The 144,179-nt window shown below is 30.0% G+C and overlaps 6 protein-coding genes and 1 non-coding gene across 9 annotated transcripts; 4 read left to right on the top strand and 3 right to left on the bottom strand.

Annotated features, from left to right (window-relative positions):
- The first annotated feature begins 19,764 nt into the window (after positions 1–19,764).
- Positions 19,765–34,302, top strand: LOC112685518. The gene is made up of 4 exons (XM_025557431.1): positions 19,765–20,015; positions 29,931–30,010; positions 30,653–30,908; positions 32,455–34,302. The coding sequence occupies exons 1-4, from the start codon at positions 20,000–20,002 to the stop codon at positions 34,020–34,022; spliced, it is 1,920 nt and encodes a 639-aa protein (XP_025413216.1). The 5' UTR covers positions 19,765–19,999; the 3' UTR covers positions 34,023–34,302.
- A 9,062-nt stretch (positions 34,303–43,364) lies between these two features.
- Positions 43,365–43,436, bottom strand: Trnam-cau. The gene has a single exon. It is a non-coding gene; the product is annotated as a tRNA-Met (tRNA).
- A 3,026-nt stretch (positions 43,437–46,462) lies between these two features.
- Positions 46,463–49,659, top strand: LOC112685520 (KRAB-A domain-containing protein 2-like). Of its 2 annotated transcripts, none has more exons than XR_003148811.1 (2): positions 46,463–48,480; positions 48,776–49,659. XR_003148811.1 is itself a non-coding variant. In XM_025557433.1 (2 exons), exons 1-2 carry the CDS (start codon positions 48,402–48,404, stop codon positions 49,099–49,101), a joined length of 405 nt encoding a protein of 134 aa, XP_025413218.1. In that variant the 5' UTR covers positions 47,649–48,401; the 3' UTR covers positions 49,102–49,659. The 2 variants fall into 2 exon arrangements, 1 of the variants encoding a protein (XP_025413218.1); XM_025557433.1 differs by having other exon boundaries at positions 47,649–48,480.
- A 2,101-nt stretch (positions 49,660–51,760) lies between these two features.
- Positions 51,761–55,247, bottom strand: LOC112685534 (renin receptor). Its single transcript, XM_025557452.1, has 8 exons — positions 55,002–55,247; positions 54,733–54,866; positions 53,726–53,965; positions 53,536–53,661; positions 53,288–53,467; positions 52,930–53,004; positions 52,773–52,875; positions 51,761–52,043 (listed from the first exon to the last, which is right to left on the bottom strand). Exons 1-8 carry the CDS (start codon positions 55,057–55,059, stop codon positions 51,964–51,966), a joined length of 996 nt encoding a protein of 331 aa, XP_025413237.1. The 5' UTR covers positions 55,060–55,247; the 3' UTR covers positions 51,761–51,963.
- A 1,081-nt stretch (positions 55,248–56,328) lies between these two features.
- Positions 56,329–59,024, top strand: LOC112685522 (the record flags this gene model as incomplete). The annotated part of the gene is made up of 2 exons (XM_025557436.1): positions 56,329–56,538; positions 58,154–59,024. Coding segments are annotated over 2 exons (498 nt in total), but the record flags the coding sequence as incomplete, so codon positions are not given.
- Positions 59,025–60,569: 1,545 nt separating this feature from the next.
- Positions 60,570–83,075, top strand: LOC112685533. The gene is made up of 10 exons (XM_025557451.1): positions 60,570–61,476; positions 61,570–61,772; positions 61,879–62,076; positions 62,331–62,533; positions 62,608–62,804; positions 62,884–62,964; positions 64,035–64,127; positions 68,309–68,528; positions 68,594–68,807; positions 82,986–83,075. The coding sequence occupies exons 1-10, from the start codon at positions 61,410–61,412 to the stop codon at positions 82,995–82,997; spliced, it is 1,488 nt and encodes a 495-aa protein (XP_025413236.1). The 5' UTR covers positions 60,570–61,409; the 3' UTR covers positions 82,998–83,075.
- Positions 71,392–126,406, bottom strand: LOC112685532. Of its 2 annotated transcripts, XM_025557450.1 has the most exons (9): positions 126,194–126,406; positions 82,994–83,345; positions 78,767–79,012; positions 74,798–74,908; positions 74,081–74,214; positions 73,834–73,984; positions 73,386–73,759; positions 73,066–73,302; positions 71,392–72,981 (listed from the first exon to the last, which is right to left on the bottom strand). In XM_025557450.1, the coding sequence occupies exons 2-9, from the start codon at positions 83,178–83,180 to the stop codon at positions 71,527–71,529; spliced, it is 2,895 nt and encodes a 964-aa protein (XP_025413235.1). In that variant the 5' UTR covers positions 83,181–83,345; positions 126,194–126,406; the 3' UTR covers positions 71,392–71,526. The 2 variants fall into 2 exon arrangements, with proteins under 2 accessions (XP_025413235.1, XP_025413234.1); XM_025557449.1 differs by lacking the exon at positions 126,194–126,406 and having other exon boundaries at positions 82,994–84,776.
- Between the last annotated feature and the right edge of the window lie 17,773 nt (positions 126,407–144,179).

Raw genomic sequence — 144,179 nt, 5'->3', positions numbered from 1 at the left:
AATATTAATAATATGTTTCAATTACGTTTCAATAGTATTAGTATAATAAAATACAAACCACGAACGCAATATTTCTTAGAACATCGAATGAAAATAATCATAAATAAACATCATACCTTGGTAAGCATGTTTTTGGTTTTGATTCTAATGTTAAACACAGGTCTATCAAACCAAGTTTTTTTTTTGTCACAATTAAGATTTCTTCGTAGTTCCTTTCCAACCTTCTCTCTCCACTTTATTAACAACATTAATAAGTATTAAAAGTTGAATAATTTTGGTTTTCATGTGCTATAATTCGCTTAAAAACAAATTTACTTTCTTACTACGGCCCAAAAATATCTAGGAATTCTCACGAAGGATTACCCGCATCAGTTACATATAGTCGAGACCTAAATTTTGTACAAAATATTATACAATTAAATTCGTACGAATATTTGTAACAAGTTTAATCAACTTTTAAGAGTATCGAATTAGAATTAGTAGTTAGAACCAAGAAAGTTAGATTGATAAAAAACCATTTTTTTGTCTAACCGGCAATCATAAATTGCTAATTCATTATTTTTAACTACAAGATAAATTTACTAAACTGATCTTACGCATTGCGAGTAAACTTTTATTGCTCAGTACTCATTTTGAATGTATATTTTGTGTTTTGATATTTTGATTTTACGTATAATATTTACTACGTAATTATTAGGATTTCTTAATAAATCTATAATAATATTTATTTGTATAAACACGTACGGTTATACTAGGACAGAATCTTAATTTGAAAAAAAATTATATGAAATGTAACAATAATATATTCGTAATGATTTAACAAATATTATAATATCTTATGTTTTCTATAATTATGTATATATATATATATATTTGTATTTTCGATTCGAATTGAAGCGTGGAATATATTTTTTATATTAGCATTGAATTTGACTTGATTTTGTTTACACGATTAAAATATTAATGTAATGTGATGTAAATCATTGTAAATTAGTATAACCAAATTATTATTCGATTAAACTATAGGCACATGTTGTAATGAAAAGTTTAACGATAATTATATATCTTAAGCGTTGATATAAGAACATATTAAGTGTTACACTTTTTATAATTACACTCATACGTAGGTATTAGTGATTTTTATTTATTTTATCATATGCTTATGACCTTAAATAATATGCATTCAACTATAATCTACTCATGTCAATCATACTTATATTTGCTATTTATTTATTTATTAATTTTAAAAAAATTGTTTTAGTGTAGAAAGTTTGATGTTTTGTAATAGTTAATGAAATCCGGATTAAGGCCATACGAGTCTCGTACATATCCGGGTGGACTCTGATTTAAGAATCTCAGACTTTATCAATACGATAATTACAGTATTAGTTTTCGTACACATTAGAGTTTTAACAACTATTTATAATTGATATTATTTATTTTCGCACGTTTAGAATCATTCTCACTATAATCAATATATTTCGCTTAATATCAATTATTTTTTCTTTCTTTTTTTTCAACGTGTTTCTGAATAGTTTCTTAAATTACCTTATTTAGAACAATTAATTAATAATTATTAAGTGTTTTTTTACACAAGAGATTACTGTTATTATAAAAATATTAAGTTCTAAACAGAAAACAAAATATAAGGATAATTATAGTTTGAATAATATTGAGGGGAGTGTGACGGATTACATGGACTAATATGGCTTTGAAGTTAAAATGGACCAATAACAACGATAAATTTATGATAACAATTATGTAAAAATCAATCGTTATTTTATTTAATTATATTAAACACGACTATAATCAAGAAGTCGTAAAATGAACTGAAAAAAAAAATTGTTCTTTAATATTATGTTTTTTACGGATGTGAGACATGGTCCACGACGCAGGGTGACGAGAATAAATTATTGAATTTTGAAAGGAAAATACCTACTTAGAAAAATATATGGGCCTTTATTAAACCCCAATACTGGTGAATACGAGTGAAGAAAAAACACTGACTTATACAGTCTGTTTAATACAACCAATTTAAAAGATTTCCTGAAGTCGAAAAGATTAGAGTGGGCTGGTCATGTATGGCGTGCAAAGGGTAGACTGATAAGACAGGTCTAGTTAACAAACTAAATAAGAAACGACCTGTGGGAAGACCAAGACAACGGTGGTTGGACCGAGTAAAGGACGACTTGAAGACATTACGCAATGGAGCAAATATTGAGGATGCAGAGGATCAGGAAGGTTGGAGAGCTTTGGTAGAAGCTGCGAAGCGCCTAAATGGCGCGTGAAGCAAAAAAAAATAAAATAAATATTGTGTTTCATTTGAATGATAAGAATGAAATAATTATTATTTTTCAAAATAAATATGTAAAAACTAATATTCGTTGATATTTGACTCTATAATTATTTTTATTTATGTAAATAATGCTCAGCAATCAAAAAAAAAAAAAAATGAAGTAAAAGTAAGACGAGTAAAAGTTGTGTTGATTTCGAGACAAATACACAATGGAATCAGTGTTTATCGACCATGAGAATTTTAATATAGAGTCAATATTATAGACAATAGCCATTAGATACGTAGACAAATATGGAATATAAAAAATTGATTAGAAAAAAGTGTGCTAATTTTAAGTAGTGCTATTATCTAAAGTTCATACATTCATCGTGGATCGTTTTTAATTGTGAAAAAAAATATCTATTTAATTTTTGTATTTTTAAGTATACGAATATAAATATTCAAAAATATGACTATTTTAAATAAAATAATAAAGTTAGGTAATAATAGTAATGTAACAGTAGTAATAATGAATTATAATGTAATAATTAGTTAGTAATAAAGTTAACGCTTGATTATTATATGATTTATCTTTTAGATACTATTTAGAATGCGGAAATAAGTTTAATTAATTTAATTTAACATTTGTAATTTTAATAAACATAATAAACATTCTAGTATAATAGTAGTTGTACTTTATTAAATCAAATGCATTTTGACTGTTAAAGACTTAAATTATCCTAATCTACCTATAAGTATTTAATCAACCCAGTACCATGTATATCTGAGAACAAAACATATAAGTAAATTGCAATGTTCAAATTTTCAAAAAAAAACATTTCAAAATCATTTCTATATAGTTATTTTAACGTTTTAATCTAGAAGATTCTAATAATCTCATATTATTCCAAATATTACTTGTAGGATATCAGAATAGTAGTATGTATTGTAAACACAATTATTAATTAAAAACGATTATAATATTATTGAAATTACCTAATTGGTTTTAAATTTAATTCAGTTTTGTGCCTTATTAGTATGTGAAGAAGCGTTTATGGTACGAAGAAGAGAGATTTATTATTTATGTAACATGACTAATTAATAATAATTAATAAGCAATGCACTTTTCAGTTTTCACTAGAGAAATTTCATATAATTTATATCGTGGTGCACATATAAAATGGTGTTTACTATTGTTATAATTTGTAATTGTAGGGCACTAGGCGCATGTATAAACGCATCATGTGCATTCATAATATCCGTATTGTATTTCATAGTGTTCTTTCGTTATATATAATTAAGTCAAATCTGATAAGGGAGTGAAAAAAAAATTGAATAACAAGAGGTTCGAATTATCAAGTTTAATTAATTCGTAAAAAAACAAATAATATTAACCGGAATATTAAAAAGATCCAATAAAATGTAGCTCGACAAGACGTTGTATGTTTACAAACGTAAAGCATTTCAGAACGAGCTCCAAGTGCTGAACTGTTTTCCATATAATATTTGAATCGATATGCTTGCTAGTACAATAATTAATTGACAATACACGTTATTTTGACCGAAGAATTACTCTTGCCGTAACCTACGTGTACGATGTATAAAGCTTATACATGTTCGTGCTTACATTAAATGTCGTACCAACTATATCAGTTTTATTATAATACAATATGGAATACACGATTGATAGTCACACGAAAAAGTAGTTATATATGTTATTATGTTACTATCGTTAATGAAATGTAAAAACTAAGCACCGATCGACGGGGGAAAAAAAAGTAATAATAACATCAATCTTAAGTGTATTTATACCGGACGCGTTCTGTATAATAATTATGTGTGACACGATTAGTAAGTCGGCGGGATAAGCACGAAAGCGTTAAGAAAAAACCAAGCCCCACATTGCTCATCGGTGTTTACTCGGTGGATACGACGACGTGAACGTGTAGGTTAATACATCGGCGAACCTCTGTTTTAAGGCGTGAATGAATTCGGATTTCGATTTCTCTGAACGGGAAATCGAATCGTTCTACAAAAACAAATAATCGACAATTTCAAAAAACTATATTTAATAAGGTCCGTCGCATATTGTACTGTTAACATAAAACCATTGTTCGCTGTATCATCGAACAAATTTATTTTTACAATATTTTATTTCGCAGTTGAATACACCGGTCCCCTTAACATATAATCGCTACGTACATTGCCGTCGTGACGAGAACAACGTGTAACATGTTTGACGTCGTGTTTGAAACAGAAAAAAAATATTACCGTCCGACATCATAGAAAAGTGAATAATGACACCTTTTGATGTAGGCATACGAACAATTAATAATGACAAACACGCATTGTGTTACTCGATTAGCTCAAAATGTATTCCACGGGCAAGCGTTTTATTCGTATAGAACTCACTGTTATTACTCAACATAACGAACAAGTGTTAACGTTTACTCGGTAGTTTACAGTTTTACATTCGATTACCTACATTAATCGAAACTACAAACATTGATGTAAACACGATGTTCGCTGTAGTAAATAGATCCGAAAACGAAGTAATAGGTTACAGAACGAGTTACGCGCTGTACAAACACACCTTATTTGTGCACACCGATCGTCATCGGGTCTACAAGCCAACACTAATTTAACCGTAGACAAATTGATTGGTATAACGGTAGTCGCGTAGTTTTCATCCGTTGGAACGTTTTAATTCCGATCGTGAATATATGAATCCGATAAATTAACGTTCGATGGAAATAACGTAGTTTCCCACGTCTCATTGAAAGAAGAGTTTTTTTTTTTCATCTTAATGCACTAGCCGATTCGAGATCGTATAATTCAAACAGCAAGTCATCGACAAATGGTTATAATTATTAAACAAATATAACTATTTTTTCAGTTAAAACCGGATTATTTTGATCATTTCATTTGATTTATTCACTTTAATCGTTGAATATAACTATTCAAGTAAATGTATGCCTCCAAACGTAACTCCTGAGTAAGGCTTAATAATGGACGTAGTTAGACTTATAACGAAATAGTTTTCGAAAATTACCAGTTTTTCGAAGAATTCTCAATCAAACTTTTGTTCCATCTATATAAATGTTTCCGTAGAAAGCTAGACGCGTACCAAAATTATTGTTGTATAGCCGTAAAATTGAAAATAATGAGAGAAAAATAATGACCATTTAATCTATACTATTATAATTACTATTAGTTTTCGAATTAGTCAGTGAGATCGAATATTAAATTGTCCGTGGCACGTTAATCCCGTCGAAACTATAACCATCTGACAACGACAACAAGAACAACAACAAAACCGTTCGGGATAGCAGTAAAATTGTTCTATATAAACGTTATGAATATATATAGAACCGGTCACTATAGTATTCGACAGTACTCCATTGTACCGGTGGCAAAACGAATAATATCCATATGGTGATCAAGCGTACATTTTTTCGTAGGAATGTATTATTTGTTGATGCATTGCCTTAGTGTTCTTTTTTTATGAAAATATTATGAGCCAATATGTTGATGATTTTTTTGTTTATACGTTTCCGTTCTTACCTAATGCATATTGATTCAAGATGATATTTCCTAACTTTAGTATAAAATATAACATGAAATAAATATTTATTAGCTGATTATGCGGTAGTGAGGTAAATTCGATTTGTTCATTGAATCGGTTATTTGGAAAGGGAACATGTCCAATATATTTAAATTTACGTAACTATGTTATTTGTTTAGTTTATTTGGTGTGAAAACAAAATATATTCGCGTATTTTTGTAGCAACAGTTGGCATGTCAACTTTTCGTTTATTTCGAAAAAGGGAACATGCCACCTTATCGAAATCATAACGCGATAATAAAGATATTATTGTAACTAGAAATTATTGTAGGAAACACGCTACTTTTTTAATTTAAATTTTATATTTTTACATATTACAAATTTCATATTATATTAATGCTAAATATTTGAGGGAAACATTTTTAAAAAGTTTTATTATACACATTGAAAAATTTTCTCTCTTTTGAGGGGTGGAGAGGTGTGTTTTTACGGGGACGTCAATTTTTTCGAAATTTGAATTTCGTTTTTACCAAAACGAAAAAGGTTCGATTTTCGTATCCACCAAATCTATTTCTACAAATCTATCTTCATTAGAGTTTGAGAACCATTTATAGTTATTAAGGAGTTATCACAAAGTATATAGTCAAAAAATTTTAATAATCTATAGATTATTAAATAATAAATTTAAATAATAAATTTTATTACTTCGAATAATTGTTATATACTTATTTTAAAAATACCATTTTTGAAATTGTTTTATTTTTGTATTTATTTATTCGTCTATTGTGTTTGTTGTATTAATTGATCATTTTTTTTTTATATTGCCTACATCTTACAGGTTTTTGCATTTCCTAGTTACAGCTGTTAATTTGAATGTACACGTTATTTGAACATTCGAAATTAAGATGTTTAAAAATGTAACGTGACATAGATTAGATCGATTTATATTCATTTATAATAGGTAAGAAATATTATGCGTTAAATCAATTATATCTTCATTATTAAATGGTAAATAGAAATGGGTTCTCAGACTCCATATCAATAATATAGGTAGAAATAGATTTAGCGGAAACGGAAATCACGATGCTCGTTTTTATGATTGTGAAGGATAAATTTTAAAACGTTAATTTTTGGATTTTTATGTTTAGTCATTTTTAGTTGTACGACAATATTCAAGATATATACCGTATATCTACTCGTATAACGAGCGCAAAAGTACCAGGTGTCTATCAACGGAGTGCGTTTAATTTTTTTTTTTTTTTTTTTCAGAACATTGGGACTCTGGAAACGTTCGTTCAGCACTTAACAATGCTTATGGTTCGTGCAGGTGATGACAAAAACCGTTAAACGTAGTTATCGAAAACAAACGGATCGGACGAAAACGATATAGCAATACAGAAGGGAGGATCTAGAAATATGGTGATGGGGCTGATTTTTACTTAAGAACGACAAATAATATAGCATTTTAGTAAACAAATGTATATATTAGTTTTAATACGTTTTGATAAAAACTAACAAAATATGAAAAAATCGATAAGTTCATCAGGTTTTTGGCCAATTAAAGATATATATATTAAATGTTTATTACATAGTTACATAAAATACTACTACACTAAAGCCCCTCAGTCCTCCCCCCATTGGATCCACTCTTGGTAGTACAGTTGAAGCGTAGATGAAATTTTCACGCGACCATAAACGTACAAACACCACGTCGTAGCAGCATTTTCTGCGTGCAACGTTTATGATTTTTTTTTTATTTTGTTCAACGCGTATAACACTCGTGAACACGACGTCGACGTGACCTAGTGAAAGTGACGACGATGGCCCGTGCCGGATGTAGGGGCTGCGCACTGCTACGTCGTTCGCTGGATGTTGCGTCACGGTCATAGCAGGCGGCGGCGGCGGTGGTGGTGAAAGTGCATCGTCGTCGTCGTCGTCATTGTTGACGTCATCCGACCCGGATCCAAGGGTTGTTGGTAAGAACGATGTTATTTCGGCATCACGAAATCACCATTCATTACGCAACCCGCACCGACGTCGATCGTTCGAACGCGATAGGGATACACAACCGCGTCCGAGAAGATTCACATCTGGGACCGGTTGCCGGTGCACGTTCGTCCTTGCGTCCTTGTTCGTCTATGCGTTTTTGTCGTTCACAACGATATTCCTATGCATTATGTCCACTACGCGCTCTTGCCGTTCATCGTTCACGGATACGAGTCGTCCGTTTTTTCGTAACGCACACGGCAATACACATTTTAATCCGCTCTCATCGTCTTTTTCCTCCTACCCAAAACCCGCATTGCTGCGTGGCGTACAAAAAAATATTTATTAACATACACACATATATCACACCACATAAGAGTATTGCTTGAGGTTTTTTTTCTTGTTCGCGTTCGTTTAAATAGAAATCATGTGTACGTTAAGGAGAGCAGCGATGCGCGACGGTGGTGAAGGATATGTTAAGCAGGAGCACTCGTGAGACGCGTGCGCGGACGACGAAAAACGATTACGGGTACGAAAAAACAATATGTACACTATATTTTGATACACGTACGTATCACATAACGCGCATGCAACTTGTATTATGTATGCGTGCATATACAGTCAAGGAGAAGTGCTTGTATATTGCAATACGTACTGTTATAATGATTTTTTTGTTTTTTTTTTTTTTTTTTTTTTTTATACATATTTGCGATAGTTTCCAAACCGCAAAAACTATTGTTGTCGCTTAATAATCATGTATACACGCGCAAGGCTATCACTTTAACGTATTTTGTATTTATAACGTTATTTGTAATGTTTACAAGTGACTTTTTTTTTCTCAACCGTTATTATTCCCCTTACTACATTGTAATATTTGTTACGTTGGAAATTATACCAAACGGTTTTATGTCATGATAAGGCGAATTTTTCACTCTTTCTCTCTCTCTCTCTCTCTCTCTTTACTCTTGCTGTCACCTGAGTCACTTCAAGCGCTGTACGTGCGAGACGAACCGCAAAATGCTTCGCGCAACACGCAATACACATATATTTATACAAATTATTTTTTCTACCTTTTTTGTACGCGACGAAATATGTACAGGTATAATATTGTACAGAATTATGTGGACACGTGATAATGATAAATTATTAATATTATATTATACCGGTCCTGTTTAAAGCAGACTGTATTATGATCGTCGTTGTGTAGACGCACACCATCGTCATTCATTATTATAATGCATTGTACATACACGTGTAATAATGGTTAAAACACACACCCGCACACGAGTTGGCCGATATTTTAGTTTCAATATACATATTATGTACGTGCGCACATGCATTTGTGCGAAAAAGTGAAATTCAAATAAACGCGCAGCGAGTGCGCTACGCATATACTATACGTTTTATATACAAAATTAGTGTACACAATGAAACTGTGATTTTAATGCGAATACCACGGTGTAATAAAATTTCGATCTGCGCGAAATTCTTCCGAACAATATAGTAATGACTATAATGTTTCAAGTATCTGTACCTGTGCAGCAGGTATTTGTTGGCTTATTCGTTTTTTTTTAACTCATGAAAAAATAACCAGACGATTGCGTTAACGCAATATAGACGTATTTGAAACTGCATCGCGGGTATACTTACCGTATAACCTATAAGATACATATAGGCTTAAACAGTGTTTGAGATTTTTGGAAAGGGGCAGAAGTTTATAAACGTATAATAAACTATGTAGTTTTCATTCGTTTATGACAGGTCGGCTATAACCTATCTAGGCGACTAAGCCTTCTTATTATTGTGCCAATGGTACAAGATATATAAGTATGCGTACACTGTGTAATATGTATTATGTGTTTTTAAAAATGTATGAATCGCAAAAATATCGTTTTATCGTTTCTAAAAGTATACAGTCGCAGAAAAATTGTGAAATTAAACATTTTTTTTTCACAAATACATCCCGCCCAAGTGTATTGTGAAAGTACAGCTACAAACTGTTCTTTTTTTTTTAATTAAATTTGAATAAGATACATGATGAATTTAGGTACGGAAAATATGCGGTATGGTTACAGGCATACTAATTCGAACAACTTAGGTCCATAACTATGCTGCTGTCGTTAATTGTAATAATAAATAAACAGATATTGTCTCGCATGGACACAGATCTTAACTGAAATATGAACGAAATCGATGCTTTGAGATCTGCAATGTTTAAATCTTTGTATTTTATTATTAATTAGTGTTTTTAAGAATGGTACGGTTTCGAAATTATCGTTTTTTTGGAAGTATACGTACTCATGTATCTATGGTCGTAATTTTATTGACGAAGTAAAATACATATTCAATTAAACGAATTTATTCATTAACTATTTTTGAAAGTAATTTTTTTCAGATTTATTAAGATTAAGTAATTCCGTGATTGTATAAAGAATCAGCGCGTAAATAATATGAATATACATTTCAAGATAAACCAAAAAAAAAAATAGAAACCGACATTTTCTTTTCTTTTGACACAGTTATTAAGAAATCATGGACTTTTATAAAGAATATGTACCCATATTTTTAAACTAATCAACATTTCCGAGGTAAAAATATAAATGCTCTTATTACACACAAATATTTTTTAATTTTATTTTCTAAATGAATAAACGTTATTATAAAAGTTAACAAAATGAGTTTTTTGAGATCCGTATTCTTAGTATTATTTTTTAATTTTATTTTGAATTACATAGTTAAAAGTTTTATTTTAATGGATACCAAAGAAAACCGTAAATAAGTAAAAATTATTTATTGAATCAATTAAAAAGCAAGGTAGGAAGTTGAAAAAATTTTTTTAACATTTTAAATTTTGCCTAATAATTATCTATAATCGTATAAATATATGTATAGCTGATTTAAATTATATTAGTAAAAACAAAATTGAAATAAATACATGCAAATTTCTTGTTTTATACTAACTAACATGCTCTTTGTCGAATAAACATGTATTAAAATGACCTAAATTAGAAATCAAAAGTAGTTTATTATAATAAAAATGGTTATATTTAACTTGTTTGTTCACACGCCATTCGCAATTTATGAATTTTAAGTACAATTCAAACCATAACAGATTTAGAGTTTCTTTGGTGTTTATACCAACGTATAAAACTTGCATAAGCTTACAGTAACGATAGGCATGTGATAAAGTAATTAAAAATCATATATTGAGAAAATTAACTTGCCCAATTGCTTAATTATAGAGATGCGGATTAAATGTTATTTTTCTACATGCTACATGGTTTTGGCTAGGCAATCAAATATTTTATTACATCAAAGGTGTAGCATGTATGTATGGTCAATGGTATGTGTACAATAAATGTGAAAATTTAAGTATTCAAATACAATACACTACAGTACATACAAACATAATTTCCTTGTTTTGTAAATTATAAATATTTTTACGATATAAATAATGATGCCCTAATATAAACGTAAACTATTATATATGGTCTGTATAGTTACAAACGATATTATATTACTATTTATAAAAGTAATAATAAATTACCAACAATTTTAAAATTCACTGTAGAAAAGAACAATTATTTGATTATTTATTTGTAGCAGCAAAAATGATTATACATTATTATCAGTTGAAAGATAATATGAAATAATGTAGGTACTTAACAGAGTGGTTGAAATTGTAAATAAACATAAAATGAAGTCAACAATGTTTTTATAATTTAAATCATGAAAGTTATTATATGCAGATATACAGTAGTAGTCTTTATTTTTATTTGAAAATTTGTTATTAGGAATGATTTCATAACTAGACTTATTGACTTAATTTTGGTACTCAAAAATAATTAGGTTCTCCGAAAATTTAGCCTTAAAAAGTCTTATATACGTTATTGTTCGAAGCGTTTTTACATTCGAAAGAAATTTAACATGATCATTAAAACCAACATGTTTCATTTAATATACAGTAGAACCCCTCTCGTCCGCCTTCGACTAGTCCGCCACTCCGGTTGATTTCCGACTATAGTATTATCGATATGAATATGGATTTCCCAAATTATAGTATGTAGATAGATATATTTATAAAATTAATTGCCCGTTTACTATTTATCTATTTTTTATTTATTTAATTTAATATATGTATGTAATTAAAAATAATATTTAAAATAATTTAATAAATAAATTTGGTAACATTTTGTCTTCAAATGTTCCTTTATATTCTGATAATTTGACCTTTTTTACGTTCTGACCAGACCCCTAGTCCCGAAGATGACGGATTAGAGGGGTTCTACTGTAATGCGAAAGTGCACAGCCATTGAACCAAGCTTACATGTTACGTGTTACCAATTATACTTGTTTTTACAGAAAAAGAAATATGTCTTATTAATACGCTGTTAATCATGTTCGCGGGTCTCAATAAATAAAAATGACCAGTAGAACTATTAGTTATTCTTCGGACCCATTTAATTTTTGGATGCATGCATTCCACCAAATCAACTACCCACTCAGTATAGATGAGAAAATATATTATTGTTAAGTATTTTATCAATTCATAGGATATCAAGCATACAGAAAAAGCTGCAATGGGTAAATTTATATATTTTTGCGTCATAATGTTTAACTATAAAAAAAACTGCAATAAAAATGTAATGTATAATAAAAATATCTATGCGGGTGTTTTAAACATTTATATTTATACATACACTACATTGGCAACATAAATGCGGGTTTTATGTATGCTAGCGTTTTCAAAAGTTCACAATAAATAAAAGGGCAAATAAGAACTGGGCCACGCCGTAACCTTTTTTTATTGTCAACTCATCTCAATAATTTTGACCAGTAAAATATAATACACGGCATGATTAAATGTTATTAAATAAATAACGTACCTCCTATATTTTATTGTGAACAATTTGTTGTTAACGAATGTTGAAGTATATGTATTTAAATATTGACAATATTACATGTTTAAAACACGTCTGTGAAAATGTACATTGTGATTTTAAACCAATATCAGTGATTTTAAAATAACCATCGCGTTTGTAATTTGGCCTAACAATGCTGATGCTGATGCTGATTCCACAGAACACAAGCTTGGACCATAAGTATAGAGACCATAAAACAAATAATTTAGATATAAGCAAATATTCGATAAATTGTTGTGAATTAGTATTCTTAGAGCCGGAAAATGTTTCAGACTTTTTTACTTTAATTCTTCGATAGAATCGAAACCCGATGATAATTGAATTACTAAATTCGCAGATTATTTAGTCAATACATAGATAGGAAGAGGTGCTATTCTTTCACCTGATGTGTGGGCCTGTGCATTAGTCGATACGTATTTAACAACTAATTTATGTGAATAATTTCATGCGCATTTTAACTCAAGTTTCAATTCAACTCGCCTAAATATATATTCCGTCGTTATAAAATTAAAAGAAATACAAATAGAAACGTACATCAAAATCAACAGCCTAAATGCACCATTTCAATTTTAAAATACGAAAACCAAAAAAAAAAAAAAATTTTAGAAACAACAAATACAAAATATAAAAATAAAGAAATATTGATGAATGAATACGTTAAATACATGGCTTTTTACTAAAAAAATTAATTTTTATTATAATCTTACATTGTTACACTACAATTTTGCTTATATTTTTACCTTTTTTTTACACTTACGAGTTTTGAAATGGTTCTAAATGGTTTTCAAATATCACAAGAATATTTTTACTGGAGCCAAGTCTACACTTAAATCAATTTTACCTAAAAAAAAAGTACGGACCGAGTTTACAGTAGACATTTTTTCCTTTTGGCCAAGTTTGCAATAATCTCAAGTACGTTAAAAAGTTCAAACGGGTAATATTATTATATTAAGTATAATTGTATCATTGTTGGATGATGTATAGTTTATTGATTTCTATGAACAGACAAGCATGTGTCCGCGGAAACTAGAAGATTTGAATCCAAGGCATAACGAAAAAATAGGCAACAGCACATCGATTTCATATAATTGTCGTGGTGTGGCAGTGATTTATTTTAATTAGCACAATATATTTGTTATTGTATTATTTATAACACAAAATGCAGCCGTGCCAGAACGGTGACGACAACAGCGTACAATAATATTACACTCGCGATCTGTCCGTAAGACTGTAGTATTCGATGCACACTGCGATTTACTCATTGTTCATCCGAGTCATAGTTATAATTATTAGTTAAGAATATGCTAAAGTTTGAAAAAGTACGATAACGAAAAACGTGTACCGAATATTAAGAACACTACCAAAGTGCGGATCTCGGCGGCGCCGCAAAAAAAAAAAAAAAAAAAATCATGAACCAACTACAGCAGTATGAGCGTCAAAAAAATTGTATTCGCTTGACGAGCATCGTATTCTCGTTGCAAAACGCGAGTAAACGTCGTAGTGTGGCTACTAGCTATGTGTATACGATTTTCTCTATTATCGTATGTTGTTTTTGTTATTATGCGACACTATTGTCGGCAACGTATATTTTATTATTATACACGTTTATTTATATCTAAAGAATAGCCTCACGAAGTATGGTGTTTTCCACTAACCATGTAGACGTATATTGTACTAATTCTGCGGCCTTGGTGTATTATTTTTCGCGTCTAGTCGATTTTGACACGATTAAACCGCGAAATTGTTTAATTTCTAAATATACGTTTTATTACGCACACATATGTGTGTGTGTTTATATGTTTTAACGTATATGTTTTCGTTCTTATGTTCACCAGTGAAATTATACACATGAAATCTATTCAAAATTATCAACAGTACCAAATGCATTATTTAATTTTTCTTTGCATTTTTACTTCACACGTCGTTTAAATATGGTGAGAATAAAGCAATAAAAAATTGTGTTTTCAACACAATGGTCAATCTCTCGAAATAAGATTGTCACAAACATCATAAAGTACGCTACATATTTTAATGCACTGCGAACATTAAAATAGCATTTACGTAACATGTAGCATATAGCATTGTAGCATGTACAATATTAACATAATCGTTTACCGTAAATCAATAAAATCAATCAATTGAAGTAATCGTTATAATATTTAAGTAATAAAAAAAAAAAGATAATATGGATTTAACAGATCCTAGTTCGGGTAAGTTAGAAATACACATTAATAATAAAGTGAAACAGTTATTGTTATATTTTAACTAATGATGTGAATTAGTTTTGATTTCAGTTTAATTAAATATATTGTTAACAAAAAAAAATATAATATATTATATATCCAAATATTATATTATAATATTTGGATTAATCTTAAGACTGAAAAGACAGTTTTATTGTTGAAATAAGAATTGCCATAATTAAAAACACTATAAAGATTTATAATATTGATAAATAGGGATGAGTGTCAGTTTTTCATGTACTTACTCTAAATACATTTTTATTAAACTCGGAAATCATTGTTACAATGTACAGCATATTGCTGTAGCCGCTGCATTAGTGCATCTAATGGTTTAAAATATAATTGCTCATTTTTTTTCTTTAATAAACATTGAGACCTACTAATTGAAAAGATTGCGATATTACATAGCTGCAGATGAAAGGCATACGTTTCTCTCTCACACACACGCATGTACGCATGCACACACTATAATTATGTTTGAAGATTTCAATTCAGTAAAAATATAATTTTGGCATGCGTTTTAAAAGATTTATATTAGAGTTAGGTATACTTGAAATGGTAGGGTCTAAATGTTAGTGATACGAAACTTAAGAAACAACCGACGCACAGTGGGAGGAATCAAACTTTTAGCCGAACAAAAATAGAAAATAATGATATTTAGTCTATTTAATTTATATTTTTTTAGAATGCAATAAAAATACATTTTTAAATTAATATAAAACTAAAATTTTCAACAAAAAAAGTATTGTATAATATATTAACTATAATAAGTTATAATTAATGAATATTAAAATTAAGATAAATGGCTACTAATTTCAATTTTTTTTTCATTAGACTCATTATTTTTAGAGTTTTCAATATCCAATAAATATTTTGCATCTGGAAGTAATTCAGTTGATGATACTTTATTCTGAGATCTTAATCCAATTATAATTGGATCAGATGTTATGAAAAGAAAGTTAAACAAATCTATGTTTGTGATAGCGCGTGACGATTTTCTCAAATGGTGTTCTCGAAATATAGTCTTTGTTCCGCGAATCTTGTGCTTCCTCGGATAACTGTCCAGTAGGAACTAAAGTATATTTGATTGCTAAATAACCATGTATTAAAATTGTATGTACACTTGGTGGCATACGGTACTAATTATATAAATCAACATAAAGTTTAGCGGTTTCTTTTGTATACTCGTCAAATCATTCATTATTTATTTTGTGACCACTAGAAATGACTGTTAATATTATTGAACATTTATGAATCAAACGACCATCAACTCTTGTAATTTTGGAAACTTTTTCTGGATTTTTAAAAAATGTTCGAGCAACATTTCCCGTATTAAATGTACCCATACCCTGAACCACTCTGTCAACTTTCAAGCCCAATTCTTTCCATAGACGAGATTGTATTTCTTTCTTTTTTTTCTGAAATTAAAAATTACTGTTTAACAGTTGTTCTTTTTGTAGTTGGAGCCGATTTTAATGTATATGCAATATACAAAATGCATTCTAAAAATTTGATCCAAGCATGTAAATGTGGATAAACCGTACTTAAATTTAGCTTCATTTATTTGAAATGTATGCATTTGGTCTAAATTGTTTATATTTTTAGGGTTACTTTTACAAGTATAACAAACTTGGCTCGAAGATCCTGTGTTAACTTGGTTAACTTTTTTTTCAATGTCAATTTTATCTACAACAATCAAAAAAATGATTTTAATTTAAATGTAACTCAGAAAGGGGCAAGAGCAAATTTTCTATACAGTATTATAAAGAAAACATAATTATAAATCAAAGAAATATTAAGGACAACCTCTAAGAGCCCCCCAAGATATTGTTCTACACAATTGTATAGAAATAAGTAAAGTTTCTTTAATTTTATTATATATATATATATATATATATTTTAATTTATAGTAAAAATATAAATTAACAAACTTACTTGTTACTAATATATATGTACTAACTATATGTTGATACATTTTTAATTTATAAAAAGTAAAATTTTTCTTATTCACATAAAATAACGAATAACTAAAATTAATAGTTTACGTTCATATCATGTGATGGCATTCAATTCACTAATCTTAATTAACCATACCTACATTTATCGACTCAATAATTGATGATTATCGCATATTGCAATAAATATGTCTTCAAAAAATAAGTGGCAATAAATATCTATGTTTATAGTCACTGATTACGATACCAAAATTTTCTATTTTTTGTTCAGCTAAAAGTTTAATTCCTACTATCTGACGTCAGTCCCATGAAAAACGAAAAAATAAAAGCAATTTTCTTTGGTGCAGTTGCGTGTAATACCACTCTTCTCGAGATGCAATCACTAGAGAAATGTGCCTAATATATAGTGTCTGTGCAACCTTTGAACGCAGTAAAAAACATTGATGGAGGTAGTAGCGTGTGCAGAAAAAGGGCTAACGGACTAAAGTGCCTTTCATATTTATTATTATTTGTTTTTTTATTTACCCGCGATTTAAAATGGTATCTTAAAATTACGCTTATATCTATGTAGATAACCGTGTTCAAAATGGCAATCATTTATTTGCATAATTATTACAATTTACAACCAAAGTTCATAGATTTCTGCGATTATTACTGAACTGGTATTACCAATTACACCAGAGAGAACATTTTCAACAATGAAACGTTTAAAATCCTACTTCAAATCAACCATGACAGAGGAACGTCTTTATGGGTTAGTTATGAACAAAAAAAAAAGAACTTACTGAATTTGAAGTTCTACAACAATTTTCAAAAACCTTGCTTAAGCGATTAAAATTATAAGACTGGATGGATAAAATAAAAAATGAATTTTATCGCAATTTTTGTTTCATATTTAATTTATCTATTAGTTTTTTTTTTTATATTTTATGTTTAATATAAGTAAAAACTAAGAAAGTACTTTCTTTATTTTTTAAACCTTTTCTTATGACAGTCAAGTAATTATTTATTTTCAATCCTCTTCCCCCTTTATATTGAAAATTCTTGCGTACGGACGAAGGTTTGGACGCGGCAAATCGAGCGATTACAGTTTTCTGCACGTAGCTAATCGATGGCGTAACATCACCGTCAAACCGGGATCGCGCAACTCAGTCTCACCATACCCGGAAACATTATGAATAATAATGCGATGATATTACGTATTGCCCAAACTCGAGCGAGTGCGTCACGGGCAGCCGCGCGATATCATGCGTCGGGATTTCCCACTGGGTGTAGGCCCTTGGGTCCGTGCGTAATAAACGGTTGCACACAATTGAGTAGCGGTCGTATCTTGCAGTGGCAGATCTAGGCTTTTGTTTGCTTATTGTTGCTCATATCAAATTGGCCGATAAAATATTCTAGAAGGTTTATAAACTCTTTCCCAAAACAATTTTATTAAATTGTGTTATTTATTAAAATGTGCACGTTGCAATAATTGCAAAACCAACAGAGGTTCTGGGATAATAATCCAAGCCCTTCTGATGCCCTTAAATCCGCTACTGATGCGTTACCCGTCAACGTGGATGCAATTAATACATTTTATAAAAAAAAAACGAAATCTATAAGGAATACTTTGATAAAACGTTCAACTACGAGTACGGGTGCAGCCTATTATAAATCTATTATTCTGGCAGAAAAATTAAACGTCTAGAATCATGATCATGCAATCAACTATTTCATTATAGAGTTCATCACTTAGATCACTAATAGATACAGAAATAATATTAAATACATTTGCTTATACTAATAAAAGAATAAAGCCATAAGAATGCACAACAATAATATTTGTAAGTTGTAAAAGTAAATACAATTTGTTTTGTGATAATATTATGCTTTAATTATCTGTTATTTAAGTTCCTCAGTTAAACATCTTAAGTTTCGTTGATTCAGGTAATCAATTAATTCAGATATATGAGATCATATTTGTGTTCTTACGAAAATCGAGCGCACCAAGGAAAATTGTTAAGGAGTTCAATCCTTCGATATCTAAAAAGTTATCACGTCCATGGTACAAGGCGGGGCGGATCCGTAGTCGGAAGATAGTCAGACTATTTCAAGAGGTTGTTAAGACTAAAAATTGACTGTAAAAGTACACATCGTAACAAAAAAAACACGATTGTACCTGTACAATACGTTTTCTTTAAGTTTATTAGTAAATATCGTTCAAAACCTGCGAACCTTCCGAACCCCTTCCCTCCTAGATCTAGATCCACCTCTGGTTGGAGGACGCACGTGATCGTAACAACAGTGCATCATTCGAAAACGTTCTCGTGATCGCGGGATTTACCGCGCGGGTTGCGCAACCACCACGCGATACCGGAGACGGCGCGTGGCCCGTCCGTGGAACCCGGACAGAGCGGTCGTCTCCGCGTGTCCTTCAACGTAGCTCCGCTACCCCGCGGCCAACCGTCCTGCGTCGTATAGGCATTTCGTGCGCGCGTGTTACGTGATGTGCATGTACGCGTACATCCGCCCGACGCAAGCCACCGCCCACGAAACACCGCAGCGCCGGAGGGTGCGCGCGCGCGCGCAGAGGTTCTCCCTTTCAAGGTGACGGTAGAAAGTTTCATGACAGCAGCTGCAGGTTGATACCGGTACCGGTGGTGGCGGTGACGGTGGCGGTAGTCGCGGTGTTGGGAACCGCATCGGCGGAGGTGGGGACAACGGTCCGGAGGACGAACGTTGACCGGAAGGGCGGCGGCGCAGGTGGGGCGGGACGACGGAAGCGGGACTAAAGAGAAAGTCGGTCGTCGCCGGGTAGACTTCTATCGCCGACCGATTGACACTGGGTCAGTATTATACTTGTGTCTTCCGTGCGATCGTCGGACAGTGCATTTTCACACACGTTCGCGGTACAGCGCGTGAAGTTCTCGCGATCTTTTCACGTAAAAGTAATAATTATAAACGTAAGCGTTTCGCGCGCGCACATAACACAACCAACGTCGTAGCACGTCTATATCGTACGCGACTCCCGCGGTGTTTTTCCGTAGTGAACGGACGTGGATTATACACACATGGTCGTCAAACTGGGTGAGTACATCTCTGATCGAAGTCGATATCGCGAATCTTTACGCTCGCTTCGGGCGAGCGCCCCCTTGTGATATTTCGGTAATACGTCTCGTTCGTGGACTGCTTTTGCGAACGCAATATTCTTAACGTGGTCAACACATTCGTTTTGTCGACATCTTCGATTTTCGTATGCCACCGTTGCATAACGATATGACGTTATTTATTGTTTTTGTCCCGCGCGTACTATACGCTACGAGTACTTGGATACACAATACATACGATACTAATATTATATTGTCAGCCGCCTTGGGCCTCTTACGTGCATTATATTATTATTATTATTGTTATTATATTGCACTTTTTTTTTCGTCGTCGAAAGTAAAAACCGTGTTTACGGCAAATGACAGCGGGCAGATGCGCACAATGGGAATTAACGGAACAAAAGGTTTTCATGGGCGCTCGACGAACGTGTGTGAGGAAATTTATGCACCCCTTCGTTACAGTCGCAGCGGCGGAACCACGGTCGTCCGGTTGACGTGTGTTTTTATTATTATACTTTCTATCTTTGCGTCGAAAAAACGAACATTCCTCAGAGAAAGGATTGTCTTCGCCCAAGGTCGGACGCTCGAAATGTGTATATTCAAATCCATCGTTGTTACACTACATCTGAAACCGGAGCGACCGTTTGCGGTACAAGCATATGCCTACGCATGCCGCTTCTCGATTTCTTCGTCCGTTTCAAATACGAAGTCACGCGCATCACGACGTGCCGGTACCACCCATTGAATAATCGTTTTCGATTACCGTGCTAAGGTAGCTATGGTCGCGAAGAAATTTACTTTCCTAGTCACTGAACCGCGTGCAGTGGCGTGAAAACAAAAATTAAAATCTATACGACCTTGGTGATTTTTTTCGTCGCATCTCTCATGACTATTGGAGTAAAGAAATGTATTGCAGTCGAGTACGCGTGTAACGTCTAGGTCGTGAGTGTTGTCGACGGCCACGGTCACGGCTAATCATCTTCGGTGAATTGTGCACAATTAACACCCAATCGGTATCGGTTCAATAAATCGTCATCATTTCTAAACGGTTTCGAAACACAAGAAAATTTTCATCGATCTCTAAACGCCTTAACGTCGATTTGTCGCGTTCCAATTAATATAATATTGTAACTGTCGACACACGCGGTTAGAATGTAAATAGTTTACAAGTATTCATTACCTAATCGTCGTGCTTGTGTACAATTAAATTACCAACGCTATTTAATCACGTATACATAAGTTGTATTTTTTAATCCTTTATTAGTCTAATTTTAGACAGAATTGTTCACTTTTTACGCACTATTTATAGTATGATACGTTAAAGTGCAAAATGTGTAAAAAGCGAACTATAAAAAAATAATAATAACAAGTTTGGTGGAATAAGTGTATTATTTGAAATATATATATTTCTTTATATAAACTAGATAATAGATGGCTATTTTAATAAATAAATCGGCGTTTACTAGTAGGGTCTCGAAGAACCTTATTTCAGTCTAGATAGGTCTTAGTATTTTTCAGGTAGTTCACTAGTTGAGGTCCAGTATTTTCCAGGTAGTACACTGGTTTGGTCTTACGATTTAACAAATACTACTCTAGTTGGATCCATACAAAAAAAAAAAATGTTGCTTCTCGTTTTTACAGACTTGGGACTGTCAGTTACCTAAAAATTAGAACACAAATATGATTTATTTATTTTTTTAAATTTTCTAATAAATATATAGTATATAATTACTAATTGAAAATTAGAATACTGGTATATGGTAAATGAATTAATTAAATGATTAAAAAATTAAAAAATGTACACAATTAGTAAAAATTTAAATGATAGAACTTTTACAAAACTTAAATCTATTAATTTTTTAACATTATAAAGTGTATCAATACTTGTAAGTAACAGGTCTTATTGTTGTAGTGGTCGGACCGAATTAGTATGTTATGGGTTTTACAGTCGGACCCAATTAGTTGTTTATCTTTATTATAAATATTATCTGGGACGCAACTCAGATAGGCCCAAATAAATAATGGTTTACCTCAATTTTCAATTCACTTCTCTACCATCTCTAACATCTCGTATTTTACAATTTTTTTCAAATTTCTGTCTATGTTATATTATGTATGAATACATTAAGTGGCACCCAAGCCTATTGCTAGGTGTAGCAGCCTAAAAATATGGGATGGACGGATACTGAGACATATAAGTTAAAATAATAAATTTGAGACATATTTTTTATTATTTAATAAATATTAATAATGATAAAATTTTATTATTCATGTTTCATATTATTTCTGTGCTATTATTTGTATATAATATTAACAAACAAAAAGAACTCTTTAAATTTTGAGTTTCTCGGTAGGGGGAAGGGCATTTAATAGTATCTCGATACACCTGAAAAATTTGCCTGGGGCTCCACTGAATACATTACTATAAATTCAAAGACTAGAAACAATTTCTCGTAGCATAAATGTATCACTTCGACACCCGTGGTTCATTTTATATTACTACTGGTACATGAGCATAAAGCGGATACCGTATTATACATGAAGTTCATCGAAACATTTTAAATTTTCAACCCTTTTTGTCGAGTTTTGTGGGTCCTTTTCAAGGTTATACACTGAACTACCAACACATCTTCGTGATGATAAGTGGGCGGGTGCGACTTTCGTCAAACGAGTGGGTCACGGTCGGGCCCGGCAGCGAATAGACACGAGATTAGAGGCCCGCCGTGCAAACCAGTTTCCACACACGACCAGTTTCCCCTTGTATGATAGCTTCTAAGAATTAGGTTAATACAAGTCCATTGCCGTTCGCCAGAAGTCATAATAAGTCGGTAAATAAACGCGGTACGGAAAAGAGTCGCAAAGGTGTGAAATTTGGCACACATTTACACATCAAAATCTGGCTAATTGGCCGGCAGACGGTGAGCGTGTTATAGAAAACGATAGCCAACCATCCGACTGATAACAGCTTAACGATTTCAACCAAGTATTTCTATCCACCTACCAAATTATTATTCCTGTAGTTCAGAGTTCCGATGTTATGAATGATGGCGTTTTCTATATTATGGCTATCGATTTTTTAATTGAGAAATAGGTCCAACAATTTTACCGACTTCTAATTTAAATCTTACTGACCGATACGACGATATTTTTTGTATCATATCCGTATACGCTACGGATAAACAAATACACTTTGTAGCTAATATTTTATATTTCATTATTATTATTAATGCACAATCTTAACCAGCAGGCACAATAAGAGTATGTGCTCAATAGATTTTTAATTTAATCGAATTATAAGAACGATGCACAATATTGAATATTTTATGTATCATCACAAAAATAAATAATACATTATTTTTGTTTTATTTGTGATTCTTTACACATCACATTTTGATTTTCTCTCGTTAAAAGTAATAGGTCAAAGTTTGGTTGTTCGACAATAAAAATATTGAAATGTTTTTGGATGTATTTCAATCATACGTTCAATGAATACTAGATGCAATGCTCTTTTATCAGACTTTCGAAACTTGGACACGTTCCACGGAGACTTAAACGATCACTGTTATAAAATATTTTCCAGATAATACAATCGATTATAATTCTAATAAGGATACCTACTTTCTTAACAATTATAGATTTATAAATTTATTAGGTTTTGAGATAACATGACTTTCGCTCTTAATTCCATTCAAGGTCGTCAAAGAAAATAGTTTTTCAATCTGATTCCCGCTACTTAAATTATTACGGTACTGTTTGGTATCGAATTCGCTCATCCTGTTGTACGAATTGATCTCCAAACAATGTGGTATTTTTATCGAAATAATAAGAAAGATTGACGAACCATTACAGAAGTTTTTCGAGCTCTCTCACACACGAATCCGCACGCACACTCACGCAAGCACACCTAAACATGTACAGACATACGTAGCTATTCATTCAAACAACGTCGGCACTTTCTCTGCATCCATTGCTGACACACATACCGTGTGTGTTATATGCTTCTGTGATAAAAATATAACTAGTAAATAGCGCGGCTAATACTTTCTATACGAATGCATTTCTGTTAGAGTACAATAATAGCCTTAAAGTAAAAATTTAAATAATGATAAAAAAAAAAATGTGAAAAAAATTAACTTTTAAGTCATAAGCTTGAGTACGACGACTTGGACGTTATTACGGTCGTGTGTTGCTTTAGGCGAACGTGGTGTATCCGAATCCGGATTCTCGGTTGAGTAAATGTAGTTTTTTTACCTGTGCTGAATTTCACTTCTGCACCATATTACTTGTGTGGGTCGATACAATGATATCCAATACGACTCAATATGATGTATTGAACAATTATTTTGTGTGCATCATATTGCAATTCTGGTGCAAATTATTCGTGAAAATTTTAAGAAATGTTGTACTCCACCATAATGGTATAGAAGCCAAAGGTTTCAAAGTATACAAATGGTTTTTATGATTTCAAACATCGTGTTTTGTGGTCATTTACATTTTACACACTATTCCTTTGCTATAACATAAATATTTTACTTGTGCTTCCAATAAAAAGAACATAATTTTCAACAATTGGAAAATTACAGATGACCAATCATAATTGTTGGCTAGAGTGAGTCAATATTGACTAAAATTTTAAAAAGACTATTATTTTTTTAAAAAAAAATCAAACACAATCTAACATATACACTGTCAAGGGTCTTGTTCGGAAAAAATACTTTTATTATTGTTTTTTTTTTATAGTGAGCATTTTTTTTTTTTTTTTGCTTAGTTGATAAATTAATATATATATTATAAATTCACACTTGACAGTATTCCTAATAATTAATACATCTTCTGGTTTTATATTGTAAAATATCGTTTTATATTCTAGCAATAAAATGTATTCATCGTTTCAGAGGAGTGGATGGGTCGAAGCCTTTGTCACTCCTTGGCTATTACGTACAGGACATATTTGATAAGGAGCCATTTATACATTCTCTCATTTATGGAGAAAGTAATTGTTGTTTACATATACCCCTTAGTTACAATGACGTTTTTTATTGACTAGTAGTAGTGAATAATATAAATGTACATCGAAGACGAATTTGCCACTGGTCACATATTTCACGTGAAATCACACAAACACGTACATACATTCGCACAGCAGTCGATCTCGTTGTCGTTAAAAACTGAAATTTAGAAGTGGATTTTATTTCTCTTCCTAACAAATGATCGAAAATTTAATCACGAAAAAATACACTCGGGTTAGGATGTTTTCTATTTTTTTCTCGGGACGTAATTTTAAAAAAATATATTAAACTCCACTTTGTTATTTTGTTTCATCGAGCGGTAGACTTCTAGGGTCTTGTTTGTCTGAAACCTGACCTCATCGTCGGTATAACATCCGTCAGGTTTCGGCCCGTTTCGACAGTATGCAATCGACCATCGAGTTAACCACAGATTATAATTATTCGAAACCTGAATAAATATAAAATCACTGAAATCGTTCGAAATAACCACACAATTAAATACTTAATTTTTCAAACAGCGTATAAGGAAATAATAACAATACAAAAAATACAAAAATATTAGCGAATAATCCGGTTTAAGATAAAAAAAATAAATACATAAAAGTAATTGAACAAATTGCACGTCGGAAAGCGAACGTTCGTTCGTATAGTGTAATAATTTTACTCTTAGTCGCAGAGAATACGACCGCGACGTCTAGTCTCGAACGGATTCTATTGCGCGACTCACGTCCTTCCATTGTCTGCCGGCGTACTCATTGTGCATGCATGTCGTCGTCGCAATTATTATCGCCAAATTAATTTCCAAATAAAAAAAACGATAGAGAAAGTGTGTGTGTTTATTCTTCCATTCAACATTTCGTATATATTACGAAACCGGCCGTCAGCAATGCACACTCCTGCGGTTCGCGAACAGGATCAACGTTCCGGACTTGTCGAGATCCGCAGCGGGTTATAATAACTTATTGTACGTCATCATTGTAGCTATCATCCTGGACGCGTTGTCGCACGATAAGTGATATGCGGCTGGTGAAATGTATTATGGAGATCGACGTCGGAGTGGTGTAACAGACGAACTTGTAAATTGTTCAAACACGTTGCATTTGCTTATATTGCGCTCTTCTAGTATTGTCAACGGGAAACGTTATTATTATATTTGTATACGCGGTATTAATGTATTAATGTTACGGTCGCGAGATTCCTCCGAGTTTCGCCGACAGGTCTTCTCGCGAACACGCGGTCCCGCGCCGCCCATGCGCATTTTATTGTTTTTATTCGACGCGTGCGGAGGCTACCCTTGCACATCTCAAATCTGAATCGACTCGTCACCCCCTCGTGCCGTAAAACGATTTTCGGCACATCACCCTTTTTTCGCGAAGCACATACATATCCTCGTGCGCCGAGTGTATGGCGTGCGTGTAAATGAAAATTAATGAGCCAAATGTAATTTCCTGTCTGTACGCACGGTTAGAAGAATTAGAAAGTAAACACGGACTCTCATCTCTACGTGTACACACTCACACACACCATGTAATCCGTGTATGCGTTCGAGTATGTGTGTGTGCGCGTATTAATATTATCCGTTTCCGTTTTACCGAAACAATGTTCACTCTGTATGTGCTGTCGAGTCCGTGAAAGCGTCGTTCGGGACGAAGCCTCTGGGAAAGGAATACTTCTCGTGTATAATATTATAGCATTCGCATACGCGCGATCGCTGACCGTGGTTGTAGACGTGTCGGATGGTCATCAGGTAATCGATGCGCCTGCGCATTATTTTGAGGCGATCGCCTCGACGGTATGACAAAGGAATATAATATTTCAATCATTCGATGTTATTCTTTTTTTTTTACCATTCAATTGTTTTCAATATTGTTCTTTATTCAAAAGTTTTTCTAATGAAATAATAAAATCTCACACTAAAAATCCAACTTGTGGTGAACATATATTCATGATAAAATAGTTTAAACGATTGGAGTGATTAAATAGTTTGGCATTTATAAAAAATCGGTAATAATAGTAGTAAATTATTATTAATCCATTTATACGAGTGTAAATGGTAAGAATTAAAAATGTACGTATTACTGGCATTTATAGATTCCATAACGAATAAATGTTTTTGAACTCTTCGATGTACACATTCTGTCATTAACAGTGGCCTATTTATGGGGGGTTTTGGGGGTTTCTACCCCCCTCCCCTAAAAAAAAAAAAAAATTGAAAACGTCAAATTTTAAACATATCAGTAATATAATAATATAATAATTTTAGTTTGTTTATTCAATAAAGTATTAAAGTATAATGAAATAAAATATATATGTGTATAAAAAAAATAATAATATCGCAAATAATTAAATTGTAATTAGATAACAATAATAACAATCGATCGCACGGCACTTACACACACATGGTATATAAATAATCTAATATGGGGAAATTATCGGTCAATAAAAACACAATATCTTAATCCATGACTGTCACGTCTTGTCAGTTGTCAGTATGCAATATGCGTCTATGCGCAACATAAAGTAATATAAAATATGATTAATACGATCATACGTTTAATTAAGTAATTATTATTATAATTCATTATTAAAACAAAGTTAATCAAGTTGATTAATAAGAAAATAAGAATTAATATTGTTAATTATTAATCAATAAAAAAATTTTATACTAATTTATAAAATAATTTCACTATTAGGTATGCCCCCCCCCCCAAAAAAATAAGTTTCTAAATACGCCACTGGTCATTACACCACAGATTTATGCTTATGGAGATCCTCTCTCATAAATTGTGAGATTATTGTACACTCGGCCCACAAAAAAGGTACATTCGGTTAAATCCGCACAGGTTGATAATGGCGGATTAACTGGTTAGACAATTTTCGTAATTTTACAAATCATCATAGCGATTTTTGACTACGTATTTTAATGTCGAACGCACAATATTCATGCATTATGAATACATTTTATAAAATAATTTAATATATTACAAAAAAATAAAATAACAAATATATAATATATGTACGGGATATTATCATTGTTGTCAAAACCATTTAAATTGTTGAGAACCAAAGAGTATTTATAAAATATTTGAGTTCTATACGACTATATGGTTATTAAAACTGTTCAAGAACAATAATCTCAAATAATATAACGCTCTAACCTGGACGTTCGGCCGTGCAGAAACATCTATAATGCTTCATATGTACAAGTACATTGAGTTGATTTTTGGTATTATTGTGAACTGCCTTAAAACATCGTTTCGAGTCTGTTGTTCTTACAGTTTCTAACCGGTACTCGTACACCAACAGGCCGAATGAAATATGAATTACACGTGATTAATTTTGATCATTGTTTCCACATAATTGGTTAGAATGATTTATTTTTCATTTATATAGCAGCAATAGTGATAATACCAAACAAAAGTGACAGTTTTAGATAGCGATTCATTATAGATCTCGTATAATTTCATTGTATTCGGGAACACGTATTTCCGTAAACGTAGTGTTTGCGACAATGTTTTTGAGTATTTACCGTCATCTCGTACAGTGCAGAGGGCTTATTAAACGATTTCGACCTTGGGGGTGCGGTGAAATAAATATTTACATCCTACTGACCCATATTCACAGGCGAGAACGCGGTTCATCGATCTTGATCTTGAAGAACAGGTCCTTTTTACACACGAACATTGAAAGTAATTCGATACACATATATACACATACATATGTATCTGATTTAAACCGGTTCTAATCGGATCTTACTATTCTCGGATGTGTATTTTCTCCCACGGACCATTGTTTTAGTGTTGTTATTATTATTATTTTATTGTTTCGAACGATTGTTTAAAACGATTATTATTTTCATCGTCCGCGTTGGCCCACCGTGATCCGGCCGAATGACACAATCGGACGGGTATCTCCGATATGGGGGGGAAGGACATCACCCTGGGTGTGCCCCGGGCATGGCACGTTTCGATCACGAATTCGTGCGCTCGCACATTAACGGGTCGGCCGAAATTCGGCTTTCTACTCGTGAGGGAGCTGGATCTGGATTGTCAGTTTTCCGGACACGCGCGCAGGATTCCGTTTCACCGCACGGCGGACCGCATCGAGATCGCCGCCGCTGCGGCCGCGCCGTTTCAGGCTGAACAATCCGTCGCAGCGCTCGCGTAATTTATAGCGCACTCCGGTATTTGCCGTTCTCACGGAGCTTCATCCTCGTCTTTTACCGCGACAGCGCTAACGATTGTGTACGGACTTGTGTTATACTTGTACTGCGTGCGTTGTTTATACGTGTGCCTGTTTTTACAGGGGAGAATCGTACACGCGTCGTCGAACATGCTCGACAATCTGGTCGAGACAACGTTGCGGAATACGTTTGTCAATATAATATCGCTGTCTCTCTGTCTTACCGTAATTGATGTTTCCGAAGATTTGATAATATAATAATATTTGTAAGTGCAATTGCACCGGACGCACGTCGTTTCCCGCAAGTGTACTGCTCACTGACAGATGGGAGGGGGGCGATCGCGTCGTGCGTAATTTATATTCGCAGTGCCGCGGCGACGTACCGAAGATAGTGAAAGCGGCTTACTTTCCCGGGGCTCGGTCGACTCGAGCGCCTCTAGCGGCCGTACGTTCCAGATACATATTATTCATGTTTATTTATTTTTTTTTTATTTCTTCCGAACACGTATTATCGCCTCCGGTATGTCCGATTCTGAACGTTCCGAATTCCGCGGCGACCTTCACCCCGACATCGTCCGCCGCAGAGAGATCCGGTCGCCGAAATATTCTCCGTCACTAAACCAACGCGAAAACGTGTTAACTCAACGTTTTTTTTTTTTTTTTTAATATATCATTAACGTTCGTTATTCCCCGGTCGGTTTCAGATCATACCGGGTGCATTATGAAAAGATACCACAGGCACCAAGTGTACATCGTCTTACTCGGGTCCTTGCTGTTCTTACATGTGAGTACATTGTTTATTAATCGTATATTTATAGATATATTCCACGAGTTTAGCCGCCGTTTGGAAAACGCATATTGCATTATATCGTTATTTCTTAACATACATTGTTTGACGGTTTATAATAATAATTATACGCATATTACACAGTTTACGAAGAAATATGTAATGATTCTTGGCATACATAATTGCATTGAATAATACGTATTATAATACGAAATTTACGCATCAAAACGGTTAAAAAAATAATTACAATAAATGCGTATGGTTATTAAAAAATATGAACATTAGAGTGTAAGATATTCGAGATTGCCTTTTCTTTTTACTATTGTTCCGTTTAATATTCATTGTACCCAATTGTTTACACAAAAGTGTACACAACTTAAAAAAAAAAGAAAAAATTTAATTATTTACAATGTATACTTCGCTGTCCAGAAATTTCGTTTAACCGTTAAAACATTTAAAGACGTAATAGTTTTATTTATTAAACTATTTCGTAAAACCATGATTAATCTTTACCTGTAAATAGATACACTTGTAAGTCATGAACGAAACCTCTGTCCGTATAGTAGTATCACGGAACTTCTTGTCGTACACATAAACCACATTAAACGTTCGATAAACAATATATAAATAATGTTATAGAGCACCAGTGGCGACACCAACCCTGGGTCAGAGAATAACGCGGCCGCATTACCACTCGAACACAGATCCGGTGGTTATGATGTCGGGTTACCGTTGTCTTCCGGTCCGCTACAGGGGCCGCACGAAGAATCCTGGCCCTTGCAGACCGTGCCAGACGCAGTTAAAATCAAACATTTGCAAGTGCAGTGTGAGAAAACGCACATGCGCGTGAACATCGAGTTCGACCGTCCGTTCTACGGAGTCATATTCTCCAAAGGTAAACCCTCAAACTACGTTCTCACTAACAGTGGATTGCATGATTTACATGATTCCGACATTTTGAACAACAGCACTGCAACGAGAACGCGTTCCAATGGTTGTAACATTTTCGATTTTAATCACGTGTCTTCCAATTACAGGAGTACACCTGAGTGTATAATTCGAACGTTCGAGCGCGTATAAGACGAGACGTTAGTGTTTCAACCCTTTACCGACTACTTTTTCTTTGTGATAAAATGTATGTTCATTTTACTTTTCTCACACTTGATTGGCAGGATTTGTCTTCTACTAAACGATACGTGTATTTATATGTATACATATATTGAATAGTCAAATTATCCGACTTTATTCGTTAATAGTTCTATGGGTTTATCGTCGTGGCCATCGAAAACCTTAAAACCCTCCACGAACTGTGTTTTTACGTATGCGCCCGTGATTTGGATATTCGCAACTCGATACACAGCAGCGATGACGAGTTGTTAGTCGTCGTGGAAACTTAACGGGACGAATCGATTTTCTCCGCGACCGACGACGTGCGGCAATTAGTCGCGAGCGTCGGCCGTTGCGTGGGCGTGGTGGCCGTTTACAGTACACGATATAATGACCGCCTAATGAATTGCGGTTAAAAACAATGACGGAAATTTTTTAAAAAAAATCGCCAAACGAACTAATATTGGCGTGTGGTCTTGTTGCGTACGGCGGCGAAACACGTCACGTGACCTGTATTTAGAGCCCCTATCTAGGCACTGACCCACTAAATGCCCGTGTGTGCGTTTTAATTAACATTTATGAAACTATTCACAAAACCACTCTCTCGCAAACGTGTTGTTGTTTTATTTTTCATGAGATTCTCTAATTGACCGCCACCGTCGACTGTAAATCGTGTAATTGCATCTGTATGATATTATTACACACCAATCAGCATTGTTTTCGATTAAAACGTGATGATTAAGTACTAATTGTCGGTCGCGGTGGCGGATTGACGAAATGAAATCGTTTCAAAACTTAATCCCACGCAGCTTAATAATCACATTGCGTACAGTACGCAAAAAAAAAAAAATAATTTCACGATTCTTATTATATTCTTATTCGTGTAACGTAGACGATCTGGTCAGTTTACGTTTAGTCAGTAAACGTTATCCGAACGTCCGGTGAAATTCGTCGCATTCGGTAATGTGCTTATAAGATTTTTATCGAAATCCACGAACATGCCCCGCGGTACAACTCTGTGGTTATGGTTCATACACACATAATGTATTGTATTTCATTACGTTTTCGGAGCCTCGAGCAACACACCATCGAGATGTGTGTGTTGTGTGCGCGTGTGTGTGTAGGGAGGGGGGCACGTTTACGCGTACGTGACCGAGGTTGGAGTAAAACAACGGTTGTCACATTGTCGCCCTGTGCGTAAAGTGCAACGCGTTGCGGTGGCCATCTTCTGGACCATCGAAAACGAGGCAGGTTTTGATTTCCGAACAAAGCGCTGTAGCGCGACCGTAGGACTGCTGACGCAAATATTTTTAATTCGATATTTTTCTGTACAGGCTTCTACAGCGATCCGCATTGCGTGCACGTGAAACCTGGCACCGGTCACTTATCGGCTACGTTCGAAATCCTGTTAAACAGCTGTGGCATGACTTCATCTGGCGGCGCAGGCGGCGCGGTCTCCGGCTACGGCCAGACGCCCAGCGGCAGCTACGTGGAGAACACCATAATCATTCAATACGACCCGTACGTGCAGGAGGTGTGGGATCAGGCGCGCAAACTGCGGTGCACGTGGTACGACTTCTACGAGAAGGCGGTCACATTCCAGCCGTTCCAGGTGGACATGCTGCATGCGGTTACGGCCAACTTCTTGGGTGACAACCTGCAGTGCTGGATGCAGATCCAGGTAGGAAAGGGCCCATGGGCGTCCGAGGTGTCCGGGATCGTAAAGATCGGCCAGACGATGACCATGGTCCTGGCCATCAAGGACGAGGAGAACAAGTTCGACATGTTGGTGCGCAACTGCGTGGCGCACGACGGCAAACGCACACCCATCCAGTTGGTCGACCACAACGGGTGCGTAATCCGTCCGAAGATCATGTACAAGTTCCAAAAGATCAAAAACTTCGGGCCGTCCGCATCCGTCGTGTCGTTCACGTACTTCCAGGCGTTCAAGTTTCCGGACTCGATGAATGTACATTTCCAGTGCGTGATACAGGTGTGCCGGTACCACTGCCCCGAGCCTAAGTGCCCCGGCGAGTACGGCGCGCTGCCTCCAGCCGGCGTCGCGCCCCCGGAGATTGGTGGCGGCGACTACAGCCAGAACTCGGTGCACCCCGGCGGCGAGTACGGACCACCACCACCGCCACCCGGTGCTGCGGACTACCCCGCGTATCCTGACCCCAGGCACCCATCGGGACCGGCCGGCGCTTACTCCGAGCTCAAGCCCGAGATCGTGTTGCCTAACTCGCCGTCGCCTTCTAGCAGCAGCAGCAGCAGCAGCAGCCCACAACCACCGCAGAAGGTGGCCAACGTGCACGAGGACGACGATGACCTGCATCTCCCGCCGCCCCCGTTGCCGGGCCAAGGGTCTTCGTACGCCACCGTCAAGCGACAGGGCACCGTGGGCGGCGCGGACGACGAGCACCAGCACATAAACCTCGTTTCATTGGGCGGCCGTCCGCGGTCCGTCGACATGGACGCCACTGGCCCCAAGTCTCACCGTCATCGTCGGTCTACCGGCGGCAAGGCTGACCCCGAGCTGGACGTCAACACCAGCCGCGTGATACAGGTGGTCGCGCCCGGCGATGTCAACTTCGCCCTGAACGTGCCCAACAACGGCAACGGCACCGGCAGCAGCGGCGGCGGCAACGGCGCCGACACAGTGGTCATGTCCACCCGGTCCGGACTGTCCGCCGACAACGTGTGCATCAGCGTGCCGTCGTTCGTCGCTGGTCTGGCCATGCTCCTGTCCGTGCTGGTCGTAGCCTGTCTGGTGGTCACGTTCCTGTTCCTGCGAGTCCGGTCAATGAACAACGCGAAGACGTGCGTGCCCGCCTCCCAGGGACCGTACATTCATGGCGCCGCGTTCGAGGCTGCCGAGTTCGTCAAGATGGCCAGCTCATAGATCCCCTTATCCCCGACACCCGTGTGCAGCATCACCCGTGGTATGCGTCTCCGACGGGTCGAACGCAACAACAACAACAACAGCAACAATCACAACAACCACCTCTTACTAACCTGTATACCTACTATACCCTTTCCCCCATCCAAAAGACTTCGTAGGTACTCGGACTTATTTACGCGAACGTTTCCGCTAGAGTGTCAATGTATATTTGTACATATTAGGCGATACGTTAACGATAATATGATTTCCTATTACCCCCCCCCCCCCCATCTCCACCCCTGACAACAAGACTTATGAATAATACTTCGATGAACCAAACACAAACGTAAATCGGTATACGCTGAACTCTGGACAACTTATATTAAACATTTTTTTTATCACACTAACACGTCCCCCCCCCCCAATTACCCTCCACGTGCACACATTGTTTACCAAGCGATTTTGGTATGCTTGTAATAATAATAATTGCAATATCGTTATTATTATTCTCTTCCGAACGCAAACAATAACTACCTATATTATACGATATATTGTGTGTGTATATACGTATGCACTTAACCCGAATATCTCTAAATTATTATATTTATTCAATGTTTTATGTAATATTGTAAACACATCTACTGTAGTAAGCAGTATGACGAATGACGTACGAGCAATGCTCGATTTAGATATTTATTTAATATTTTTGTATGACCCGACGACGACGGCGAGGCCGAAATGACAACCGAAATAATTACACAACACTAAATACTATCATAACATTACATTACTTTGTAACACGCAAGCCTCGGAGTTAGTACACATACATGTAATATTGTAGTTGACGTGAGTCACCAAAATCATATATATATATAACAAAATAATAATCATGTACATTGTTTTTATCCTTGTAAATATTATATATTATATTTATATATAACATTAGTTCTAAGCTATATATTTTAGCATATAAAATAATAACGATCGATAACAATCCATTATTTTTATAATTTTATTGTATTATATAATATTAATAATAATAATACATATTTAAATAATTATTGTGCTTAAGAGAATTATAAGTCTAAACCATAATATATAATATTGTGTTGTAAACACACGTTCAGCTGTGTTGACCAAATATGTCACCGACAATGAAATCAAATTGGTTGTACGCGTAAATGCATCACGACCATATATTATTATTATTATTATTATTATAATTATTATTACACTGCTTTTATATAAATAAATATCAATTTTTTTTCAAATACAATTCTTCCACAACCCGAACGTTCATACTAGGGATGGGCAAAATTGTTTGAACATCGATATTCGATGTATCGATACATCGATTTTTAAAATTCGAAGTGTTCGATGTATCGGTGAAAAACCATCGATGTTTAAGAACATCGAAGTTTAAAACCATCGAAAAAAATGTTTTTTCCTCTAGAGCTGCCATTTGTTGCACACCTTATTATCTGTACAGTGTACTATTTTCTTGATTAAATAATAAATTTAAGAGTTAAAATACAATTGTTTAACTTACATTTTTTAAAAACATATTAAATACTTTTAATCAGGTCTCGTAAGTTCATACATTTGCATGTTTTCTTTGCTACATCGGAAAATATGCTAATTGATATAAAAATCCGTTTCATAACAATTGTAATAAAAATCTAAAGTTTAATAGAGCATGTTTTTGCATGTTTTGTGTGTATTGGCATATTTGGCATATATTTGATTTTTTTTTGAGTTATTATGTATTATATTATATATTTTGAGTTAGCGCATATTATTTTATGTAAATTCAGCGAAATCGTTTTTTGTGATCAATAAATGTTTAAATTCATTCTTATTTACTTTTCCGAACTTGTTTATAAAATCTTAGTATTTTATTAATATTTTTATTTTTAATGATAATAAATTTTATAAGTTAATAGCAGTACCACGAAAACAATGTTATTGCGCACCACTACCACTCTCCTCTTAGTAACGTGTCTATTACAATCGACCTATTTTCGTCGCAACGTGTACTCATTAATTATAATTTTAATAAAATATAACTGAAGAAAAAATATAACTTTTAAAAATGTAAATGAATAATTCTTATTATTTTAAAAAATCCTTAAACGTTTTTTTTTTCGTGCATAGTTAAAGATTTTTAATGCATATTTGATCAAATATTAGTGCATTATTGCATGCTTATTCATTCGTTTTTTAGTGCATGAACTTACGAGCCCTGATTATAACTGTAAAGTCTATACAGTATAACGATTTTTGTATACTGCATACTAAAATATTACAAAAAAAAAAAAAAATTCGAACATAAACATCGATATTTAAGTTTAAACATTTCGAACATAAAGATCGATGTTTAATTGAAAACAAATCATTGATGTTGAAAAATCAATAGATCGACCCAAAACATCGATGTTTTTTGCCTATCCCTAGTTCATACTAATAGTAAAAAATAAAGATTTAAGTCAACGATGGCCGAAAATGAGGTGTGTAAACAGGCGCGTACTGGCCCACGTTGGGTATCCCGGTGGACCGTCCACCGGGATACCGGGAAAATCACGGTAGGCCCTCTCAAAAATAATAAGACCTGGGCTCCTTACCAAATAGGTACCTGCAGTTTCAGTTAAATTCAGTAATTTTATTATTTTTAACAATTACAATACAATACAGATGGACAGTCAACTTCTTAATTTAATACCCAATGGGAAATTAGTAAAACATGCAATTTTTTGAATAATTTAATTGATTTGCTTTTGGTAAATATGCCTGTTACTATTATTTCGATTATTAAAATCATTCGATTATTTTGATAATAGAAAAATAATATAATTTAATGATTCGATTATTTCAAATAATCGAATCATTCAATTATTCTATTTAATTATTCCTATCACTAGTTATAACATCACCAGCAGGTTGCTGAAGTTTGGCTGAAAAATTTACCTGTATCAGCTCAGGATTACAGTAAATTTAAATATATTGCAATTTCTTTAGGCATATTTCCAATTTTATTTTTTTCAATAACCTGCTTCATGCATTAACCGTTTTTATAACTAAAAAAAAATTTATCTGACGTTACATTTATGAGTCATAAATCCATGCATTTCTTAAAATATCATATAACCCACCTTTAATAGTAAATTATCGTGAACAATTTGTTTTTGAGTAAAGAAGTTTAATGTGTAATATATATTTCACTAATGAATATTACATATACCGTAATAAATAAACGGAGAATAAATAGCCAATAAATAAAAACCATTTTTATCTCTCCTACCATTTTATTAAATATTGAACAGGAGCTTCGTCAATGAATTTTTTATATCGGTTGAAGTCAAAACTTTGGATTTTTTACTTTTAATCGACTCAATTTTCTTTTTAAAAAAACTTGTAATTTTAAATAAGCACCAACGTTAATATTATGTTTCATATTTTTCATGCTTTAAGCATTGAATAAATAGACTATGGAGTTGACAATTTAATTTTTGTAGATAATTTGTTAAAATTTGTAAGAAAAATATTTTTCCGACAACGATTTGGTTTTATTAATTTTTCTCAATTTTAAAAGTTTTTCATAAGCCATTATATATCTTTCTTTTGATTTTTCAGACAAAGATTTAGTGAAACAGCATTTGCCATTTTAACCATGTATGGTGAAGTAATGGTAATGGTTCACTACAACTACTGTACTGATTGTCATCTTTCATATTTATGCTTATTTGCGCGTTTCGCAGTCAAGCCATCACTGGTTTGATTGTGTGACGTACTCGCGTCATTTGCAATAAAAAAGAACACTTAACGAGGATAATTAATGAAATTATAACAAATGCCGAAATAAACGGGCAAAAAGCACCACAGTAATGTTAATAAAAAAAGTAATAATAAATATGATAAATCTAAAAATAACAATAAAATCACATATGCTCCAAACGCGTTGTAATAATATAACAAGACAAGTCGTATAAAAATAAATATAATATTTTTAACAAATATAACGGGAGATACCTTGGACGGTCTGGCGTTCGAGTGGTTATGCCCACGCGACCGTGTTCACACGTGCGACGAACGCCACAACCGACAGAAGAATCGGTTAATCAGCGGCATCAGTCTCGATTTACAATTACTGGCTTCTCCGCGGACGACGATAACCGCAAGAAAATTTCGCGGACACGGATCAGTTACGATTCGAACAGTCGTCAGACACACGAAGTTGTCCCCGGAGATGGCGAATCCACCGTGCTATGTCGCAACCACTAAAACACACGGCCGGTGGCATAGGAAAAACGACGAGCCGAACGTTCGCAGAAAAAGTGTCGGCGAAAAAAGTCCCGGCAGTAATGGCGTCCGCGGACCGGTGATAATTGTACCGCGAAACGCGCCGATTAAAAATTCTTGAACATCACACGCCGACTCCGTTATCGGGTGCTCCGGTTAACACGAAATGGGATAATTTGAACTGTGACGTGACACTTGACACTCATTTTATAATTCGAATTATTATATAAATCGTGCAAAACAAATTTATCCGTAACGTCCAACGTACTTGTGTGGGAACAATAAAAACGACATATGTTTAAATGTTTATGCGTCGTGCAAGGAGGTTGTAATATGTGTATAAGATTTAACTGAAAGCTTATGTTTTGTACGGACCGTGGTATACATTTAAGTTTCTGGTTGTGCTGGGAATACGCAGCCAGTGCTCTTGGAAATTCCATTTTACTACTCGGTGTTATAGAGATTTCCACTTTCCCTCTCCCTGGACTTTTTAGGCTTTCCTTAACCATCAGTCACTATGGGATTTCCATCTTACCGCTCGCTGGACGGATAAATGTGACATTCTAATGCTTCGACCGTTTTAATTTCGATTATAGTTTACCTTTGTGTTTATTTCTACGTTTGTATAGCACTTACGAGTATAACAAGAAATTTAAATAACTGATGAAATTATCTTTTAGGATGTAAATAATTCAACAGCGGAGGATCCTATAAGTATGGGAGAAGGTTTTAGAATTTTTCAAGAATTTCGTGAAAGATTGAATGCTCTGCAAACGTTTTCAACGCCTATAATAATACACAAAAACAGTAAGATATATATTGAAATAGTAGTTTTGAAATATTTTTCTGATCTCGTTAAACATTTCCATTCTCTCTTAAAATAACAATTATGTACCGTCACCATAATAACACCATAACACCATAATAACCTTCCCGAAAACAAATAAATTGATCTTGTGTCATCGTTATTGATATACCTAAGTTATTTTGAGTATTATAATTTTTATTAAAATTAAGACTTTAAAGTTTATTATTAGGGCTTTTACATACGCAAAAATTTACATTCCAATGGTCGTCAACATTTAACACAAAGGATTTTAATTGATTTTCATTTAAAACTTGTATAGAACTATTTTTAAGAGCATACTATTCATATTATATAATAAATACGACGTTTTAAAATTATTTTTTAATATTTAATTTACAATTTATTCAAGATCACTTAAATAAAAATAATTATTTTAATATTGTTGTGTATATATTTATATATTTATATATTTATTTTTATAGAACTTAAATCAAAATGTAGATTTGGTTTATTATTTAGGTTTATGGTTATTTTATAGCTATGTGTTAAGAAATGGGTAGACAACCTGGCTATTTTTATAGATAGGTATACATGAAACTCATTTCTATTGGTATTTATATTAAGTGGGCCCTAATTATATCCAATTTCCCGGTAGGGAAAATGGACCCAGTACGCACCTGTATGTATATGATCCCCATTACAGTATTACAACTCACTAATTACAGGCTGGAAGCTACAAACTCAAAACATTCGAGTTATTGCGGTTGCATACCGATAAAAAATGTTCTGTACTCTTGAAAAACGGTATAATATTGCATTGATTAAATATAACGTCTAATATAATGCACAGTGTCGTAGCAGGCTTTTACGAGACTTTAGGCAAAATCAGTTCAATTTCCTTATACCTAAATATCTTCTTGATTTAAGTTGCCTATCGCCTAATGATGGCACTAATAATGCATTAAAATACAGGAAAATTGCATAGCCGCTCACAGAAATTTTCCAAGGAGGCGGTGAACTTCAATATTTTTATCTCAGTTATAATGTATGAAAATAAATACGAGTAGGTATAATATAAACTATAAATTGTACCACCTACATGCAGAGTTAGGCATTAGTCGAATAAAAATTATTCGATTGATTATTTGACCAAAAATGTATTCTATATTAATTTATTTTTCATTTGATTATCCTAGATTATTTTTATTCATCATTTTAATTTTTAAAATTATTCGTCATTCATTATTCTTCATAGTCGTTTTTATATCAAACGGATTTGTAGATAATTTAAAATTCTAACTTTATTAAAAATTGAAACTAGTATGTATTTTTTATTGTTATATTATCTGCTTTCGAAAATGTCGAAACCAAAAATTATAAATAAAATTTTTATCCATGAGGGACTAATCAACTGGTAAAGCACTCGATATCAACATGTTATTTACTTGCTCGTAGGGTTGTACTGCTATATTTTTGTATTTAATTTAAAATAAAGTCTAAAAGCTCGGGCACACAGAACGCGGTCTGTCGATATTTTCCCGCAGCGGAAAGGCGGTAAAGATGTAATCGTAATATCACAATATCCCGGTCACACAGAGGGCGTTCTGTAGTGGCGGTACAATTTAGATCGCTACGATAGGCGATACCGTTGTACAAAATTACAAAATCCGCGTGGGCAGCTGTCGATCTGTTGTTATTTATTGGTTTTTATTTTCTGTTATAAAGTAATTATATTATATTTTTAAAATGGCTGGAGAAACTGAAATGCTCATCGAGCAAATAAGAAAGTATGTGTACTTATTCGACACATCTCATGAGAAACATAAAAATTTAGTAAAAAATGCCGAAGCTTGGAATAAAATATCCGAAGAACTGGGTGTAACCGGTAAGTATGTACTTTATAGTAGAAACTAGAAATAATAACATATTGTAAAATATAATAATAATAGAATAAACTTATATATTTATAATCTTTATGAATCAAGTTTTTCCTTTTATTTTTAAGGGCGAGTAATAAAAGAAGTTGTTCCTCGTCAGAACTTGACATTATTGTAAAATGGCGATTATTAAAAAATGAAATCAAGTGGACAGATATAAGCAACTGTGTATTAGATTACTAGACTACTAGATTATGACTGTTGTAGCAGACCACTCACAAATTATCGCTGACTGCGTGCCGTCATCATATCGCTGACCGCCGCGACAGACCGCGTTCTGTGTGTTCGAGCCTTTAAGGTACGTTGTACGTTCCCTGCAGCGTCCAAACGCAGATTAAGAGACGTCTAAATGCAGCGTCTAGACGCAACATACACTCGTTTTCTCTGTATGCATCTTGACGCAGTAATTTTTATTTTTTCGATCAAATTGCGTTTACTGAAATTCTATTATAATGCTTGCAACCTTCATCTAGTACACACGTAAGTTTTTCAACAACCTATTCCTCAAGGCAACATGGCCCCTTTGGAACATGAAAAAGATTTTTTGAGTTCAGAAGGACTTGTAGTAAGAGACACTTTTAAGGATTACTTTGCTAACGAAAGAGCAGTACCGTGGCAAACATAAAAAATACCAACTAAAATAATATCATATTATATATCATGTACTAATGATTAATGTACCATGTTTTCAGTTTTCTGATTAATATTATTTATACAATTTAATGCATTCCTACGTTTTATTAAAATTAATATAGTGTTTTTATATTTATAATCTATATCTGTAAGTGTTATTTGTATTAAAATTATATTTAGCTGTGTCTTGGTGGGGGGAAATAACCAATAATAAATAATACAAGTATAAAAATTAAATTAAACTTAGTATAAATAATTAATAGTGGCCGTAAGTTTTTGGTTTTTCTGTTATTCATGACCAATGTGATAATTTTTAAATATCTTAAATTGATATTAACCAACATAAATTACATTTTAATTAAATCAGTGGAAATAATCAGTTATATATTTGGAACAAATATTCTGAATAATTTATATATAATTTTTTGATTTAGTCTAAAAAAGTGCTTTTATGTTATGCAGATGCAGGAAGTCTGAACGCAGCACTAGTCCGAATTAGGAGTGCGGCCGAACGCACTGCGTCGTTTACCGACGCGCTGCGTTAAACGCAGCAGGGAAAACGTACCTAACATAACTTAAATTAACAACTTGATGTAGCCATATTATAAATGCTGAAATTTTATTTAATATAGAATTAACTATTATTATTTTTGTCATGATTATGATTAATATTATATAAATTATTGTTATTATAATTATTTGCTTTGTTATGAATATTATATGATTATTATAATTGTGTTATGCGAAAATTGAATATTATTCACTATTTATTTAATTAATTTATTCACAAATTGAATTATTCGCTGTAATTTTTATTTTTTATTCACAAGCTGAATAATTATTTCCATTATTTATTTTAGTTAAAATATAACTAAAAAAAGAAAGATACACTATAAATCATACCTTAAGTTTAATTTGTCCGACGATTTCTTTGGAAAAGCCAATTTGTTGTATTTCAAATCTGTCGACTGACATTCGATTAGGAGTTCATTGTGATGGTCGTCAAACGGTAGTTATTCCTTACCAAATATATTTTTACGAAACTTTACGTACTGTTTACACATTTTTTTACGCCCTCAATACAATGGAACAAAACTTATCAAGATTTGCAATACGGCCACATACAGGGGTGGACTGGGTGTCGAGGGGACCGGGGAGGGTGGGTCAACTGGACTTATTATTATTACATTTTAATTAATAAATATTATTGGTTAATTGTGCTCAATTCATCCAAATTCGGATATTCTAATAGTAAATGATTTGTGTTTTACCATTATAATTTAAAATTACATTTTGTATACGATTAATTAATATGACACTAGCGATCACTCCTTTGCCTCCCTGACTAGCCACCACTGGCAACATACTCACGGGCGCAACTAGAGCCCAAATATTGGCGATGCTGAAATTGCTGAAAATAAAATGAAAACGAATTTAACTGTAATTACTATAGATAATACAGATCTGAAAAAAAAAACAGGAGTGCTAAATTTGAACTCAAGGGTGCTAAAAATCTTATTGCACCTATTCACATACTATAAGAATTGTTCATATTTTACTATATTTTGATATTAAGACATTTTAGCTTTTGTAACAAGCCCATAAAAAGAAAATGTTTCCATAATATTTTATTTGAATATAAATTGGTATACTATAACTTTTTAGTCAAAAATAGGCAAAAAAATTGTTTAGCAGAGCGTGGTTTCGATCCACGGACCTCTGGGTTATGGGCCCAGCACGCTTCCACTGCGCCACTCTGCTACATGACAACATATTTAAACAGTTATGAATTCTACATTATCGGAATATTATTTTCTTATTAATATTTTGTACTAGATGTTTGTTTTGTTGTTCATAACTCTGCGAACGAAATGAAACAATATCTCAAATTTCGCTGTACATTATAATAATTTAAATCAATACAATTGTAGTTTTTAAAATAAGTATACACATTAGGGTGGTCCTTATAAATAAGGATTTATATAGGTGGAATATTTTACTTCAAAAAGTTAAAATACAGTACCCCTCTAATTTGTTAAGTCATATATGTACATATTATAGGTAAAATTTGGAAGGTCTCACTCAACCCCGTCTGATGCCGCATTAGGGTTGAAATATGGCAAAAGAGGGTAGTTTTCTTGTTTTTTTAAATTAATTCAGAATGTATAGGATTTAGCGTGAACATTCAAAGAGCTTAATTATATATTTTATTAATGTCTATAAAAAATCATTCAATGCAAATTCTCCTAAGTCCATTATTTTTGAAGAAAAATTAAAAAATATCAGAATATTCTATATATTTTTCGAAATTGGATTTTTTCGGTTTTTTAAATATATATAACGTACGGTTGGGTATATGATAAAATATTTTGTATAAAAATTATACAGAATTAAATAATCTAAAAAAAAAGTTTTGGGTACAAATGTCATAAAAACATCTTTTATATAGGTTTTGACTATAGTTACTTGAATTTCATGTGATTTTTTCCCAAAAAATTTGTCAACGACTGTGAAATAAATTATTATTAGAATTTAATTTAATATTATCTTGGGAACCTATCTTATCTTATATTTTTCGATGGAACACATATTTATTGAAACATTTGTGATATCATCTTTATATTTTAATGCGTAACGCACTATTAAAATCCAACTAATCGTATTCGATTCACTATCGTATATTCTATGTCGTTCGTCGTTTAATATAAAGTTTAAGTTATCATCAAAAGTAATTAATTGTAATTTAATATGTCACGAAATCTAGTTTTTCTTGTGAGAATAATGGACTACCAAATAACTGGTAGTAAATTGCCATCTCAACGAAATTGTTTGAGTGTTGTCTTTTATAATTTACGAATTGTAAAATTAAATTTTCATGAAAGTGCAGCACTTGTTGTAGACAAATGCTTAATATATTGGAAAAAGCTCGTATACCTGTATACTTGTATATTTAATAACATAATAATAAAAGCTCAAAAAACAAAATACCCGTACTTGTCTGGTTAAGTGAGAATAAAAATACTTAAAAAAAAAAAAAAAATTAAAAAAAATGATTGTAAATGAAAATATAGAAATAATTTAAACAAAATACAAATTGTGTATTTTAATGGTTAATGTTGTTAAACAAGTAAATAATATATCTATTTATTTATAAAAAATTGTTACTTTCAACATCAACTAAAAAAAAGTATATTTTACTATGTTATTTTTTCAGTGTTTAAGTGAAATTATGAAAAAATTGTATTTTATTAAATTATGATATGACTATTTATGAGTATATGACATAGATAGGGTTTAAAAAATCTGTATACATGATATTATTTTATAGGATTTTAAATTAGGTGATAAAAGCTATACAAATGAAAAAAATATATAAAATAATAACTAACCAAATTATAAATTTAAAACTATGAAAAGTACCCAATTAAATCTAGCATTTTTTTAAATACATGGATAACTCAAGTATCCAAAATTAATTTATATAGAAAATATAAATTTAAATCATTTTTTTATTAAAAATTTAAAAAAAAATAAATAACAGTACTAGTACAGTAGGTATTTACACATAAAAAAATTAATTTGTTTTATTGAAAATTAAATATAATTTAGTATTAACAAAAGTAAAATGTAAATAATTAGTTTATTTGTTCTGTATGACAGTTTATACTTCTATCGTAGGTATATGTTTTAAATTTATATTTCTTTTTTTTTTTATTAGGAAGATAAATATAGTTATGTATATATACATAGTATATATAGCTACACATTTACTTGGTTAATAATAATTAGAAATAATTGAACTAAAAGAAGAAAAATGAATCAATATCAAAAAATATACTAAACAAAAAATACAAATACTGAAAAGAACATAACATATTTTGAAAATGAAACCTTACCCTTAACCTGCAACATTTTAATAAGAAATCTGTGTCAAAATGATAATATAAACTTTGAACATAGTTCAATATAATGTTGTTAAAAAAAATTATAATATATCTAATCAATAACATTTTATTTACTTGTCGCAATTTCAGGTATATGTTAATGCAATTCGGTAGTCCGTCGATTTATACACCCTCAAACTCTACCCGGCTGAAGTTTTCGTTTTTTGAAAAGTCTAAACATTGTTTTCGATCAAAGGTCTTTGAAATGTGGAGTACTGCTTGAGGAGCAACTATCGTCGCTATCCTAAGAATGTTTGTCATCCCACCCGCTTCTCAATTACATAAATTTTCCGTGTCGAGTAGCCAAGTCCGTCCCATGGAGGCGATGTTACCACTGTATCAGCCCGAACCCAGCTTAAAATTCTAAAACAATTGCCTACTTGGAAATCGATTTTATCTCCGACCCCGTAGACTTAGGCATTTTGCTATGCTAATTTAATTTTAGCTTGATCGATATCAATAACGATAACTATAAAAAAAAAATGCTAAGTTATAACTCAAATGTCATATTATACACAAAAAAAATGTCATATTAAGTATTTAAAAGCGTTTAAAAAACCGTAGTTTTTTTTTTTTTAATTTGGCTTTATTTGAATAATTAAAATCTATACAATAGTACAATAAGTAATATTAATAATTTACAGACATTTAATAAAAATCTATTTACAATAGCATTAACAATACCAATTAGTTCGGCTACTTGCGAAAGAAGTTTTAGTGCAATGAAAAAATATCGAAAAATATAAAAAGCGATAATATTTTTAATATCTGCTGATACAAATAGATATTTGTCTTTAAAATAAAATATTAATTATTTTTAAATATACGTTATTTAGTGTTTTTTTAATAAAATTTAAACATATCTAAATTTTTAATAGTAATAAGTTTTACTTGTGCATGGGAAGGGGGTGTGGGGACGAAGCCCTACGGATTATTTTACATTGAATTATTATAGCCCTCCCCCTCAAAATTACAACCAAATATCCGCCTATGTAGCATATACATCTTAGGGTGGCTTCCTGAACCCTGACACATACTACAAACACAATCAACATTATTATAGCTACCCATATTAATTATTATATATTTATATTTGTTTGTATATTTGGCACTTTCAAATCTTTACGTTTTATTCAACAATCTATAGATCCAGATGAATAGGTAGTTATGAATTTAAAGTGTTTGCTCCAGAAACCAGATTGGGGCCCTCAAATGTACGTAGGCTCCACGCGATACCAGTGCAATTGCACCACTTGGTACCCTACGTGGGCGCCACTGCAATTATAAATGTTTTTATATTTTAAATGTATGTGAACAATATTTGTTCACATGTTCGAGTGTTTAAAGTATTCATCACTATTCACGATTTTTATTTTGATGTCGCCTGTAGTTTATAAGGAATAGAAAATATCATACACCAGAACTAGATTAAATCGGTGTAACGTGGCCAGTGTGTAACAACGCAACAATGTGTTAAAGTCTTAAATTGTATTCAATATAGAATAAAGAATACTGGAGACAATTTGATGGTTAAAATTTTAAATAAATCAACAAAAACGATTTAATAGTAAAACAACGATGGTCATGACAGGTAGAGTTTCTATACTGGATAACTGGATACGTCTGCATTTATCCGGATCCCTTATATATGTTACAGTAAATTACCGATCACTAGGTAAACCTTGGTTTTACTAGTTAATGCTAGGTTTTACTGTTTGTACTCAGTAAATGCTGAAATTCTAAATTTTATTAGGGCTTTTACTAAACACGTTGTGTACATCTTAGGATATACAAATTGACTTAGTAAAAGCTGCTCAATACACGACACATAACATTTAAGCTGCGTAAAATTTTGTAGAACAGTGTAATATGTGTTATGCCTTGTGCGCGTAATATTTATATTGAATTGTGTTTAATTAATGTAATTTTTAATTATATTTATTTTCATTGTTAATTTGACTTAAATATGGCTAATATAGAAAGGTTTTATGACGTTTTAAATCCAATAATTAAAAAAAAAGATTCTAGTAATACTTTTTATTTAACACGTGAAATGTACAATACGTATTTACAAGAAGTGAAGAACGTAAAAACAATCGCTAACAAAAAATCAATTCACTATCGGAGATTAAAACGTTTTGATGTTCTTTGTATTGGGAATAAAGACAAACTTATTTTTCCAGTGGAAAGTGGATATGAAGATATTCGATACTACGTATGTAATGACGAACTTTTTGATATTATACACGCAGCTCATATTGAAACAGGACATGGTGGTAGGGATCGGATAAATCATATGCTAAAAAAAAAATTAAAAAATATTAATGTGGAAGCTATAAATGTGTACTTGAAAATGTGTGAAACATGCCAGAAAAAGAATAGTATACCAAAAAAAGAACTCGTTGTTAAACCGATATTGCACAATGAAATGAATTCTCCTCAATATCAAATTGATTTAATTGATATCCAATCAAACCCAGATATTGGTTTTAAATACATTATGGTGTATCAAGATCACCTGACAAAATTTGTGATTATACGACCTTTACAGTGTAAACGTGCAGAAGAAATTGCATATCAACTTCTAGACATATTCACTCTCTTTGGAGCTCCTAGTATACTACACTCTGATAACGGGCGAGAATTTGTAAATAAAATTGTTACCAGTATATGTGAAATGTGACCTCAAGTTAAAATAGTTCATGGCAAAGCTTGTCACAGCCAATCTCAAGAATCGGTTGAACGAGCTAATCAAGACATCGAAAGTATAATAGCAACTTGGATGGAAACTAATGACAATGCAAAATGGTCTGAATTTTTACGATTTGTTCAAGCAATGAAAAATTCAGCATTTCATTCAGGTTAGTTATAATTATTATTAAATTTTTTTCTGTTGTATATTTAAAAGATATTTTTATCAATTTAATCATATCATACATTTTTAGGTAAAGTAGTACTTAGTAATTATTATAAAAACAAAAATAAACTTAAAAATATACAACCGAACAAACACAGATTTTCGTGGTACACCCATGTATAATATAACATTGAATAATTATTATTTGTATTAAAATAATCCTACAATTGTAATATAAATTTTAAAATAAAGTATAATATAATATGATAGCTATAAATTATAACTATTTTTGGAATTAGGTATAAAACGATCACCCTATGAGGCAATGTTTGGGTGTACAATGAAAATGGGACTTGCTACTTCGAGCATACCGAAAAATGTGATAACAGAATTCATTAATGAAGATGACCTTATATCTGTCCTTGAAGACTCTAAAATTACAATTTATAATGAGAATGAGGAGACGAATACTACTGAAAAAATCAATGAGGACATAGACATTGATCATAACCAAGGGAAAAAAATCGATATTGAGATCTACAAAAATAAAGGGGTAGATATAAAAACAAAAATAGACAACGATGAAAAACAATTTTATCGAAGAAAGATAAAAATGAAAAAGTAAATGAAAAAATATTACTCGAACGTTCTACTAAAATTAAACGACAACAAGAAGAGTCACTACAATTTCTGGAAAAACAAGCAAAAAAAATGAAAACAATAACTAATAAAAATTTTCCTGCTGCATTAATTGGTCAAACAGTGCGAGTGAAAATTCCAGATTTCGACCGATGTGAAATCGATTCTCGCACATTATTGGCTGTAATTGTTGAAATTATTGACGAAGAATTTTATCAATTAGGATCTAAAGCTGGGACATTGAATCAATTATTCACTAGAAATCAATTTACTTTATGCGAAGAAAAATTTATTTCAATATCCGATGTTCCAAATACAACAAGCATACGCCAAGCTGTTGCTCAACTTTCACTATCAGGTGGGCAAGGATTTTTGAGGTGTGATTGCCAGAAAAAATGTACAACTAAAAAATGCAATTGCCGCCAATCAAATGTATTATGTAATAGAAGGTGTCATAATAGTACAACATGTGCAAATAAATAAAAATTTTAAATAATTATTTCTAACTACCCATCAATTTTACTGAATTTTACTTAATTTTTATGAGGAATAAATAATGATTCTGTTTTTAAATTATTTTTATTTTGTATAAAGAATTTAAATATCTGTCGGTAGTTTGTTTTAATAATATATAATTATAATTTTTACGCAGCTTAAATGTTATGTGTCGTGTATTGATCAGCTTTTACTAAGTCAATTTGTATATTCTAGGATGTGTTTAGTAAAAGCCCTAATAAAATTTAGAATTTCAGGATTTACTGAGTACAAACAGTAAAACCTAGCATTATCCAGTAAAACCTAGGTTTACCTAGTGATCGGGCATTTACGGTCACATATATACAACTAAATCGCTTCTTTGTTGGTTTTTCCGTCAACTAGTTGTTTTTACAACTTGTGCGTGTTCCGCTTACATTATGTATCTTGTTGTTGATTTATAATTTATTAATTTCATTTTTTTATAATATTTAACTAACATTTTTTTTTTTTCATTAAATGATAATTCCATATATATTGATAATGGCATATTATACCGGTATCAAATTGTATTTGTTATGTTTACAATCAACACGATTTAAAAAATACATATAAAATTACATTAAAACTTCTGTGCATAATGATTTTATTTGTAGAACATTAATTAGAAAAGTACAACTTGTGAATGTGCCAAATTCCTGTTTTTTTTTTTAAAGTATTTCAAACTACAATGATTTTATCTCTAAAATAAATATAAAATTATTTAAATTTTATATGCTCATGTTTAAAAACTAAAACTTAAATTCGTAAAGTTTATTTTTAAATTTTATTATGTTTTTTAGTGTTGCCTAATATATTTTGATATTTTTAAATATCTGGTTTGTATGAATTTAATTTAATATCTTAATACCAACAATCATAACTATGAGTACACATTCCTAATGAATGGTGTTTAAATAAAGAAAATATTTACTGGCTAATCAAAACTGCTGTGTGTTAAATAGATATTGGGTTTATATAAACATCTAAATTAAATCTTAATTGTGCATTCATTAAAATATTATAACAATATTACGTGATTATTATTTATTATTATTATTGCAATTTAAATATTATTTTTATCTATACTAACAAGATAAATTTTCATGGTACTCGGAATCACACCATAATTCATAAATTTCACAAGTACCTATATAATATAAATTTGTAGATGGTATATTTTATATTAACATCTTTAGAAGTTTTGCTCAAATACTCAAAAGTTTTAGATCAAAAAAACTGCTCAATCTACAATTTCAGTTACAATATCGGTTTTGTTATCGATTTATGAACTGATGTTTCAATTCTAATTTTTAGAGCAAATTTGTTATTTCCAGCCGTTAACTGATAAATGCAAATTTATTAGACAGTTTTTGATACATAAAAAGTTAAAGCCTCGATTAAAATGTTTAAAAAGGATAATGGAAATATAAATCTTTTGAAATAACAATTAAACTGAAACTTAGTGCACCTACAATCATTCTTTAAATGTCTACGATTTATATAAAAAAAAAAAAAAAAACATTTTCCATCATAATAATATTCAAATATTAACAGCACAATAATTAATAATTGTCATTGATAAAGTCTAAAATATATGGAATTCAATCTCCGAAAAATTCTTATTATTATGAAATCCATGAATTTCTGATTCAATGAGATCTTATAAATTATATTTATTATTATTAAATTATGCATACAAATTCCTGAATATAGTTACAGGTATAAATGTATGTAATAATATTTAGTTGTACAATTAGTACTTAAAACTAATGATGATACACATACTTTCAATTTTCAATGACCTACTGTTGTATTCAATTAATACTTTACCTGTTACAGAGTATAAATTATTAATGATGTGAATCAATACATCTTAGTGCTGGGCGTGAAAATATACAATTTGAAATTTGATTTTCTAGCAAGGGAAGAAGAATCTTAATTTTTTTAAAAACAAACACTAATTTGTTTTAATAGTGTTGTCAAAGTGTGAACTCAATATCAAAAACAGTCTCAAAATATAAAAAATTATGTTTAAATTTTTAAGATTTTAATTCAATATTGATAATTTCAAACAAAATCATAACTTTGTAAATTACAATAATAAAATGAAGAATTACTAAAACACTAAATTATGTATAAAACAAAAACCATATCGTATAATAATAGTTATAAATCAACAATATTTGTGCCCAACATGAACACATTATGTACAAATTGGAATGGAATCTAATGCAAATTTAATTTTACTTTTTGTTTTTTTTTCTTTTATGCATTCAAAACTGTCTTTGAGTTTGATTAGTCCATCAAGTCTTACTTATTGAACAGTGAACATTTAGTTTTCTTTCTTCATACGATTGCTAGTCATACGGTAGATGATGGAGTCACGACCCGGGTCCATTTGAGCAATACTCACTAAACACAAAATACTAGTATGAGTATCTAATATAAATTTTAATAGAACAGAAAAACTATTTAAAAATAAAATGTAATGTATATTTTTATATTATATAAATATTTTATATTTAAGGAAATAATAATATAGAAAATAACTTAGAAAAGCTCGTTCTATAGAATCCCACTCGGAAAACAATCTCAAAAGTACCAGATTCCCAGTTTCTAAATGTATTTTAAACAATAACTTTTAATTAAAAAAAAAAAAACTAGGAAATAATATATTCACAATTCTTAAGTTTACCCAAATAAAACAGAATAAAAAATAAAAATAGCATATCATACCACTAAATGTCAAATGCTAATTAGAATTAATTTTTTTTTTTAATTATTACATCTAAATCTTTAATTTATATACAATGAAAATATATGTATTTAATAAATTTTAATATTTAATTCAGTTTTTATTTGAAATTCTTGATTACATAAATATTTTACAATATTTTAATACTTCACTACAATATAATATGAACAAAATTATTAACTTGTTGCATTATAGACAAAAAATAAGACTAAGCTATAACTTTTATACCAATTTCTATGGTTTTAACACATTTTGAGTATAAAATAAGTAGTTGAGTACAGAATAACAGTACAACTTTTGTTATCATTTTAACTTTTAATATTGCTGAAAGTAAAACTAATAAAATTTTACTACTTTCTGAACAAAAATTATCATAAAATACTTACATGATATGGCTAAAAGTGAAAAGACGAATATTACAGTAAACCACAATAGAAGATTGAATATAACTGGATAATCACTTGATAATGGTTCAGCAACATTAAGGTTCTAAAATAATTTATGTGAATAACAAACACAGTTTTATTTTAAACTATTTTTTACCTGTTCTACACTGTTAACTTGACGTTTATTTCTATGCGATTGTTTTGCATCATTTGTTATAGCAATGATGAACACCTAAATAATAATTTATTGAAAAATTAGAAATAGTAATAATTACCTATTATAGTGGTTATTAGTAGTAATGTAAAAACACCTTATATTTTAAATATGTTTTATTGAACAGCAATTTTCATAAACATATGTCTTTAATTAAAAGTGTAATATATTTAAACAAAACTATAAAAATAATTTTAATGTTTCAATCACAAATTTATTTGTCATTTAATAGAAATAATAATAGTAATAAATCTAGTTTGTGCTACACCAGTTAAAAACTACTAGTTTATTATTTAAATACCTCGTTTTTATATTGTTCCTTGTAAGATTGGATCAACATTGAAATAGCTTGATTCAAAGCTTTTTCACCATTTATTATTTCTTTTGAATTTGGTTCATTGGCAGCATTCAATGATTTTATGCCTTGCAATTGAAACCAATGATAATCAGGAACATTGTTTTTTAATTTTGATTCTTTGATCTAAAATGGTTTGTATATAAGTAATAATTTAAGTCTTGAATTGATTTACTTCTATAAATTCTACTTACGCCATTGGCCAGTTGATTTAATTGGTAAATTTCATTAAAAAATATTTTATTCTTTTCACTGTACAATTCCATATTTTCAGGTAAAATACTGGAACTTAATTCTGGATGAAATACTTGATCCTTAAGCTATAAATATATGTTATACACAGGAAAGAAATAAGTAATATGTAATTTAAATATTTTATCTTACAAATTCTTCATTGCTTAGAGATCCATGAATAAAGCTAGATTCTTTATCATTAAATCTGAGCAATATTCTTTGTTTTACAATGGCATATACATCTTCTAATGATTCATCCAAAATTAAATTATGATGATTAATTTTGTTCAATCCAAAACTTGGATTCTTCAATCCAGGAATTTCAAGAACAACTACAGCTTCAGGCAATGAAAATGGAGTATTAATCAGTAATTTTTTCCATGCCTCCACCTAATAATACATTTTAAAACTAATTATCATATAATATATTTAAATTAGTAGCATAAAAATACAGAGTTTTAGTATATAACAAAACAATTTATGAGATAAAAATATTTCAAAACTAATATAATGCATAGAAATATAGGAAATAAATATATGAGTAAGTTTTGAATAAGTAACTTCCATAAATAAAATAAATTTTATTGGATCTATTTATATAATTACATTAAGTTTTATTTTATATACTACAATCATTGGCATACTAGGGCAATAAAAGAAGATACTGATAATTTTGATTTTATCCAATTACAATAAGCTATTAATATTTAACTCATAAAAATGCAATTCATTGATAATATCATTAACATGATGATTCATCAATATTATTAAATTAATACAATGTTTAAATAATGTAATTACATTTTAATAATAATTTATTTATGTTGAAGGTGAATTATGTTAACATAATGGTTCTTGAAAGTTGAAATTTAAGGGAAACATAAAAAATAAACAAACTGTATGACATTTTTAATTTATCAAAGTATCAATATTGATTGAAGTAATAATTACTATGACTTATTTATGTTTGAACTATTGAGAATATAGGCATATGATACAGGTTAAACATTCAAGTAAGTACTTTTGAGTGAAAACAAGTTGTCACGGTTAAAACTTCACAGGCTATGCTTATATAAATCATATTATTATTGACTCGACATGATTATTTAGGTACGTTTTAGCAGTCTTAGGTAAAATAAACATTATATTCAACTTACTCCTTGTGGTACAGTAAAACCTAACACCAACGAGGTGATATCAGCCAACTCGGTGGCACGTAAAGGTACGGTCTGACTGATTTCGACTGATTCCGGAGAGTTGAGGACAAACATATTATGGCCCTGGACTCCGGCTGAAAACATGTACACATACTATGGTAAGACATTAACGAGAAATAGGGCAAGGCAAGAAATGTGGGTCGGGAGTGCTCCGTCTAAGTACTCGTCGTCCAATTAGGGCGTGTCCGTACAAGAGAATCGTCACTTACCCAAAGTGATGGCGGCCAATGTCAGCAGCGGGACCAGACGGTTCATCGAGGACGTCATAGCGATACGGACGGCGCGACAAAACGCGTACCGGACTGGGGCGATGGAACGATATTCGCACGCAAAAATATCGATTTAACGACGATCGGAGTTGCTGGGGATGGAATAGCTCAAACGATCGGATTATCAACCACACCGTGTTCACAGTAGTGCCATTGGCTCGACCGAGCGCTGTGAGATCGAGATAACAGAGACGCTGATAACGCGTGACAACCATCTGTAATCCGCAGTGTGACCGTTATGAGGAACGGTTAAAAGACCGACCAGACAGAAGCATTATTACTTTTATCACGTTGGGTGTTGAGGGGGCTGGTTTACAGGGGCTTGGGTCCATAGACATATAATAGACATATAATATTATATGTTTATGCTTGGGTCAGTTCTCCTCATTGATAAAAGATAAAAATGATAAGAAAGCATCTTATAATGATACACCAACTGTTCGGAATCAAAATTTTTACTGCCAGGAATTTAACGCCAATTTATAAAAATATGCTGATCAATAATAGTCATACATTTAAACTTGATTATATCAGAAAATATCTAATTTTACAGTCCAATTTTGCTGGTAAACTGCAATTTTTTTTTTACATTTTTTTTAATACTAAATCTTATTTCATCGTAGGTGAAGAAGACTAAACAAAATGAAATCGATCAAACAGAGTAACATTATAGTTTAAAGTTTATTGTTATTGATGTCAAAAATGAACTAGTAAAAAAAAATTGTTTACATTTAAAATTTAATAAATCAAATAAAAAAAAATAACATAAAAAAAATAAATTCTATAATAAGAACATTTAGTTGCATATTTTTGTGTATATTTTGGTTATTTTAAGTGCATATGTGCATGCATATTATGGAAATATTATTAAATATTATTGGAAATATTATTTCCTATAATTTGTTTACAATAAGTTCCGAACTCTAATTATTATATAAACAAACAATACAATTAATACTTCCATTAAATGTAACGACGCAACGTCAACACCATTTGTTTGATTTTGTTGTTATTTTGACTGTAAATTTACGTATTATAATGATTTCAAAGTGACTTTGATTTTTGTTTTTCTGATTTTTTGTGGTCTCGGAGAAAATTAATATGGGAAAATCGTGAGTTATCATTGTAATATTTTGGTTTTAAAAAGAAATTATTTTCTTTGTTCCACTTTTACACAGCAATACTACTTGTGTGTATAGTTTTCCTGGAAGTCCAGGGACCGTTAAGTGTTCCGCTTTAGTGATGTACGTAGTATTGATAATTGCTCGCGTTTTTTCTCGCGGACATAAGTGCAGTGCCAGTATTTGGTTATTCAAACATCTATAGCACTTCTGCCACCGGATATGCTTTGAATTTTAAGCCGACTACGGTTAATCAGCCACCTTTTAGAAATCTAAAGGAGGATATCAACGTGAAAGAGTTAATAGAAACATTGCAGGAAACGTTTCGTCAGTCTAAAACACCGGTACCTGTTGCAGTGAGTGACCAGAACAATTATTAATTTAATACAACATTATTAGTTGATATCGATTTTTTTTTTAAAGTCAACGAAAATTATTATTTTTTTTTACAATAAAAATAAGGTATTGTTTCATTTGAAATAAATGTCAATATTAAATATTAACTATAGCCAAATCATTTATATCAGCGGTGCATCTGACTTAAATATTTAGGGAGGGGCGAATTAAAAAGTCCATTCAAGAAAGGGATTATTTCTTTAACCCCTTCCCTAAAAAATCATTAATGTGCTGTGGAAGTTAAAACATATTTATTACAATTAATATAGGTAGTAATTTTTATTTAAATTTACTTAATATCATTTTAAAAATTTCTAAAAAAATATTTAGATCTTAGACACAAAATATTTATTTAAAATAACAATCAACAGTTAATCTTGCTAAATCATAAGTTCTAAGTTGCTTGTAATTTTTGTAATTTTATTCTTGTAAATATATAGTAAATACCTACACAAACATATTAATTGATAGTCCCCATAACCCACCCTTAAATATGCCACTGAGATAATTGAATAAATGCGTTCTGACAAGTATTTTATGAATATAAATGATAATTATAGCTTACAATTTTTCCATGCAATTATTCAATGGCTTCTGTAAAAATGACTTATGATGTGGCAGTAAATATTTCCTATAAAGTAGCTAATTTGATTTAAAAATGTTTAGTAATTAAATTTGAATCTGTTCGACGGAAATCAAGGATGAAATGTATTAAGAGGTAGAAATACAGTGGATTTCGTTTAATGTCAATGGGACTAGTTTAATTTGCCAACATTAAGGATTGTCTATAAAAACGAATTTAAATAAACACACACATTTCCTATTTCAAAAGTGTGTATTGTGTAACATGCATACCGTAAAATTTAAATATTCTATTAAGTAAAATACATAAAATGTTACTTACTAAATAATAATAATAATAACAATTATTGTTCACCATGCACTCATTTAAATTTAACATCGTGTCTATTATTTCAACTATTTCACTAACCATCTGTGGTAACACACTAGCTCATTATCCATTTTCTGTGTTAAATTTTCGGCCCAGAAATTTATATTTTTAATAAAAACCATTTACTCAAGTTCTTCGTCAACTCGGTGATTTTTCTTAATCCTTTTACGATTTTGACCACAAGTATTGTTTGAATTGAAAGTTTCACGTAATTCTGGTATGTTTTCTTTGAGAAATTTTACAATTGTTGAATTTGGAACACATTGTTCAACGATTTAATTCAATAAAGAACCTGAGAAGAGCGTTTAAATTTATCTCAAATTGTGATTATCCCTTTCACGAAAAAATATTTTATAAGATTATGTAATTTATATAAAGTTTTAATAACTGTGGCCCTACCAAATCCAGTATCTACATTAAGCAATATTTTAAGCCATATATCAGAATCGGAATCAGATCATTAATGCTCATATTATTTATTTACATTAGCTAAACAATTATAGATATTTAATATATTTAACTATAGAAACGACCGAAAGTCAGATTTTTTACTATTTTTACTTGGAATTTTTTTTTAATTAATTTTGAAAATTGTACATAAACTGTAAAATTTGATTATTTAGAAGACTACGAACTTACCGATCGTGAACAGTAGATTATATGATACAAAATTTGAGAGCAACGAAGATTCATCACAATATCTCGTCACAGAATTGGCGATATTGGACACAGCGTATAGCAAAGTGTCGGATCATTTGGAATTAGTTCACAACGCCCTCAAAAAGAATTTCGATGTTATGATGAAGCTCAATATCCTAAAAGGAATGTTAATGGAAGAAAGTATACGTTCTAAAGGATCGAGACCGTGGATTGAATACATTTCAAATTACAAAAATGTCAACCAAAGATAGAACTAAAACAAAAAGTACGCGTTCATAATGGCTTAAAATCAATATAAAGGTTGATTTCAAAACCTTATAATTATAACAGTAATTATGTGCTTTGCATGATGTGTTGTTTATCATTTATTTGTTTGTACACATATAATTAAATTTGTTATTAAAACGTTTATGCGATTATTCATCAATAAGCATCAATATTTAAAAAAGTTTGATCCTCGTTAATTATATAAAAAAAATTGAATTTGATCATCTACATATCCCACCTATCTATCTTATTTATTTATAGCAATGGGTATATTTTCATGGAACATCGTTTTTATCGTTACTTGGATTTTACATTGAAAAATGTATGCTCATATTGTTCTTATATATTTGAAATCAATATATTGAGTCACTGTGAAATATTTATTTTATGAAAAATGATACGGAAAATCGATCAGTAGGGGACCAATACTTAACTCCTAATAGTTAAAATAAGAAATAAAAAGTTATTGATCCAACTATTGCCTCAATAACCGACAAATCACTTGATTCAATGATAATTATAATATTTTTTTTAAATAACCAATGCACGAATAATAAAAAAAAAAAGTTACACTTACAATGTTTCTAACTTCTTATTGTTGTGTATCATTTGTACAAATAAATATAAATATATACATAATGGTGTTGATGATTATTATGTAAATATGTCAAAAAGGCAAAATATATTTTCGGAATTGCTTACAATTCAAAAAATTCATTTTTTATACATTAGTATTAGTTTGTGTATTAAATATTTATTATACATTTGTATTACATATTTAGTTTTTATATTAATTGTTTTCGATTTGTAATACTTATTTTGTTATCCAGTAATTTTAATTGTAATATTTCAATAAAATTAAAATATATAATTAATTTTATTTATTATATATTCACAGGTATTTTTTATTATACATTTTAATTTACACTAAAAAATAAGAATTTAGAATTATTTGTTGTCTTCTGCATTCATGTAAGTTGTTCTCATTATATTGAGCTCGTGGCGAATGACAATCATGCTAAAATTATCACTTTTGTAATTATTTACGGACATGTATCCAGAGGGGTCCATGGGGTCTGGACCCCCCCCCGACATTTTTGTTTACTGGCATAAAAAATCATTATCCTTATAATTTAAATTAAAATAAAATACGTGTTATTCAAAAAAAATGTTATTTTTTGTGGTACAAAAAAAAACCACTATAGGAAGATCAAATATTCTTATCTATGGGTCGAATTATATGTCGGAAACCCGACGGCGGATACCATAGAGCAGGGATGGCCAACCCAAATTATTTTGCGGGCCACTTTGGAACTACATTACGAATTTGCAGGTCACATATAAAATTATATTTGTACGAGTATTTTGCTCCCATACAAAAAAATTTGGAGTAAACATTTTAAACAGAATTAATTACCATTATAAAATAAGTTTTGGTGTATTTATTATTTTTTTATTATTAATTATATCGCATTTAATTGCGGCCTACAGGGTTATAGGTGGCTATTGCTGTGGGTAAAATAAGATTTGCCCTGGGCCTCGCAAAAGGTAACGCCGGCGTTGCCTACACCGACTCCACATGTTTCTCATTGAGTAGGTAAATTTCTGGCAGAATTGGGCATTGGTCGAATAAAATATTATTCGATTGATTATTTGAATAAAAAATTATTCTTCAATGAATTATTCTTAATTTTATTATTGATTTTTATTTGTATTCATTATTTTAATTTGTATTATTATTCGTTATTCATTATTTGGAGATTTTTATTTACTATATTTTATTCATTATTTAGTTATTCGTTATTCCCTATAATCATATAAATAAGAAATTTAAATCCAAAATAACGATGTATAGTGATAATATACTTATTATTTAGACTTAAATTATATATATAAAGGTAATACATATTAATATGCATAATAATTGACAAAAATAAATAAATTATACTTATTATATTTAATATCATTCATGATTTTAACGAACAAATTTATTCTGAATAATTGTTTTATTAACGAATAAAACTATTCAGAATAATTTTATTCTTTATTCAGAATAAAAAATTATTCTTTATTCATAAATAAATTAGTTATTCAGGCTTTTATTTTTTATTCATTATTTTGATTTGTTTTTGCCCAACTCTGATTTCTGTTCTCCAACAGCTTATCATCCACTTTCCATGAATAATCTTTAATTACGTCTTATTTTACACCATTTTTATCTATCGTGTTTACATTTACGAAATAAAAATACGGAATTTCTAAATCGATAATTCCGAAAACGTTATGAATGTGGCGACGTTCGTCCCACAGATACTGCTGACCGCGGTTACACCATGACCAGTCGCGGTTTGTTCCACGACTGGTTATGTTGTACCGCGCGTCATACCTCTTATCAAAAATAAAACAAATTTTTTTCTCTTTTTTTTTGGTCGCGTTTTTGTCAACGGTCATACTCCTGTTTTTCGTACTCGTGTTATTCGTGCTCTTATTATTCTTTATTTGTTTGATTTAATAAAATAAACCTCTTCTCTTTCAAAGTTGTGGTTGCATTTGTTAGTCGTTAGAAGTCTTTAATCCCAACATAGTGTAACCGCCACACGAAGTTATTTTTTAAAGATTACGCTTATCAGTGGAATTATGCTATCACAGAACGTTGTGTTCTCCCAACGTGAGTGATTTCGTTGCTACGCACACCACGCTCGTCCGGAATACTACGTTCTTATCACGTACGAAGTTAACTGGCAAAGTTCGTACTGGTGCGTTATACTATAGTGTCCATGAACGAAAAGCCACTTGGACCTCAGACTATATGAAAATAATAACAAAATTTAATAATCCAATGACATTTAAGTAGGTAGTAATAAAAAAGTGCTTGGACGTCAACCGATGTAACGTGTTGTGCTCCGGTATCGTATATCAACATTCATCTATAGTAAAATTGGTTCATTCGCAATGAGTTTGTTATTGAAAATTCCTGAATCTTACAGAAGCATTGCGACCATTGCCATCAAAGGAATGAGTAAGATTGTATTCCAATAGCGTTCAGTTAACCGTGAATAATCAATATTTTGTATTGGTTTTCTGTTTGTTTTTATTTTCAAATTCTTTTCAGGCAACGATTGTGACACAGTGATCTGTACAATTGATAAGAAGCTGTTGACTTTTTATAAAGGTTGTTTGATGAAAAAGTGTAACGTTGATGTCGAAGTCAAACATTTAGAACCCTTTGTCGAATATGAGCAAAATATTGAAGTTTATTATGTTTTACACGGAGACGAAAAAGTTATCATAGTTAAAGAAGGAACTAGTCTTGAGGTCTGTATAATACAATAATTTTGAGGAATTTAAATTTGCTTATATCAATTTTAAACTATAAAAACACTTTAATAATCTAACTTTAATTTAATTTTATGTTTTTTAGATTATAAAAACATATGTTAATGTATATGAAATAGTTATTAGTGATCATAGTAATTCAGGATCACCTCAACTTTATATGAGAACTGACAAAGGTTTTGAATGCTCAGATATTATTGAAAATAAGGATCAAAGTACTTCTAAATTTAATCAATTTCAAGAAACATCAGTTGTATACACTTTTTGTCTAAAAAAATTACAAGTAAAATACAATATTGCAAGTTTTATTAAATAATATAATTTTATAATTGGCTTAAATTATAGTGCATGAAATATATTTTTATAGAATTATCTAAATTATTTTAAACTTAAAATTATAAATTAATAATAATTAAATGATAGAAATAACGGTTAATTCTAGAATTTTTTATTTTATTTTTATTAGAATGTTTAGAAAAAAAATCTTAACAAAAATGATTTGTTTTAAAGTATAAATATTGATTTTGTATTTTATAGCAATTAAAAATATTATATGATACAGAACAGTTTAAACTATCACAAAAATCCAAATGTTTCATAAATGCCATGACACAAGTATCCAGCAATGATGATACTTCTGATTTTAAATTGTCTTCAAATATAATTGCAAAGAATTCTTGGTTAAAATTATCCAATAAAAATCTTGTATATGGATTTACTCTTCAAAATACTTCAAAATTGTAAAATTAAATTGTAATTTCTTTAGTTTTTACTTAAAATACTGTGTTTAAATAATTAATTTATGTTATAATAGGTTGATATCAAATTTTAATACAATACTTATAGAGAACAATAAAAAAATTTGGTCAGAATTTTGTGTAAAATGTTGGACAGTTGAGAAAACCAAAAATGTTTTTAATTTTCATAGTTGTGATGATAATAATAGCATGTCATCTAACATCGAAAAAAGTATTTTCAAGATAAATGCTAATAGTTCAATCATAGTTGCAAGTAATAATTGTGTTTGTAAAATTATAATTAGTTTGTGAATAACCCAATTAATATATTTTTTTAATAATTTATTATTTAGGTGTGATTGATAATTGGAGCAGTAAATCACTTCCATATTCTATAAATAGTATAGTGTATATCAGTCATGACAATTTTGATAGTAAGTAATAAGCAAGCCTGTGAATTTATTGCACTTAAAAAGCGTTAAATATCCATGCATTTATACACTAAAAATAGGAAAAATATAATAAATAGAATTAATTTTCTTAATTTAAAAAATAAAATAAATAAAAAAAGACTATTGAAGCATAGATAATTAGATGAATAATCCAAATCTATTTTAAAAATTGATATTGGAACATCTTACTTAGAGTAGTGATTGAAGTCGTAAGCTGTATTTTTGACCAAAAATTGATCATCCAGTCCCCTTAAAATATGAATTGAAAAATTGAAAAATATGCAAAACTGTACAGTAAAAATTCCAAAATAATGTTTTTAATAAAAAAAGAAGTATTGAAATTAATATTTAAAAATGATTTACAAAAAAAAAAAAATTCTTAATTACGTATAATGAAAAACCCCGTGACTAAATTGTTATTATAGGGAGACCTATTTTATATTTCTAAATTGTAAAATATGAATTTATATAAATAAATATGGACTATGGATTTGTAGATATCAGAACAATAATAATTATATTAGGTAATAATTTATGCTCATTAATATTACTATATGTTTATACTAAATATATTTTAATATAGTCACAATGCACTGAAAAATTAAATAATAATTCTTTATGTATAAATATGTATGCATAAATTAATTACCTATATTTTTATTGAAATAAAAAATCATTATAAAAACTATTTATTAATTCCATGTCAGATTGGTAGATAAAATTATAAATTTGACCAAAATATAAAAAAATCATGAAAATAAAGAATTCGTAAAAATATACATTTATATGCTATATTTTCTAAATATACAAAAGTATTCAAAATAAGATTTTGTTTTTAGTTCATAAATATTATTACTCAAATTTTGGCCGAATCTATTTCCTTGTGCAAAATAGCGAAAAAAATATACAAATGCATTAAATTCATATCCCTGGTAATAAATTATACTAGTTGTTAAATTTAAACTTATGATTTTCGCTAAGTAGAATAAAAAAAAATTGATTTTCATGTATATTTTAGAATATAATCTTTTTTTACTCATTTTTTATTTTAGGAATACAATACATTAGTACAGATGAAATTATTGTTACTGCAAACTTATTTTTGGATAAAGAATTTGATTCATTTGTTAAAAATAGTGTTTATCGTAAGTGCAAAAATTACTTGAACTTTTTTTTATTTACTTTTTAAATGTATTATTGAGTATAATATATATCTCTTTTCAAAAGAGTACATACCGCTTTCGCGCATGTAGACTGACGGCTGTCAACCGTCCCGAGGCCAATTTCTCTCACTTTCATTGAAACGAGACATCGATCGCGCACGACGGTCGCCGATCAAAGTTTGCCAACGAGTATACGCCTAATTCCAATAACCTTATTTACAATTAATAGTTATCTGACCGGCGTTGCTTAGGTAGAAACATTGAACAACTGGTGGGGGATGCGCGCCGCCGAACCAAAACCAGTCGCGCAAGCGGTATGTTCTCTTTTGAAAAGAAGTATAGGTACTATACTATATTTGTAATATATGTACTGTGTGATCACAATAATTGGAAACACTCAATAACTTTGTGCAGGCTTCATATAATTCAATTCCGCTTTTTTGACTTACTAATAAACATTATACACATTTTCAGATAATAAGACTATTTTTGCCATGAATAATTTCGCGCATACGTATAAAAACTATTTTTTTTAAAATTACATGACCTATTTTTGACCACAAATTATTTTTTTCTGTATTTTTTAATGAATTTTATTGATTGAATTTTTTTTTAAGTTAAAAATTGACCGAGTTATAGCATCTTGATTTTATGTTATTTTCACGGGTATAACAGATTATAAAATACATAATTAATAGTAATAAATACGTAATAATAAAAATAAAAAATAACTACCTCATCCCAATTTCTGAAATACCTGTTTACCTATTTTGTTTATCTTTATCAAAATTATCTCAGTAATTGTAATAAAATAATAGTTACTCATATAACGAAGAGCATAAGTTTCTTGGGCACGACGTGTATTCTTTTGACAATCCCAATATATAATTGCATGTCAACTTTTTCTGAATTATTATCTATAATAACCAGGACTTAAAACCGGTAACCAGTTTGTAACGAAAAACGGTATAAAACCTTAAATTTGAGAATCGAAAACCAATAACCACTTTTAGTTTTGAAATGCCGGAAGCGGTTATTGGTTAACGGTAATCTAGGTAAATATCTAAATATTAACATCAAAGTAATTACCTCGTATTTTTAATCCCGGTTTTTATAACTAAAACCTATTCCTGACCAAAATAATTAACTGTTTTTTCGTGGTATTAATACTTGAATTATGTCATAATAATAGTTGAATTTAATTTTCTAGTTATTTTTAAATATTTTTCCCCAATTAATGGCCATCGAGTATTGCTTATTTGTTGTGAATATCATATATATATATATATAGGTATAACTATACATTATAAATACCGTCATAAACGTCGTCGTGGCGCGCTGATTCCTATTACGAAATAGTTGGTGGAATAGAGACTTAGTCTATTTAATATTTATGATGTTTTAATATCTGCTCATCCTGGTTTTGGGGTACTGTATTTTATTCAATATAACCAAAAAGTTTTGTGGCAATGTTATCAATCTTAGTGTCATCTTAGAAAATTATTATATTTAATTTCAGTTTTTTACCGTTATAAATAAGAAAATTATAACAATACATTTTTTTTATACAATTTAGTTTTTTCATTATCATTATATTCATCATAATATGTTTTAAACTTTAATGCATTTTGAAAAAATAAATATTGAAATTGAGTGAAATCGACCAAATTAAAGCATATTAAGTTTTTGATTTTGTAATAATAAAAGTTATATTATCAACCCACGAATCGCCTAAATAAACTTTTAAAAATATGATTAAAAATGAAAAATATGATTTTTAAAAACCGGTTTTAACCGGTAACCAATTACCAAAAAACCTTATCATTGGCTTTTAAACGATTAAAACTAGGTTCACACTACACCGTGCTGTTTCGTGTCTTCCAAAATAATTATCTCTGATTGGCTGAACCATATTTTTACATCAAGGTATACCCATAATAATTCACAAGTAACCTCACTAACCTTAAGATACCGTGAAGTTGATTTTATCCAACTTTTGAGCGTGTGGTTACCGATTTTAATAGTAATAATTTAATACCCTATGATTATAGTATTCATAATAACAAAGGGCTCTGAAGATGTTGCATTTGCATGATTTTATTGGGCTATTCAATTTATTGCTAAGTAACTTTGAAATTATTTTCATGACACTATGAAAAACCTAATGGGAACATTTTGAAAGAAAATTTAAAATTTGAAACTATTTATTTTATATTTTATCTTATATATTTATACCTAGAAATTATGTTTAACTTAGTATAATATACTAACAATATTTGTACCGTTATGTACGAGTATATTTAATAAAATATCTTTATTTATGAACATTTTTGTGTTAAAAAAATTAAGTGCATATTTTAAAGCATATTTGAACTCTTTTAAGCACATAAGTGCATGCATATTTAGTACTTTTTAAGTACATTAAGTTTGGAGCCCTGATAATAATATAATACATAATTTCTACTATATAATTTAATATTCATGAGTTATTATTTATTGAAACTTATGAAAATATTTCATATCTAATAATAAAACTGCGAAAATATGTAACCATAATTGGATAGCATCACCATATGATATATATTGGTATCACACATTTTCAAAGCACACGAGCTGGTAAAATACACATCACGGTGTAGTGTGAACCCGGCTTAACGGTTATTATAGTTATTATAGGTTATTATAGTTTTTGAAACCCTTAAACCGGGTTCACACTACATCGTGATAGAATATTAAATTATTTCTATTTAAATCGGTAACCACACGCTCAAAAGTTGGATAGAATCAATTTCACGGTATCTTATGGTTAGTGAGGTAACTTGTGAATTATTATACGATAGACCTTGTTGTAACAATATGGTTCAGCCAATCAGAGATAATTATTTTAGAAGACACGATACGGAACGGTGTAGTGCGTATCCAGCTATAAAGAAACGGTTTCTGGTTACCATAACATCAAAATTAAACGATAAACGGTTACCGATTTTAAAAAATTTTCGGCTCATACCGGAGCTGACTACCAACTTTATTAGGAAGCGTTTTAAGCCCTGATAATAATTAATAGATAAGTATTAAATCTGTTTAAAAACTACAAAATATCAATTTTATTTCTTATTAGTTACTGCCACTAGTGACACTTACTGCAGAACAATATCAACTGTGAAAAATTCATTAATTTAATTTATAACTAGTACTTATGCAAATATGATATTAATTGTAATACAATTACTGAGATAATTTTGATAAAAATAAACAAAATAGGTAAACAGGTATTTCATAAATTGGATTAGGTAGTTATTTTTATTTTTATTACGTATATATTATTATTAATTATGTATTTTATAATCTGTTATTATATATTTAACCTGCAAACAACATAATATCAAGTTGCTATAACTCTACCAATTTTTAACTTAGAAAAGAAATTCAACCACTAAAATTCATATAAAAAATAATTTATGGTTAAAAATAGGTCATGTCATTAAAAAAAAAAAAGTTTTTGTGTGAATGCTCGAAATTAATTGTGGCAAAAATAGTCTAATTATCTGAACATGTGTATAATAATGTTTATTAGTAAGCCAAAAAAGCAGAATTGAAATATATGAAACCTACATTAAGTTATTGAGTATTTCCACTTATCGTGATCACACTGTATATACATTTAATTAAAAAAATACTTTACTTTGAGAAATTATTTAATAACTATTTTAAATCACATACTTTAAGATTAATAATTGTTTCAACATTATAAATTTAAATAAAATTTATAGAATTTATGAAAAGTTAATATAGCCAGCAAAATGTGAGCGATAATTGCTACATGCCTACATGCCATTTTTTTCATACTCAGGGGTTTTATGTTTAGTGGACAAATTACAGTTGATGCATATTTTATGTAGAGTTCAATATAGTCGACATTCTGTAAGCATTTGATGTTTTATTTATCATTTTTATTAAAATGAAATTTATACAATAAAATTGTTGTTAATCACTGTTTGAAAATATTTTATGGGGGGAAATAATTGGAGTAAACTTGATGAATAACTGCCCGTAGCCATTTGAAGATCGCGATTCACTTTTTTCTGGCTGTACTATAGTTGCATTAAATATTTTTTTTATTTTAAAAATGTTTTTTTTTTTTATATATATATATATTTATATAGTTGAAGATTTAGTGGTCTTACATTGTTCTAAACTATTATCTCGTTATCAAATTAAATGTACTGTATGTTATCAAGATTTAAAAAGTGTAATGATAAACAACTTTAAGTTTAGTACAAAACATGAATGGTTTGTGCACAGCTCTTTGTCATGGTTAAGAACTATTGTATGCCATTTGAATCCAGTATCACCAGTGGAGTATATACTTGAAGTATTTTCTGAGTGTGTTTACCACTACTTATATTATTTTATATAATGTATTTAATTAGATATTAATTTATCTGTAGCTCTATGGTGTACACAAAGACATTTATTCAAGTGCTTTCTACGATGTTACCTGATCATGCTATTATAAATTGTTTGAATAAAAAAATACCAACATATTTAAATTTTGATGCTATTTTGCAAGATTTAAGGGAACTTCGGAAAGTATTTATGGAGTATTTGGATGGACAAATAATGATACCAAGGAAACAATGGAATAGTACTCGGTCTAAATTAGTAAGCATATTTAATTATAAAATACTTATTCTATTGAAATATGATAAGTCCTATTTACGATACTCATTATTATAGTTTATTGTTTTGATAATGTTTAATATGTAAATAATTAACAACAATTGATTTTTTTTTATTATCAATATTAATATTAAATTTAATGAAATAACTACTTCATAATTTCAATAGTATTAATATTATACTACATTTATTATATTAATATATTATAAATTGTAATATATTAAATATTTTAGTAATAATGATAGTAGTATAGGTACTATATATGTTATACATTGCAGTTCAGTGTAGTTTTTGCTGTATTCAATTCATCAGCTATATTATATAGATAAAAAGATCAAATTCAATTTATTTACAATATCAAAATTTAAATAAAACTGTATAAGTGATAAAAATTAAAAACTTAACAATAATTAAAAATACCAATAAAATGTATAATTTAAATACTACACATGCATTATAGCCCTGGCTTATCACGTTTATGTATAAATTAAATAAATATAAATATACAAATATATTGTAAAATGTTTTTACATGAGACTTTTTACTTATTAGTTAACTATGAACATACAACATAATACTTTCATGTTATTTTATGATATTACTGAATGTTGTATAGTTTTTAAAAATAATGTTTGTGGTTTTGGAGCCTATCACTGATGAATATAATATATACCAATTGACATAACCTTGTTATGTAGTCCAATTTACTGAAAATATTTAGTTTCTTTTATGTAAATATATATGTAGATGTATTAAATAATTTATCAATTTTCTAATGAACAGTATATTTTCTTATGAATTAATATTAATTTGTTGAGTAAATGATTATAAAAACATATTAAGAACATAAGTGGATTTTGTAAATGTATATTATTTCTATATAATCTGAAAGTTGCAAGGAAATAAAACAATTTTTATAATAATGTATACACTATACATACTTTATACGGTTTATTTTAAACGAGATAAAATAAAAAATTGTGTTCTGCAGTTTTTTTTTAGTAACATTGTTATCTTATAATAATTGTTTGAATTATTATACAAAAATGATTGTTGGAAGTTAAAATTATATATTTTATCTTTTACATTATTTTTTTTTTTATGAAGATAAAAATTATAAATTAGTTTTTAGTCTAAATTAATTATTTATAAATACGAACTTAAAAGTATAAGTCAGTCATTTTCCTTACCAATTATAAAATATATTAAATTAATCAACACAATTTACATATATAAATATGTACATAAACTGCCTTATTTATTAGATTTGCATAGATAAGATGAATGTATTGCATTTAATGATCAAGTTTATTTACTTATTAACTTAAGTATCATTCTTTAACAATTTATAACCTATAATTTATGTAAGATAAGCCTTTCATGTAATTTTTTTTTATATGAAACTATAGAGGGACGTTTAAAAGTATATATTATTTGTATTTAATTTAGTTCATTCATAATAATTATGGTTATAACTAATGTATTCTGTTAAATGATTGAATAATATATTTTGTTTATATATTTATACACATTTGTTTAACTTTCATAATTTATTATGATTTAAGGACTTCATTTTTAATATTAGAAATAATATGTGTAATGTATCACATCATTTTATTTTGGATTAGTAATCGATATATTTTTAAAACTGATTAAAAGAAAATTATAAAAATAGTTACTTCATTTTAATAGTCTTATCATTTTTAATTAAACTTTTTATTAGTTATGTTTTGAACTTTTGAAATTCATATAATTCTTCAAAAAAATCTTTGCCTACAATAAAATCTACAATAATTCAAATATGTATATTTCATAATATCTGAATATAAACTGATATTTATAAATAATTTGTAAGACTACATCTATATAATGAAGCTTATAAAATATATTATAAATATAATTGCACTCAATCCAGCCTTATATGAAAAAATATTTCCACATTTTTTTTTAACTTACAAAAGGTATTTAAAGATCTATACTAAATGTATATACAGTAGTTTTATTTTGTATACCTATTATGTTAATCATTTTTGAAGTATACAATTTTTTTTAAGCAAGTATTTAATTATTTCATAAATAAATATAATTTAGAAAGTTATAAATTATAATTTTATTAATTTTAAAAATTTTTAATCTAAATTGTTCTATTTTTTTTTTTTTTTTGATTTTTGAAAATTAGTTTACTAAAACGGTTTAATGATTTTTTTAAATTACCGAAAAAAGATATTTTTTTATAGTTCATCCATTGTATATTTTTTAACATTTATTTTTGCTTCTAAATTATTATCTTAAAAATTTCTTATTTATTAAATTTATTAGTAATATATAAGTTATTGGTTTAAGAGCTTTAATATCAAGTTTAAATTTTTTTTGTAAATTTCTTGAAATTACTATCTCAATAAATTACCTTTTAATAAAATATAATCATAATCTAATTATTTAAAGTGTTATATAGTAAAAAAAATGTATTTGTAATTAACATAAATAAATTTAATATAATTTTCAAAAATTAAAATTTTGATAAAAAGATTCATTAAAATTGGAATGATCTAAATCGTGAAAAAAAAGTCTGCAATTGACTATGCATTATTTTGGACTTTATCATTTACAAGTAAATCTAATTTTTGGTGCTTATATTTATATACTTTACATTAAAAATTAATAGGCAAATTGAAAAATATCTTTGGATAATAAATAATCATTACCAATCGTAGAAGTTATGATCTGTACGCGTTTTAAAAAATTTAAAATCTGTATCTATACTTTCTGCTCCAGATTCATCAGTGTCTAAACTATTAGCCACTACTTTGCAGTAAGATTCATTAGATTCAGTACTAAGATATCCGGAGTCCTCATACTTTGTTTGATCAGTCGGCAAACTTTTGACTGCTTGTTTGTCAGAAGCACCAGCCATGATCTCGTTGGTTTGCCGGTTATGTGGTGAACGGATACAATCTATTTGCTTGACTCCGTAGTTGCTAGTGCTTCTGACACATGCGTTTTTTGAAGGCTTTGGTTCTGATAAGGGTGATGGGCATCTTTGCCTACGGCAGTGTTTTGGATCAGGTTTCAAGTATTTGGCCTCTGTTTGGTTCATATTCCATCTTTTTTGAACATCAGCCATAACATTCTTGGCCTCATAAATTTCTAATAAGCTACCAAATCCATTGCTAATTGTTTTGGGACTGCTTGATTGTTCTAGTGAATCTGAAGAATATACAGTTTTCAATTTTGGTTTGATTTTTGTACAATTTCTATCTAATGTATCTGGCTCGAAACTATCTGAATCCTCCTCTATTGGATAATTGTCTGGACAGTCTTCAACTTCGATGGTTATCTGACCAGGACTCTTCTTTTTAATCTTTTTATCTAGCGAGTTATTAGGCGACATACTTGTATTGAAATTATCGTTTACATAAACTTCGCTCACTAAATTGTAACGTTCAGAAGATCTATTCAAAATGTCAGGTAGGATTTCCTTCTTTGGTTTTTCTCGCACGCAATCTGGACCAGATATATGTTCATAATAATTTTCTTTTTTCGTGATAGTATCATATGTGTATGTTGTTTGAACTGTAAGTTCTTCTTCCATCGGTAACGCAGAATTGCTTAACACTGGACTTAAATCTGGTCTAACATCCCCATATTCAGATGGTGTATGATATCCACTTTTCTGCCTATAATTCATTGATCTTTCTAGACTATCACACTCTATATTTGTACTTTCTTCTCCGTCATCTTCGTCTACTTCTTCTATTTTTTCTTTTTTTTCTTCTTTGTTTTCTTCTTTATTTTCAATATCAGTATTCAATTTTTTTTCATTCATTTTTTGTATCGATTCTCTATCATTACTTAAGATATTATTGACTTTTTCTAGTGATCCTAATTCAACTGGAGTGCAAGGAGCTTGTTTTTTCTTAGGCTTGGTAACTTCTGTTGGCACATCCAACAACCATTTTTGTATCGTAGCTGATTTTTTTTTTAAATGAGTTTTGCATTTATCGCAAGAATTCAGTGGTTCATCTGTATCTTCGTTAACTTCTTCTAGTATTATATTGAGATTTGGTGAAAATTTTTTCATTGTTATTTTTCTTTTTGCTTCTTGTATTACTTCGCGAATTTTTTCTAAAAATTCTAATGCTGCTGGTGGAGGAGCCTGAAAATTAATCAGTATTATTGTAATTAACTGTGTAAATTTTTACTACTTATTTAATTAATTTGAATGGTGTATTTTTTTTACCATCAATAATTCAAGTTCAAAGTAGTCCGGATTAAAGTAAAGTTTTTTTCTTGGATTGGCACACACTATTGATCTTATGTTATCTGGTCGATCTTCTTTGCTATCCAATGTTTCTACTATTGAAATGTCCTCTTCTGGATGTTTTTCTATTGAATTTGAATCCGAATAATACATCGAATGACTAATACATGAATTGTACGACTGAATGGGATGTACAATAGCAGTAGTTAAATTTCGCTGTAATAAATACCAAACGTACATTTTTTTTTTATTAATTTTATTATGTTTATTTATTTGTTTCTTTCATATATTTTACTTACAATATTATTATTATTATTCTCAATCATATCCATTGTTGGTTCTCCTTGTGGACTTCTACTATAGTTTCTGTCTTCATCCGATTCATATGCTTCATTATCATTGTAACTGTGTTGCAAAAGTGGATTGTTTTTCACAATACCTTCTTCAGTAATACTGTTTGACATCAATGGATTTTTAAACGCTTCTGTATCCCCATTACGTCCTTTAGGTCGACCTTTTCGAACATGCAAGTATAACAAAATCGATGCTACATACATAAGTCCTAACAAAATAGAACAAATCGCTACAGCTATTAGTTCACTAATGGTTAGTCCAGAACCAGGAGCATTATCCAAAGTTCGAATATCAGCCGAAAACAGTACTTCTTTTACACCTACAATATATTATAACATTTAGTTAAATGTTAAATATATATATTTTAATATACAATTGTAATATTTTTATTACTTGGAGTTCCTGCTATTCTAAATGAAAGACAAGGTGTTATGGCTTGATGAAAATTGTTGTCATAATCTTGGGGTAATGTCTCTTTGCAAATCATTTCGATCAACACTAAACGACCTTCTATGTTGGCCCTTGATTGCAAATCTCCTAACCACTAAAAAAAAAATAGTTTAAATTTGAAACTATATTTGAAAGTTATAAAATTAATTCAAGTGAATTAAAAATATTTATTGAAAATTAAATAAATTACTAGTAACATTATGTGTCCATTTTCTCGGTGTATTTGGAAAGGAATTTCGAAATCTGATTGATTTTTAAAATTAACCCAACCACTTCGGGTTAAATATTTTGCTTTTGAAATAGCACAAATAGGATACTGCATACCTGCAAAACAATATCTTTTGTTTGAAAAAAAAATAGTTCTTGTATTAAAAAAATTGAGGTTCCTGAAATTAACAAGTAGGTTATTTATAGATTAGAATAAAATTTTTAAAATTATAATGAAAATTAAGAGTATAGAAAATTATTTTAATATCTTTAAATCGTATTATGTTTTTTGCAGAAGTATTTTAATGGGAAATAATATTCCCACAAGTCCGTGCGTGGAAAGGTGTATGGAGGTTCTAACCCCTCTCATTGAGGATCTTTTTACATATATTTATATTCTAACAATGTCAATTTTCTTGATCTGACGCACTTTTCTTTTCAATATTTTTAACCTTTCCATCTACTGTCAGTTGAATCCTCCCTTGGACGATTCCTGTGCACGGGTTTGATTCCCATAGAACCTCGCTGTTGTTGATTTTAAGAAAAAAAAATGTATTTTAAAAAAATATTATTAATTGGGACCATGTAACGTTAAACTGTTTAAATAATTAATTTGTTCATCCTAGTTTTCTGGTGTTTAAAACTAGTATAAATTATAATAATTTGATTGATTTTCGAGTATTCAAGTTGAAATACATACCAGCAATTTTAATTTCGGCACTAGGATACACTATTTGTCCTTGCAGGGGTAGAAACACGTAAGGTATTCTTTGTACCGTGGTTCCAGACACAAATGAAGCCAATGAACATTCTGTGAACAACAATATGTTTATTATAAATTTTAAATAATGACCTTTATACTCTATAGCATTTTTAATGAGCTTTTAAACGTTATTTCGTGAAATCCACCGATTGCCATCTAATAATATTTAATTTATTTTATATTAGGTATGATTAATTGATTTAATTTCCAAAATTTCAGTCTCTAATAATTATATGTATTTAATATTTATCTTATTACAGTTATTTTTTTTGTAATTTTAAAATGCAGACATTTTAATTTCATATACTTATCGAATTTGACTCTTTTAGATTTTAATGGAATAGTTATGGTAGATTTTTTTTTCCATGAATGTGTGTGTATAAATTATTTTCTAGTTAGTTCGGGTAAAATAAAAATAAAATTCTGATTAACAGGTCATCAGCCTCCATATAATAATAATAAACAAGCCAATAAAATAGGCAAGATTATTACTAGCAATGTTTAAATGTATTATTTTTACGACCTAAATTAAATTTATTTTCTACAATTCTACAGTTAACCGTTTACAATCGGCGGCTTTCTGCAGACCGTCCGACCGATTATTAATATAATAAATTTGTATAAATTGCGTCGTTTATAAAAATTCTTTCATAAATGATTGCATTGAGGTTGTTCAGAAAACAAGAATAATAGCTTTATTATTAAAGAAAACGTAAATACATGTTGGTATCCATATAATATTTTGCATCTGTATTAAATGTTTGATTGTGTAGTTCTATCTTTAATATGCATTAGCCGAAGATAAAATTTTCACACAGTTTGTGTGACACCAACCATTATAATTTATTTTATTTTTATTACTATTCTAAAATAATCTTTAAATGGAACATGTTTTCCAAATGAGGCATAAAAAAAAATGCAATTAAATACGCGTTTAATCAATTATTATACACTTGTGCTGTATCGTAACATTTTTTGACACTTAACAAAAGAAAAAGAAAAAAAATTTATTTGAATTTTAATTAAATCTGGTTTTGAAAATTGTCTTATAAAATATACCATAGGCTAATTACTCATAAATAAAAATAAATTCTTGAATCAATACTGTGTGATAACATTTTCAAAATAGATTCTTAAAAAATTCCAAATGAGGACTAGCAGTTGTTAGGAACGCATGACGAATTTGATTTAAATACCATATAGTTGTAATACAATCGCATTATGGGTCAATAGTGTCAACTGATTTAGTTATGGTTTTGGTTTATTTATATTAAATGTGTATCACCTAAGGGCGGATCCACAGTTAGAGAACTGGAGGTGAGGTTATTTCAAGAAGCCACTTATTAGGGATAAAACTGGATTATAAATGTTTATCTTGCAACAAAAAAACCCGATATGATCATATAATATGCATTTTTAAATTTAATCATAATTATCATTGAAAACATTAACATTTATTTTATGAAGGTTTCCGTCTTACATTGGGTCCAGCACAGAGATGTTTTACTGTACTACATAGTTAAATCAGTGGCATCATTTGGGGGGGGGGGGACAACTAGAGCTATTGCCCCAATCTAGTATCAACTCCAACTTATAGTTGGCACAATAAGAAAATATAAAGTCTTCAAAAGCGTAATTTTATCAACAAATAATATTGTGCATCCATGGGTCAGCTGACCTCCTGAACCTTCTTAGATCTGCTTCCGGGTAAAGTATTGGCTAGTATGATAAGATATAAATAAACTACAATAAATATTCAAGGATAAAATATTTCGGCTTCTTTTAATGTATTCAAAATATAAATACTTATAATTCATTATAAAAAATAGAAAAAAAAAATTGAATATATCCGTTTCACAATCATGCACGATATCTTTAATGTATATTTACTTATTTAAGTGTAGTATTTTTGATATATTTAAAAATGATATAGATTTAAATTGTAATCGTAAATTATGTGTTTTCAAATTTTTATTGAATCTTAAATTGTAAGACTAGAGTTTTGAGTTAAACCGCCAAAAGAAAAGTTGTACAAACTAGCATTGAATTGTTGAGTGCCGGAACATTTGAAGTGAAAATATAAAAAATCCGCTCTAAGTAAACATAGCATATCCTATTATATTTTATATAATATATACAGATTAAATGATATAAACGTAATTTAATTTATTTTTGTGTTTTATGTATTAATATTGTGCTTGATTAAAATGTCGTGAGAAAAATTTTCTGGTTACAGTAATTATTTCAAAAAATTAACCACGGTTCAAACGCATAAAGCACTTCTTATTTTCAAACGACTATATGATTATAAATCAGTAACAATTGGACCACCACATTAGATTCATCGTATCCGTGTTACTAGGTTAATATTGTTATATTTTTAAATAATATAAGTATCTAATTATATATATTCCATGTACTTATATACTGTACGTATAAAGAGGTACATTGTTTCTCAACGGATTTCTTTACAATCGATCAAATTTTTCACGGTTTATTTACGCACCACTGTCGTCGTTTGGATGTGTACATAATATTATAATGTAGGTGTATATTTTTTTGTATCCATCGAATATATTTGACTTCGATATTCAATAAATCTTCCTTTTTTGTTGTTGTTATTGCTATGGTCGACTCAGTCAATATATGATAATATGTTCGTATTTATTTAAGTTCTCGTGTTACTCGTATTTTACGAGTATCGACCGTTTATGTCGGCTCGCGATAAACATTGGCTGCTAAAATATTTTTCGACGACCGGTTACGCGATATCGTTAATTAATAGGTATTTGAAAAGTATGCAAATAACGATCGCGTAATCATTATCGTATTTATAATATATTAATTTACGTATACATCCAATAGTATCGAAAATACGAAACTCAATGCAGCGCGTCAATAATTCAGTATGTCATGGGTATCTGTTTCACATTTAAGTGTTCAATCCATTTGCGTGCACGCATATTTAAAATATTTCTTCTATTGACAGCAAATAATATATATATTATATTATGGTACTTACCAGTTTTGTGTCGACCTGTATAATAAATGTAACACGTTCAATATGTTCAATAGTAGCGTTTGATTAAAATGTTCATTTAAATTATAATAAAATAATGTGTAGTGATTTGTATGTAATTGCAATTAACTCATTTCCATTCACGTACCGCTGCAGAATTGTAAAAAAGTACCGAAAACGCGTAAGTGTGAGAAAACCTTGATAGGATTCATTTTTTATGGGTTGGACTATGCATCATATATTCGATATTTCTATTATAAAATGTTTTAACATTACTGTTTCGTAAAGTTTTTTAGAATTTCACTACGGTACATCGTACCATCGCCACGTTAGATTAACGTATTACTGCACTCCACCAAACGCGTAGCATCTTCTCGATTTCATATAGTTCGTATTATCTTAATCAGTTAACGACGATTGGTTTCGTTTTTTTCGACTTGTTAAAAACGCATCGCTTTCAAAAATCGCATCAAATTTTTTTTTAGATACCATTAAGGCTGCTTTTATTCATGGAGCAGAATTGACACTGGCCCAGTTTTGGGGTTAAAAGTATTTTGTTGAATATATTGGTTCGTGTTGAAATTCCTAAAATGTCTCAAAAGTTTTTTAATTTAAGATTAAACTATAAATGTTCGTAGTTTATATACGTTGTGAAAAAAAAATGATTTCAAATATTTTTTACACTAATTTTTTATACAATCTGGACCGATGTACACATGATAACAAATACATTATACTGTCACCACCAATTTCCGATTCGTTATTTTAGTTGATAATCGTGACTGTATTATTATTACTAATTCTTATTACGATTATCGTTGTGACGTGCACTTTAATATACTATGTTAGGTGGATAAGTCGGTGGAAAATCTCAACGATGCACTCACCTTGCAGGTCATCGACGCATATTTGCAAATCATCCCTGAACACGGGCATGGGTTGTATGCACTGGCATCGGCAGCCGCTATTGACTGCCATACCTCCGAAAAATGGTTTTCCTTTGCTCCCGATCGACAGAGAGTCATCCATGCTCAAGCCCATGACTCCGCCACTGCCACCGCCATTGATGCCGTCGACTTGTGACGCCGTACCGCTGCTCACACCGATGCAAGTTTCCATTGAACATTTCACATCTGTTGAACAAACATTAACAATAAGACATTGAATTGTCTGTACATAATAGAGCGTAGACACTTTCGGAAGACGTAGTGCAACGTGAATGTAGAAAAAAAAAACTATCAGTAAAAATGAAAACTACTTGGATTTATTCGGATGTATATCAATATTGGACTGTGAATATTTTTAACTAATTTTTTCGCAACCGTCTCTTGTTTTCGTTGCTGGAAATGAAATTAACATACGTCTAAGTGATGTACATGGTTTTTACTTGACAAAAGGTGGGTTTTGTAACAGTTAATTTATAAGTAAATACACTAAAAGTCAAGTTTTATGTGGTAGGTACATAATCGTGCAGCTAACGGAAATTATGACAAAAAACATTGTCGATACCAAAATAAATTCGATAATAAACTGAACCGGTAAAAACTAGAAAGATGCACTCACGCAGCAGGGGATACACTTTAACTATTTATTAACTCCTCTTCGCTACGGTACCGCTAATGTTATCATGTATGTAGTATGTAGGCACGGTGATTTGTGCAAACATTCAAACGTTACGTGCATTTTTTGATTCTTGTAACGTGGTCGTACGCTGTCACATTTAAGTCTGTAGACGACGTACAAATTATTTTTACGAATAAGAGCGCAAAGATGTATGTGAAATAAGTTGGAGTCAAACGCATCATGTAAAATACGTCGTATAAGTCATAACGAAAAGGACACATTTCCGAACGTTTTATTTATTTCGTATTCCTAGTATCTCGATACTGGTTTTATAGTTATTTATCTCTTTATTTTTTTTTACTCAACGATATACTCTCTTTTGGGTCGTAAAAGCGCTTTAATCCTATATACGTAATATAACCATGTGCAGTAACGTGTTAATCGGTTGAAAACTGCAGGACGTATAATCGGTCTGGTACTTAAAGTTTCTTGATGGTAAAATATATTTAATGATTATTATATATATAAAAAAAAAAAAAAAAATAGGGAATAGAAATTTAAACTGCTCCGGTTGGAATAATTTTTAGATTATAATGATGATAATTTCTTCCATAATTATTATGATAACAGTGCACCTCAAGAACTCATGCATCTCATGATCAACTTCTCTGTCAATTCACATTGCTCGCAACCAAGTGCGAAGAATGTTCTTGTTTTTATCCTTGTAATATTTTATAAACGTACAATTATTATTCATGCTATTAAATAAAAAATAATAATAATGAAACAGCAATATACATTTATTCCAATTAAACGGATTTGTATTTTATAGGAGCAGGTATAACGTTTTTTATTGTTTATTTCAATAAAATCACTATGTATAACACACTCGTTTCAAAAGCGATTTATATACCAGTCGATTTTTGATTTTCATTCAACTTGTATCATAGTTTATGCCGTTACCGTTCAATTAATGATGTTAATGTTGGTGTTTAAGTGTGTGTTATATAGACATGAAATTAATGCTGTAGCTTGTTGAGATTAATCTCTTGCGATCTGTACCATTAATCTGTTGTTACAATTTGATCGCATGCTACAGTCAACTACAGTTTTATATTTATAATAATTAGGCTTATTATGCTTCACTTCTTATTGATATTATTATGCTCATGAAATAAATATATGTTAGTTATCAAAGAAAGAAAAGAAAACAGTATGTTTTATAGTAATCCGCAGAAAACTATTTATCAAATGAGAAATCTGAATAAATATGATTCTAGATTGTTAATATGTAATGTATATCCGAATCATGCAAATTGTATTTTTATAAATTTTGAATTATTGCACTAGTACACTATATCCTATTTAAATGATTAGTTTTTAACATATTTTGCTGCCTACTTGAATGGATAAGATGTTTGTGAAATATTTTATTATTAATCTGGCTGCAAGTTGTTCGGCGTGTTATTCATGTACTCAATAATATGTGGTCCAGTCAAAACACCCAATGACAGATTTTTGTACATATTCAAATAACATAATATTTGTAAATGTTCTTAAAGAATTATCAGTCTCGGTCAATGTTGCAATTATCATTGATTTTTTTTTTTATATAGCGGGATATCGGGTAATTTATAATATTGTCTTCTATCTTTTTTCCTTGTTTGTCTATTGTGTTTAGTGCAATTTTGACTTCAATAACACTGTTTAATGATTTAATAACGAAATAGACTAAAAAACTAAGTATACGAGTACATTAATACATACACAAGGATATTTGAAGTTTAGAAGTCATTTTCGATAACATTATAAGCTAATTAGTGTTATTTATTTGTTAACATTTTGGATTATTTAAATAATCAGTTAAATCGGAGTGTTTAAACTATGCGTCACAGGGGTTGATGAAAAAAGCAGTACCAAAGAATCGAAAAACATTATGCCTAATGTATAAATATAAGTATAAATGTACAGATTATAGTGATTATGGAAACGATGATTGATATATGACATATAAATTAATTAATTTATGTATAACCACCAATATTATATTTTGTTCTTATTGATTTTGGTCCCGTCAAAATATCGAGTTAAATTTTAAGAGTAATTTATAAATATTAAATTACTGAACGTTCGTACGTGTTGACTGAACTAAACTCAGTGCCAAGTCACATAGTTGTGTCCTTACCACTCATTTTTAACGACAGTATAAATCTTGTGCAACTACCGAGCGCAAAAAGACCCAATACCAAATAAAAATAAAATCGTCTGTAATCAAACTGATATTTTTGACGGATCGATGTCTTCGGGTTTTTTTTTCGGAAACGAGTGTATGTTGGAAATATTATGTAGTTTTTATATGTTTTAATAATTTCATAGCAAAAAAAATAAAAAATTAAACATTTTAATGTATGAGACGAAAACGTAAACGAATTTTACTTACAAATTTAAATTGATTTTATTGGTACGTCGTGTGTATGCCTGTGGGGTTTTCTCAATCGATTATCGTGTTTTATAATAATAATTAACAGTGTTTACACATACAGTTCTTGTGCCGCATGCGCGACACACCTCGATAAGTATCATTTTACGATTGTACACCACACAACAAGCAGTTGCCGTTGATCGTTGGCACTCGTATGCACGCGTTAGTATTACCGTATTTCTGAATTACCAATTATTATATCTGTTGGTCATTACGATTTCATTCAACGGCAACAACTTGATTATTCTTCATCTGCGCCGCCAATGAACCGAATAACTCGGTTCATGACCGACTACAGACGGATGTATATATTATTGATTATGTACGTTTTTTTTTTCATTCGATCGTTTGTTTTTGCCTCTCGCGCATGCAACTATAAACACGTCATATAAAATAATCTGAAACTGTGCAAACATTGGCCTTCGGCACTACGAATATCGCTGTCAGAGCCGCTGGGCCATTATTCAAATGAAAACTTGTCCAAATAACATGTTATTCGAGTAATTCCAAAGCTGTTTGTGCGCGCGAAAATGATTCGAACATAGTTTTGGATCTTCAGTACCACACATTTTCTACACCAAATGTTACCACCATCACCGTGTAATGGGTAAAGTGCTGTAATATTTTACAAATTACTGATAATCGTACAATATGATAAATCGTGTTTTCCAGTAAAACACTTATGGTAGGGAACGAATAGAAAACTCGCCAATATTATTACGATTTGTTTTAATAGTGATGGGAAATACTCAGTTGCCGGATTATGAAGTCTGAATTTCGCGAAAATGTATTAGAAGATTTTTTTATACGCACAACTCCGATAAAGTACTTAGGCAATAACCTAGGCATATTTTCGTTTCTGTAATAAATAAAAAGTATATTTGTACGATTCGAAAAGTGGCCGTGACTTATACGACACTTGTATTATGTACGGGGAAACAGTGCTAGGTCGCCGAAGTTTCAGAGGATTTGTTCGAAATTGCGTCACATTATTTTACCTGTTACGGATCGTAATTCTATTTCGATAGGTTTTAATGACGGATTTCTTTGATGTTTTGCAGTCGTTTACCTGATACGTCGAAAACGTCGCCGCGATGGTGCCGGGTGATGGACACCGCGGTGGAGACGACGTCCAACAGCGCTCCGAACAGCAACAGAAGCAGCAGCAGCAACAGCAACGGATTTTTCGTCGTCGTCGTCGTCGTCGTCGTCGTCGCTGCCTTGACTGGTGACGGGAAACGCGACGACCACGTCATTACTCGCACGTTCGTTGTCCGCGCGCACGCCGGACAGCCGTAGCCGCTGCTGACGACGACCGCGATCGCGACGACGAGTTTCCGCTGCTCTTCAGCCGCAGCCGGCGCACGCGTCGTACTCGTCCATCCGAACCGCTCGTAGTCTTCCTCCGCCACCGCCGCTACCTGTTAACCGTTTTCCAACAATAAAGTAACAATACTATTTTTCGTGACTTGCTACGGATCATTATTACCCTGTCGTCTGTTCCTCCCCCGACGCTCGCAATGAGCACTGCCGCATGTCTGCACGAGAAGAACGTTATTACTAACCGAACGGTAACGGGATGGATTTGTGATGGTTAGGGCGCGGATTTTTGTACAATAGAAAAGTCAAAATATGTAAATATTCATATTCTTTTTTTTTTGTTAAAATATGTATTAAAAAACGTGAAATATTTAACAAAAAATCGGTATTTTACATTAATTTTTAATTATTAATCGATAATTATTCGTTTAATCGTTTTTGTTGTTGTCTTCTTCGAAACAATTGGATACAACATACATTTAAAGATTTTAATATACGACGGTTAGATTTTAAAGTCAACTCGTAGCGGCTGAAGGTGTATTCGACGTCGACCGAAGTTAATGGGGCATATTTCATACTACATGTTGGATGATGTTACTTCAATATAATTTGAAATATTTTCATTTTTATTAATAAGATTATTAATCTAACGTATTACCGAGTACGTAGTTTAATTTATTATTATTATAACTTCGGATTTTCCTTGAACTTCATTTCATTTCATTTCCACTTTCGCGATACTCAATTATTGTTAGATTTAATGTTTCTATTTTTTTATTATTTTAACCAAGAAACAAAAAATTGTGGAAGTATATGCTAAATTATTTTGCAATTTATTTTTTTACATAATATCAGAAGTAATAGCGATTATAGTATCTGAATTAGGAATTGAAATAACTTTTTTAATTTAATTCCAATATAATAATTTTAAACTAAATAAAAACTGAATTGAAATAGTACAGGCGTGGATCCAGGGGGGTGGTAGGGGCAGCTCCCCCCTGTCAGCCGTATCAAAATGTGTTGTATCTAATTTGTTATACTATTAAATTACATTATTTTGTGTTATACCATTCTAATGTATTGTTAATTGTTATTGTCACAAATTTTCGTCTTTTATTTTTATAACATAAATATATGAAGTGTCGATAACAACAATATTATTGCGACCGTATGAGCGACGACAACCACCAGCCGGCCAGCCCAACCGACTCATAGAATTTTGTTCTAAAAATAGTATGAGATTCCATGTTTATTTTGTTTACAGATATTAAAATCTTCCTTATTCCTGACTGCCTGAAATATACATATTTATAATACAGATATCAGTTTATTTCTAGCAGTACCTATAATAGTAATAATTGTTGTGTTGACTGTTGACATTAGATTAGACACTCTTTAGTCTTTAGTTTGACACCCGTAGATATATTCGCGTACTTGTATTACGTATAATTTCCTTAGTAATCGAAATTATATTTCTCGTAATACGCCGTTAAAAGTGACCACGATTTATTCTTTTAATTTAATTGGTGACGTTTTTATTATAGTTGTAAGTTGTTATACTGTAATTATTTCATTTTATTCGTTTATTGAACAAAAACATAATGTCGAAAATGCCGGAAAAATGTCGATATTACACATTTTTTTTAAAAAAAAAGTGCAACTAGTGCAAGTACTGTGGAAAATGATGATCGAACAACTGAGGAAAATAAAAATCGAATTGCAGTGGATTCAAGTGAGTCGTCTTTACCGTCCAAAAAAAAGTATTCATTATAAATTTATAAATAATCAGGAATTGCATTATGTACTATTGCATTTATAACTATATATATATATATATATATATATAATATAATATAATATACTCGTATTTAGCAGTAGGTATCTAAATATGTATACTTATTTATAATCCCCCCCCCCGTTAAAGTAGGCTAGATCCGCGCCTGAAATGGTATGATAATGGGAAATATCTACTAAATATGTGAATATCGATGAAATATGAAACGTGCTTATTCTTAATCGGAATTGAGAAATTCACTTTCGATAAAAATGTGTAATTTCATAAAAATCCGCGGCTTAGTGATGATGAACGTTGTTCTTCCGACGCTGCCATCGGTTATCGCGAGTGAAAAGTGAAACAGTACTGCGTAAAAGCAAGGAACGTCCACGTATGTGTGTGTGTGTCGCAAAAAGATTACTTCGCGGCTTGCAAGTTAAAGTTATGACCTGAAAGTCGCTGCGGAGAAGTCCTACTCTTTCCTCGAATGGATGCCCAGCGGTACGTTCAGCTTACGATGCGTGGCGCTCGGCCGTTTCACTTATCTGAACAGGAACCTACTGCAGTAGTGCGCGCATTTAGTCGAGATAGTTTTTGATTCTTTTCCCTCGTGCCACTGAAACCGTTTCACCCTTCTCACCCGCGGCTCAAGATACAGTGGGTTCAGTCGGGCACGTGGAACGCGTCGGGTAGATAAGAGGTTGGTGTCGATTTTTTCTCTCGGCATGGTTGTGGTCTCCTAATTCAATCGAAAGCCATAATACACTGAATAACAAGAGTTGTCAAATTTAATAATTATTTCGTATACTGACAATGATTAGATATTATCTACTATAATGTTTGAAACGAAATTCTGAAATTCATTATTTTTTATCTGGAACGGCCCTCACGATAATTGCGCCTTTGAATGTTCCGTTCCGGTCGAAACAATGGCTAGAAATGAAACAGTTATTGTTTCCAATTGTATATTTTTACTGCATTGTCGGTACATGTATTTTAATTATTTAATAAACTGATACAGCGAACGTTCAATCGTGTCTTGCACGTCGATGAATCTCGTTCGGAAAGCTTAACGATTAGCTTAACGATTAGTTTACGAACCCAATTATCTGACCGTACTTTGTATAACTTTGCATAACTGCTGTCGGTACGCATAAACATATGCAAACACATAAAATCGTCTTATGGCACTCATTGTACCGATGATTTACTAAACAATGAAATATTTAAGTAAAAAATTAAAAAAAAAACCAAGATTTAACATCGTGGTCTCGGCTCGCGAGTCGCTAAAGTGTTATAATGGATGATTTTTTTTTTCTTAAACGTAAACAATTTTCAAAACGACTTCGAGTTTGAGCACTCGATTAGCTGCACTAGGAACTAGCACTAGTATTTTACGCAGTGGATCTGTTGACCTCAACTCGGGTGGTCTCACCCAAAATGTTGAGATAAATGGAGGACACGCCGCTATAAATTAGACTAAAAGACTACGTTGAACTATTATAATAAACGCTGTGTGGTCTTATTGAATTCGCACCTTTGATTTTTTTCAAACCTCTCTCCTACTTCATTTCTTTTACTTCAATAAATAAAAAAAGTCCTTTTATTCCCCACAAATTATCTCGAATGTGACTTCAAGAAAGTAGTTCGTCAACATAACGTAACTATTTTTACAATTTTATTTATTTTTCCTATTCTCATTGAAAAATATTTGTAATAGAATGGGAGAGAAGGGGGATTCAAAATAATTTGGAACCTAATCCTTTTGTTTGCTCCCATGCAGTCATATTGGTAAAGCTATAGTGACAATAATATAGCTGTCGCTGAGAAAAAAGAAATAAAAACCGCAGAAGTTTAAACCATATAATTCGCGTTCCTTCTGCAAAATCTTCGGGTAAAATGTTCGTTCTGTCACTACAGACGTTTATTTTAGTTATTGTTTCACCGCTCTACCATCGCTATGCAATTTGTGGTTCAATTCTTTTTTTTTTTTAATTATCCAGCGCGTGTAAAACATTTACCAATACAATTTATAATGAACACAATTTATTAAAAAAAAAATAATAATAAATTATTAACGGTTAAGAAACCAAAGACAACATTGCCATCAATTTAACTGTAAATAAACAACTTCTGAGTAAATTGTCATTTTAATTGGAAAATTCCCATTTTTTCATTCCATGTAATGCGTAAAACCTGACGGCGTCATATATCGTTCAAAACGTTATTTAATAGAATAGAATATATTGTATATATATATAATTCAATTGATTGGTTCTCTTTATGTACCGACGTGGTAATAATTTGTCTGGATTTTTGTTTAATTAATATTGATCGATATATATATTATTTTTATTTTTCCATGAACCCGTATGACTCACGATAATATTTTAAAACTGGTATACCGTTAAATACGAGTTCATTACCGTTCTCTAGCCGTTTAAATAACAATTAGACCTGTAGGTAAAATGCCTGATTCCTGTATGTAAATGTCTTTTTTAATATATATGTGTGTGTGTGTGTGTGTGTGTGTGTGTGTGGTAACACCAATTTACTACCTTTAGGGTTGCCAACTTTCAAATTGTTTAATTCAGGGCAATTTTTTTGGTATCCAACAATTTACACCATGTTTAGCGGCGTACCCAGGATTTTGGAGATAGTGAAGTGATACAAAGTAAAAAATAAAAATACCATCACTATGGTTATTTATGCTGGTTATATGTAAGTAGTAATAAAAGGGGGCTTCTGAGTCCATTTTTTTACAATTTTAAAATATATCAAGGAGGTTTCTGAATTATACTGAGATATACTATATTGTAATACTAAATAATTTAAATAAAACTGATACATAATGAACTAACACTTATATAATAAAAAATAACTGTAAACAAATGTATAAACAAAACAGTATTACAATATAGTGTATATCAGTATAATTCAGAAACCTCCTTGATATATTTTAAAATTGTAAATAAATGGATTCAGAAGCTCCCTTGATATATTTTAAAATTGTAAAAATGGACTCAGAAGCCCCCTTTTATTACTGCTTATGTATAAACAATACGGCCTATGCATGGCCCATTCCTCTCATGACTACTACACTGCATAGTTCAGAAATTAATACTGAAACTGACAGTATATAATATTATAATGATAACTAAAAAAAACATCTAATTTATTTTATTTATATCACTTTTATTTAATTAGCTTATTAAATATAACACTTGTACGTTTACCACCTTAATTAAATAATGAATTGATAAAATTAAAAGAATAATAATAATGAAATATAAATAGGTATTTTTGTAAAATGTAGGATTGTCCTACAAATAGTTTATAGCATTGTTGAACGTAGGACAAATTAAAAAAATGTAGGACAGTCCTGCCCAATGTAGAATAGTGGTTAGCAACCCTAACTTCCTTACATAACTTACTTTATTACGATTCTCGTAATAATTCGTGTTGCGTTTTTTTTTTTCAAATTCGATTCACTAGGCCATAACAACTAGTGCACTATAACTTGATTTCAAACCTTAAATTTTGATAAAAGCACGAAAATCTCATTGATCAAAAAATATCACCGTTTTTATCTCATTTACTATAATGTAAAATGGTTTCCGTTTGTATATAAATCAAACAAGATCAAACCGAAACGAGGAAGTTCTAAAAATATACTATTATTGTTCTTATATTATAATCTCGATCTGTTCGTTTTATCTGCTGTCTATATCTGTGTATGTATTTATTTATGTATACCTATTATAGGTATAAATTACACGGTTCGCTGTATTATTCATATTAACATAAAAAAATAAGAAAACCAACTTGTAAATGTGCCTGCCTACCTTACATATCTGTATTTTTCATCGCGTCAGCGGGTAACCACGATTACTTTTATTACAAAATATATTTATATATATATATGTATATATGTTCTTTCGGAAAATGACTGGTGAAGATATTTATTTTTTTTTTTGTTGATCAAGACCACGATGGCGCGTTCGTAGACTTTATATCACATAAATTACGAGTGAGTTTTCAACATTTATTAATTGATCAAGATCAAAGATCAAGGTATATTACACTGCTCGAATTGTACCTATACCGTTCTACATAATTTCATAACCGTAAAACATCACCCCTTATTATTAAAATAAATATCAACATAGAACGTTTTCATTAAATATTAGGTTTGTTCCAACACGGAATTTGGGATTAGTTGCCGACTAATCCGTGATTGATTTACTGCGCATGCGTTCATGTGGATTGATCACGGACTCTGTTGGAACGTTTTTCGGATTTTCAATGATAAGATATGAGATTGGTAATAAATTTGTAAAATTAAATTGCCATTTTAATAAAAAAAATTGATAATATGTAAATACCTTCCATTTTAAATGTTTTAGATACACAGTTTAGACGTTAATAATATATATTATATTTATAATATATTTATATTATAATAGTATATTTATTTTGTACTATATATAGTTTATGTCGTGAAACAAAAAAATTGTTGATAAACGTTACATGAAAATTCAATGGCGAAAAATTAATAACATGAATAATAAATGTGATAATAGTTTCTCTGACTATTAGTCCCCGTCGGAATCAGAATCTGACTATTGTGATAGTCCACAACCAATTCTAAAATTGGTCTAATGACGTGTTTGAACAACCGTCTGATAGTTTGTGTTGGCGTTTAGGGTGTGTTGGAATGCAAAAAATATACTGCGCATGCTCCCACCAGTTCTATAATAGTTTGACCGCATGTTGGAACAAACCTATTGTTACCTGTGTAGATATTCATAATAGTAATAATTGTTCGTATTCAATAATTGTACAAATCGAAAATGCGGTACGCTATTTTTTACAAACGTTTTGGGGGGGCAAGATCGAGATCATCATGATGAGTGTGAAATCGTTTCAAGAATCTGGAATGTTGTTGAAAATTAAACGAAAAAAACCTTTACCGGTATAAATATTTTGACCGTTCTACACATTTGATTACTCGTGACGACTTTATTGGACCGAACGACGACGGTGCGCGTAGGTATAATAATCGATCCGTCAAGTGTTTTAATTTCGGTTGTCCGTGTACTATTGCGTCTCCGGTACGAGAACAACCGTGAACAACAATAATAATCATCCGAAACGCGCCAACAGCTGCAAAAGTTGTTTGCCCACTAATTATACGCGTGCGCACGAAACATTATGTGTTTAACGGAACAACAATAATGTGTGTCGTACCGCGCTGGTGAACCGATTCGTCCGAGAACGCGCGTTTGTTATGTACTGGTCGTGACGCGCGGGCGCGAGATTAATGGATCGGAACGCACTGAAAGCCAACCGGAAGATCTCGCGATAATACGAGAATGAATCATTACACACACGTACGCATGCTTTGTGGGTGTGTGCGAATCTTTCAAGAATAGTGCACTGATTGTTCGTGTTTGGACACGGGAGTTTTCGCACTTGGGCCGTATTACAGGTGTTTTGTTTACAGGTAAACTGCGACGCGTAAATGAATAATCGAACGTTTGTCTGATTACGATCCATGAAGATCAAAACGATTGAATCGTTTTACGATTAGACGTGACTCTACACGAACATCATGTATTAATTTCTGCGCGAATTTTAAAAAAAAAAATAAAGAAACACATATCGCATGGTTATAATTAATATAATATACACATATTTTTATGTATATGTGCGTGTGTGAGCGTACGTATTAAGTCAATATGGGCCGAGAAGACGACGAGTCTATGGAATATATTAACGGCGAAACTTTAACCGCAATCATTTCATAGTATACCCCGGTGGTTCCGACAATTTGTTATTATCTAGACTGTAGTATTATGTACACACCGGAGCACGTGAAAATAGTTCGATGCATAGTATAATAACGAACGAGCTGGGAGTTAAATAATTCGTGTTACGCGTGTATTCGTCGCGCCATGTATACGCGCGTAAAACGAACACGAGTGTGCGACGTGCATGTTTTTCATATTAAATACGAAAAAACTAAATAATAAATTTTATGAAATGCCCCGGGGGCGTTTTATTTCTTTCCCTTCGGACGGGTAATAGTATTAAAATCAGAAATTGATATGCGTTTCGTAGGAATCGGCGACGCGCTGCCAGGAAGAAGCGCGCGATTCGTACGAATTGAACACCATGCTGTATAATACAATAACGTATTACGTCCTTCGGGTACACATGCGATGACGTTTCCTTTAATTGCAAATGGGTAAGTTCTGTTGCACTATCAGTGACTATAGCGAAAAATATCTATATCCTGTTTACCTGTACACATCGTGCAGTGAACGCTCATCCCATAAAACGCATTATAGAAAATAATTGCCGCAGTGCAGTTATTAAAAAAAAAAAAAAAACTACTCGGTGCATCAGTCTTACTGTATATGGTATCGAACCGACCGACAAGGCAATTATATATTAACGAAAAGGCTCGAATGTGATATACCCGCGATGTACCTACTACACGCGACTCATTCTGCTGTTAAAGTGTAATATACATCCGTAAAATGTCTGCAGTCATACAAACACATCGTATATAGTTATCAGTTTGAGTGTATACGCGTATCCGCATTATACGAAATTGTATACCTGGATAAAACTAGACAAAGTAATTTTTGAAGTGTGTTTACGACGAACTTTCAAACATTTAAAAACAGTATTAAAAGGATATTCATTAACAGCCGTATATTATGAGTACCTTGAAATACATAGCCGTTGAAGTATTTTGTGATGCCTGGTGATCGGATTAAATTACAATATTGTGGAAGTCCGATAAAATAATAATCAAAAAGTAAGCTATACATTAATATTATAGTTTTCTCGGAGACTTTAATAGTCGGTCACACTCACAATGATAATGTTCATTTAAATATAATTTTATTCTTTACGTATTATAATAATATTATATTTTTTTATCAATATTTAGGCAAGACTTTTTAACGGTGACAAAAACTCGTCAGTTTAGAGAACATCTCGTTGTGTTACTGAATTGACTATTTGTGCAATTCTTTTCTACATAATATACAAGTAATAAACATATACTATAATATATAAAGTACAAACCCGTCCTAATTTTAACTCGAAAACGTTTTTAACTAAGAGAGCAAATAATTCCCGACGATTTCTCTATTGTTTCGTTGTTATTGTGATCACGTTTACTCGAACATAATTGTTGGTTTTATGGAAATATAAAATAACAATATGTTTATATATGTATATAATTATTAATCGAGTAATTACTGGTAGTACTCTAAAGCAGTATATAAATCGATGCGTAAAACACAACAATACAGTTATTATAAATCATCATAGTAAATTAATGATTTTTGAAGTTTTGAAATACCTACACAGAAAAATATATTTTGCAGGAAATGCCTGGAATGGTATTCGAAAAATTGTTAGTGAATTGGTGCGCGCTACTCGTACACAAGAAGGTATTCCATGCAGGATTACAAATTTAATTCGACATTGTATCGACGTTATTGTCAACACTCGAATCAACTGTACATTAATTTCCCCAAATATTTCCTCCCGACTCGAACGCATTTACAATTCTAATCGTATTACCGACTCCGGATACTCCGAGTTACTGGTCGCGCACTCGCTATGTGACCGTATGAACAATGACCGTGTAGATTGACGGCACAATTGTACTGTATTAATGTTGACTCGCTGTGGAAAATCGGTCGTACACGTCATCTCCAAGTAACGCTGTTCGCACGTGGTAATATCATTGTACGTGCACGCGCACGGGTGTCTTAATGATGTAGCATTACGAGTATCGTTGCATTAATTGCCCGGACTTGATAACAATATCATAACAATACGGACACCGTGGTAAACAGTAAGTAAGCAGTAGCTCGCGGGCGTGCGATTATAATTACAACCGAAAGTCCGTGTGAAAACGCGTGATCCGCGGTTTGGTGTGTTGGTGTGTTGTACTAACGAAATAACACCACTGCGACGTTAAAAAAAAATCTCGGGAATCGCGTAATACTATCGTGATGTTACGTGTACGTTCGTGCACCCCATGAGCAAGGGATGGAACGTATATCTCAGCGTGACGCGTCGGATTTCAAACACAACTCGTAATAATTCTTACTTCGCTTTAATTAGCATGTTTTTCCCGGGCACCTCGGAGTTATGAGTGTAATTCATATCGCGTAAAGTTCGAAACAACCGGATAGTAAGTCAACCGGATAATTCAGTTTTTGGGGCTAATGTGTATGTAACATTATAACGTTTTGATCGCTGCAATCGTTCTGTAGAGTAGGTTGTCGCCTATATGTTCGGCTATCAGCGTGTGACTACTTAATCGTCGTGATACTTCGCTTCGATACCTATTAAAAAAAAAATAATAACAATAGGTAACGCGCGAGCGTTTTACAGATTAACACGTTGGTAAAAACCGCGTTCGCGTGTACCCGGTGCGGTGGTGATGGATGACCGACCGTCGTATCGTCTCGCGGATTAAATCGCGTTGGCAAATACCGACGAATTATGACATTTTTTTTTTCACCTTCATTTCGAGTACTCGCACTTTCTAAAATATTAAAACACAGATATTATACGCACGTCGATGTACGTGTAGAGAAACACGGAATCTATGTATATAAAATGCATGTATCACCGATTAATATATCTCCAAAAACGACTAAACGCACGAACTCGATATCTGACACTAGTAGTTCCTCCAACATTCTATAAATTAGCGCATTAAGAAGGGACTTTTCGAACGGTCGAAACAATTTTGAGCTGGACGCATGAATTTTTTCATTTTTTTGGAAATATAAATATAAACAAATATATATATATATATTCATATATTATCATCCATAGGAAGTATTTCGTTTTGTTTGACGTGTTGATTTTAGTAATTACCGTTCGAGGGTACATGTATGTAAATGAATGTAGTATAAATATCATTGAGATGTACGACGGTTGTGCAGCGCTTTTTTCAACCTAAAGTTTACGATTAGTGTTTGTTCCAATTTTTAACAGTAAAAACATCTCCCAGGAGGGTCCGGACAATTTAATATGTAGTATTTTTATATAGGCGATAAATCGTGTAAATGTGCAGTAGCGAAGAGAATAAATATACAAAACGAAAAACTACAAGTACCCACTAGTTTTTGCTGTTACGTTTTGTAATACGTGGGAAAAGTTACGTGGATTTCCAAAGTGTATGTATTCTATTATATTATATCAGTTGTAAGTAGAGTAACAGCATGGATCACGTCATGTAGTTTCATTTTTTTTTTTTTTTTTAATTTTTGGTAGCACATCGAGTTACCACCGCGGTGTTTGTCACGGTGTTCATCGACATAAAACGATTCTTCACGACAATGTTATGAGCCTACGTATATGAGCAGCTGACGGATAAAAGACAACTCTAATCATATAATTTCCGACGATTGTTGTATGAATCGTTTTAAAACGAATTTATTCTCTGTTTTAACGGTGTAAAGCATTATGATAACAACTCGTGATTTCGGACCACCAATTATTTTGTTTTCTCTGAAATATATTTTGATACGTTTGCCGTATAATATAATAATATATGGACTTATATCACAAACATACACGTACGCGTTCAGTAAACGAAAATACGTTCTTAATATTATTACGAAAATTCTCAAAAAGTATCAAACGAGTTTAAGAATATTTTTAGAAACAAAATTAGTTATAATTAAACTTAGGGACTTCTAGCATTTGCATACTTTTTTTAATTATTGTTAAATATAGCAGAGTGCGAAATAAAAATGTTTCTCAGTGCCATGAAATCAGATTTAAAATTTGAATTTGCATATTTTTGCATATTTGATAGATTTTTCAGGAGAGTGCATACTTTAAATTTTTTATGATTATTTTGCATATTTTTACAAAATATTCAAATTTAAAATTAAAAAATATAGATATATATATAACTATACATACATATTTCAACCAATCGAAAAAAAATGTACCAAGAGGACTTAATACTTCCAGTAATATGCTACCTGCAAACTACCTCACATATCTCGTTATAATTTTTGTGCAAGTATAAATAATATTATAAACCCGCTGAATATCAATCGGATGTCGATATAGAATAATAGATTATTTGTTTAGTGTTCAATTCAGTCGATTATTATTATCATACATAAAACGTCGTAGAAGAATATTTTGTAACATATATTGTGTAATGCCGAAAGTACAACAGTCTACGAGTAGCCGTTTACAAAGTTTTGTTTCGGAGTTTAAAGATACATTTACATCCCATGGACACGTTTTATTTTGGGTAATATATGGTCTTTTTTTTTCTTAATGCATATAAATGCATATTATAATGTATATTTTAATGATTTTAGAAGCATATTTGCATACATATTTATGTATTTTATAGAGCTATAAGTCCCTATGCCTAGTTATAACGATACATATTTCATAAAATATACTACACTCAACCGCACACCCATTTTTCTGTAAGGCATATTTAGAAGTTTCGAATTCTTTTTTTCGAACACAAAATAATTTTCCAGTCGGTCAAGTGTGCGCGCGTAATAACTTTATAAAGAACATTAATTATTTTTACACCGAACCGTGAAATCGTTCTACACAACGTTTTCAAGATAATGAATATTTTCACAGTCCAGTAAAAACGCAATACATAACGTATGCTTGCTATTTAGCTTATCATATTGATGTACGTTAATTTTTCAAGTATTTTGTATTTCTCAAAGACGAATAGAAAATAATAAACGGCTAGTTAAAATTAATATTACTAGTATATTGTACAGTATATGTGACATGTGAACAAGAAATTTCCGATGACAAATCTAAAAACATCAATTAATTGCGTTAAATTTGAAAAACGATTCTGAGCGGAGGCCAATATAGTTTTTATGAATTAATACCCTAGATCGTATACTATTGTAACTCAGTTTTCAGATATTACTTATTATTATGTTTTTGTTCAAATCAAATATTTCTAAAATACCTTCCGGGTCCAATTTACAATCATGTGGGATGCTATTTATGAAACTCGGGCAGATTTATAAACTGTACACTTGATCGCAGAAATATATCACTGTAAAACTAATTAATTTTTCGCTTCGCCCAGAACCTAATATTAATATGTTACGCATTTATCTTCTCGGAAAATATATTTTTGTTGTTGACCATATAATTTATAATACTGGTTTATACGGCTCTTCGATGTCTTCCGCCGGTTTTGTTGCTTTGCACAAGATCAATTTTGAAAAATTTGTTTTCCTAATAGGCAATCACGAGACTTGAACGGCGAAATACAACGTTTAATCGAGCAGTAAATAAAGATATTATTGTATTGAGTCCATTTCAAGTAACTTATAATACTATTTCTTCGTGATAATAAATTATGCACAATTCAAACGTTTGCTTAACATAACGTGTTCGTGGAACGATTTTGTACTCCGGAAGAAATCCCATGTTCAGCGCCTATCTGTGATGTGTTATGTACGTTGCAAAACATTTCTAAAAGTATTAATCCCCGTTCACGTGCAAATGTACACCGGAGAGGTTTAACCGAAGTTGAAACTCGCTAATTGTCTGCGGCACGAGCGTTATTATCGACTCAATTATTAGTAATATATGTACGAAGGTGTATAATAATAATATTCCCATTTTCCTTGCACGTACATTTCACCCCTTCACCTCCTCAATCGAAATAGTCGCCGTGAGCACTGCCATCGCAACACGAGAGTACATTTTTAACATTGGAAAAGCGACTGGTTCGCGCGCGCGCGTTCACTGCTACACGCTTGGGTCACACATTAATAATACGTTTTCCGCGGCCGTCTAGACGAGTTACACGCGTTACTTCAATGTAACTGCGCTTATTAGTAACATAATCACTACTGTGCACACACGGTATCAATGCAGAAAAAAGGGCTCGTTGCTCGTTTCACGCGTGTATTATTATGATAATTTGTGCGCCCGCAAGTGAACAGTAGAATTCGTTGCCGCAGACGTCAAATGGACGTAAACAGTGGTGCCGAACCCTTGTATTTAGATCGGGCCCTGAGGTCCTAATCTTGGGGACCATGGGTGGGCGATCGCCACACTTATATTGAAAGGACATGGATGAGCAGCATTCGATGATAGATTATCAGACAGTAAGCAAACACCAATACATTAATATTACCTACGTAATTATGTATAATGCGAGTGCAGCGACCAAATTTTTTACTTCATGAGTGAGTATCGAATACTTTTGTTTTGCCTTACCTCCCCCTTTCTCCTTCATAATTCCGGCAAAATGTAAATTCCTACATAAATAACCTTTTAACATGCAAATAAAAGATACTGTCATCTTCTACACGGACCTTTTCACTTGAGTACACGAATTTTTGATTTTATTTTTGATAACGCAACGTTGACACACAAAAACAATGTCAAAATAAGAATTTATACGTACACAAAAAATTAAATGTACACGAGGAGGAATTTCACGTTTAGAGTTCATATCTAAGGTATGACACATTAATAAAATAAATTAATATGACTATTTATTAAATTTTTTATCTTCAAACAATTATTTAATTTTGATTTTCTTACATACGCCTATTTACCTATTTTACCTATGTCATTCGGTTTTTGTTTTTTAATATTTAATGCTGTATGATAAATATACGAATAATATTTTTAAAAATTGATTATATTTATTGTAAAAATTATTTACTTATTATATTATTTTGTAGGAAATAACACTGTGTCTATGTAGGAGATGACCCATAGATCTTATACTACAAGGTCTAGTCTCTGGTCGAGCTTTGGTCCGAACTACGAGTATTTTGAAAATTTATGATGAGAAAACTTCGTATTGAGTCGAAGTTTGGTTGTCAGACCATATTAAAGCTTCATTAAACAATTTAAGTCCAACCAATCAATATTTTTTTTAATGAAACCACTATACTCGCAATTGAAATAAATTTAATGTTCGTTATATCATAATCGCAGTCGAATTGTCTTCGTTCACGATTATCATACTGTTTACGTACGCCAGCGATTGGGCGACGAGTGATCAGACGTCGCACGTATCCCCGAGCGACGCGATCAAGTCATACGACGCACCTGATCACTTCGCCGGTTAACACGTTGCCGAGAGGTTGACCTACCGATGTTTCTCTATTACGCGTCCCGCGATGTGATCAACAATAATTAAAACTATTACAATCTTTCTGAATCCAATTTAATCCGACCTGTTAATTACATTATTACTGGAATCGAAAAATGAAATAGCTTATGCGGGCCACGCGCATGAATATTAAGCGTCGAGTCCGATTGGATTATTCAATGCTTCCGAATAACATAGTTTATCTTACAAGTATATCTAATACCTTTGAATTATGATATTTTATCTTTCGTTATATTGTTACATATTAGGTGCAATTATGGTACATGAGTTTACAAGACTGCACATGTTTATTAAACTAGTATAGTGTTCCAAACGGGATCTAAGACTTGAAGTTATTGATTGCAACCTGTATAATTCTCATGTTTTAAATTCGTTCTACATATGGTTTATGATACGTTACAATATTAAATAAATATTAGGAAAACCGGTGTTGGAATAAACGACAAATCTTTAATGCCACATTTAACCTCCTGAACCGGTGTACAGCTTACCTGCAGGTGTTAACTAGAATAGCAATTAAAACAAGATTTAAAATAGTTACTGAGAAATTTCGACACTATAAAGGTATAAGTATACCTTATCGTATCATATTATGTTTTTTTCCTAAGAAAATTGTAAAAAAAATTTTTCACATATCAGAAAATGGTTATAAATTGTTCTATCTATTTAAAATATAGGAAAAGTATTAAATCATTGAAAAGTGTTTTTAAACTATAGTTTTGTAACAGAATGAAAAGAATCTATTGGTTAGAATAAAGCATCTGATTTCTGAGTAAACGATGAAAAATAATGAAGTATATTTAAAGTTTTTGAAGATAAATCTCGGCTGATTGATAGGAAAAATATTTTAAAATATTAAATATTACCAAAATTATAGTTTAAATATCACATTCACTAATGATACTATGATTCTTAAATGAATAATTTAATTTTCGAAATTGTACTCTACAGCAGCGGTACCCAAACTGTGCACCACGGTGCCTAGGGGCATCGCAAGAACTTTCTAAGGGCACCGTGGTCTACGGTTCATAACAAATAGTTTAAAATGTTTAGATTTTTTTTCCCTTATTGTTTTTGTGAAAACTTTAAAGCAAATAATGAAATATTTTCTATTGTATATTCGGACAATCTCATTTTAACCTTATAATATTTTTATGTAATAATTATAATAATGATAACAATAATTTTTATTTATTTAATTGTTAAGTTTAAAAATTCATTAATTTATAATTAAGTTAAATTTTAATAAAATTAATAAAATTAGTTATCAATTTGTATTTTTTTTTGACCTGTTATTCATGTTATTCACAGCAGGTTAGCACCATGGCTAAATTGAGTCCAAAAAAAGGCACCGCGGAAAAAAAAGTTTAAGAACCGCTGCTCTACAACATAGTTCTTACAATAACATAATTTTATATACATTAAACCACTACACATTGATATATTTAATTATATAGACAAATAAATTTTTAAAGCATTTTATGCAGAAATTATAAATTAGAAAGTCTCAAATTCTATTTGCTGGGATATAATTTTTAATCACGACAACAATGTCTAGAAAGCATTCTTGTGTAACTAAAATTATTACAGGTACTGTAAAAAATGTATTAGTTTGACGGGCATTTGGGTGCATAACAGTCATGTACATCAATAATTAATTATGAACATAAATCGTTTATTTTCTCATGTCAAATTGTTGCTAGACAAAAAAATGTAACATACAACAATTATTTATAATTTTTATATTGTTATACAATTATTTATGAAAAATAATGGCATCATTACTGCATATTTATTAAATAATAGATAACAATTAACGAGTTAAATTAGTACAAAAACTTTTATATGAAAATATTCGACCCGAATGTATTCTATTAACGTAGTAGTTTCTTTTTTTTTTTAAATTTAAAACCATGCGAGTTAAGATTTAACTGTGTATCATTTTTAAATTGTTTTTGATTGTCTGTGGATACTGATATGCTGGACATTTACTATTTATTAATTTAAAATATGTTATCACTAAGAAAACCAAAATTATTTTACCATTATATCTTGAATGATTTAATTTTTTTCAGATTTTTAGAATCTATTGATTATAAAACACGGCGAGCCGAAACCGAAATGCCGTTCGTGTGTGCCCAAGAAACACTCCTCCCGTGTAACACCTTTGTCCCAGCACCACCGACACGTAGGTGCTTCAAGCGGTACACGACGTTGTGGACTTGACCACCGTAATATCCCGTCGCTGCAGTGCGTCACTGTTTTATTTTTCTTATTCCTTTTCCCAAAAGATGTAATAGCTTGAGAGTTATGTTTTTTGTGAAAACACAGTTACGAAGAATTGTTTGTGTCACAAGACAATGGGTATGATATTTTACAATAAATTTAAATAAATTACAATAACTTATACGTGGAAACTTGCGTCGAGGATGATAAAATTATTGATGAGTGAGATGACGATGAGGAGAACGAGAATCGAGAAGAAGGATTACATCAGGGGAAGAGTAGATAAAAGAGGAGGGTTTGGAGAATAATGAGTCGCGGAGAAGACTGAGGAAGGATACGAGAAAATAATGCGATTTAAATCGTACGCGGCTTCGTGAGTAACACGTCACTGTGCTCGCGATATCGCGTGTCGGTTCGTACGCATATATAAAAAAAAAAAAAAAAATATGTATATAAACAAAATAAAATGAAAGAAAAATATTTCTTGTAATTAGGAACCGGTTGACGGCTGCCACCGAGTTTGAACCACTCGAGCGGTATCTCGAGCAGCTTCTTTATCTCTCGACTTTTTCCGCGAGCGCGCGCGCGCTGTCTTCGCAAACCATAGTTCGAGTTCCTCTGGATTGCGGTAGGAGGTAAACGCATTTCTTTCCTCCTCGTCCTTCTCCTCTTCGTCCTTATCGTTATCGCCGTCGCCGCCGCCGCCGTCATTAAGACCGATGCGGTACAAACTAATTACACGCTGTACATTTAATCGCGCGCTTTGTACCCATGGACACGTTCGTATAATTAATGTGCTACCGTCCGTCCGTCCACCACGTGCAGCGTTCAACTATCGGTCGACGCGTAGCAATAGAAAATATATCGTTTAATTGATATTTAATAACCGTACATTTATACATATATATGTGTGTGTGTGTGTATTTAGTGGTGTGTAAAGATCGTATCTACTTGATTCAAAAATGCCTTTAGTATACATAGAAATAGTTTACTCGACACCGATGTGATAAAAAAATCTTGTCAAAAAATTTATGATGTATTAATGTTATTGTTCTATCGTTTTTGCAAAAACGTTAACAATCATTGTTCAAATACATAATAAAAAATTTGAAGCATAATAGGGCTAAATTTATTCGGAAAAATATTGATAAAATGTCTGAACTACAATTTATCAATCATTATTAAATATCATTTATCGTGTACATTTCATATTGAATAAATAAGAACCATGTAATATGATATTTTAGTTTACATTTATCTATAAAAATATACATTTTAAGAATATATATCATATCTATACAGTTGTATGCCAAGACGTGTTATAATTTTTTCAACATTAAGTTCTGTTTAAATTAAAAATGTTATAAGTTAATCATTTAGAAAAATAATGGTTAAAAACTTTTATAAAGCAAATCAATTTAGCTAAATTTAACTAGAAAAAAATTATTTATTTAATTGCAAGCAATAAGAATATTTTACATATTATGAAAAGTAAATTTAATGAGTATATTTTAATTCGAAAATTATATTGCAAAGTTATTATAATATTATCAATTATCATCTGCCTTTGTTGATTTAAAATATAGGCTGAATTTAAATTCATTAAAATAATAATTTAATTAATAAAATATTTCGTAATAATATGTTAGTTGTTCAATTAAATAGTTATTTTTATGGATTATCGTTTTAAGGTTTTATTGAATCGCTATGGATTTATAACTGTAAATATTTAAGTTTATAATGTATTTTTAAGTAGGAATACATTTTTTGAATATCGAGTTACAGTTAGACGTTACAGTTACAATATTATATATTTCTGTGATTATTTCATACAGTTTTATGGTTTTATTTATGCAAGACCCTGAACAGATGTATATTTTACTACCTGCAATAATAATTTGTTACAAAATATTATATTCTGGCTTGAATTTGTGAATTCAACTTTTTATTGGTGATAAATGAAATTTATTACCTTAAAATAATGAACAACCTAGAGCGAAGCTTTAAAGGAATAATAAATAATACAAGTCAACACTTATTTGGATAATATATAATACTGAAATATTTTTATGATTTATATCAAGTTTTAGTTTAATAAATAATATTTGTAAAATAATCGCATAATTTATAACGTTAGTACAAAAAAAAAAAAAAATGGCACATTTAAAATATTAGTTATAAAATTAGAATACATATCAGACATACATTTTAAGCCATAAAAAAAAAATAAATTACTCTTTCAACGAAAAAAAAAATTAACATTGCGGACGAAATTCACTATGGTTTTTTTTTTCATGGTAAAAAGCAAGTCAATTCATCAAAAAATAAAATACGAGTAATTGTATTTTATAATTAAATATATTTTTAATTCATAATTTATTATACAAAGGTGGAGTAAAATAGAAAACTATAAAACTATAAGTTGCTACTAATTTCGTTATGCCAAAGTAAATGTATGTATACTCATACATAAATGTATCTTGATATAAATATATGTTTAATAAGGTCTTTTAAAGTCCTTTTTAAAAATTTTGAATACATGATTGGAAAACCCCAAATACATAATAAATATTTGTAAAAGCGTGTAGATAATTTATTATTATATATCATATCGGTATTTAACATTTAATTTAAGTAGTAATTATAACGAAAAATAACATTATATGTTAATAACTTACCAATTATTGCTCTAATAAATCAATATATAAATTTTAAATAATTTTTTCAAAATATCGGAACCAATGTAATAAACATCTCTGACCGACGTATTAAAGCTAATATTATGTGTTAAAAACTCTTAGTATTTCAGGTTAAAAAAAATAAAAACAAAAATAATCCAATTGATTTGTAATATTTATGCAGGACTATATTGGATTGGTGTGTGATTTAGACTGTAATGATTTGAATAGTGAAATAATTTTCATATTCTATAAGAATGAACACCAAATGGTTTATGAACAAACACTAAGATTTGTGATGGCAATGTTTATCATTTATCAATTGTTGATTGAAGAAAATTAATAAATATTTTTCGTTTCAACACTGTGTACTTTGATCATTTAATAGCTTTGACTTTTTACTGATAATATTTATTACATAATCCATATATTTTTTACATTTTCCATGATTAGTTATTACTGATTACATATTCCATTATTGACGTATTTACTATTATTATAGACAATAGAAGATAACAAAACTCAACACCATCATATTTGATTTTTTTTTATGTTAAATACTCATAAATTATGTCTAATGCTTATGCACGTTTCTAGTAAATTTGAAGTTTACGAATTAAATATTAAATAATTGTCATTTACATTTTACTTGACTTTAACTTAATTTAGAAATATAATTTTATGTGTACTGAAAAGAAATATATTTTATATATTTTAATACTAGAATATTACACCATTTCAAATTTCATTGTTTAAATGATTTGTATAACACGAAAATATAATTTATATTGATAGCATACAAGTTAATTTTGACATTATCATGCACCCAATCCGATGTGAAACATTTTTTTTTAAATGAATTAAATTTTAAGCATATTGTGTAATAGTTTATCTCAGGAAAAATTTGAAAAATGTTTATTGATAAATTTTATTGATATCATTTAATCCTCGGAATCTTCGGGCCGGTTGAATTTTGAACACGGTTAACTATAATTACTCAATCCAGCCCTGTATTTATATATAACCAAAAATATTTGAAACGAGTTTTATATTCATGTTTTTTTTTATTATTTCAAAGTTTCAAAATTTAAAATAAGAATCACAAAAATGTGTGAAAACTAATTTTTATAAATAATCGATCAGAACGCACAATTAAACTATTGGATAGCATAGAGAAACGATTATAACGGACTATGAAATTATCTGATTACTATAAAAAAAATAATAAATAGTCTGTTGTGCGTTCATGTAAACTGTTTTTATTGGTTCGACAAAATAATTCTTGATGGGGAAAAAAATTACAAAATGCGTATAGATTCTAACGATAATCATCCTACACTATATGTCATCATAAATCCTTTGAGGTCGTGATATGATTAGACATATTTCCATCGATTGGAAAAAAGTTAATTCCAACTACACGTACAAATTGTAAATAATAGTTCAGCTTTTAATATATCATACATAGACTTGCAAATTGTTTTTATCTAACGATCGTACTAATAGTACCTACTCACAAAATAACTTTTTTTTTCTGTTACATTAACAATATTTCATATGGTTGTTAAACCTGAACACGTAACACAACAGTAGAATGATGTAATGACATTATCATAACATTCATAACTCTCGTACGGATGTTGAAAAACTATCGAATCGATAACACATATATTAGTTATATTTATGAATTTATTATAGGTAGAATATCGGACACAAGACTTTTCGACTGAAATTATAATATTATCGTAAAATATTGACAGCATTGCGATAACTCGTTGCCGAAGACGAGTTTCAACATTTTACACTACTACAATGATTTTAAATTTGTTTGTTCACATCGAGGCTAATATAAAAATTGAAAATTGTTTTCATTAGCATTTGACATTCATTTGATCTTACGAAAATTGAATGTTTTTATAACCTAACCTAACCACGATATTTGTATAGTTTTTTTGTTATGTATGCACCAGTAAAGATTCAAATTTCAGTGAATTTACTTTTTTGAAAAAAATGTTATTTTTTTTGTGATTTAAACAACTAGAAATAACTTTTTTAATATTTACAAAAGTATTTCAAATTCAGTTATGTACTGATTATTGACATGTATTGTACTTGTGAAATTGAACGATTATTTGGACGACAGTAAAAATCAAAAATCCATTATATAAAAAATATTTAACTTTTTCTGAGTAATTTTTTTTTTTTTTTTAGATTTCAGGTTAGTTGATCACAAATTTTTAATTTAACTATACACCCGCCGTATTTACTAATACTGTACAAATTATTTTTTTCCTTTCTATTCGACTCCTCCAAATAATACATTATGAAAAACGGACGAAATCGTTTTTGATTTGAATTTCTTATACTGCGCATTTTACGTGATACTACATAAATGAAAAATGTGTCTTTTCTCTTGTCTATATCGTAATATTGGTACTTATCGATATTGCGTTGGCATAAAATGCATTCTATTTACAATACATCGAAATATGCGTTCAATATCTACATTAATGGTAAACGGTAATGCGTTGTACATATCTACGTATATGTATAGCAAGAATTATCGGTATTCGCTACATATTATTATGTTTTGATTTTCTATTCAAACGCAATATTATACCAATACATGATGAAAGGAAGAACGATAATATTATTATTTATTACGAATGATCGTACATTTTGGGTTCGAACGCACGTAGTTCGTAAGGTTATGTTTTCTCACGTGATTATCTTCATTAGCCGTTCTTAGATCTCGCTAACAGTCGCATCACTAACTGCTTTTGAATCAATCCCTCTGGTTCATAGAAGCACCACACCAATGGTAACCACAAAACCGACATTTCCTTCTTAGGCGTTCAACTGATATTACTAATTGGACTTTCAGTGAAAAAAAACAGTTTTGGAATTTTTAAGATTACGTAGGTAATACGTATACGTGATGTTCAGCGATGTCTGTCAAACAACTAGACACGCGCAAATAGTAGCAGTGCCATAAAAATGGTTTTTTCTCGATGCACAAACGTGTTTGATACGTGTCTATGAACCATCCGAGAAAATACACTTTCATCTGCATAAAGCTATAAAGATCTGCTTTGGAAATGTTTCTGGAGTATAACCAGCTGGAAACAAACAAGGCCGCACTGGAAAATACTATGTTATGCAGATAATCGCATAGCTATTATAATATGTGCCATGTAACGTTGTTCCGAACCCTCCACAGTAGATGATAGACATAATATTATTATAGTCATGGTTTTAATAAACGTTTATTTTTTTCATCTCAATCGGAATACCACCTGCGGCACACGGCGTCCTTTATGAACACAGCTAGCGCATAACCTACTACTGTACATGCACGGATCTATCTGCAACATCACCCGGATCGTTTTAGTTGTAACCCGTCGTCGTGAAATTTTGTTTTTGGCCGAATTTTTTCGTACAAAATCTTGTTGTTAGACTTTTTCGACGATTATCGGTACGAAATTTGAAAGTATGTATTCCGTACCGAACGACGCGCGTCGTGTAACTGTGAACCGTAAGAAAGAGAGAGAAAGAAATGGAAACAGTCGCCGGAGGAAAACATCGCTCGTTATCCGTAATCCTTTTCCGGCAAATCGTGTCTGTGTCATCACTATAATATATATATATAAATGTATACCCTTATTATACATCCGAACGGTGCAATAACACTGAAAATGTGCACGAGGCCGTCTGCGAGTATAATAACGCACCGCAGTGCACAGAACACGTACATAATGGGTGTGTACGTTAATAGAATGCATTACCCGTCGCGTTTGCCGTGCCGTATGTGCCGGCAAAAACCACCGGCAATGAATCAATCCATAATTAGTGGTCGATAAAATAGATGGGAAACAGAGTAAGAAAAATTAAAAAAAAATCGAAAAACACCGAGTCCGAGAGCTGGTCGTCGTCGGGGTAGTGCAGCGCGGTGGCGGCGACGCGATTCAATGTGCTCCGGACCGCGGGCTCTGTGTGCTCTCTCGTCCGGTGTTCCCGTGTAGCATGCGCGAACATTGCATACCGGTCGATCTTAACCGGTTCCGCGGTAGCGCGCGCGTGACATGAAGATATATTTTAATAAAAAAAAATAATTTTTTTTTTCCTGTTTATTAATTCATCGCGTGTCCGCCGCGACCGAGGATTGCGACAAGTGTAGTACGTCATGTATTTTTATTTGTTTACATTAGCGTTACGCGGCGCGCCGTATCGTCAAACGTCGAGATTAAAATAAAAAAAAAACAAAACAACCTACCTCAACAATAAATCGCAGTCTTGCAGTGACGCCGAGTGCAGTTGGAAAACCGTTAAGTAAGATCAACAGTGAAAAAGATTTACAAAAACCATTGAGAAATACAAAAATCCCTCACACTTTCACTTGGAAACGACGATTGCGTACACCTAAGCCAAACGATTGTCAATGCTCAACGTAATAACGCCCACTCAGTACGCTTCTTCATCAGTGTCGTATCTAATGATTTATTATCTGGACGAGGAGAACACGATTATACCATGCAACGAAATTGAAAAAACCTAAAGGTCTACTTTGAATACTTTGAATAGATACATAGAAAAATCTAGTAAAAAACTATGGATAACAAACTACAAAACGTTATATACGAATAGTCTATTACATCTTACTCGAATGATCACTTATCACTGATAGTCATCAGCTCGTTGTTGATCAACTGTATTAGACAAAACAATAACAACAAAAGAAATTTCGGGGTTCTTCCACTGACCGCATTCAATACTATGACATCGATCTACATACTATATTATTATATTTATAATCTGAACATTATGTCGGTATAATAAAGCTTTATTGTATTCGACAATGATTCAAGGGTACATGAGGTTGGCGCTGTAAAGTTCGAAACGTCAAGCCGATAATTTTATTGTAGCTTTAAAAGGCAAAACTTTACTGGAAAATCATAAAATTTAATATAAGAAAAATTAAACGTAGTGTTAAAAGTTGGCTAATCACGAGGCAAATCCTGGAATAAAATACACTTAGCATTTAAAAGCTTATGGAAACTGTCTAATTTGCTGTTGGCCTTTGGAAAAAAACTAAAATAATGGTAGAAAAAATTGTCCTTTCAGTCCTCGGAGTGGTAATGGTAATGGAAGTATTGAGTCTTAATGAAATGATAACTCATTTCTTCGGTAAAACGATTCTGTACAAAGCTTCAATATAAAAATATACTGTTAATATATTTTATCATTTTTAGTTTAATTCTGTTAGTGGGTATTTTTATTATATCAACTTGATTAAAATATTCTTGTTTGACAAAAGAGTAATTTTTTTTAACCAAATATTCAAAACATATTACTCTATCTGTATCCAAAATTAAAATTGATGTAAAAACAGTAAATTCTGTAAAAATTGTATAATAATTTACTTAAAGACTTAAATCTTAATTAAACTTTAAAATTAAACTTTAACTTAAAATTTAATTAAATCTTGACAAAACTGCTTTTTTATTTTTTTCAGTATTTTTATATAGTTATATGAGTAAAGTGATATTACATTTTCAAGTTTTTATATTCAAAAATAAAATTTTTACATAAAAATTTTTAAAAAATTATATATCTTCAAAATTTAATATATTAATTAAATATTTTAAAAAAAAATTTAAAAAACAATTGTCAAATATGAAAAAAAAAGTTTTTGATATAGGATAAAAGTTTCAAAATTCTAACCACATTATTTTTGGAGTTATAATTAAATAACTTTAATCTGAAAAGTGAAAGTTAGAAAAAATCAGCAAATTTAACTATTGAAAATGTTATGAATTGGAAATATTAATTTTTAAAAAAAAAAAAAATAAAAAAGTTTACAATGAATATATTTTTATAATGCATTGAATACGTATTCATAGGGATTCTTTAATATTAGTTCATATTAAAATACCAAGACTCAAAAGGGTTGTAGGTGTTTAAATAGCAAAAAGGTTGTTAGAATATTGAAAAAAATTTAGATTCTGAGTGAAGAGAAGTATCTTATGGTTTTATGATGATGTTTTATTTTGACTTTCAGTGAATATTTTTTTTATTTTTTTTTTTAAAAAAAAATTAATATTTCCAACTCATAACATTTTCAATAGTTAAATTTGCTGATTTTTTCTAATAGCATGAAAAACAATGTACTATGAAGTTATTCAGCAATAAAAAATTGAAATTATAATATTATAAGATGCTTGTTTATATTAATCAGAAAACTACTAGGTACGTTGGTGGTGTGTGGTTACATACACACGTCTATGAAAAATAATCACATGTACAATTTTTTTTTTGGTTGCATTACTGTTCATTAATGACGTTGGATATTTTTAATTTATGTAATAGAAAACTAAAACGATTATTAAAAATAAAAACATGAAGAAGGTTTATCAATATGTATAATTACATCTATGGTTATTGAATGTAAAAAATATAAACTTTTATACTTATGAATCGTTTCATTCTGGAACAATACATTTGTATTTACTTATTTAAAATTTGAAAATATAAATTTCAAGAGTTTATTTCAGAGTGTTGGGAAGAATCGAACAGAGAATGAGTGTTGTGGAATTGAGAATGCTTATATGGGTGAGGGGAGTGACAAGATAAGATAGAATAAGAAACGAATGTGTGAGAGGTAGTATTAGTGTAGCGTTGATAGTGAACAAGGTGAGAGAAAATAGACTGAGATGGTTTTGGGCATGTAATGAGGTGAGAGGAAACAATATCAGTAAGAGTGGTTATAAATTTGATCGTCAAAGGAAAAAGATTAATAGGAAGACTAAAAAAGTTATGGTTGAATACGATTGAGAATGATATGAGGGCCGATGGTGTGTGCGTAAGGGATGTAAAAATTTGAGACCAGTGGTGGTTTAGGACTAGAGTGGTGAATCCCAAATAGTTGGGAGAAAGGCGAAGAAAAAGTAGAAGAAGAAGAAGAAGAAGAAGAAAATATTAATGACAATGGAATAATAATGTATCAATTATAAAATAAAAAAAATGTTATTAAGAGATAGCAGAAGAATGCTTTATTTAATGGCGCTATTATACCGGGTTAACGTTCAGCCATTGCCACTGCTCCTCACGCTATCGTATTTACTTCCTGAAATAATTTAGTGGCAACGTTGAAGGCATTGATTGTTTACATTGTCCTGCTAATTTTTCAGCGACCTAACCGGTAGTGCGTGCGCGTCACATGCTCGATCAGTTACCGCCAAACGTTCGTAGAATGTTGTAAGCGCACTATTTACATATATATATTTTTTACTCTTGTGCACGTTTATTCTAATTGACTTTCAATTTGCTAGTTGATTGGAACAACGGATCAATAGTACAGTTTTTAGAACTTTATGCGACTGAAAGAGCCATGTTTATATATTAAACTTAGTAGACAAAGTGCTGAAGATGCAATTATTTTAATATCCTCTATTGAATAAGGTCGAATACGAACTTATTTAAATGTTAGTAAGCATACAAATTATACGTGCACGAAAATAAAAAAATAAAAATCACAATAATTATGCGCACACAAAGTTCTTCTTTACACACGTGTACGGTAACTGTATTTGAACAGAATGTAAACACGTACTCACGCTCGCATAGTTATATTGATGCTGGTGTTCGATTTACTGAACGTTGACGGCAGCGACAACTCGAAGAGTACGATCGGCACGAGTGACGGGTTTACGTATTATACTCGCGCTGCTGACTTTTCATGCTCACTTCCCTATTCACTGTTACGGAAGTGAGCTGAATATAAACGAGGTTAGAAGAGGTTAGTGTTAAAATCCTTATAAAAACTAAAAATTATCATACCAAGCTCAAAACTATTAAACACTCGACTGTTTCGGTGTGATTTCATCGGACATAAACGCAATTCTAATCCAGTGAAAGTGTAGTTCCTTTAGAGAAACGATATGCGATGGTAATGCATCAAAAAAATATCTTCGACAAGGGACTATATATTGCCTAATGAACAATTTTCGGACTTCATGCATCATTAATGCACATACTCTAAATTATTGATTTTAGAAATTTATAATTTTTTTTTAGCATCCAAACACAACCTAATAAATTATCACTCTATAAACTAAAATATTCAACCCTGAGGATTTATCTGCTCCTTAACATAATTACAAGGGCATTCATCGCTAAAAATCCAAAGTGGGACACATGTGATCGGTTCTTCTCTGCCCCTCGGCGATCGTTAACGATGGATTTACAATTAATATTTATAATTCCCAGAATTTATTCTCCCATGGTAAAGTTTAGTCCACGAGAGATAAGATTAGCCAACAAAATTAATTTAATATGTACTCGTATTTATTATAAATTGATATTTATAATAATTTATTTATAAATGTATAATAGATACGGAAAAACCAGGGGGAAACATGCCCTCCTTTCATCCTAATGGACGTCCATGCCTAATTACCTATAATATAATGAATCAATAAACTTTCCCCAGATTGTCCAATTCAAAAGATAACCTAAACTTTCGATGATTTTACTCTTACGTCTCTGGTTTATATCTTATCTGCAATTCGCTTATTTCTCAAACTTTAATTAATCACACCACCATCGATGATTTCTTTGTCAATCGTTTTAATCTCGATTGGTGTTTTTATCCGTCATTCTACTAGAGCGGCCAATTAACTTTATTTATGTCATGGAATACCATTGACGGATAACTTTTTTAAACCAGTTGAATACCAATCAAACAATTTTAATTAGTATTCTAAGCGCTCGTAGTATACTCACACTTATCGAACAAATATCACTTTCAAATTTTTCAATGTATCTATAGAAAGAAAAAAAATATAAATATATCATTTTTAATTCTTCCGGTAGCACCTCAGAAACCAATGTTTTTCAAAATTAACATATTTTCGAAAAATAACAATACATTCAACATTTAAATTAATATTATAAAAATAATGATATTTAAACTTAATGGCGTTATATTATTTAAAAAAAAAAAAAATTAATTGATTATTTTAAACATCGATTGTGCTCTATTCCAGTTTCCATTTAATTTTTATTTGCATAACGACAGTTTTTACTTGTTTGATCTAATATTTTGACGCAACTCGCCGAACACTATACTAATAATGTAATATTATAAAGTCTCTAGTTATTCTAGCCTAGCCTTTATATAGGACCCAGAAGTTCACACATTAGTATGTTATAATTTAATCTACCAAAATATTTCTAGCTACACATTTAAATTGTATGAATTCAAATCGAAATGCAACATTTTATTTTGCATATAATTGCTTCGAACTACTTCGAGGTCTTTTTTATTCATTTGCATGTTTTTAAATTTTTTGTGAACTGTAGATTAGAGTCAAATATTATTTAATAGACAAAAAAAATTACTTATTTAAAAAATAAAGGAACTGTCTTTATTGATGCGATCAAAGTTTTGTGGAGAATTTCGAAACTAAATAAATGCAGTTAAATGTTCCAAAATCATTACAATTTATGAACATATTATTGAGGAGAATCTGGACTATAGGACACTATGTAAAATTTCAAAAATTATGTTGGGAGAAGAAATCCCAATGAATGATCTACCAGTAGATTTTTCAAATATATATATATATATATATATGTGTGTGTGTTAGCGGCAATGTGTATAATATATTAAATATATAAAATGTCTAGGTTCCTATTAAAGAAGTGTATAATATCATTTTTTTTACCTACATTTCTTAAATATTTTATATAACAACTAGGCATTTCATAAAATGACAAACAACGAATTGGCAATCTGTAGAACTTTCATTTTACAACCAAAAAGTGCTTCGTAAGGTGATCTCTTTATACCTTTATGATAAGCGCCATTTTTCATCAGTTGAATAAATCATAGATCTTCACTCCATTTTGAAGTGTTATTGTTCCTCATTCACGTCATCAACATATTTTGAATATCCTGGTTTGCACGTTCGACATTTCCCTGACTTTGGGAATGTCAAGGTTTTCCATGAACGATTTTTAAATTGGGTCAATAATTTTTCAAGTTAGAAACAATTTGATTAGAAAATTCACGACCATTGTCGAATTGTAATATTGAAGGTACTCCAAGTAAAGTGAAAATATCAACTAAATTATAAGCCACTTCTTCTGCAGTTTATTCTACAGTTTAGTTTTTCTTATGACGACAAATTTAGTTAAATGGTCTTGATAGAACATTATAAATTTAAAAAGTTAATTAGCAATTGATTGAAAATCAATCAAATCAACTTGACAGTTACTTAAATTCATTAGAAATAATGGGTTTCACTAATAATCCTTTTCTAATTTTTTTGTGTTTTAGTTAACACATTTCACATAATGACAAATAATGATCTACTTCGAAGCGCGTGATATTTTTAAACTTACTATTAAGCTCATATAATATTCTATCTCGTCCTTCATGTCCTAACGATTGGTGAGCATCATGTAACACATCAAAAACGTCACTTTCTTTTATATAATATAAAATATTGTTATCATTATTTTTAACAGGATAAATTAGTTTATTATTATTATTAACGATCAAAACATCATATTTTTTAAGCAACCAATAGTCACGCGGTTCATTTTTTTTTTTGTTTTTGATTTAGCATTATCAATATCTTTAACTAATTGATAATATCGCTCATCAGTTAAAAATACACTATTTTTTAAGTCACATTGACGCTTCAATAACTCGATGTTAAAACGATCTTTAATTTCACGCATTCGACTATCCGCGAACAACCTTTTGTAGAGATGTGTAGTTCATCAGCTAGTCGATTCAGTGAGTCGACTCTTATATATGAACTGGACGAGTCGAATCAGTTTTACAAAAGTTGGCGAATCGGTGACTCAGTTAAACTCACAACTCACAACTACACTACTGTAGATACACGACTCTCGACTCCCTTGATAACTGTTTGTGAATCCAAACGGAAAATGTAACACCAACTTAATAATAGTTCCCCTCGGATTTGGTAATTAATATTTCTATTGTTTCTTAAAACAAGATTTCTGACTTTCTGAGAAAAATTCGTAACGTTGTATGCTTATAGTCATAATTAGTTTCATATGCGATAAGCTATTCATGAATGTTGACGGTGAACTTGTGAGTCGAATCAAGAGTCGAAACTTGAAGAGTTGAGAGTCGACTCTTTGATTCAATAAATTACACTTAACTGAGTTGGAATTCCCATCCCTAACATATTGTCAGACTGAAATGTGAAAATACTCAAAATAATCACTATGGTGATGAAATAATCATCGCGTTATCTATCCGGCAGTTGAAACTATACTTCATTAAACTTACTGATATTACAGATTTCTAATGAATTTATATTAGGTAAAGGTACATTGTCAAATATTAATACTGATAACATGGATTTAATACATTACCTATACATTGTTTGGCATTTCATATAATACTTAGACAATTTAAACAATTTTATAGATTGCCGGCTGTAGTTAGTGTTATATAAAGTTCCTAGACATTTTATAAAATACCAATATTATATACACTGCCACTAACATATATATAAGTTGACAAAGAGTGAAGCTTTTCGGTGTATAAAAACATGTTGACCGATCGTTTACTTTTGGACAATAGTCCAAGTTATTAACTGTGAATTATAATATTTAAAAATATATAGTAAAATAATATTTTTAATTATAACAAAAATGTTAATTTTAAAATTTTTTTTACTTATATTTATTTATTAAAAAAAAAAATGTTTAAAACATATTTCATAGGTACATATTTCAAGCATAAGTGGATGTTTATTTTATGCATATTTCGATAGTTTTCAACATATAAACTTTCAGACTTAACTTATAATATTAAATATTTATTTTAGAGTCATTGAGTCTATTGTTTGTAAATATATTGTGATTTATTGTTTGTATATAACCATTATTATACCTAGTAGAATAAAACGTAGTGATACCAAAATTGTCTATAGTACAAAAGTGAGAGTGATGACAAACATCAAACCTTTATTGGAGTCAATTTTTAATTCTTTTAATGAATTTACTTAGAATTTCACGATTTTTTAGGAACGATTTGATTCATAGATTTAATAATACATTTAATGAAATTGCATTAGAGTCTTTACCGTTTCTTAAATGATAATGACATGATTGTTCCACTAGACGAAAATTATATATCTATCAATTGTATTATTTTATGCCTGTTACCATTTTGTCTAAACTGATAGCAAATGTAGTTCTGTGTCACTTATTCACCACGACCGATAGCGAATACTTCTGATACAATACGTTTCAATGGTTCGATACTTATATTTTCACTTGCCGAGTATATTATTGAATTTCAAACAAACATGTTATCTACTTTCGTTCGAGTATAATATGCTCATAGCCTACGACTAATCGGATTCGATTGAATGCAATGGCAGTGTGTTACGTATCAATAAAATCGTATACCATTGAAATGCGTGTATTAATCAAGTATAAACCCGTCGCGTCCGCTCGTGTTTATTAAAAGAGCATTTTGTTATTTATGGTGTATAGTTTTACATTCGTACGAACATTTACAACAATATGATAAATCAAATACGTTGCTATTCTGAATTATTACATCCCAGAACATGCTATAATCCTAATTGTATCTTTTATCGAAAGTAATTGTTATACTTTATATTAAAAAAATTGAAAAATTGTAATAACTATTAGTATCTAATACTAGAAATAATTACATTAAAAAAGAAATTTATAATAAATCAAAATACGAAGCGGACGCTTGCCATACAGGTGTTGAATATGGGCACTAACCACTATAATTTTATATGATCAAATTTGTTGTAATTTATATTTTTTTTAAGACCTATACCTATATTTATATTGAAAATATGATATTCGTAGTGTAAAATTATCGATAAAACGGCCGTATAGAAACATCGTATACTTTTCGAGTTATAAATCAAATAACGCGCGTTGTTTACATGCAGCGGTAATTGGGTAAATTATTATTTGGAATTAATTAAATCGTTCAAAATACACGCGTTCCGTTTAAATATCCGCTCGAAATAAGGTTACTAGCGAAAATAATGCACATCCAAGCGTTCGGGCATTACACTAAGTCATGTTTTAGCCTTCGGTGCTTCGTTAACAGCGCTCAAATTTAGTTATATCTACAGGATTCATGTTGCGTGTGCGATTCGGTGAATTCGTTACTAAACGTTCAATATTTTTAAATATTATACACTATTCGGTTCGAAAAAACATCACAAGATCAAGAACAATCAATAACCATCATTAATAATCGTTATGGTATGAAAAATTGGTAAAAACCCTATAAAACCACTCTGTCGTCCGATTCCGTTCTTAACGTGTTGTACAGCACGTTATGTTAATAAACCGTACTATATAATCGATGTCCTTTTTCGTATTCCGGTACTTTTTTTTTTTTTTTTTGGGGGATGGGGAGAGGGATTCAAATGTAGTAATTTAATAACGTATTTATAGCAGCGTTGTGGATGTCCAGATCTTTAAGAAAATTTTATGTGAAAAACGCATTAAGTATACTACATATTTATACGCGCAATTTATTTGTAGATACCTTTATTGATACATGATGCGTACGCACGTCGCTGACAGTTATAAAATTACATAAAATGAGTGTGTAATAATAATGAGTACACATTTTTATTTTTATTTTAAATGCTTTTAAATGCAATTTTGTAGCTGCGTTTGAAAAATTATTAGTACAGTCTATTGATTATACGACATATTACGTGTACTTGTTTTACGGAAATTATAAGGAATATTATTTATTTGTTTATTTATAATTAGTTTCACTTTATAATATTAATTAACCTTAGATTGAAATGTAACCGTTATAAAATGCACAAATTCGTATTCGACGAAATAATTTAGTAGTTATGTTAAATTAAATTCTTGTATTGAACAGCGTCGGTCTCAATGGTTATACTTATTTATTATTTTACTTATAATTTTTTTAAAAAAAAAAACACACAAAATACTTGAAAAACATGAACTAATTTGCTTTGGACACGAGACCTCCGAAGCGAGATATTCGAAACCAGTATTATACACACATATTTGATAAATATACCTTGTTTAATTTCCAAAGACGAGAAATAATTGACTTCAGATACTAATACTAAAATTGTGTGTATTATTTAAATACCCGGCGAACGGTACTTAGCATCCCAACCTTGCCTGAAGTTCTACATATTTAACATGTATCAATTATTTTGATCTTTCATATGGTGGTGATGGCACATCTGTTATTGGCAATAATAATTGACTTATTGTACTAGTTTTTCTTGTCGACAGATTTTTTTTTCTATACCTGTAACGATTCAATATATTTTTTTCCAATATAAATTCGCAAGTGGTCGCGTCTTCATAAATCGTCGGAAAGACAACACGAAATCAACATTTTAGTAAGATCTGTTTACATATTAAATCACAAAATAATGTTTTAATTTATTATTCATATGCACCTTTTTTTTTTCTTGTACGGAAGACTTTTTTCAATGTAAACACATCCTGCTTTCAAGTATATGATGTATATGATAGTATATGTATACTTGTAGTTTCTAAAATTATTATCTAATATACCAACATACACCTAATTCATAAATTACGATGTCCACGGGTTACGAATTTCACATTGAAAATGTCTGATCTATTGGCGCTCAGCACATATTATTAAATAATCAAGTCTACTCGTGGGATTACCAGGAAGTGTGTTGGAAAATGGATTCGAGGTTATAGAAGTGTTGAGAGGTCTGGGAGACGTTAACGAAAGCTCGCAAAATGCATTCTGATAATATTACTGATATAAACATTAATGTTTTGCGATATGATACCTGAATAAATGTCTGACACTAAAGAATAAACGAACTAATAGAATCATGCGGAGTTTAATACTAATTCCATAATTTGTTGGTATTTATTGCCGAATACGTAAATACACGTATATATACATGAACCAGATTATGCCAATCCACTTATGATTTATAAAATAAAGTACATATTGCGTTTATGACAGAAATATCATTCATGTAACAATAATAAATATATGGTTAAATAAATAAGTATTATAACAATTATTTATTACTTATTTATTTAACTATATAAAAGTATTATAATAATTTCATACTTTATATTTATTTACAATAATTTACAATAATTTAAACTAAAACTTGTGTCAGCTTAATCGTAAAGGACCGTTCGATATTTAATGGCATATTAAGTGTTTGCAGATATTTCTGATTTTTTCTTTAGGAAACATCTTATTGAAATAATAAAACCAATTTCCGATCTCTGTAAATTCCAGTCTATAATCATACATTTATTTACATAATTTCATATTTGTTCATTTGTACAGCTATATCATTATATAAACCTATCAATGTATTTTACTCCATTCTGTTTTAAAATTTCTTCTTTCTTGTCTTGTTTGAAGTTTCAATGTAAATATTTACTGCTGAAATATTTTTCTTTAATCATATAGAAGTCTTAGGCAGGGGTAAACACGGTACGTGATTTTAAAAATAATGTATCGTTTGTACCATAAAATCTTAAGAAATACAGTTATAGATGAAATCAGCATTATTATTAGTCATCTGAATTATACAGCTTAAAACCATAAATAAATAAAAAAGTAACAATTATTAGATTTAATTAATAATTTCAATGATATTATAAATGTGTTCCATGTTATAAAATATTTTGATTTTTCTAATAATTGTCAAAACGATTGACGTTTTCAACAGTTTTCTTAATGCATTTGTCATGTTATTCACCTAATTAAACTTTCAATTTATTATTTATAGCTACAGTAGTTTAGAACTGAATTGATTTTATCATCGTTAATTTTTGAAATTTTAATTATTCCGATAAATAACTAATAATAATAATCCGACAATATTACAACGGCAAAGATGTTTCAATTATGAAATTAATTCTTTGGATGTAGAGTATTGCATATTTTAAAGATGATTTTGGGCATATATTAAAATCAAAAACCGGCTTAACTTTAAAAATGGAATTTATATCCCAGGTGCAGAATATTTTATTGGCGAATTTAACACTTGATTTTCCGCTAGATTATAAAAATTAACTGTTCGTCAGATACTTACTTAGCTACTATTTTTGTATACTACATTATGTATATAGTTACAAAATAATGACATTAAGATAATTCGCCATTATTTTTGTATTAATTTGAAAAACGGGTTTGAGAATGTCATAAAACAAAATATACGGGGAAACTAGTTTTGTTGTTACCATTAAAATCATAATATATTTATAAAATGTTCAAATTTTTTCAAATATACACATTGCAGATCGTTTTAGTGTTCTTTTATGTTATACAATTAATTTATATTATCAAATCGTATTAAATGCAATAATTTAAGATTTGTTTTAACTTTTTATGATTGTATATTATTATCAAGCATAATCCATAATGTTCATTTAATAAGATATTTTATAAAAAAATTTTTACAGGTTTCATCATTATAATTTAAACTAAACTGGCAATACAGAATAGATATAGATTATTGCTATCTAAAACATGATACTTAAAATAAAGCGTATTGTTGTACGGTGGATAGTAAAATGTACTAAAACATTTTAGATGAATTGTTTTTTTTTTTTTTTTTTTTTTTTAAGAATATTTGAACGTTACTGTGTTCATACTCGTAATATAAGAGAGTTGGTTATTTACCGATCGGCAATCAATTAATAGCCTTTTGGAGGGAAAGTGGGTTTGGACAGCGATAATTAAACGTTTTAAAGTGAACAACCAATCGAAATCAATGGAAAGCTATTGTTATTACTATTTTATTTTGTTTCTATGTGACTTTCATTATTTTTTCTCAGTATTCCAAGTATTCGTAAAGTCATACTATACTATATGAAAAATCACGAAGTAACTTATTTGGATAATTTATTAAATGTACGAACGACATCATAAATTAATAATATTTATAATAAACATAGTGCCAACACTGTCAACTGTAATCAATTAAAAAAAAACTTGAATAAATATTACCAGAATAACACCTATATAACATATCGACGCAATATAAAACAAATATATTTCGGGGGTGTAAATAATATTCAGTAAAATGTATGCCACTAGAGCTGTCAATCTTTACCTATTTCTATTAAATAATTTACATTTAAAAGTACTAAAAAATAACAAGTAGAATAATTTGCTTTGCGATTATTTAATATCTGTTTATTTCCGATGGCCATACAATTCGTTCTAATTCTAAGTTTAATTTACCGTTAATTTGTACATTGATATTTTTATTAAAGTCATTACAAATGCTTTACTAACTACATAACCATACGGTTGATTATTATTTACATGGTATGCATTATTGTTTTATTTGAACATAAATGAACGTTACATATTGAAACACTTAAAAAAATAAAACTACATCTACCAAGACTCTGTTAAAGTAAAGAAAATAGATATTGCAAGTTTTTATGAATAAATGAATAAAATGAGTAAACAGTGCTTTACCGCTTTGGTGTTATAAATACCACGTAATTTTTGTGTACTGTGTAAATGTTACATTTTAGTATTCATAATAATAATCATCATCAATCAAAACATAAATGAACTTAATTATCTTATTTTGTAAGTAACATCTGAGTGCTTAAAAATAGCCTTAGTAAACATGTTTTTTGGCAATTATCGGCTTGTTCTTTTAAAAAATGTTCATTAATGTGATTCATGTCATGTAATTGTGTTATTAAAACCTCACATAAAACAGTTTTTAGCGGCTCTATATCGGTGAGAGATAACGGTCGTTAATGATCTGAAAATCGAACGGGTCCAATTACTCTACACGTGTTTTTTAAGTTATCTTTTTGATGTAATTTAATACAATGAATTAATACATTTTTATCTCATCATTGGAAAAATAATAATGGTTGGGTACTACCTACTTAAGAGTTAATGATATGAACTGTCATACTGATTACCAATGTCTACAGATTATCGTTTATTATTTTTATAACATTTTTTGTAAAATGGGTTGATTTCGATAGTTAGATGTGCGATTTGTTCACTTCAATTAAGGATTGTCTGTTTTTACTGTCTATTTTTATGTTACACAATTTTTTTTTTCACTTATTTCGAACTGAATAAGGATTGTTTTTGTTTATCAGCATATTATACGGTGTATACGTCACTGTCAAATAAACTACGTTCAATTGTATCCCAATTAAATATGGAATTTTTCTTAACCCCTATATAGTATCTATGTATAGGAACGCGAATAAATTACAATCGAAACGCTTGAAACTGTATTGTATGACTCAAAACCCGAAGAAAAAAAAAAAAGGGAAACACTGACGTTCGACAGTAAACGCCTAATATTTGTTTGTGCAATATGATGTACCTACCTATAAATTATATAGATACGTGGATGTTCGTCGCGCATCAGCACGGGACACATCACCAATAAAACATGTAGGCAATAAAAATTCGAATCATTGGATAATATTTCACAATTTTAACTTAATCATATTATGATCTGGGATAAAAGTACACGTTTTGTTATGGTCAATGATGGTAGACAACCGCTGCAGTAACCAAGACGTTATTTGTCGTAAACGATATTATGCATGCGTTGCTGCCGAACAGACGGACGAACGGGATGTTACATCCAATATAAGGTAATATAAGCAAAAATAATAAAATTATACCTACACGTATAATGATATGAGAAAGAAAAAGAAAAAAAAAATCACCGCAAGATATTTTCGGCAAATATCAATTGGTTGCACTCTTTTTTTCCTTATTGTGTTCATTATTATGTAGGTAAACGTACATATTTAAATTATCGACGGTGGTATTTTTCTTGTAAATTACAGTCGAAATGCTTTCACCGTTATACGCTGGACAATATTGAAGACGATTACCATCCGCTACATTTCCCATTGAGTATTCGCAAGACAACGTTATATCGATGTATTCCCATATCGTTCGTAATAGAAACACTTATAGTTTTTTTTTTTTTTTAACGTTATAATTTTACTACATTTTTGTACCATATTCCCAACAGATTATAATGCTAATAAAAACCATATACATAGGCTACTATATATTATTTAAATAAAATATTACAACACCAATGATTTTAGAAGATTTATTTTAGTTGGTCTATTGAAAATAGAGGGAAACAGTTATGCGATAAAAGATATTAACATTTTTATTGTAGTTCACTCCTGTTTATTCTTCACATTAACACAAAAAAAATGTCTTATTATTGTTAAAATGAATCTTCCTCCAGTAAAAAAGACATTCCTTTTTAATTAGGTAGATCTATATTCCATTAGATATTATCACATAAATTATGTCGGTATAATATAAACATTAAATTTCGAATCGCTTAATGTTGGCCAGGTTTAAAATCTATTTATACTATTTAATGTATTAGTTAAAATTGAAATTTACGTGACTTTTTTGTTTGTTCACTTAAACTCTATAGTATATATATATATATATATATTATTGTTATTAAGCTATATAATATTATACTATGCATAGCTTGTGCGTACGAGTTTACTTTAAATATAACTCAAGTTCTTAACTACTACTCTTATTAAACAGATTTTAATAAAAAAAAATGTGTGGCTATAACTTTAATGAGTTAAAATATTTCTTGGTATAATGATTTCAGATTAGTATATGATCTACCCAAATACATTTCGGAGTAAGAGGTCAAATACTTTAACAAACTTAGACAAATTATAATGATTCACATAGACAAACATCGAAATATTTAAATTACGATATAACATTTTAATGGGCCATGGTCCAAACACCATCTAGAGTCTAGATTCTAGACGCATAATACTTAATGCTTGAAACCAAATAGACTTGATAATGCAACACATTTAATTTTTTTTTCCATATAATTTTAAGGGCATTATTCGATTAAATGGTTTATTGTTTTTTTAAATACCTGCCTATATTTTCTTATATTCCAAAGAGATTACATTTTCTATTAATTTAAGAATAATTAAACTGGACTACTCGATGCATAACATATGCATCGGTTTCAATAAAACCAATTTCGTCTATTTGTCAATTATTGTGAATCTGATGTTCATTTAACTTAAGTTCTTTTCTAAATTGTTTGATCATTTTTTATCAAAATATAGTGTTTTAAAAATGCCACGTTGTTAATATATGTTACAGTTAAATATAAATAGTGAACTCGCTAATATGCTATTTCAAATAATATTAAAATATTTTTAAAATTGTTACTTATAATTTTTATTTTTAATCTATAAAGTAAGAATTAAAGCAGAGTGTGTAAATTATGATAATATTTTTAGTAATTTATCAAATTTATATTTGATCAGGTGGTTCGGTGAACATCGACCATAAACCTCCACACCCCACGGCTAGCTAACGTGAGGTGAACGGTTTTAGCTGAAAATCACCAAAACCATAGAATGTTGGTTTAATAATTTATTAATTAAAATAAATTTTTAGAACGAAATTGTATTTTAAATATCAATGCTCAATGCTCAATTGCGTCAGCAAATCATAATATTATTACTGTATCAATAAAAATTTAATTCTTGTACAATAAGATGAATTAAAGCCCTTTGTATAAAAGGTAAAAAAAAATTTTGCATATACGTATGGATAAAAGTTATTTTATACAATATAATCTATTTAAAAAAAAAACAAACCAGAAATAGATTCAGAACCAATCTTTGACTTTAAAATAGTAAAAATGTTGATTTCTTTTAAAGTTAAATTATTAGATAAAATGCATATTAATTTAAATGTTAAAAATTCTAAAATGCATTATCACTATATCGATGGCATTTTGTTGAAAGGGCGTATACCACAAAAATCGAAAAATCAGTTTTTGGTATCAAAATTTTCAGAAAAAATAGGCGCATAATCTGTAATATTGAGATGGTTAAAAATATTAAGAATTATTCTCTATATAGCGGATATAAGTTATCCAAACGCCCTAAAGAATATATAAACATTTTAACGGAGAATTTTAAAAGGGCGTATACTACTACTTTTAATTTGACATGGTTGATATATCCAAGACCAACCGACCTAAACGGTATCATTTTTAAAAACACTATTTTGTTCCTCCTGAACAATTTCAATTATGTGGTATATGCCCTTTCAACAAAACATCATCGATATTTGTTATTGATATTATTAATGATATTAATGTTAACCGTTTAATGTTATGATTATCAAAATTATTTGAATTATACGTAGTTATCAAAAATATTTTTAAGCTGGATTTATTTTAAATATAAATAATTAATACAAAAGGATGTAATTATAATCACAATTGACTTATTTACAAGGATTTCCTATTGAAAATTCAACAATAAAACTTTGTCAGTTCTATAACATCAAAATATTTTACTATTGGTTACTTGTTTTTAACGTTTATTGAGTTACATGAGTAAAACTGTTAGAGTATACTCTGTAACCAGGATGCTAAAATACATAAACTATAACCAGTATTATTTGTTATTAATTGTTAAGATCTAATTTGTAATTATAATTTTCAAATTAACGGATATTTCATTAATATTTCAACGTATATCATCTGCGCAGTTGTAAATATTTATCTGCAGTTATTCTAATGTATGTATTCTTCTCAATCTTACATAACAATAAAGTACAAGTATACTAAAATTGTATAAAATCTATTGTCTAGTATTTTTAAAATGTTTATACTTAACACGTTGTTATCATTATACTTTTGTTTACTTGTACTTTTTACAGCAGTAATAACGCTTTATGTTACACAATACTATGTGAAAAATACACATTTTGAAAAAATTATAATTATTTCATTTATCATTATATTATGAGTAAAATCTCTAAGAACTCAGATATTATACAAAATTAATTACAATGCAATATAAACGTGAAGCCACTTTATTATTCACATCGAGCTTAGTGAAAGTGTGCGATAATTTTAAATAACAATACGTGATCCTTTGATCATTTAATTTTATTCCAGATTTACGTTGATTGTATTTTCTGATTAATTATGGCCCAGTTAAAAATGTCCATTATTTCTAAGTTGATTATTAATATTTCAAGAACGTAATGAGATGGGAATAATGAGTATTTTTTTCAAAAGTGAACGTTCGTGTGTCTCATAACAGTATCGTATATTATTTAAATCGACTATCCTTAAATTATCATAATATCACTAAAAAAAAAAAGTATGGTACAAGAACTACTTGTTTTAGTTCCAAACGTTTCATTGCTGTTAATATATATGTTTTATTTATGTAAATATAAATAAAAACTAATTTTCAAATGTGAATAAACTAAAATTTCTTAAACAAAAAATAAAATAATAAAACAAGGATCTTAATATTAGAATAATATAGTAAAAATGTATTGTATCGGGAAATTTTTTGTTTATCTTGTGACATTCTAACAGGATAACGTTAAATATTTTTTAGGAGTACGAAATCTTGGTCAATATCTGTATCGTAACTGAGCACACCCATCTGCGAGAGATTATACAGTAAATGGTTTCAACAAATTCCGGTGGAAATGTAAGTAATATAATTTCTGTTTACCGCTACGGATAGGAGCCGTTTTTAGAGTGTGCAGGGCCTAATATAAATCGGGGGTCTTTATAAATATATAAATTGTGATACACATATGTTTGTAACACATCAATTATTATTATTAACTTTAAATAAACTTTTTCTTTTAAAAAAAAAAAAAAAAACGAAAAACTTGAAATTACGATATTTTATAAGCATAATGTAATTTCTTCAAAAAATCCCGAGATCCCCGACGGCACTGTTGAGACAGATTCGTGTAAACGGATTTGTTCGTTCGGCATAAAATACGTAAGCGTACCATCGAGGTAGTCCGTATCGCGGTTTTTTTTTTCGGGAAAACCGTTTCCCTGGATCCCGCGTGGCAATCGCACCGTGCGCGAGATCATATTCACTATGTTGTTTTTTTTCCCCCTCCCCGTCTATTTTTTTCGCAATCGGTCGATGATAGTATTCACTTACCCGATGATTGTCCGAGCGAAGAACAACTGCTGCGCCGCGACAGTCCGCATCGACGGCGATGTGTTTGTTCTCGCGTCGTCGACCCCGCAGAGCAGTACCCCGACGGTTCGTAGTGGAGGCGGGCGCGCGCCCGCGTACGTGGAAAATCTTCGTCGTCCGTTGCACGGGCCGTTGCGCGTGTCAGCGGCGCACGGTTAAGAGCACTTCGGTCGCAGCGCGTTTCCAACTGTCCGTTTGCTCTCCGGCGGCCCGTCGATTCGCGGCCGTACCACCACTTTCCGCCCAAGGGGGGGGGGGCACGGTGTTCGCGCCACTCTCCGTCACTGCACGAACGCACGCCCCTTTCGCCGCCACCGCCGCGGCCGACGAATTTGCATTACTCGCGCTCACAAATTGTGCGTAAACATCTCGAACCCTTTACGTAATGCACGTGCAATGTTGTATACGAATCGCCATTACAATCCTAAACATTACAATGTGGTAAACTATCTTGTAGCAATTATTGTCTTCTCCATCCCCTCTTCGATGAACTCTTAAGAAAAATGAGCGTGTGTGCGTATTTTTATTTATTAATTTTTTTTTTTTTTCAATAATCTCTACACACATCTGTATACAAATGTGCAACGTTAACGGTTATTAGGTACACGATGCTATTAGAAAGCACATGATATGTTGTTGATAAGATCTTCGCTTCCGTGCGGCACATCGCATGTGTAAATTTACAATTTAACTGTTAAGAAACCGATTTACAATTGTACCCGCATTAATTTTTTCCCCCGGGAAAAAATGTACTAACACCAGTAAAATTGTGAAGAAATAATATTCTGAAGAATCTCATGTCGGTCATGTTTAGTAATCGTATGGTTTCTTTGAACTCTGTCCGTTTAACGAATCATCACGCCCAACACAAGAATCTAGTATTTTGTTTATTTATTCAAATTTAAGAATGCAATATGGATTTTACTGGTGATGACCTCGATAGGTTTTTTAATATATCAAGGAAATATTATTAAAAAAAGAAAACTGATAAGTGTGTGACAGTATAATATGTCATTCAAATGTAGAATAATTTTTATTTGTTATGCATGTCAGTACTAGTAGTAATGCTGAAAATACATAAACAAAAAACTATTATTATTTTATAAGAATTGCAATTATAATACCTATAGGTATAATATACGCGGTGTATATATAAACCTTATAAACATGTAAATTATACATTGTATAATGAAGATTAAATGTAATGGCGTCCGAACAATTAAAATTAATCATATCCGAATTTTATACGATAGAAAATAGTATGACAGAAAATAACACAATTAACCGTAATATTATATAGCATTTAATTAATTTGTTATCATGTGTGATCCCTGAGTTTTTAAAATGATTTGCTCGTATTTATGTGTTAATATTTTTTTTGATATTTAAAAATTTTGTTTTTCAAAAAATAAGCTTGTAAAATGTATTAGGATAAATTAATTAAAAAATAAATAAAAATAAAAACATCATTCTATATTAGTGTTAGTGGATAAAATTCATTGATTGATAATATAATGAATTTAATAGAGGTATAGGTACTTAATCAGTTTTGAAAAAACATTAATATTTTAAGATTTCACTAAGGCAGGTTTTATTAATACTTTTAGAGAGATCGAATAAATAACTTCAGAAACTCGTGATTCATTCAATAACAGAATTATTACTGTATTATTATATTACATTTTTCTTAACTATAAATGGAAAAGCGAAAGTTTAATTTTTGAAATATATAAAATAGCTTGATAGAAACTGATTGTAACTTCAATGCAAAAAGCTAAAGGGTTACAAATATTATATAAAAAAAAACAGCTGAATCATCCATTTTGTTGGTTATATAAAATGTATTTTTACATTGATTATTTATTGCATCGATTATAATTGCGTTATGGAATATTAAAGTAATAGATTTTAATATTTTTTCATTAAACTTATGATAATAAATTATTGGATCGGGTTTCTTAAAGATGAAAAGTGAAAATGTTGAATGAGCTATAATTACGAGTACTTACCTTTAAATACATTATTTCCATATTTATAAAAATAGAATATTTTTTAAAATCTTCAAATATTTTTCGTATTACAAGTAGGTTAACCGATATGTTTTGATGACCATGAGATAACCTAGTGTTAACCTTTCTCGGGAAAGCGAAATATAGTGGTATATATTATATATTGAAGAAAGTAATGTGTTCTTACTTTAGGAAAAACACCATTTAATTTTTCCAACAAATTGTATTCAAAACATTTTTATATTAACTTCAATAAAGTATTAAATTGTGTAATACATCAACCAAACGAAAATTAAAATATTTACGTATGTTTTTATTATACTATACCTATTGATTATTAATAATAAATTAGGACTGGGATTTTAATGCTCAAAAAATAGCAAAAATCCTCTAAAAAAAGGAAAAAAAAGCTTTAAATATTATAAAAAATGCACTATAAAAAGGCGTTTAAAATTTATTTATTACAGTTCAAAAAATATATTATGAAACTCATGTTACCAAAAATATTTAAATATATTTATTTAACATAGTAAAATTATAGTATAAATATTACAATTTATTACAATTACAACATAAATGCTTATAAGAGCAGATAATTATGTATAATATACAATAAAATATAGAATATAATAATATAATATATATAAAGAAATATGGGGTGAATTGGTTTTAAAAGCAAAGAGCCTAAATGGTTCGTAAAAGCTTAAAGAAAAAAAATTATATTATATTAATTATAATAAACCACTAAATTCTTATAATTTCTCTAATGCCTTAAACCATTAGAATAATTTTCTTTAAAAATTGGAAATGTCCAATAAATTTGATACAACGATATATCGGTAAGGTATACCTCCTTAAATAAATCGCTCGAGACTATAAAAATTATGAAATTACATTGTATATACGAGTCTAATCACTGAAGTCACACACAAATATGGTCTTAAAATAAATAATATAAAATAATTGAAATTTAACACCGACAAAGAGAATATTTATATGACATTTTTGGAGTATTCGTGTTAATTTCCCTGCGATCACTGTGCATATGATATATATATATATGAATAAGTGAGCAGTGATTAAGTGGAGGATAAACGGAGGTACATGGCGTGTACCCACCTTCTAATTTTATAATTGTGCGTGTACCCTCAACAAAAATCTTGGTACGCAGGTACACGGACTGTGAACAAGACGTATTAACGTTACTCGGTAAATAATATTTATATTGGGTAATATTTATTAAATTTTGATATCCAATGAGTAAAAAATGATAAACGTGATTTGGTTATTTCGCCATAGATAACATATAGATAATTTCACTGAGTTAAAAAATATCTTGAGAATCCGTGGTTTATTTGAACCATAGCAATAGATAGTACTATCTTTAATCGTGACTTGTACAGAGACCGTTTGTACACAGATATATTTTTAAACCATTTGATAACGTTCTCAATATTATTGTGCATATATTTTTTTACAATGATTCAGTCGTGTACCCATAAACTTTTTTAGGACTACATTACTGTACATGAGATTGATTTGATTTTCACTCACAGGTAAACGCACTGTGCGTCAGTGCAAGTTACGCATCTTCAGCATACCGCAAAATACGCTTTACAATATTTTAATATACACGTGTACAGTAACAGTTATAATGTGATGTAATGATAGAGACCTTTACGAATCTTTTCCTATCGAGGAAATGTGTTCGCGGAACACTTAGTCTATGCAGTATAGTCGTACGTCTCATATAATATTGTATCAGACTCATCGTTAGATATTTTCCGCCCCAAAGTGAAAATTATATTGTCGCTCTTTATTAAAGACATTTCAAATCGGAATTATGACATGCTGTAATCATTCACAGTTACAGCAAGCTAGTGAAGCTACTCGAAATACGAGAATAGTAAACACGCATAACAGTAATTATTATTGTTGTCCGTTGTCGATATTTATCTAATTTTACCGCTTCCATTTCTTTAAAGTTATATGCCGCATTAGAGAAACATATGACTTGCTTTTACCCTTGCAACGGGTTTGTATTGTATTAAAAAATCGATTGAGATCTTCCGAATGCATATCATTAGGTATCATGACGTTTCGGTCGAAAAACGTGTGCGCACGCGAACGTTACTCAGTTGTTCGGGACTTATTTTATTTCATTTTCGTTTCATTTTATACCAAAATCTTGCCGAATTGACAATTCATTCACGCGGTTGAGTTAAGGTTTTACGATCCGTAGACGCATGTATCCGTGCGAAACACGCATGTAACGTGATTTCCGAACAATGAGCGCTTGAAGAATGTAAGTCGTCTACACGGTACACACACACACACACAAACACACCTAAACACTCTCATAAAACAACTTGATTTCCTCTTCTTCTACATCCTGGACGTCCACCCCTCTCTAAAACTACAGATACTGTTTGGATTTACCATGCAGCGTTGTTTTCTTTTCGTTTTTTATACGTATAATACACCGACCGATAAACACCTCTCTGTACGTCAGTCGTCATTGTATATTAATTATGATCAGTGGCGTAACCATGAGAGAAATGATGTCACTAAAATATCACCCCCTCACCCAATCTTCTTTTCTCGCAATTACGTAGTGTTAGTACAAAACATACCAAAACATTTTGAACTACGCAATTAGTAATTAGACATCATCGCTTTGTTTATTAATTAATACAATTATTTTATCAATTTAAACTTTGATATAAAAGTTGGCAAAGTTCAAATATTTAAGATATTATTATTTAATAATTTTGTCATAGATCGTGGCTTAATTCTAGTAGTACATTATGGGCCTTAATTATATCAAATTATGTACTGATGTCTTATACCACTTTATAAGAATGAATCTATTTGCATTTTATATTTATGTATATTTGTTTTACGCAGTGTACCTGTATATACATTATGTAGTATGTATATAAATGTAAAGTATTACATATTTTTACATTATTATTCATACAATAATTTTTAGTTTTTTTTTTAAGATATCTATAGTTTTTTCCAATTAAGTTTTTACTTCTTTGTGAATGGTTATTTGTTTTTTAGCCATTAACAATACAGTGGGCAAATTACTCATGTAATCGAGAAATTATTTGAAATATTATCATTAGTATTTTTCTTTCTATTTTAATGCTCTTATATGAATCAATGTTTGTGAAATTAACTGCTCTAAATAAACCATTACATTCTTTTTCCTAGATTTATATAAACAATATCGAACTATCTCCTCGTTAAAATTTGACTGTTAGAAAAATATTCATAGAATCTCAAGTGGACAGTAAAAAATGTAACAAGAGACTAGTTTATTAGTCTCAGAAACATTATCGTTAAATCAGTTTTTATAAAATAAAGGTCACAAGTTGAAAGAGGCCACAACGTGTCAAATCGTTTTTTTTTTATAAAATAAACAAAATTTTTTAAATTATTTAAATTAAAATTTTTTAATTTTTTTATTGTGTATGGCGAAAAGTTGTTTTATTTAAATTTGAATAAAATGTAATTTTTCTGTATTATCAATTAAACGTATTCTATAATTATTGGCTAGTAAATAAAAAGTACGGTTTTATCAATTATTTGTACCTATACTTATTTCAATTATTATTTATTGTAAAATATTGAATCTAAATAATAAAATAAAATAATCTTGGGAGAAAGGGCTTATTCACTAAAAGTAATAGCTCCTTTATATTATACCATAATCTGGCCTTTTATGTACTACTCACTTCGATCTCATCGAAGTCAGTTTTGAACTTTGCCTTTTCTTTGTACATGTTATTAGCTTGAAAAATTTGATACTCTTTAACTTGAAGAGCATTCATAAATTAAAATTTGAAATCCATTAAATATACAATATATGTAATTAGAGTGAATTTTATTATATTTTCTCGAATGATTTATTTATATCTGAGATAATATAGAGCATAAAATATAAACATGTACTTATTAATTATTCTTTGTTATTAAACTATTTAAATTTTATTAGTATCCGAGTGCCTTCAGAAAAAAATGTTGTGTCACACGAAAACGATAATTAGTATAATAAATATTTACAATAATATTTATATATATATTTAAAATAATTGCTAATCGACTATATGATTTATCATGCCATATCGAGTTCACAAAGATCAATATTTATTGTGTCATAGTATCCAATTTAAATTCTTAAGTAAAACACATTAATTTTAATTTATATTTTTTTTTAACAAGAAATACGCAATACCAAGGCATGTAAAAAAAGAGGGAGGGTTTGGGATTTAACCTATTCCCGAAATTCAGCAAAATTATTAAATATATTTTTATATAGTAAAAGTGGTATATATATTATGTAATTATAAAAATGTACAACCTAAAGCCAGGGGCGTCATTTGGGGGAGGGGCAGATTAGGCATGTGCCCCACTCTAAGAAATTTTAAAAAGTCGGTAATATTTTGTCCGATGATCAAATGCTAAAATCAGTAAATAATACATTTTTATTTACTATTTTGTACTCAGAAATTAGATAATATTCTCTTTTAAATACATGTTTACGGTTTATTACAAGTTGGGAAACACTGGCTCATCCCCGTGTTTTTTTTGTTTATCATCATTATGACATCATTATCCATTATTAATCCTTACATGTTTTGTTCGGAAAAAATATTTTATTAATAGTTTATGGTCCATAAATATTAAATATTTAATATAGGTAACTATAATTATTTAAATATTATGAAGTCAGCAAATTTAATCAATTGCCCCCCCCCTTTCAAAAGTTGAAATGACGTCCCTGCCTAAAACCCCTCCCAAAATATTTTTTTATGTACGCGCTTGGTAATACCATTTCCTTTTTACCAGGAAATATAATTTTTTCAGTTGTTTGACTGAAAGTCCTGTAAATATACGTGTAATAAATGTTTTAATATTTTTTAAAACATGCTAAAATTATAATTCATAAATCGTAAATTTAAAATCATAATTAAGTTATAAGTACCCTGAAAAGTAGCTCTTGTGTCAATATCATACTGTTGTTATATGAAAAAAAACATAAATTGATTAAATTATGCGATTATTGTTTGTTTAATTTAATATTGAACTTTAACCATAATTCTTCGTTCAATCTTAATTTGATTTCGGCGTTTTGTTGATTTAATAATTGAGTGTATTCGTACTAATAACCAACGACTTTGTCAGCTTTTTTCATTAGCTTTAACAATTATGCAAAGACAATAGTCATCAATTATACAGTTATAACAAAGTTTTTTTATTAAAAAAAAAAAAGTTCCTTAAGATTTGTAATTTTGTTAGGTTTTCTCCCTTTACGAAGTAATTTTATCCATTTGTTATACATTTTTTTATAACTACTTTTTTTTTCATTGATCAGTTAGAGATATGTATATGGAATTTTGTATGATATTTTTAAGACTATTTGTCAAACAAAAATACTTGTACCGACATCATACCAAATACAAAATTTATCAATTCTAATAGCTTATTAAAAATAAAAGATTGTTAACACTTCGATTGACTGTTGGTGTGTAATTTTTTCCATTTTATACTTTTAATTTTACCTACCTATCTAATTAAAAAAAAATAATTATTAGATTTTTGTTTTAATCAGTTTGTTACTCATCAGCAGGGCTCATAACTTGTAGCACTTACATTTTTTTTTTTTTTTTTTTTTGAGAAGTCTTAAAAATACCTATGTAAGCTATAAATTTGTTTCAGATAACTAAGAAACTAAATACGACATTTTATGTTACATATTTTTGCATATTTAGAAATTAGTTATTTTCTATTTTGCTTTTTTTTAAGTATTTTTCAGTTTCGTAGCATTTAAAACATTTTTTCTTAATAATAACAAGTAATTATTATAGTATTAATTAGTTATATTTATAATTAACTCATGTTAATTAATTAGTTCTTCTTTTAGTTTAAATTATATATTTTTTCGTATCATATAGCAACGCGATCAGTATTTCAATAAAAAGTAAGATATTTTTTTTTTTACATGATATAATTTTTGCATATTTTTGTATTTTTAGTGCATATATTTAAATATATTTAAACACTTATAGGAATATTTTATGAGCACGTTATAGCGCTTATAACTACCATTTTTAGAGCTATAAGTTTGAGCCATGCTCATCAATTTGTTTGATAATACTTAAAAGGCATACTTTTCTGAAAATTAACACAAGTTAAAAAAAAATAGTAAATTTCTATTTTACCCAAAAAAGCAGCCAGGATTTTTATGGATTTTTTTCAAAATAATAATGAGTAGGCTTAACCCAGAAATGCTTTCTCGTGACAACCCTGGTAACATACTGTTATTAATATTATCCATGACCGTACAATACTATTATTATACGCATTATACACGTGTCACGTTTTGATTAGACACATCTTAATATGTTTGCAAGTATTTCGTTCAGTAAAAAACTAGTTCCATTTCTTTCAAACGAATTTCTCTCAAAGTTCGATAAATACCGGTTGGGCTGTGTATGAGTATTGCCCACCACATTCGGTGACATTCGCAATGCTTGCAATAAAATTAACGATGAAAAAATAAAACAAAAAAAATAAGCGCATCGACTGATCCGCAAAAAAACTACTCGGTCTTCCTTATGACTACGCTCATTATAGTAAACGATCGTAAACGATCGAATCTTCGTGGCATGTGTGCGTCGTCGCCGTAGTCGGTGTGTGTACACTACGGTATTATGTATTATTGTCGTCAATGTATCACGGGAGAACGGTGAAAAGTCACGACTGTCCGCGATTTTTGTTCCATCTCATCACAGTAAACACGTGTACATAAATATTATGACTGTCTTGCTCGTAAACATGTCAATCCGTGAACACCGGTCCAAGTCTCCTTCTAATCGATCCGCGGCAAATGGAACCGACCGCGTCTTTCCGTGCAAACGTGTTGCTGCGCACGTACGCGTTATTATCATTCCCGGTGTCTCGTAGACACGCGCGGTCGCGTGCTCACGATACACGCCGCTACTCGACATTTTTAGTATATGTACTGCCGAAGCAAGTACAATTGTGTACATGCACACGAAGAATAATATTCGTAAACTATCCGACCTCCGAAGACGGTAGCGATTGTTTCCGTTTTCTATCTTAAAGGTTTCAACGGTGCTGCGATCGACCAAGTTACAGGTATAGTATACAGGTACGTGCAATAGTCGTCGTGTACACGACCTCTAAAACGATCACGATTATTATCGTTTCCTGTCCTAAAGGTTTTTCGTACATAATTCAACTGTGGCCGCGGGTTTGCCCGAAACGCCGGATGTATTTATAATATCCATTCCATGGACGGTCGTAGGTAACACGTCCGTGTGCCTATACATATACACCTGCGATAGTTTAATATAATTACCATTTATCATAGTTCATTATTCGCAGACACACACATACACATACGTACAATATAGAGAAATGTATCAACCGTGTAATATGTAATTATTTGTACAGCGTCTGCACATATCCGTCTAGTCAAATCACCACAATAATATTGCCCTTGTTAAGATTATTAATAGTATTTGTGACTGTACACACACATATACACAAATATATATATTATGCGTGTTATAATGTATGCGTACGTATCTAAGTATACGGCTGACCAGAATGCCGGTATTTGATTCGATCCGAAATCCATGATTAACTAATCAACAGTCTTGTAAAAAATACTTTTGAAAAACTATTAAAATACTAATACTAGTATTCGAATAAAATAGTATTAAAAATACTTATAAAATACTATTATAAAAATGTATTTCACGAATACTCACTAAGTATTTGAATATAAGTACAAGTATTTTTTTTTAATTTTGTATTACAATTTTACATTATCTAATATATCTATCGTAGTAATATACTACGTTTATATGATAACGTTAAAACGGTTTGAAATTTAACAGTTTTAAAATTAGTAATATTATAGTAATATCTTATTATTTTATTACTTATTAGATTCATCAATAATAACCGAATATTATTTTTAGAAGTTGGAACAATTATTAGGATAGAGAATTATTATGATTATACAATTATTAAAACGAACTTTGTGGTATTTAAATACAAGTATTTACAAATTGTTAAAAATACTTTTAAAAATTATTCAAAATAATTAAAAAATACTTCAAAAAGTATTTTAATACATGTATTCAAATACTTGTATTCGAATACTTTACAAGACTGCTAATCAATTTTTATTAATAAAACACTGATGGTAATTTAATTACATTTTACTGTAAGTTATTCAAATGTAATTTAAGTTACTTTTTTGTAGTAATTATTACTAAATTACCCGTTACTTTTTTTTGGTTTAATATATGTTAAGAACAATAAAACTTTAAAGGTATGTCAGTAATGGAAAAATAAGAAGCCACTGATATCCTTCAAATTGAAATAGAATATTTCAAACTTGTTAATGATAATAATTTAGGGCAAAATCAAGTTGAGGAAGTCAATGATAACATTATTTTTGATGAAGATATATAACAAGAGCATTCTAATGCTGAACTTGAACGTTTTTTATTTACTCCTTTTAAAGGTGATTTAACTATTTTAAAAAACATGCCAATAATGAGATTAATTTTTTTGAAGTATAATACTGCTTTACCCTTAAGTGCTTCTGTTGAACGTTTGTTTATCATAGCAGGAGATATATGCACTAAAAAGCGATCTAAAATTAGTGACTGTAATTTTGAAAACGCATTGTTGTTTAAAATAAATTTGAAAAATAAAGATAAATGTTTAATGAGTAGCAAAATTAGTGTTAATTGTTAATAATTTCATATTGTTGATTGTCATTATTTAGTTTGTGTATTGTTATATAGACAAAATAGACAAAAATATTAAGCTTCAGTGATATTTAAAAAAAAAAAGTAACTCTATTGTAATTGAGTTACTTTTAAAACTCATAAGTAATGTAACTTGACAAAATGAAAAAAAAGTAACTTAAAATAATTTAGTTACAATTTTGCTAAGTAATTAGTAATGTAATTTAATTATCCAAAATAAGTAACTTCTCCAACACTGCAACACGTGTATCACTCTTGGACCTGTTAATATTTAATATCGAATGTATTTAGGTTAGTGTTGAGTGCAATACAATATAATTATTTTTGAATGCAGCTTCAATATTTATACCTTAACTTAACCGCGATAATTTACATAAAATAATTAAAACTGAGTAGTCTGAGTGGTATTCACAACTATTTTGAGATGCAATAAAACTATTTAATTTAAAAAATATTTTTACAGCTATATGGAAAAACAGCAACACATTTAAACTGTTATGAAATAAAAACAATTATAGATACAGTTTTTAGATTTTATACTGCATATTTTATGAAAATATACTATATAAGTGGATACAAATCAAAACTACGAGTATATATTTTGGGATACGTTATTTTTTAATTTTTAAATAATAGCTACTAATTGAATTTCAAAATAACAGATTAATAATTATAGAATCAGTAATTAAATCTGATCATGTTTATGTGGAAATCCGATTGAAACCGTTCTTTTGCAGAGAAATGCGAACGTTTTTTTTTAATAAATATAAAAAAGGAAACTTGCCGAAATTTTTATATGATTTTTTATGATACTCCAATTTATATTTATGTTATTGCATTTAAAATCCCACGTTGTAAACGGTACACCATGTACAGTGGCGTAGATAGGGGAGTTTGGGTGTTTAACCTTCCCCCACCATTGTCTTTCCAAATATAATAAAAATATTATTTATATTATTGTATATTTATAATATTACAACTGTAAGACGTTTTGAATAAATTAGCTATAAAAACAAGTAGAATACGTTTGTTGTAGATATATGGTTAATATTATAGTTATGTTCATAATATTATTTGGATTTATGTATAATTCTATAAACAAAAAATAAATCATTTTTATATTGAGGTGTTTATAACATATAATTATAATATTGCATATTCACAAGTTCAAAACTGAACTTTGTTCTTGAATAATTCAATTGAGCAACAAATCTAACGAAAACTAAAAAAAAAACTATTTTTAATTTATATTTACCTCCCCCCACACCCCTTGAAAAATCCTGGCTACGCCACTGACCATGTAAGTACAAATGCAATTTACAAACGTATTTGATTATATAAAGTCTCCCCCCCCCATACACTACAATGAAAAACGTCGGTTGTATTAGTATCAGTATACTGTGGTTATATTAGATGTAGGTAACATCACAGTATTGATAAATTAAAGAATTCTTTTTTTTATTTATTTCCGTTTGAATCTAATTAAATCGCCATGTTCGATACCCTATACGTCGTATGAGAAAAAATAAAGCTTAAACAGTTTGTAAGTTTGAAATTCATTTTGTATGACATTTTATTTTAAATTAATTTATTAGTATTGAAATTATTAAATAAAATAAATAAAATCAAATGCTGCTTTTTATCCGTTCACTATATTGGTACATCACCTATACATCAGCGTGGTTTTACTGTGACTAAGCACACATGGGTTTTCGGTTGCTGAACAATGCCTACATGATACTGAATAGAAAAAAATAGACATTTCGTGGTGTAAACCTAAACGTATAGCAAGTAGACATTTATACAATGAATCTTTTACGCTGTAGGGAAAATCGATTTTATTAATTTTTTTTTATTGAAGAGCACACTCCAAATAAACTGAATAAAGAATGAGAAATATTTAATACGAGTAGACCAACGGTAAACCTTTAGTTCTAAACATCAGCTGGTATTTATAAGTATATAGGCATACACAGCAAATTTTTCGCACACCCCAATGATTATTATAAAAAAATTGCATATATTTAGAATTTCAACAACATATCTTATTTCATCCCCAACTATTACAGATCTATCATTTTATCTATACATAACTATATACTAATAAAAACCCACCTAGCCACCTCCATTTATAATTAAATAATTCTTTAGTTTAACATGTAAGATCAAAGAATATAATATGGTAAGAACATTCATACCATGACACGAAAATATTTACATTAAATCCTGTGCACAATTTAAAAGAAAAATAATATCAATTATATTTGATATTTTTATTTATTTATTAGAAAGATTGCGGATAATAAGAATGACAGTACATTCAAAAATAATAACAAAAATAATATTGCAACATAAATTACCACGAGGGACTGTTTTTACGGTTGTTTTTTTTTTTTTTATTACTAAAGTAAATGTAATAATTAATGTTCAAGTAATTGATAAAGATAGAAATAAAAAAATTTACAGCGCACCAAATTTATTACGAAATAGTTAGGTACTTGAACTAACATAAATAATGTAAATTATATTTAAATATAAAGGATCATTTTTATCGACAATGATTTCAAAGGTATAAGAACAATTGACCTATATTAGTCATCCGTTACTGTATTTTAGCCAACCGTCAGGATCTCGTCCCTTTTTTATTTTTTTTCATTACCTATACGAGTAGAGCAAAAAAATCGTTACGCGTGGTTTAAAAAAAAGGTGGTATTTAATATTGTAAACGGCAAACATATATATAAAACGTAACCCATCATAATCCTTATTCTTCGCGACATAAGTGTGTTTGATAAGTATCGTAATTCACAATGCTACAGGGATTATTTTATTATTATTATTATTATTTATTTATTTTTTTTTTTGTTCATCGTTTCATGGCCGATTTAAGTTGACAGTTACAACGTCTGCGCTATAATTGGTTATGTGTGTGCAAACATTATTACGGATGGCTAGCTTATGTGCTGAACTCCGGTCAAGCTGGAAAAAGACAAATATAGAACAGCAAAAAAAAAAATTAATTTATAAACATACTATACACACGTAATACATAACTATATGCAAGTATGTCGTATATTGGTATGGGTATTCACGCGTAGAAATATGCAATCAAAAAATGTCCGGTACCGATGTTTAGTTGAATCGTGCATATACGTTCGTTTAAGTCTACATGAGACAAATGACCAGTGTTGTGCTTAAATAATTTTTTTGTATCTAGATACAGATAAGATATATGAACTCAAAATATATCTAGATAGAGATAGATAATGATAAATTAAAATATATCTAGATATAGATACAGATAAAATAAATTTTATCTAGATGAAAATGAGATGATTTTTTATAAATATTATTTTTAAATTTTATTTTTTATAATAGGTTTGTAGAAAATATTAATAAAATTATGAGTTATGACTATATAAAATTTTAGTTTAAATTACTAATAACTATTTGTAAAATCTGATAAATAATTAAAATGATCATTCCAACAACAATGTGTCAATGTCAATACTTACTCCATTTTCTAAAAAGGAAGACTAGTTGTGGACATAGATGCCAGGCAGAATACATTGTATAAGCTATAAAGGTATATAATTATTATTTATTAAACTATTATGTTGAATTATACATATACATTTATTTATGATACATATCAAGTAGATTTCAAACTAAAAAGAAAATAAACAATACTATACATAAATTTGTTAACATTTGAAATAAAATAATCATAAGTAAAACAATTTTGATATTTAATATAATAACATAAATATTTACCTTTAGTCTGTTTAAAATAAAATAATATATCTAAAATACATTAATAATTATAAAGAAAAAAAATTACAGTTTAAAATACAATTTTTTATTTTTTATGAACCTATTGCATGATTCTACAACACAATAATTTTTCAAATGTTTTATCACCGCCTTGGTGATCGCCTTGATCACGCCTTGAAGTTAAAACTTGTACTGCACCACTAAACAGTCTCTCAACAGGTGCAGATGAAGGAAGAGTTGTGTTGTACTTAATAAATACTTTTTTAATTACTGGATAATTATTCAACATATTCTAATTCTTTTTTTTTTTAATTCAAAAATTTTATTACCTGTACTTGTACATTTGATTCATTTTCTTGACGGTTATGAATGAAGTCATTAGTCAATTATGATGGTATGATACTTTTTCCATAGACGTTGAATAATAATAAATGAAGTATTTATAACTTGCAATGGTTAATTAATAAAGGTTGTTGTCGAATGTGGAGTGGAGCTGGTGGTTTATTCTTATTATTAGTTATTGGTATTTTTAAACTATTATAATACCGATTAATACCAATATTCCCAGTACTATCGTCTATCAGGTTATTCTTACTTAGACCTTCGACTTGAATTATTTAATATTATTATATAAAGCTTATCTATTGTCGACGATTAACGATAGAATTAATATTATTCATTTCTTAAAAGTGGTGCACATTAGCGACAAATGACAATAATAATACTGGGTACCTAAATATATACGTATAATTCAAAAATTCATTATATAATATATTATACAATTTTAAAAATAATATCGGAAAATTTGATATTCGTATATTTTTCAGACTACTTTTCGTGAACAATCTAGATAAATTAATATAGATGACGAAGTTTTCTATCTTAGATCACAGGTAGGTACCAGTTGTATAATTTATCTAGATAAGATAAAAGATACGATTGTTTTATCTAGATAAGGTATCTAGATAAATTTATCTAACTAAATTTAGCTATTGCACAACACTGCAAATGACATTGTTATATGCATGGAAACGAAACGTTTTTTTATAAATTGTTGAGATATCGTACTGTATTTAAACAGGTTCAACACAATTGTGTATCGATTGAATTATTATTTATTAAATTCTAAAAAAAAAGTAACATTGATTGTCATTAAATATAAATGTATTTATTTTGTTTACTATAATATTATATCGATGAAAAGGATATATTAGATGCCTAGAAGGTATTTCATATCGTTTTCGCCTTATCGGCGTACCAAATTTAACGTTAAAAATAATTATACTTCGAATTTATGTTTTCTGCATATAATTGGTTGACGAACTATCGTTTCACCCAATTTATATTTTCATAAATTAACTACGAATCCGTATTAAGTTGTTACGTGTTAAAAAATTATAGCATATGTTATAGATGCTGAGGTAAAACTTGTTTGAACTATGCCTACATGGAACAACAAGTGTTAAGGTAATTAAAATTTAAAAAAAAATAAAATAGGTCAACGATTATTATAGTTTCCAATTCTTAAACTCTCCCATTTTTCGGTAATAAATTAAACATTGCAATACGTATTATGATTATTAGGATTAAACGTAATCTATCATCATGAAATATTTATTATTGACATTGGTTTATTATTGTGAACTTATATCAATACAATTTTTAAACGCGATTTTCTATTGAAATATTAAACTTCATTGATTTAATAATATCTGTATTTATGACCTCTTGATGTATTAGTTTATAGAACGATGACTCGGTGTTTATTTTGATCGTTAACGGGCCAATAGCAAGTATGTGTATAGGTTAGGTTTTATGTGTATTAGACATTAATAAGTATATTTAATAAAACTAGTTCTGATTGAATTGTTTATTATTTATTTTTATGTACATTATTCATAGAATTTGTTTAATTTTAATAGCCACATAAATAATTTTGAGTAAATAATTAGTATGTCACCCATTTTTTTTTCTTAACTTTATGGTTGAAATCATAGTCCTATATAATATAAATATACAGTACTAAAAGTAAAATAAAAAATAACAGTAAATAAATTATTGAAGTAATCCAGAAGTTTTATATTTTTATTATTTTACAACGATAATGAATTTAATATTTTACTGTTGTATTATGTATTTCCATATATTTCAGTGAATATATACATGTTGTAGGTATATAAAATCATATACCTAATGTAGATGTTTTAACGGATGAAATACGATTGCTCGTGGTGCCGGAATAACTATAGACATGACTTTGACCCTTCAAAAGCGTATGACTGCGTGTAAAATTGGATGCAACGATGTCAAATTCATATTACAAACTTTATAAATATACTATGATGATTATTTTTAATGCAATACATTTCTAATAATTGATTTATTATAAATTAATTAAGAGAGCTATTTAAATTGAATATTTTATGAATTTTCAACCAACAATTTCCAAAAGAACTTGACGAAGATTGACTAATTTAATTTATGTGTGAAATATATGATTTTATCGCACAGGATTTAGGTACATATTCAAAGCATAATCCCATCCGCAGTAGTATAAAGGTTTATATAAAAACTAGGATAGGCTTAGACTATAATTCTCCGGTTAATGGAGCCGGCAGGCGTAGCGAACAAAGTCCTAAATTTTTAGTTTTGTTTTTCGGGAAAAAAAAAAAATGCAAAAAACAGTCAATAAATGTATATTACTACTATGTATGACAGCAGTAGGTTGAGGTCAAAATTGGTATCTGGCGGAGTCGGTAGATGGTTTTTAGGCTACCTGTAATGGCGGAGTCAATACTGACGGAATCGATGCTACATTAGTGGAATCAAAAGATCCCTATAAAACTATATGATCTAAATTATAACCGATTACTTTGATAGGAAGTAGATAGTTGTTTGGTATCGGTAATAATCGTTACAAGTCGTTGCCAGATAAACTGAGGCGGCGGCGGTAGTGTGGTGCAAAGGTCTCACAGTTAGCTACGACGCGCACAGTCACCAATTCGAACCCGGCTCAGTGCAAAAAATTGTCTACAGAATTTTCTGTACTCCCGTTCTGGTTGCTCTACACTGTACTACTATAAACAACTAACCTAACCCGGTGTGTTTTGACCGCGCAAGCACTTCAGTTATATCAACAATATTTGTTTATAATAATGCATATAGATGTTGTTATTATTTCATCATATTATTAATATTATGTATTATTATTATTTAATTATATTATTTTACAATTTCTACTTTTTGTTCTTAAATAAAAGATTATTATCGGAATATTTGATTTTAAATTAATATCGAAAAATATTTTTTGTAACAATAGTTGGTTAATTTTTTCACAATTTT

The sequence above is a fragment of the Sipha flava genome, unplaced genomic scaffold (assembly GCF_003268045.1).
Source record: "Sipha flava isolate LNK unplaced genomic scaffold, YSA_version1 281_pilon_pilon, whole genome shotgun sequence".
In the NCBI taxonomy this organism is placed as follows: domain Eukaryota; kingdom Metazoa; phylum Arthropoda; class Insecta; order Hemiptera; family Aphididae; genus Sipha; species Sipha flava.
This window is presented reverse-complemented; position numbering and strand designations above follow the sequence as displayed.

Coding starts and splice junctions, on each gene's coding strand:
- LOC112685532 (XM_025557450.1), bottom strand. CDS start 83,180: ATGACGTGGTCGTCGCGTTTCCCGTCACCAGTCAAGGCAGCGACGACG. Junction 74,909..78,766: donor ATGCGTCGATGACCTGCAAG/GTGAGTGCATCG, acceptor TGTTGTTCACAG/AATGTTCATTGGCTTCATTT. Junction 73,303..73,385: donor AGAATAATAATAATAATATT/GTAAGTAAAATA, acceptor TATTTATTACAG/CGAAATTTAACTACTGCTAT.
- LOC112685518 (XM_025557431.1), top strand. Junction 30,011..30,652: donor GGTCCTTGCTGTTCTTACAT/GTGAGTACATTG, acceptor ATAATGTTATAG/AGCACCAGTGGCGACACCAA. Junction 30,909..32,454: donor CGGAGTCATATTCTCCAAAG/GTAAACCCTCAA, acceptor TTTTCTGTACAG/GCTTCTACAGCGATCCGCAT.
- LOC112685534 (XM_025557452.1), bottom strand. CDS start 55,059: ATGACGTCCTCGATGAACCGTCTGGTCCCGCTGCTGACATTGGCCGCC. Junction 53,468..53,535: donor TAAATCAACTGGCCAATGGC/GTAAGTAGAATT, acceptor AAACCATTTTAG/ATCAAAGAATCAAAATTAAA. Junction 52,876..52,929: donor AAGTTAACAGTGTAGAACAG/GTAAAAAATAGT, acceptor AAATTATTTTAG/AACCTTAATGTTGCTGAACC.
- LOC112685520 (XM_025557433.1), top strand. CDS start 48,402: ATGGAAACTAATGACAATGCAAAATGGTCTGAATTTTTACGATTTGTT. Junction 48,481..48,775: donor AAATTCAGCATTTCATTCAG/GTTAGTTATAAT, acceptor TTTTGGAATTAG/GTATAAAACGATCACCCTAT.
- LOC112685533 (XM_025557451.1), top strand. CDS start 61,410: ATGAGTTTGTTATTGAAAATTCCTGAATCTTACAGAAGCATTGCGACC. Junction 62,965..64,034: donor CAGTCATGACAATTTTGATA/GTAAGTAATAAG, acceptor TTTTTATTTTAG/GAATACAATACATTAGTACA. Junction 68,529..68,593: donor ATACTTGAAGTATTTTCTGA/GTGTGTTTACCA, acceptor ATTTATCTGTAG/CTCTATGGTGTACACAAAGA.